Genomic DNA, 144,179 nt, shown 5'->3' on the forward strand with positions numbered 1-144,179 from the left:
TTTCGGAAATGATTTTTGAGTCCTGTAACCAACTTTTTGGAACATTATGAACAACTTGCTGTGCTGTGATGTCAGTTTGAAATCTGATATGTCATCTGCAAACATATACTTTTTCCTCCATTTTTTGAACGTTACTGCAATTATTGCTTATTGATTTGGATCCGAAATTAGTATGTTTACAATACTGAAATTTTGAAGGCTTTCGCTTGAGGATATTTGTTCGGCACATGTATCTTTGCAGGAAAGGACATATTTCCCCTTTACTCAGTTTACATTTTCCCATTTTTCTAAATGATTACCTTTAAAAAAACCTTTATTGCAGTCGATAGTTAAATTTAAAAAATGGTTACACTAATGCCTAGGCTGCATAAAACATTTCTGAGTTACTTTATGTATTGTTCCTGCGTTTTTTAAAAATTGTACTCACACCGAAAGTTCAACATTAAGCTGTTTGCACAGCCCTTGAATCTTATCCTAAAGTAAAAGGCATTACCACGATTGAGTGTTGACTTTGTTTCAGTGTAAGGGTAAAAAGTAAATTTGGGCCAGATGTATTAAGAGACAGGTGTAAATAGTGGTCACATATTGTACACCTGCTATCTGCAACCTGTCTGTGCTTTTGCAATGTGACATATACTACCAGGTTGTGCATAAAATCTCCAGTCGCAAAGGGTATAAGTAATGTTAATGAGGCAGGACGCTATCTGTACCCCCCGTTGATGCGTTCTCAGAGCTACAGGGTTAGGATTTCTAACTCCTCGCACAAGGACTCAGTCAATGCACAAATACAAATTAAAAATCCAATTGTGGCTCAACCCATACACAACCTGCTGAACAATATCACAACGGAAGTGTTTCTGGTAACAGTCAGTCATGGAGGTCATCCAGTACTGGATCTTTAATAGATTCACATGGATGAATCACCCCCGTCGTTGAAGTGGGAGTCCCACTGTACCTTAGAAAAGCAGTAAGTCAGAATAGTCATAGGCTATAATGCTAGTAATTATAAAGATATAGCCTATCTATGTCCTTTTGAAAAAAGAACCAAACTTGGTCTATGACCAGTCAAATGCCAGCACCCTCTAGAAAACTCCCCAGAGAGGTTCCTTACCTCAGATTTTCTACTGCATGTAGTGTGAAGGGAGTATTCCTGAGCTCTGCTAAGTTTTTTCCTGTCAAGAACAACTTTCTGCTTTAGAATATGTCTGATACTTCCAAAAAGGCCTTTTTTCGACCTTGTAAGACCTGTGGCAAGAAAAGGTTCCATGTGGATGATCCACATAAGGATTGCTTGTACTCTCTGTATGCCAAGCATCAGGTAAAGGACTGACAAATATGCCACACCTTCTCTGCTAAAACTCTGAGGGACAGAGAAGGAAGACTTTTAATCTGGTTACAGGCAAAATCCTGTACTTCAGGTGAGGAGAGTGACGTGGACCCAAAGCCTCAAAAAAGGTCTAGATTATATGACCCGGTAGGGGGGTACCACTTACATTTAAGTAGACAACAACATTGCTGTTGACTATCGTATCGACCACGGCTACGACAGCTACTGTCAGCACTGTCTCGTCGACAAGACTATCGTCGACAATGACATCGCCGATAATGGTTTTAAAAACTCCAATTTAGTCGGTGCGGGTGAGTGACACAATAGACTTGACTACAGTAAAAAAGAAACTTCCATTGACTGAATTGTTGATGAGGTCTCCTGCACTGTCGACAATCCACTCATTGACGAAGACATGGTCGGAGAGACCCTCTTCAGCAAAGACATCGTCGGCGAGGATGCCATTTTTGGTAACAACACAACCATCGACAAAGACCCCGTTGACGACAGCACCATAGATGACAGCACCTTCGACGTGAACCCTGTCAACAAGACCATTATCGTCAACACCATTGCTGACAACACCGTCTTCGACAACACCACCGTCGACTGTGGCATTAGCATCAACCGCCCCAAGAGATACAGTGCCACAATGCACTGTGGTTCCCATCTCTGCTGGTTCTCCTGAACTTTATGCGACAATCAGGATCGCTACACTTTCCAGGTCTACCTTGCACTCTGAAGGTACATCCCCTAGCAAGGTATCCACATTATTACCTAACCATCTGCTGGACTGCAAAGAATCTGAGGACGAGGGGCCATCTGGGGATGCACATAGTCAAAATTACAAGTCAAATGTCAGGATGATGACGATGAATACGAACAGCAGGAATATGAGCCCTATTATACACATCATAGGCATTAATATGAACCAATGCAACATCAGCAGCCACGTAATACAGTACAAATGCCTGCTTCCTTAGTTCAGGACAAAAGGAGTTTTCCAGATTGAGCTCCAGGTCAGCCACAATAACCACAACAGCTACAACCTCCCTCTCCGGCTACACCAAGAACCATGCTTCCACCTCCGGAAACACCTAGGTTCACACCTACTTCTATGATAGCTGCTCCTCCCAGAGACGACATCACCTCCTCAGATGACGAAAGGGACAAAGAAGAGCTCATCACTCCTCAACACTCTAGTGATGAAAGGGATGATTACATGGCTCCTATGCCATCACCACCACCTCCTCATCCATCGGATTCTCCTCCGGAAGATATAGGAGGATTTCATAATTTGATGGACAGGGCCGCCACATGCTTTCATTTACTGACATCAGTCTCTCACTGGGAATTTTTTCTCCATGATTTTAAGGTGCAAACAAGAAAATCGGTGAGAGCGATTCCCATTATAGATTACATCTGGAGTGAAGGTTTTAAAATAATAAATAAAAAAAACAGCCACAGTCCCACCAGTGCCACCCACACTGGACAAAAAATATAAGGCTATGGACGAATCTCCAGCCTGTTTAATAGGGCATCCAAAACCAGACATTGTCGTGTCTCAACCTGCCCAAAGGCATTCAAAAAATCAATCTGCTCCCATTTCAGCTCCACCAGACAAGGAGGGCAGGCGTTTGGATAACATAGGAAAGTGATTTTCATCAATTTCAGCCATAATCGTACGTACTGACAACACCCTGGCTATCTTAGGTTGTTACGACCATCACATATGGTCTGACATGAGCGCTTTTATCGACCTCATCCCAGAACATAAACAACCCGAGGGACGTAAAATACTAAAAGAGGGTGAGCGCACATCTGCAGAGGTTATCGATTGTGCACTAATTATAGCTTCCACTTGTGTTCGGCAGCTAACGGGAGCAGCAGTCTTGTGCCGCCAGGGTTGGTTAAAGGCAACCTCATTTAGACCTGAGGTTCAATCAAGAATTCTCAATATGGCCTGTGGTGGTGAATTCCTGTTTGGTAAGCACGTAGATGGTGCCTTACTAGCCATCAAAACGGACACAAATACTGCTCGCTCTCTGGGTACTCTGCAGTACAAGAGGCAACCTTTTTGTGGAGTCAGAGATAGGGGCTTCACCTCTTTTAGAGGTACCTACCACAGACAATACCAACAACAGTCCCAATACAGTTCTAGCTACCAGTCTTACCGGCAACCACCTTTGGCACTTTACACCAAGCAAGGCAGCAGAAAGAAACAGTCCCCCCCAAAGCGGGAGGCAAGCTGTAAACAGTGATTCTCATCTGGTGCCAGCTACCATTCCTTATTTCCCACAAACCAACCAAGTGGGCGTGTCGCGTTGGCTCTCATTATCCTAAATGAGACTACTGGATGTTAGGGTATCAGGGTCGTTCTCAGTGTGGGGGACTAAGTCTAACCCACGGAGAAGGATCCCTGTCACCCTCAATCCGGTTTTGCTCCAGCTAACTAGCAGTGCCTTATCTCTCCCAAAGGGAAGGGATGATTGGGCAGCCGAGCGCATTACATCTTAGAGCTTCTCAGGGAAGTCGTGGTCACTTAGATCCCAACCAGCTCTCCCATACAAAGTGTGGTCTCATATACAAATGACAAAGGCAGATTAAGTTTTATAGATTGATTTAATAAAAGAACTGCATTTTAGATAATAAGGCGTGAGCCGCAATAACCAGAACCATACAACACAGTAGGATTGAAATAGTAACGAGGAGAGTGAAACATAGAAATAACGCTATCATAGTGTTACCAGATTACGTTCTCTCTACTAAATTCTATTTTGAGCACAGCGGCCCATATTTATACTTTTTGACGCTAAACTGCGCTAACGCAGTTTAGCGTCAAAAAATTTAGCGCCGTCTAACGCCATTCTGAAGCGCCATGCGGGCGCCGTATTTATGGAATGGCGTTAGCCGGCGCAAGCAGACCGGCGCTGCCTGGTTTGCGTGGAAAAAAACCACGTACACCAGACAGCGCCGGCGTAGGGGGAAAATGGCGTATGGGCGTCTTAAAATGGGGCAAGTCAGGTTACGTCGAAAAAATCGTCGTAACCCGACTTGCGCCATTTTTTTTCGACGCCCATCCCCCATCAACATGACTCCTATCATTGTAAAGATAGGAGTCATGCCCCCTTACCCAATGGCCATGCCCAGGGGACTTATGTCCCCTGGGCATGGTCATTGGGCATAGTGGCATGTAGGGGGGCACAAATCAGGCCCCCCTATGCCACAAAAAATAAAAAATAAAATACTTACCTGAACTTACCTTAATGTCCATGGGATGGGTCCCTCCGTCCTTGGGTGTCCTCCTGGGGTGGGCAAGGGTGGCAGGGGGGGTCCCTGGGGGCAGGGGAGGGCACTCTGGGCTCATTTTGAGCCCACTTGTCCCTTAACGCCATCCCTGACCCAGGCGTTAAAAAGCGGCGCAAATGCGCCGTTTTTGGCCACGCCCACTCCCGGGCGTCTCTTTTGCCCGGGAGTATAAATACCACGTAAAGGCCTGGGAGTCATTTTTTAAGACGGGAACGCCTCCCTTGCATATCATTAACGCAAGGAAGGGGTTCACGCTAAAAAATGACGCACACTCCGGGCACTTTGGCGCCCGAAGCGTCTAACGCCATAGTATAAATATGGCGTTAGTTGGCGTTAGTTTAGCGTCGAATTTGCGTCGAAAAAAACTACGCAAATTCGGCGCAACCAGAGTATAAATACGGCCCAGCATGTTAAGCTCTAAGCTTGCCTTTCAGATTCCCCGGGAGGATATCAACCCTCATACCTGAGCAAAGGCCTGTGATCTGGATCAGCATCTGCAACAGGGCAGTCAGCGTCTAGTTGTGGTTCCCTGGTCGGAATCTCCCTCTTGCCTGTATTAGGACTAGGAAGTGTTTTTATAACTAACATGTCGGTGTGCTAAAAAACGTCCCTACGTACGAATGTGTATCGTCTACAAACCCAAAATACTAAACTCCTACCACGTCTATTGGCAATGTACCAGACTGTATCCTTGACTGAAGCACAGAGTGAGCAAGAATGTATTATTTGAGAACTCTGGTGCTGAAGTAGGCTAAACAGTGTGATAGAAGAAAATAAAACAAGAAAGTGAAACTGGTTATTAAAAAATAACAGTACGAGGCTGAATAAAATGCATCTAGAACAAAGTGCACAGAGGCCTAATGCTTTAAGCAAACGCGCAAAGGCTATATTAAAAATGGCTACACTACACCCTCCCCTTGTCGGTAGAAAGTGGTTCTAATTGAAGCTTAAAAAATGCCCTATATTTAAAAATAAAAATCTACAAAAACGTTCATTTCGACAAATCAAGAGGACACTAAAGCACAAGAAACCTAAATTTAAAAATAAGCATGTGACTTAAGAGCCAAATTCATATAACAGTGTCAATTTAGAACAAATCCAATTCAAACGGTGGTCATGGAAAGCAGGATAATCTCCACTTCGGCAAATGTCAAGACCGGAAAATCCACGCCAAATACTATCAAAGAGCAGGTGTGTTCCAAAGCCCCAGAATCATCCAAGGTGGCATCCCGTGCAGGGCCTGTGAACGAGGTAATATCAACTTCCTCCAGGAAGGGTATCTCGTAATCAGCCTCACGAAGCAAATGCAGCCGCAGCGCGCATGTCTGGGAATGAGCCCTCACCGGGAACATCAACAGATCAGCCGCAACCACTGCGGGGCGCTGCTGTGAGAGACAGATGTCTAGTGCATGTTCAAACAAACACCAATGGCACCGAAACACGGGCTGCACACAATCCAAAACCGGTCTGAATGACAGAGACCAGTCACACTTCAAATGTTCCAGGAGTGTTGCTCCGAAGTGCTGCATCATGCGTTCACGACACAGCTGCGCTGATGGGAGCGCCCACATTCGCTCTTGTTGCGGCGGGACAGCCATTGCGGAAAAACAACAGCAACAGCAGGACGCCAGCCAATAAAGCCAAAGTTATCGGAAATCCTCCAAAAATGCTTCCGAAAATAGAATGAATAGCCGAAGGTATCAAACCGAATATAGAAGAGAAGGTGTGAGCAAAACCAGCACCTACGGCTTTGAAAAAATGTGCTAGTCCAGCTGTGCTGGACGCATTAAATATACGTCCCACAAGCTCACCAAAGTGGCTTGGAAAGTTGGTATTTAACAGGGACTGTATTTCTGCTGATGACCTTGACACCTGAAGTGCGTAGGTCTCCCGCGCAGATGTAAGGGCCACATGCTTTTGAAACAATAGAGCCTTTAGTCGACTTAACTTGTCGAAATTCACCTTGGAAGTAGCAATGTGAGGCCAGATATCTGCCACCTCCCTTAATTTAGTGGGGGGAAATAACACATTCCTGCAGCAAGTAACGACCTTGGTGACTGAAACAACGTAAACTATTCCGCCCTGCATGCCACAACAGTCTTCATTATTGAGGAGGACGTAGCTGCCGTTGGAAAGCACCTGGAATGTGTGTTTAATCAAGGGGACCGGAACTCCCTTCAGATAGCAAGCCAAATTCGCAACCGAGGCATTACATGCCCCATGCAAGGACAGCTGCTTACAAACCATTGAATGGCTGACTGAAGTCTCGCATTCACTACCGCTAAGAAAAACCTATCTCATGCCATTAAAACATCTGTACAAGAAGGGAAGTTCCCACACCTCATGTATATAACTGTCTCCCAACTTTTCGTATCTGCCTACTGGTACATGTTTTAAACAAGAAGTGAATTGTAGTGTAGAAATAGGCAGATTAATAACCCCGTGTATCAACCAATCAGCTGAGGGAATCTCTGCTACGGTAAAAGGCAATCTTTCCAATCTTTCAATGTTTAACATAACATAAGTCGCCTCCTTTTTTGCCATCAGTTGTTGTTGACGTGTCAAATTAAAGGAAAAAAATATCTCCCTGGCTGTGATGTGCTGCCACGGAACGCGACCCGCCTTCAGTGTCTGAAGTGTCCAACCCAACTGCATAATGGACCTTGTTTGACTTTATCCATGGTATAATGAGGACATGTCAGATCGTATAATGTCTATAGCAGAAGAAACAATGTTGTCAATGGTATATATGCGGTCGGACAGGGTGTGAATTCCATTGTCTACAACAGCTAATGCCTGTTTCACATTTTCCTGATCTATCTACCTTAACCGGGCCGCAGCCTCTTGTTGGGAAAGTTTCCATATTTCATTGTATACTTCATATAAAAAAAGTTTCCTACGGGGTGTCTTCGGGCCTGACAAAAATTCTTGTAAGTCAGTGTTATTAGACAGGAGCGTGACATGTGTCTTAACTGCATCTAGCGTGGATGATTTTAACCATTGTTGACATAATTTTCCCACGCTATATGTAGTAATAATTCCAGCATGTTCAAGTGATATGTAGCGAGGGTCTGCCCTACTTGTCCTGAAACCCCCTGAGGAGGTGACAAAACGTTGATGACACCCGTTGGTGTCGATAGGCCACAATAACTACCCGCCCGGACGTGACAATGAAGTGTTAAACGTACCATTCTGGACCCACTCTGTAAGTTCACTAAAAGTGGCATTGATATATTTCTGCCAATCCTTCAATTTGGTAGGGACAGGTATGCCAGGCATATTCAATTCTCTAATCGTCGCTAAGCCCAAACAGCTAGTCTGTTGCACAGTGTCATTTAAAAAAATCATTTGGACAGGAATGAGACATGCTCTAAACAATGTTTCTCTACCCTGTGTCTGCCAATGTTTTGTTCCCCAAACACTTTTCAAATCAACATTTTTTGACCAATATTCATAGCCCTCAATCGACAGTCGGGAAACAAAAGAATCAGAGTATAGGAATTTCGTATTAGTCAACAACATTTGCTTATCTGTATACGGAGTTAATTTAAAATAATATGACTTAGCATTCGTTTGATGATGCCCAGAAAAATACGCAAATTTATCAGAATATGTTTTAGAACTCCCTTGCGGGGGAGTCGGGCAATGCTCCCATTGCGTGTAGTCAAATATTGTCTTTGGACTACTGGCTGTTGAGCTGGAGCAACACGCGCTGGGTTTGTGTTTAGTGTCTGCATCACAAATTGGACTAAGGGGGTCATTCTGACCCTGGCGGTCTATGACCGCCAGGGTCGCGGATGACGGAAGCACCGCCAACAGGATGGCGGTGCTTCATAGCCCATTCTGACCGCGGCGGTAAAGCCGCGGTCAGAAAACCGGGGCCGGCGGTTTCCTGCCGTTTTTGCCCCAGCTGGGCGAATCCGCCATGGTAGCGCTGCAAGCAGCGCTGCCATGGGGATTCTGACCCCCTTACCGCCAGCCTGTTTCTGGCGGTTGTCACCGCCAGGAAGAGGCTGGCGGTAACGGGTGTCTTGGGGCCCCTGGGGGCCCCTGCACCGCCCATGCCACTGGCATGGGCAGTGCAGGGGCCCCCGAACAGGGCCCCGGCCGGCTTTTCACTGTCTGCCTAGCAGACAGTGAAAAGCGCGACGGGTGCAACTGCACCCGTCGCACGGCCGCAACACCGCCGGCTCCATTCGGAGCCGGCTTCTGTGTTGCAGGCATCCTTCCCGCTGGGCCGGCAGGCGCTAGCATGGTCAGCGCCCTCCGGCCCAGCGGGAAGGTTGGAATGCCGGCAGCGGTCTTTTGGCCGCCTAGCGGCCAAATGGCGGTTCCCGCCTGGCGGGCGGCGGTGTCTATATGTAGCCGTTAAGTCTGTATATAAATGACGAACTTAAGCCACTGCCATGTTTGCAATCGCTGGATGTGGTGTATATGTGGCCAATAAAGGCCAGGTCGGACCATCATTACTTAGTGGACCTAACCTAACTGGTAATATTGTATGGGTTAGGGCGCCATCAAGCCAATTATTATGTTCTTGATAAGATAGAGGTATCTCTAAATATGCGTACGCCCTGTACTGTCGCGATCGTATATGTGTGAACCCTGTCAACAAGACCATTATCGTCAACACCATTGCTGACAACACCGTCTTCGACAACACCACCTTCGACTGTGGCATTAGCGTCAACCAGCCCAAGAGATACAGTGCCACAATGCACTGTGGTTCCCATCTCTGCTTGTTCTCCTGAACTTTATGCGACAATCAGGATCGCTACACTTTCCAGGTCTACCTTGCACTCTGAAGGTACATCCCCTAGCAAGGTATCACCATTATTACCTAGCCATCTGCTGGACTGGGAAGAATCTGAGGACGAGGGGCCATCTGGGGACGCACATAGTCAAAATTACAAGTCAAATATCAGGATGATGACGATGAATACGAACAGCAGGAATATGAGCCCTATTATACACATCACAGGCATTAATATGAACCAATGCAACATCAGCAGCCACGTAATACAGTACAAATGCCTGCTTCCTTAGGTCAGGACAAAAGGGGTTTTCCAGATTGAGCTCCAGGTCAGCCACAACAACCACAACAGCTACAACCTCCCTCTCCGGCTACACCAAGAACCATGCTTCCACCTCCGGAAACACCTAGGTTCACACCTACTTCTGTGATAGCTGCTCCTCCCAGAGACGACATCACCTCCTCAGATGACGAAAGGGACAAAGGAGAGCTCATCCCTCCTCAACACTCTAGTGATGAATGGGATGATTACATGGCTCCTATGCCATCACCACCACCTCCTCAACCATCGGATTCTCCTCCGGCAGATATAGGAGGATTTCATAATTTGATGGACAGGGCCGCCACATGCTTTCATTTACTGACATCAGTCTCTCACTGGGAATTTTTTCTCCATGATTTTAAGGTGCAAGCAAGAAAATCGGTGAGAGCGATTCCCATTATAGATTACATCTGGAGTGAAGGTTTTAAACTAATTTTTTAAAAACCAACCACAGTCCCACCAGTGCCACCCAAACTGGACAAAAAATATAAGGCTGTGGACGAATCTCCAGCCTGTTTAATAGGGCATCCAAAACCAGACATCGTTGTGTCTCAACCTGCCCAAAGGCATTCAAAAAATAAATCTGCTCCCATTTCAGCTCCACCAGACAAGGAGGGCAGGCGTTTGGATAACATAGGAAAGTGATTTTCATCAATGTCAGCCATAATCGTACGTACTGACAACACCCTGGCTATCTTAGGTCGTTACGACCATCACATGTGGTCTGACATGAGCGCTTTTATCGACCTCATCCCAGAATATAAACAACCCGAGGGACGTAAAATACTACAAGAGGGTGAGCGCACATCTGCAGAGGTTATCGATTGTGCACTAATTATAGCTTCCACTTGTGTTCGGCAGCTAACGGGAGCAGCAGTCTTGCGCCGCCAGGGTTGGTTAAAGGCAACCTCATTTAGACCTGAGGTTCAATCAAGAATTCTTGATATGGCCTGTGATGGTGAATTCCTGTTTGGTAAGCACGTAGATGTGCCTTACTAGCCATCAAAAAAGACATAAATACTGCTCGCTCTCTGGGTACTACGCAGTACAAGAGGCAACCCTTTGGTGGAGTCAGAGATTGGGGCTTCTACTCTTTTAGAGGTACCTACCACAGACAATACCAGCAACAGTCTCAATACAGTTCTAGCTACCAGTCTTACCGGCAACCACCTTTGGCACTTTACGCCAAGCAAGGCAGCAGAAAGAAACAGTCCCCCCCCAAATCGGGAGGCAAGCTGTAAACAGTGATTCTCATCTGGTGCCAGCTACCGTTCCTTATTTCCCACAAACCAACCACGTGGGCGTGTCGCGTTGGCTCTCAATATCCTAATGAGACTACTGGATGTTTGGGTATCAGGGTCGTTCTCAGCGTGGGGGACTAAGTCTCACCCACGGAGAAGGATCCCTGTCACCCTCAATCCGGTTTTGCTCCGGCTAACTAGCAGTGCCTGATCTCTCCCAAAGGGAAGGGATGATTGGGCAGCTGAGTGCATGACATCTTAGAGCTTCTCAGGGAAGTCATGGTCACTCAGATCCCAACCAGTTGTCTCATACAAAGTGTGGTCTAATATACAAATGACAAAGGCAGTTTAAGTTTTATAGATTGATTTAATAAAACAACTGCATTTTAGATAATAAGGCGTGATCCGCATTAACCAGAATCATACAACACAGTAGGATTGAAATAGTAACGAGGAGAGTGAAACATAGAAATAACGCTATCATAGTGTTACCAGATTACGTTCTCTCTACTAAATTCTATTTTGAGCACAGCATGTTAAGCTCTAAGCTTGCCTTTCAGATTCCCCGGGAGGACATCAACCCTCATACCTGAGCAAAGGCCTATGATCTGGATCAGCATCTGCAACAGGGCAGTCAGCGTCTAGTTGTGGTTCCCTGGTCGGAATCTCCCTCTTGCCTGTATTAGGACTAGGAAGTGTTTTTATAACTAACATGTTGGTGTGCTAAAAAACGTCTCTACGTAAGAATGTGTATCGTCTACAAACCCAAAAGACTAAACTCCTACCACGTCTATCGGCAATGTACCAGACTGTACCCTTGACTGAAGCACAGAGTGAACAAGAATGTATTATTTGAGAACTCCGGTGCTGAAGTAGGCTAAACAGTGTGATAGAAGAAAATAAAACAAGACCGTGAAACTGGTTATTAAAAAATAACAGTACGAGGCTGAATAAAATGCATCTAGAACAAAGTGCACAGAGGCTTAATGCTTTAAGCAAACGCGCAAAGGCTATATTAAAAATGGCTACACTACAGGCGCAAATATTTCAAATTACCGACAAAATTGGGAATAGATAACATGGGACAAGTGGGTGTTGGATATAATAATTCTTGGTCATACGCTAGAATTTGTGCAGAAACCATCAAACCACCCTCCAATGAAAACGCACTCACTTCACCTTCACTTACTAAAGCAAGAAGTATCTCAAATGCTTTCCAAGGGTGCGATAGAAAAGGTTCCCATTCATCAGAGAGGTCTAGGTTTTTACTCTTGGTTCTTTCTAGTAAGAAAGAAGTCAGGAGAATGGAGGCCGTTTCTAGATCGCAGGTAGTTAAACAAATTCCTGTGCAAACAATACTTCTGTATGATAACCCTTTCAGATATCCTCCATCTTCTCAACAGTGGAGATTACATGACATTGTTGGATCTCCAAGATGCCTAGTTCCACATCCCCATACATCCCAGGCATCGCAGATACCTTTGTTTTCCTATAGCGGGTACCCATTTTCAATTCAAGGTTCTCCCTTTTGGGTTGAAGTCAGCACCAAGGATTTTCACGAAGTGTCTCACACCAGTGGCGGCTACTCTGCGCAACCAGGGTTTTCAAATATTCCTGTATTTAGACAACTGGTTACTAAAGGCACCAACTCCGCAACAGGCCTCCAATGCCACCAACGCTGCATCTATTTAGAGGTGAAATATTTAAAAGTAACTGAGTTCGTTTTTTGAGGAAACTACATTTATCATGATGCAATGGGGCTGATTATTTGCTGGGATGTTAGGCAGGTGTGCTCCTTACTGTTTGTGACTTTAAAAAGGCTCCCTTGAGCCACTGGGCTGACGAGCTATGGAGCAGGCACCGGCATGCCAGTGAAGAGGTATTGAAACCGGATGATTAATGGCAGCATTTCCAGCACCCCGTAAATTTGTTCTCTGCTGAAGAAGGGATTAACCCAGAAACACATGTGTCCAGAGATGCACAGCAAAGGCTGCACCTATTTAGAGGTGAAATATTTAAAAGTAACTGAGTTCGTTTTTTGAGGAAACTACATTTATCATGATGCAATGGGGCTGATTATTTGCTGGGATGTTAGGCAGGTGTGCTCCTAACTGTTTCAATAGAAAGACAACAGAAACTTTTCAACCTCGCTCACACAATTTCAAAAAGAAAGTTAATTCTTGTGAGAACATACAAGTAGTTTTTAGGAATGATTTCCTCTTTAATAAACCTGATACATCTAGCAAGACTAAAGACCACTGCAGGAGGAACTGCAACTTCAAAGAATCCAGTCTCCAGGATTCTTTGAGGACTTAAAATCACACCAAGGATGGTAGAAACCCTACAGTGGTGGTCTTAAACCAGTCACATCTCTCAGGGGTTAACTTTCCTTACTCCAGTGCTAGATTTCACCCTAACAAAGGACCCTTCTCTAGAAGGCTAGTGAGGTCACTTGTAAGACTTGCATTCAAGGGAAATGGTCCGATTCTCAGAAGAATATTCACATAAATCTTTTGGAGTTGAAAGCAGTCTATCTCACCCTGAAAGCTTTCCTTCCTCGAATTTCAGGATCTTTGGTGTTGATCCACACGGACAACACAACAAGCATGTATTATATCAACAAACAGGGAGGAACACAATCTCTCTCCCTCTCACAAGAAGCTCAAGTTCTCTGGGACTGGCTCACTCTTCTCAAAATATTTCTGAGAGCGGAACACGTACTGGGTATCAACAACGTCCTTGCAGACTCACTCAGCAGGACAGACTACAGTTGCCACAAATGGGAACTCAATCAGAAGGCAGTAGACAAGATTTTTTTACGCTGGGGACAACCGGCCCTGGATCTTTTTGCCATCAACGAGAATGCCGGATGCCACTTTTACGACAGTTGGTTGCCAATCCCGGGGTCGTGGGGGAATGCCCTTTCAATGCAATGGTCCGGGATCTTTGCATACGCTTTTACCCCTTTCTCATTGATCCCCAGACTTTTCAAGAAGATGAAGACAGAGGGTTGCTGACTCATACTCATAGCACCCAGGTGGCCCAGGCAGTATTGGTACATGGAACTCATTCTCTTATCAGTGGCCAATCCCATATGACTTACCAGCAAACTGAACCTGCTAACGAAGAACCAAGGGTAGATACGTCATCCAGAACTAGCCTCTCCCCAATTGCACGCATGGCTCCTGAGTTCTATCAATTCCAGAACATGAAACTTGATCAAGAATGTAGGGTAATTCTTTCTAGAGCACGAGCTGACAAGACAAACTAGACTTACAGACTCTAGTGTCGAAGATTTTGTGTTTGGTGCCGACAAAACAATGTGCGCCCATGGGAGGCTTTACCAGAGCAAATTATTTCATACCTCTTTGCTGTCTCCAATACTGGGCTCGGACACGCCCCAGTTAAGGTTCACCTGGCAGCAATATCTTCTTATAGGCGTTCTGTAAATATACCTTCGCTAGATACATCCAGACTCATAATACAGTTTATAAAAGGACTGTTTCGCACTTTTCCTCCAGTGTGACCACCTTCTCCTCAATGGCATCTAAACATTTTCCTTTCTTTATTAATGAAAGCGCAGTTCAAGCCCATACACAGAGCTGAACTGAAATTCATCACATGGAAAGTGGCAACTCTCCTTGCACTTACTTCCACTAGGTGAGTCAGTGACAAACAGGCATTTACCAAAAAAAAGAGCCTTTTCTAACTTTTTCGAATTATTTTGTATTTCTCAGGACAAACCCAAGATCTATTCCCAAGGTTCCTTCATCTTTTCACTTAAACAAACCGGTTATATTGAGAACAGTTTTTCCAAACCAATCGAACGGAGCCGAAAAAACTCTCCGCACACTGGGTATCAAACAATGTTTGAAATTCTACCTTCAGAGTACCAAACACTTTCGTAAGACAGACCAACTACTAGTCTCTTACGGTCAAGGTCGTCAGGGTACAGGAGTCACTAAGGCAACAATAGCCCAATGGATTTCATCCAGCATTCAATTTTGTCATACAAATGTAGGCAAACCGCTAACCAAGCGACACAGAGCGCACTGTACAAGAGCAATCTCAACCTCAGCTGCTCTCTTTTAAGGTATCTCCTTAGACAAGATATGCCAAGCTGCAACATGGAAGACTACTCATTCTTTTGCGCTGCATTACTGTTTGGAATCAGCACAATGCAGCGAATCTGTTGTGGGATAAGCTGTTCTAAGTCATCTAATTCATTAAGGTGAGCCTCATTGAAATTTAACTTACTTTGCTTTTTTACAGATATAATTTCACATGCTTATGTGTTTAATTTGCTTTACAGCTGTTTATAATCACTGTGCAATTATCATTCAAATATTACTCATATACAATTCTTGTATTGTTAAGATTGTTTATATGAACTGAAATGCTTACACCCACCATCCACTATGGGCATAACAGTTATTTTGAGTACTGTTGGCTATTCAGATTCAAGCATGTGAATACTGGATAAGAAAACAACGTACTGACCTGTAACTACAGTTATCCAGTAATGGTATATTTCATAGATTCACATGTGACCCACCCTCCTCCCCTATAAGGCTCACTTTCCTCTTCAGTGCAAACTCTTCACTCTAGAGCTTGAAAATCTGAGCAAAGGAGCCTGTCGGAGGAGTGTTCTAGAGGGTGCTGGGATTTGATTGTTCATAGACCAAGTTTGGTTCTCTTTTCAAAAGGACATGGATAGGCTATATGTTTAACATTGCTAGCATTATAGCCTATGACTAGTCTGACTTACTGCTTTTCTAAGGTGCCTGTGGGATCCCACTTCGACGATAGGGATGATTTAAGCATGTGGATCTATAAAAGATACCAATGCTGGATAACTGTAGTTACAGGTAAGTAGCTTGTTTTCTTATTTAGGGGCTGCTAGGGGTCGTAGCTGCAAACCTTATCTTATCCCTTGTGGCCCCTGGCACTGTCTTTGCGATCCATAGCTTCAGAGGTGGCAAAAGTAGTGCCAGTAACACAGTGGCAACACGTCACAATGGACGTTGGTTGGGGCTCCTTTGACTTTGTTTTCTCTAATTTTTTTTATTACACTGATGGAGTACAATTGAAGGTCAAAATGGGTGTGTGACGTCACTTCCGCCATCCCTGGCATTTTGGTGAATTGACGCTCATGCAGTCAGTCCCACAAAATTAAATCTGGTACACAGTGGAACAGTAAACTCTCTTTTGTTATGAATAACAGGCTCAAAAGAGCACTAAAAACAGTAGAGGTAGTTTAAAATGTTTATTTTACAATCTTAGTCTAGTGCCGTGGTACTCAAAGTACGGCCCGCCAGCGGCCCCACTGACCTACCTTGGCGGCCCGCAGACCGGATCGCTTGTCAGCAAACACTACAATGGCGGCCGTAAACATAAAAGAGGGCCGCTGGAGCATGCACTATAGCGGCTTCATTGCGCATGGTCCCGCGGCCCTCTGCTTTGTTTACCGGTGACATCACGAGCCTCGCCACTGGCGAGAAGCCAAGGCCCCTTAAAAGTCAGCGCTCGCAGCTAACTTTTACGGGGCTTTTTCATCCGCCTCCTGCCACCTGGTTTTCGCCTGCCGCCCAGCGCCCACATGAAGCCTGCTGCCAGATGCTGCCACCTACCCAGTAAGTGCATTTGTTTCAATGGGTGGGAGGCAGGTGTCTTTGGCATTTTTATGGCGTAAATGACCATCGCCACCTCCCCCCCTAAACAAAAAAAAAACCCTCTGCAATCATATGCAAGCCAAATGAAGCACACTGGAATTTTATCTTGGTAACTTTGAAAAATACAGCAGGCAAGGATGGAGTGCCTTCGTTTTGGCAGCCTGACAACTTGGTCTACATCGCATTTCCTCCGTTTTGTTTGTGTAGCCTGCTATTTTTAAAACCCACACTACTTTTTTTTATTTTAACAATTAGATTGCAAGGGTTTTGCAGAATTTCCTTTCCACAAGGATCACATATTCTGTCGTAGCAAAACGAGTCGGTTCCAGAAGGTAGCTGGATATATCTAGAATTTCATCTATCCACTTAGAAATAGAGACTGAACTTATGTGTATATGTATAGTAGCATTTACAACCATTTGTGTGCCCCTGTAGCAGAACTGAAATGTTTGTTGCCTCTAGGCCACTATCACAGTACTTGCTGACCACAGTTAAAGGCGTCTTTAGACATTTTACTTGGCTGTATGTCCTAGTTTTAGGAGGAAAACCATATTGGATAGGGACCAAGGAGGTTAGACTACACTAGTTTATTTTTCAGTAAAATATTGTAGTGGACAGTGGTCGGCCAGGTTCTATTTTGAACTTCTTTAGACTATTATGTGCATGGATATATATGTTGTTGGACACTGTTTTGTTCTGCTGTCTGTTGTTGGTCGATTGCTCAGATTCAAGTGATTATTATAATTCCTCACACCTTTCCCACTATGCAGTTTTGGTGCCATTCCATGTGCACGTTGGCACAATATGTTTAAGTGTCTTATTCAGAATGGTTGACATGTATATTGTGGAGAGGATTTTGATGTGTTGTTGGGGGTGGGGGGCAAAATGATTTGACAACAATAAACCTTAGAAAACCAATGAATGTCCCAGAAACCTTAAAAGATCCACCTTTCAATAAGAACAAGAAGAGTTATTTTCAAATCTGAAACTTAAGTGGAGTTTATTGTTCAGTGTTATACCATCAATAAACATGACGAGATAATACAGGTGTTGAGGTTGTTCTACAAACTCCATGGACATCACTGAAAAAAGGATCATCAACATCCTGTTGGACCTGGCCCTTTTTACAGGATCATCCCCAAACTTTTTGCCTCCTCCTCCTATTTTTTCTGACCCTTTTTATTGACACTAGGACTCTAGGCACTTTATCACTGCTAATCAGTACTAAAGTGCATGTGCTCTCCCCTCTCAACTTGGTATGATTGGCTGACAACTAATTGGTACATTTAATTTACAAATAATTTGTCCTCTTTGTAGGTTTGTAGTTTATATCTGGCTTCAAAATACAGCATTGTCTAGCAATGTTTTGAAAAGGGGGGGTGGTTGTGCCCCGCTATTAGCCCCGCTTACGACCCCGCCCCCTCCCACTGGCCCTTCAGTGCAGCCCTCGGCCACAAACCATACTGCAATTGTGGCCCCCAAGAAAAAGTTTGTGAGTACCCATGATCTAGTGGATAGAATATGAATGTGAGTCCCACACAAATTCCAAAAAGGAATACATCAAAGCATACTGTGGTCAGTGAAAAAATTGTATATTTCTAACACGGTTAGCGAGATTCTAACACTCTAATGTTATTTCTTGGTGCTCTGCTGAATTTTAGCCGAAGCAGTAAAAAGCAGCCTATGGTTTGAGTTTCTTAAATTGATCACACAGAATAGCTATTTAATATAGGAGAACAGCAGCATAGCATTTCTGTCACTGATTTGCCCAAGAATGACAAACAGTGCAGTGATATAGGCCACTTTTCTCTGCATTGCTTCTGCTGTAAACACTGGCAGAGGCCGGCTGGTGCTCCAAACCAGAGTAACCTCTGGCCTGGTAGTCCAAGCGCTAAGTCCATTCAACCTAGGGTCAGATATCCGATCGCCAGTATTATCTTTATATTTATAAAATAAAACTGCCTTGCAGTCACTAGTAACTCAACAAAACTAAACTAAGATGGCGATAAATTACTTATCTCGATTCAGATAATGAGTATATCCTCCTGTAACTAAAACAATAAAAATATGTCACCTTATACAGTGGGTGTCCATGATGTTACAGCAGCATACTTATTTGAAAACAATAACATGTCAGCCTAGATAGTAATGAAAGATTGCATCAGTAAAGCGTGCAGCTGCTCCAAGGGGCATCCTGGCGTAAGCAGACATGTCAACATTTCTGGTAACTTCACACTTTCTGAAAAAAGATAAAATACTCTGAAAACAAGCATAGACATAAGCTGGAATTATCACTGTGTTCATGACACTGGCCTGCAATCAACAGCAAACCTCACCTGTGATTGCATTCGAAAATGGAAACTTTTTGTTCTAGTGGAACCGTTGCTGCACTAATAAAAGCTTCCATTTCGGAAAAACATTGTGGGCAGCAGACAGCGTTTCCTTGGACTGCTGCCTACGCTCCCTGATGCTATTGACACTATTCACAAAGATATGTTTCCATCCCAACTCAGGGATTTTCAATTAATCAGTGGTTGGTGACTATAACTGTGTCACAAACCATTGATACATTCCTCTCTGATTTGGCAATACGAGGAGGGCAGCCCTTTTATGCCACCTCCTGTTTGTGATTCAGAAGGGTTCACAACAGCACACTTATGAGTCATAAACAGATTTTGCACTTTGAAAAAATGCATTTATGTGGCCCACACCCTTAGATTTTGAGAATTGCAAGATTTTCAGATGCAAAAGGGTTTTGAGCATCTGGCCCATTGTCCTGACACCATGACCAAACCATTTGTCATTTATGGATCAAATAAGTTATTAACATATTAAGTACAGCTCTTCACAATAAGACAGTCACAATGCAGCAGTACAAGTCTGGAAGCGTGGGGGTAGCCCATAACAATCCACCCCTGGCCAGCCATGTCCTAATAGACCGCCTCCTCGCCTCCTCTAAGTACTCCCATCCCTTGGGGGGTCACCCATCATCATGTGCTGCACTGTGAAGCAATCTCCATGCATGGTAATATACAACATAGAATTGATTAGTAAAACACCAACATTGTTTCCCTGAAATGGCCCGTCGTGCAGCAATCACTCAAATCCCTCGCCCTACCCCTGCATGGTCCCGGTTCTCCCAGGAATCTCTCCCGCAAACACACTCCGCGAGGCTCAGGTCAAACCCAGCACTCTCAAGGAAGCCGGGCATGTCAACTCCGTGAACTCATTAGATACGATCTGCAAGAATGGTTGCCACAGGTCCCTGAAATCACCGCCCTGCTGCTGTGAGGTCAGGGTAAGCTTTTCCATAGCGAGAATGAACCACAGCTTATGAAGCCATGATGTAAGTGTCGGAATCCTGTCAGTACCCCACATCGCTAATATCAGCTGCAACACCGCATTGAGGGCCAGTGCCATCTGCCGCCCTTTCAATGATCTCAGGGGGAAGGTGAGCGGGTTGGGCAAGCCCAACAAGATATACGATGGGAATCTGGGGATCTGAGTACCAAACGCTGTATCAATAGTGTCTATAACACCGTCCCAGTATCTGTGAAGTTTGGAGCAATGCCAGAGTAAGTGCACAAGCGTACCCCCACCCCCGCACCCCCTCCAACAGAGGCTAGACTTAGTGGGATCCCAAGCATGAATCCTTGCTGGGGTGTGGTACCAATAGGAGGCCACCTTATATGCTGTCTCTGTGCCTGCCGCATTGTAAGCCGTGTGGTATGTCCTATAAAAGATACTATCCCAATCTTCATCAGACAGTTTCCTTTCCAGTTCCCTCTCCCATCGCAGTTGGCCTTTAGATTTAGGCAGACGACCCTCCCCCTGCAATATTCTGTAAAGCTCTGAGATCACCCGTTTATCATCCTTCTTCACTAGGAGCCATTTTTCAAACGGTGTCAGCGCCTATTAATTAATGCTCTATTAGCTGGCAACAGGGCCCAATGCAGTATTTGATAGTACATCATCCTGTCTGTCTCTGTTAAGCCATACGTCTCCCTCATCTGGTCAAAGGAGATCATCCCCTGCTCGTCAAAGAGACACCCCACCCTTTTACAGCCCCCCTCATACCATCGGCGCAACGCTTCCACTTGTAAGCCCGGTCCAAAGTCAGGGTTCGCACCCAGAGGGGTCATTGGGGATGGGAACGTCGTCAGTCCCATTCGACAGGCCACCACGTCCCATACACGCAATGTCACTTCCGTAATCGGGGATGAATAAAGGCCGCTCGCCCTGTGCCGGCGTCGGAGCCAGGGCTCCTTCCATATATGGGAGCCTGCCACCGCTTGGTCCACGAAGCACCAATGTTTCTCAGTGGACGGGCGACTCCACTCTAGTAAAAAACGCAACTGCGCTGCCTGAAAATATCGTAAGAGGCAGGGAACGGCTAATCCCCCCATCCCCTTGGAGCGATACAGAACCCGACGTGGAAGACGCGTCGTTCTACCCTCCCAGATGAATCTCAGAACCGCTGTTTGAAGGGTTGCAATCGTTCGGGGGCGGAGGTGTCAGGGGAAGCGCCTGGAACACATACAGGACACGTGGGAGGATAGTCATCTTCACCACCGCCACCCTGCCCAACCAAGACAGCTTAAGTCTCCCCCAGGTCTCTAGATATCGCTGCACCTCGCGAACCAGTATCGTGTAGTTCAGAGTCGCCGTTCTAGCCACGGAAGGTGCCAAATCAATCCCCAAATAAGGAAGTCGCGAGGACGCCCATATAGAATGGAATCGGGCCCTCAGGTCACTTTCATGCTCAGCGCTAATAAATCGACTCAGGGCCTGTGACTTCTGCATATTCATCCGGAATCCCGAGACCCGGCCAAATTCATCAAGTATCCCCATTAGCGCAGGCAGCGAGGTCGCGGGCTCCGCCAGGGTAAAAATCACATTGTCCGCATACAGGGAAATGAGATGGTCATCGCCCCCGAATTTCACACCAGTGATCTGAGGACTATCACGCAGCTGCTGCGCCAGGGGCTCCATATAGAGCGCAAACTATAGAGGTGAGAGCGGACACCCCTGCTGAGTCCCTCGTTGGTTTGAGAACGGCAACAATAGTGTCCCATTGACCCGGACCGCCGCCCTAGGCACCTGGTAGACCCAACGGATCCATGCCATAAAGCCCGGGCCCAACCCAAAGCGTTCAAGCACCCTGAACAGATATGGCCAATGGACTCTATCGAACGCCTTTTCGGCGTCTATAGAAAGAAAAAGCGCCTCCCTGCGTGAACGATCCATTTTATCCAGCAGATGAAGCAATTGCTTCATGTTATCACTGCACTGCCTGTGCGGCATAAAACCTGCTTGGCCAGGATCCACGAGACCCGGCATGTAATAATTAAGCCAATGAGCAAGTATTCCTGTAAACAATTTGGCATCAATATTCAAGAGCGAGATCGGCCTGTAGGAGGCACATTCCTCGGGGTCTTTCCCCGGCTTAGGGATAACCACAATAGTGGCATCCAACATACTTGCTGTTAGAGCTCCCGTCGCTCGGAAGGAGTTGAAAAGCTGCACTAATATCGGTACAAGTTCCACACAAAAGGTCTTATAAAAAAGAGCCGTGAAACCATCCGGACCAGGGGACTTCCCCACCTGCAAATGCAAGATTGCTGATATGACCTCTTCCGCCCTTACAGGTTGATCTAATGAAGCAGCCTCCTTCTCGCCCAGAGGAGTAATTGCTATTCCCTCTAGAAATGCATCAGGAACCACATTACCCCGATCATCAGCCTCATACAACCCCCGATAGAACTCTGCAAACGCCTCCGCAATTCGGTTGCTCCTTCGCGCTTCCGCTCCCGAGGGAGAACGGACCAGCTTTATCATCGACGCTGCGCTGCGCGTTGCGCTCGTAACCGGTGTGCTAAAAGCTTCCCACATCTATTACTCCCAATATAATACTTGTGCTTAAGGCGTGCCACCGCATACTCTGCCCTGTCCCAATCTAGCCGTTTCAGCTGCTTTCTTACCTTCTCCAGCTCCCTCCAGACTCTGGGGGCACCCGTATGTTTATGGGAGTGTTCCAGTACCGCCACCTTCTGTTCCAACTCCTCCCTCATCAATCTCCTTGCTTTACTATCCCTAGCGGACAGCGACATCACCTCCCCTCTCACCACCGCCTTCAGTGCCTCCCACATCGTCGCCAAACAGGTGCTCCCATCGTCATTAAAACTAAGGTAGTCCGCTATTGCACGTCGGATCAACTCCACTGTTGCGACATTCTGAAGCATCGAGTCCCTGAATCGCCACCCCGACGCCCCCACCCGATCCATGGTCATAGCAACCTCTATAGTGACAGGAGCATGGTCCGAAAGGGCCCGAGGTTCAATCGCCGACTGCCATACTCGGGAAAGGAACTCTTGCGAACTCTTGCGAACTGCCAACCCTCTGAAAACTACAGGGCCTGAGCTCTTGGACCCAGATCATGATTGGGTCCCTAAACCCATTTTGGTCCATGGCTTCTGTATGCACCCAAAATAGGATTACACCTTGGGCATAAATTGCTGTTGTGTATTCTGGAAATTCCATACAGGTGAACATTTAAGAGGTGCACAATTTAAACCTGAAGAATGCTGCCCATTCAGGATTAGGCCTTTAGAGTCTTCTTTAATCTTGTGAAAACAGGTAAGGGCTTTATGGTGCCTAGAGAATCACTGCATAAATTGTCAGTGGACTTGTCATAAATGCTGGGGATTTAAAGGTACAGTATGACTTTTTTATCTGATAGAGACAACTAGCCACAGAATCCTTACCTTAGTATTCTCCCTAGGTGCCAGACTAGATCCGAAAAAACTTTTCAGCAGTACCTCTACGCATCAGTAGAGGGCACCGTGCAACTCCGTATCGACGTCGTCCACCGGATATGATGTTGACTGAGTCCATATAATCCCTCCTCTATAATCCCTCCTACAACATGCCTACATCAGTTTCTTCTTTTCCGCGCTGCAATGCGGATCCGGAGAAGCGGTTCCTCTGGCCATTTGGCCTCCTTTTTCCGCAGAAGTGTGTATGCCTTCTGGCTTTAAGCCTTGTAGGTTCTGTGCTCAACAGATGTCGGTCACGGACCCCTATTCTGCCTGTATGTAGTGCTCAGGCACCCACCATGATACCAAAGATATCAACAGCTGTCAATATTTGAAGCTGAAAGAGTTGAGGAAACAGTAGATGAAGCTCATGGCGGTGCAGTTGTTGCAGTCTTCCCAGGACTCCCGTAGGCATCAGAGTCCTTCTCCTTCCAAGTCCAGCCCATGTGAACGCTCCAGGAGTCGTTCACGCTGTAGCTCCATCAACGTATCAAGGTAAGTGTCGTCCACGGTCGAAGGCACGCCATCCTCTGGCTTCACCGCCACCACACAGCTCCTCCTGTTCTTGTGAGGACGAGTCTGGGCAGGAGTCTGCCCGTGTCTCACAGTTTTTCCTGGCACTGCGGTGACTCTGGCCCAGATGCGAGACTATTAGACATCCCTGTATGCTATTTTTGGGCCTACCCCTTAGCATGGAGAGCCTTCTAGAAGGTGAAGGGTGCCCTGTCAGGATCTTCACTGGTGGGTTCGCACTCGGTGTCCGTAAGGTCCCCAACTCAATCTGCGGAGTCACTTTGGTGCTGATGCACGGCCTCCTACAGCTTCCACCTTCCACTCATCACTCTTCTCTACCGGCTCCATTGTCAGCGTTGAGTTCTGCCTTGCCAACTCCGGTGGTGGTGGTGCCATCGACTCCGGTCAACGCTCTGATTGTCGTCTCTCTGAAGTCGACAAACCCACCTTCCGATGTCAAGGTCTCACCCTCACGAAGAAGTTCGACCCCGACTCCGGGAGCGGCGTCGATAGAGTAGTCTGTCTCCAATTCTTGCCCTGAGTCTTCAGGAGGCCACACTCCAGTTGCTCAATCGGAGAGGCATGGTTTGGATTATTGGCCTCCCCAATCTGACACCATTCAACATAACCAATTGGACTGGGTATTTGACTTGGGCAATGCTAGTGGCCTGGACTCCTCTCTGGCCTCCAGCCTTCTGTCGTCCCCTGGGTTAGCTACAGAGGCAAGTTCTGTGCTAGTAGATATGTTAAAGCATGTTTCAGAGGTGTTTCACTTACATCTTCCTACTGTTCAATTGTCAACGGACCATTTACTTGATGTCCTACATCCTGACTAGTCTTCTGTAGGGCCTGTCCTTCCTTGTTCTGAAACTCTTTATGATATCCTCTTGAGGGTTTGGTCCCAGCCGGAATCTGGCCCTCCTTTAGAATGCTCTTTTTCACACAGACCAGCCCAGAGGATCCATCTTGCCTCCGTCTGCATCGGACTATTCAAAGCTTTGTGGTGCAAACTGCTTTGGCTGCACAGACTCTTACTCATGTCCCTCCTGACCCTCCAAAGCAAGAGGCCAGGCAGCTTGACACTTCTGGTAGGCGTAGTTTCACTTCATCTAGCTCTGCCTTGCGTTCAGTCAACACTTCTTGTGTCCTTGCTCAATTCTCCCACGTCTTGTGGGACTCGGTGTAGTGCATTTTGCTTTCTCTCCCTGAGGAGGTTAGGCTGGTTCCCTTAGTAGGGGATGATCAACAAGCTGCCAAGCTTGGTATCCAATGTAGTATGGATACCACCAATTCTTCAGTGGCTCTGCGTTGGCGGGCATGGTTGTGTCCCTCCAATTTTTCAGAGGCTGTGCAGGCATCTTAACTTGACGTGCCTTTTGATGGCACCTCACTTTTTGGTGTGGATGCAGACTCAGCCTTATGCCGTTTTAGAGATGCTCATGTTGGCACACAGTCTTAACGCCTCCTGGTGGTATAAGGTCTCACTCTGTATTGGTTTCCTTTCTTTGTTCAGGGGCAGTTTCTATTCCCCTGTTGCTTTTTTCTCCACCTCTAGGGGCAGAGTGCTTCCTTGCTTCCACAATTACACCAGGTGTGGTGTTCCTGCTTCCTGCAGAGGCTTTTACTTATTATTATGTTCAAACTGCCTAGCACCCAAGGTGGTGTTCCTGCATCTGCAGATATTGAGCTCCTTTTCCACTTGTAGTGGACAGGTTCCATTGTTTCTTAGTGACTCTGTTTGGGTCTGGTACCTCTTAGAGAGGGGTTTTCTGTTGTCTCTGCCTATAGGCATTTCGCCTAAAAGATTTACTCTCTATGGGGTTCTTCCTTGCGTGAGAGCCGTTTTTAGTTCCCTGATCTTTGCAGCAATTAGTGTGAGCTTTTAGCCATCTTTGTTTGTTTGGCTATTCCATACAGAGACCTTGTTAGTTGCTTTTTTTGTGAGTAGTTACTATATAGTTCCTTGTATAAGTAAGGGCTCTGCCGGAACGTTCGGTCTTCCCCAAATTTTTCGGGGAGGATCCACCTATGTTTTTAGGGATGTCCTTTCCCACTGGGTGGAAAGCGGTGTTTCTGCTTCCATGTTCTAGCTTTTCTTTGAGGTTTCTGGTACATCTTCGATTGGAACTATCCGACTTTATTAATTATTATTATGTCCTTGCTCATTTTCTAACTTAGAGAGGGCATATTCTGTCACCTTTATAGGGCACTGGTTCTGTTCCATAATCTGCTTTTCTCATGAACTGCTATATCCTCTTTGTGCACTGGTCCACATCTCAATTAAGTGACCATGTGCCACACGCTTTGTCTTCTTTATGGACGTAGTAGTCCTCATTCTGACCTTTCTGACTGATCCTAGATGCAGTTCACTTATCCATCGTGTATATATATATATATCATCAAAATGTCCTGCTGTAGCTAACTGCTACCGCCTGCGAGGTTGGTGCACAGCTCCGGGTGCAGGACCCGTAATTATCCACAGAAAATCCTTCTAATCACCATAAGAAAGGAAACGCCGGCACGCCAGACTTTCTCATGTATCCATGCTTTATTTTACGTCAAGTTTCAAACTAAGACAAATATGGGCTATGATTAAGATTGACACGGTTGAAACGCATCAGCCCTAAAGCCTTAGATAAATTCAGCTTTGTACAGCCTGGATGTAAAATAAAGCATGGATACATGAGAGAGTCCGGAGTGCCGGCGTTTCTTTTCTTATGGTGATTAGAAGGAATTTCTGTGGATACATATGAATTTTCTACCTTGCTGCTTCCGTTTTCCACGATGTCAGCGTGCTTACTCTTTTCTTTCCCCTGCCCTGCTCTGCGTAGGTTCGGGGCTTCATTCATCTGCCTATGGTTTCTTGTCTTTGTTGAAGAATGTCAGCCGTGCCCTCCCAGGTTGTTTTTTCCGTCCATATCCCTTTGGGGGTTTTTCCCTCCTTGAGATTCTTTCCCCTTATGCGTAACCTTGGTCATCTTTTCACCACTATGTTCTGGCATTAGTGTGTAGAGCTCGAGTCCTGGCACTTGCTTTTTCCTTCCATGATGGTTACAAGGAGGTAGTTAAGTATGTTCCTTTGCTGGCCTTTATTCCTCTCTAGCCACATTTAGTTTTGATGCTTAGAGCGGTAGCTTCTGGTATAGACACTTGTTTTTGACCTTGTAGACCCCTGCAGGTCCTGTGTTCAACTCCCATTCTTGGAGCTGGCATAAACTTTTCTTTCTCCTTCAGGATATTTTATTGTTCGGTCCACATATTGGACTGTTTTCTTTTACGCAGGTTTGGTCCCTCCGGGACTCTACTCCTCTTTTTTTCCTTGGGCTCTTCCTTTCAGTTACTTTTTTCCGTCTGCTGGATTAATCAGTGCCATTACCTTACCATTTATATGGTTGGCGTTTATTCCTTTGGGAATTTGCCATCTGGTGTTGACCTTGTTTCATATTCCACAAGGTTCCTGCTGTTCATATCAACAGATTGTTCAGCCAGCCTCTCTTGGGTTTTAGTCCACTGGCATTAATTTTCCTGTTTGGCAGGCTTTTTCCTTGCTTGTGGGGTATGATTTTTCTCTTTCTCCCCTCTTTTATTTTGCTAATGTGTTGCCGTTTGTTAAGCCCCTTCTTTCTTTCTCTGTTCCCATATACTATGTATCTATATATGTATGTCTACATATATTAGGTTCATAGAGCTACGTCTTTATATTTATATCTACATCTGTGTCTAGCTAAACTCTATGCATATCTATGAATACCTTTGTATGAACACATTTATGTTATTACATCTATGTGTGTGCAGTTTGCTGTTACGGCCAATGTTCCCTGTAAAATGTGCGTGCAGGTGCGCGCGCACCCTTCCTTCCCCCACTGCGCAGCCCTCTCTGCCAAGCGTGCACGGTGTTAGTCACGTACAGTGCTGATGACGCAGAAAAAGAAAGGCTAACAAATATTCATATATCATGTAACAAAATCGTATAAGGTAGTGTGATTTTAGTAAAGAAAAATAATGTATGTGGGAAAATGTGCCCACGAGGTAGCTCGCCATTATTATAAACAAGCTTAAATTAATCATGAAGAATCGACAATGTAGTAATCCGTCATAATTGCAAATGCATTCTATAATTTTCTTGTTGAAACTGTTTTATGCTTAGATTAAATTTAGCAGAGGCTTTGGCCTATTTGCCTGGTCTCAAATTTAACTGCGTGGTTTTCACTTGTATTAACAAAAACTTATTTTAACTTTAAGGTTGTATTTTTCCAGTAGAAATGACTAATACACTTATCTCAAGGTTTCGTGCTAGGCTAGTTTCATCCCCTTTGAAGCAAGGTCAGTTTCTGCAGGTGCAGACAATAAAGACACTGATATAGAAATAATTGGCAAACTTTGTTGCAACTTGTGTTCCAAAGCTCCAAGGACACGTTATGCATAAATGAGTACTAAGAGAAAGACACTATTCATTGGTCAAAAGGAAGCCACCCTATGAACCCTCCAATGAAAGACCCTGAAGAATTTGGAACGTTTCTTACTTAAACCCACCGGACAAAGAGAAGTCAGACATTTTTCTTTGATGCCATTTTGAAGCCAGATTCAAGACGCCATTTTAAAAGACACTTTGATGCTTTTTCTCTGTCACAGAGAAAGAGACTTTAAAAATTCCCACCCTAGAGACTTTAACTTTAATTTTGCCCCGTCTTGTCCATGCAGTAACTTTTGCCCCATTCTCCTTGCTGCCGCAAGGAAACTTGCTTTAACTTTGCCCCTTTGAAATCTTCCCCATGCTGATCGAACCGGTACCTGAAGGACGAAGACTTTTCCTTGAATGCTGATTGTATTTGGTTATTATGAAACGATAATTGTATTATGCATTGTGTTTTCCTTCTTAGGTACCAACTGCTTATTTTGACAGAGCCCAAGCTAGAAGTTTTCTAAATTTGTGTTGCCTAAATTCGTTTTGCATGAAGCCCAACATGCCAATGCTAATTAGAGGTTAGTTGAGGTATTCATTTGATGCACCATGCTAAATTGAAATCTTGTTGTGCTGACCGATGTATGCAATTAGACAAATTCAGTTGCTTATATTAGTGATTTGTATTGCTATAACCGAGTGCATTATAATCCAGATTTTGCATAGATTGCGTTTCTTCCATCGCTATGGACAGCTAGTAATGTTCGTATATGTATACCATTTGATTTTGAGACTTACGTATATTGTGCTAGCTTTGTAAATATAGGGAAATAAACTCATTAACCTTTAATAAACAGGTGTGGTTATTCATGACTGAAAGGTCATGGTGTGTCTAATTACAGATTTTCTGTTTAACTAATTTGTTGTTTGATTATTATTGAGAATTGGGTATTGATAAAAAATGGTTATTGATATTGATTTGAGTTATCCGACTATTCTCGGATGAGGAGAACCCAACTCGGTCAAAAGGTTCACCGACCTCCGGCGTGTCCAAGTATAAGTAGTTTATAAAGACTGGATGCGCTATCAGTGCCTGCATCACACGTCGCTGCCTCACGCGAGAGAGTGAGACCGTACGTCAGTGCTACATTTAAAAATAGAAACAGCGCGAAAACACGGTCACTCTCTTCGTGGCAGAGCAGGACCGCAGTGCAGCAACCCAAGGCGAACCCCCTGCACATAGAGAGTACCAAATGAAAGCAGGTAAGTGTGCTTAGAGGACATCTTCTCTGTTCTCCTTTCATTGTCTTCACTCTCTGTCTCTCATTCTTCTTCAACTCTCCACCTTTCCTTTCCTCTGCTCTCCTATTTCTCTCCACCTCTCACTCTCTCAATTTCTCTTCCGATTATTTTTCTCTGTCATCTCTCATTCTCTCCCTCATCTCGCTCCCATTTCTTCCTCCTCTTCTCCTTTTTCAATCGCCCTCCTTCTCTCTCTCTCTGCCTCTCAGTGTTTAATTTGTAAATAAAAACTTGCCGTTGCTCAAAGCCTTCCTTTTAAATATGCGGCTGCTGCAATTAAATGTGCGAACACGGTATACTGAGGCGGCGTAATCCTGAAGCCATCTCGAGCCTCTTCAATCTATATAAAGCCACAACCTGCCCCTTCAGCTCACTCTAGCAGCTTATGACAAAGCTTATTGTTTTCAGGGTTCAGGGATGGGAACCGCTAAGGAGTACTATTGGGTCCTATGGTACAGTTGGAGAAATGAAATAATGCATGTAATAAAATCTTTTAAAAATCAAGGTAAGAAAGGACACCACATTATTAAATAGACTTTAAAACGTAGAATGCATTTTAAAAGTCAACTTTATTACATTTGTTAACGCGTCCCTTTATGTCAATCTTATACACATTAGGACTCGTTTTAAGGCCGATGAATCTTTTGACCCAGTGGTGAGACACCGTAGAACGAGATAACTGATCAATATGTCAAGCAATATATCAATGACGTTATCAATATATATCACCACAATATACTTTACTTTGGATAAAGACATTTATTAAACTGTCGGCGCAACCATGACCTTTCAGCCATGAATAACCACACCTTTATTGGAGTTTTGTGAATTTTATTCCCTATTGATTACAATCTAATAATAGAAGTGTCAATCTCAAAACCCCAAAAAAAGAGCAAAGTCACAATACGACAGCTGTGATAAGACTTCGATAATGCAAAGATCACAAACATAAGAATACCAACATAAAATATGCATAGATCAGAGTGCATAGAATATCATAGACGTCTTAGTTCAGTATAGCATAATGTCAGTCACGTCTATTTGCGTTAGTCAAAGTGATCTCCTAGCCTAACCACTAATTAGCATCAGCATGTTGGGCTTCATGCAAAATAATTTTGAACACAAATTTGGAAAACATCTGACTAAGGTCTCTATCCAAAAATAGAGCAGTTGGTACCTAGAAAGGAAAAGCAAACAGACAAATTACAATAGCATTGTCATAATTGCCCTCATCTGAATAAGTCAGCATACAGGATCAGTCTTCGTCTTCAGGACATCAGTTAGATCGCCGACAGTCTATTTCATCTAAAGGACAGGGGACACTTCCCTCATAAGGAGGAGAAGTGTAAAGGGCAGTCTATGGATGGGGATGATTTTAAGTCTCAAATCACCAAACAGAGTGACAGAGTTTCTGGATGCAATTGATATAATTCCCTACCTAATTCTAACAACCCTTCTGTGTCATGAGTTTTTATCCCTTTTTCACAATACCTTCCCCCAAAATTCTATTGGATATTCACTATACCCCACTATCTTTAGCCTATCAAATTATACATTAGGTAATCCAAATTGTCACCCCACGATAATTTATAACGCTTTGATTGGTCTTCATAATTGACGTCTTCGTAGGTGGCACATCCGGCGGATGTCATCTTCTTGGCACGTTTCTTGGGTCAAAAGTTCTCTTTTCTGTGGTCAAATGTCCTTGAATATTTCTACTTTTGTTGCAAAACGTATAAAGTCCATGGTACAATCAGCTAATATGCGGATGGGAAGAAATCATTATTGCTACACGAAACGAAGGAAAAGAACAAATGCCGGGTCATGGCCCTTTGCGAGTCAGCACACTAGAAAACAGAAAATATGCTTTAATATGAGAGTTACACGGCTAAAACTTCAACTCACGCTAACTTAAGGCCTATAGAATTTTCAATATAATATCGCAAATACTAATATAAGTTTGATTAATCATATCATAAACAAGTTTACTCATTATTGTCATTAGTTCAGTTTATCATAGTCATAATTCAAATGTACGTTAAGCAAATAACTAAACTATAGTCGTTTTCTATGTGCAGCATTGTTAAGCATTTCACGCTAGCATATGTAATATTTAAGCTACGCTCTCTCAGTCCCTCCTCTGATGACGCTCGTCATCAAATCTTTCCTTTGACTTTTCACTTTTAATTTTTCACCTTGCGCATAATGCGCATTTCGACATCCTGGCCTTTATGTGAACTTTCCCAAATTTCATTAAACATTTTCTCTCTTTCACTTTCTTCATTTCTTCTGGTTCTCTTGGTCCAATTTCTTTTTATTTTGTCAATAATTTTGCATGCCCCCCATAATCCTAATAGACAAACTAGAACAATTAATAAACCCATCAGAATTTTTGCAAGTACCCCATTCCAAATGTTGGTAAACCAGCTCCCAACTCTGGCGATTCCCCTTCCAAATTTCTCCGACAAACCGAGTTCCTTAAAATCCTTCAAATCTGTACTATCTCTAGTAAGGTTAGTAAGCATACTTCTAATCTTCTTACTGTTATCTGGTATAAATGAACAACAATGACGCTCATTGAGCATCTTGCAGACCCCTCCACTCTTAGCTAAAAGAATGTCTAAAGCAAGCCGATTTTGAAGAGTCATAGCTCTTTCTGCAGCAAGTTCAGTATCCATCAGGAGTATAGCCCCTATAAAATTTGTCAGCATGTTATCCACTATAGTAGACAACTTTTGAATCTTCATAGAATTCAAGATAACCCCTACTGATGGGATTATAGCCCCAAATATATCACCAATGACAGCCGCCACTGATTCTCGTTTCTGTCTGGGATGTTGTAATTTAGATGTCTTAGGTATTTGTTTTAGGTCATCAATTTGGTAAATCTTTGGGAATACTATCCCCAAATAACATGTCCCATACCATCCCTTAGGGAGACGGTAATAAGCATTTAGCCCACAGATGTAATAGATTCCAGGAATCGCTGGATCTTGTCCATTTAGCATAAAGGTCCATTTACTCTGAAACAAAAACACATGCATGCATTCACTCGTTCCCACAAACAAATTATCCTGTTCAGATTTTGGCCTATATATGCAAAGCCTACCTACATGTAATGCATCTATAGCTAATTTGCCTTTTGTCTTGATTGCAGTGTAAGCATAATCATTTGCGTATGTGCGTTTCTCTAATCCTTTTTCTAATCTTTCTTTTAATGCTTTCTGTCTATCATATGTGTGATCTAAGAAGCTTTTCTCTACAGGCGATAATAAGCAAGTCAAATTATTGCGGTGTGCATAGGCAGTTCCAAATGTAAGCGTTGGCTCAAAGAATCCCCTAACTATTTTTATATAATGTTCCTTAGCTAACTTGTTTAAAAATTCAATCACAGGCACAAAAGAAAACACGACATCCAGATTTGAACAAAAATATTGCACATGCTCTTTATTATAGAATCTTGTTAATAACAAGCTACAACTAATTCCATAAGTAAGAGGGAGGCTGTGATATGTAACTCCCTCCTGCACAGACAAAGGAATTTTAGTACATACATAACAATCTTTCGCATCCATAGTTTCCACATACTCGTTTAGTAAGCGATAGAAGACATTAGTAGAAAGTTCCCCCTTTGCATTAGTTCCCTCATGCATGTGTCTTGCATCTTGCTCAAATCTCTCCCATGGTGTTAGTGTGGTAGTTGCAGGTTTTGAAGTAGCGTTAATGGTTTCTTTCTCAAATCATGGCATTCCTACAATCACTCCCACAATTATTACTGCAAACACAACGCCTATTATAAGACCTAACCAACCGCACACTTTACTTCCCTTGCTGCTATTTCTATTGTTAGCCATGTTTATATAGAATCAGACAGTAGAGCAACAATCAACTTGAGGATAAACTCTTTTTTTTTTCTGCGTATATTACAGCGTCTTCACTCACTCCCGGACCTCTTGTCAAATTCGGTTAGCAGCTTGTCGTAATCAGGTTTAAAGTCAATCCAGTTTTAGTGTCACTTCCAGTAGTTTATAATGTCTCTTTTCGGTTTCAAAATTTTCCAGAACTTAACTAAAATTTTCCCAGATTCATTCAGGTACCATAGTATTGGCATGGTACTTCTCGATCAAAGCAGCATGCTAGGAATTCTTGTTGCCATTCAGAAGTTGTAGCATACGCCCATTCAGGACCTGTATATCTTCTGTTTGCAATTCTTTTTCTTTTTAACCTTTGTTCACCCTGTTGTTCTCCTTCACTCAGATCATCCACTCGAGATGTATTGTTCTCTTCAATTATTGTGTCATTTGATACATCTCTTATCTTGAAGAGTGGCTTATCTGGCCAATTGTCGCCTCTATGTGTCTTTTCTCGATGTGTCCTTTCAGGACGTTGGACAGTACCCTCCTCTTGTGATATGGTGTTTTCTCTTGATGGACCTGCAACTGGTTCAGGAGGTTCTGATACGTTCTGATTCCTCTCTACAATTTCTCCTTCTTCTTCTTCTTCCGGTTCTGTGCTGGGTTCGAATTCTAACCCGTATCCGTCTGCTTCTGGGAGAACCTCTCCTTGACTTAGTTCTCCTGTCGCTTCTTCTGAGATAGGCACTCTGTCACCTCTCTCGAACTCATTGACTGTTTGAGGGACAAGGCTGTTCTCAGTGGGCTCTCCGATAGTCTCAGTTTCTTCTTGACTGTTCTCTGGCCCTGAGACTTCTCTTTCTAAAGTTGTTGTGCCGGAAACTTCAAGTTCCTCTTCAACAGAACACGTTACCCTTTTTGTATGACTGGCATGTATTCAGTTGGGAACCCCGGCACACTTTACAGCAGTAGTAGTCGTCAATATTACTTGATATGGCCTTTTCCAACGTGGTTCTAGAAACGATTTTCTTATGTGTTTCTTGACAACCACCCAGTCACCGGCTTGAAGAGAGTGGTCTGGATCGCCGATCGGTGGCAACGTGTTAGCTTCCACCTGGTGAGAGAAAGAGCGAATCACATCAGCCAAGCCTTTGCAGTAATCCAACACCATATCATCTGTAATATTCACTAGTTCATTTGCAGGTACTGCTGGTAATCTCATAGTTCTGCCCATGAGGATTTCATGGGGGGATAGTCCCGTTTTCTTGTCTGGGGTGTTTCTCATTGACATCAGCACTAGAGGCAAGGCATCTGGCCACTTCATGTTAGTTGCTGCACACATTTTTGCCATTCTCGATTTAAAAGTACCGTTCATTTGCTCTACTAGTCCTGATGCTTCGGGGCGATAGCTACAATGCAGCTTTTGTTCGATGTTGAGTGCGGCACACAGGAGTTTAATCACATCATTGTCGAAGTGTCTACCCCTATCCGATTCTATAGAAACCAGAAACCCGAACCTTGGTATCAGTTCCCTAAGTAGTAGTTTGGCTACTGTAAGGCTGTCATTTCTACGTGTGGGATATGCCTCGATCCAATGACTGAAAACACACACAATCACCAACACATACTTCAGTCCTCCACAAACAGTCATTTCAATGAAATCCATCTGCATTTTCTTAAATGGACCTCCAGCTCTTCCACTATGGCTCAAAGTTACCACAGTTCCTTTTCCTGCATTCATCTGTTGACAGATGATGCATCTGTGACAAGTAATTTCTGCGGCATGTCTGAATTGTGGGTTAAACCAATCAATTTTAAATGACCTGATCATGGCATCTCTTCCAAGGTGAGCCTGCCCATGGTAGAGCCTGGCAAATTGTGACAGGAGACTGTTTGGCAAAACTAATTTCCCTTCCTCTGAAACCCATAAATCATCAGCTCTCTGTACACATTGCATTCTTTGGCAAGAGCGTTTTTCTTCCTTACTTGCACGGCTTTGTAATGTTTTTAGCTCGTCCAATGTGTCAACTACCCGCAAAGCTAGGTTTAAACATGTGTCATTCTCAGTTTGTGGTAACAATTCCCATTGCTCCTTGAACGATATACAGTTCAATGCGCAGAATCTTGCGACTTGATCTGCATAACCGTTTCCCATGGACACAAAGGGGGTCATTCTGACCTTGGCCGTCCATGACCGCCATGGCGGGGTGCGACGGAAGCACCGCCAACAGGCTGGCGGTGCTTCCTGGGCAATTCTGACCGCGGCGGTAAAGCCGCGGTTGGAAAAGGGGAGCCGGTGGTTTCCCGCCGGTTTCCCGCTGGCCCAGGGAACCCGCCATGGCGGCGCTGCTTGCAGCACCGCCATGGGGATTCCGACCCCCTTCCCGCCAGCCTGTTTCTGGCGGTGTCCACCGCCAGAACCAGGATGGCGGGAACCGGTGCCGTGGGGCCCCCTAACAGGGCCCCACAAAGATTTTCACTGTCTGCTTAGCAGACAGTGAAAATTGCGACGGGTGCCACTGCACCCGTCGCACCCCTTCAACTCCGCCGGCTCCATTCCGAGCCGGCTTCATTGTTGAAGGGGCTGTCCCGCTGGGCCGGCCGGCCGGCGGTCTTCTGGCGGTCGGCCGCCGGGCCAGCGGGAAAGCCAGAATGGCCGCTGCGGTCTTTCGGCGGGAACCGCTTGGCGGGCGGCGACCGCCGACCGCCGCGGTCAGAATGACCGCCAAAGTCTTGTGATCTAATGTGAGCACTGCATTTCACCACAGAGGCAACTGAATCATATGTAACAAATCCTTTATTTGTTCACCATTTTTCAGAGGAGAACCAGATGAGGTCATAAAACCTCTCTGTGACCAAAGTTGGCCAAAATCATGTACAATTCCGAATCCGTATCTGCTGTCAGTATAGATAGTGACTTTTAAATTTACAGCTGCCTGGCATGCCTTAGTAAGGGCGATCAGTTCTGCCACTTGTGCGGAAAACACTCTTTCGAGCCAGGAGGCTCCGACGATGCCGGCTATAGTACATACCGCATAACCAGCTCTCAGTGTTCCAGCAGAGTCTCTAAGACAGGACCCATCAACAAACATGATGCAGTCATTTTCTTTCAATTGAGTGTTCTGAACATGTGGATGAGGTTTGGTGCACAATTCAGTCTCCTCAAGACAATCATGTTCAAATTCTTCCCCATCTTTGATTTCAGTATTTTCATTAGGAAGTAAAGTTGCCGGGTTCAATACAGTGCATCTCCTAAGCGTGACATTTGGTGACCCCAGTATGATCATCTCATACCTAGTAAGACGTGCATTTGCCATGTGCTAAGTCTTAGTTCGAGTTAACAGAATTTCAACTGAATGTGGAACCATTACTGTTAAAGGGTATCCCATGACTATGCCTTCACATTGTAAAAGGCTCTGACCAACTGCTGCAACTGCACGCAAACAACCCGGTAAGGCTGCTGCAACAGGGTCCAAGGTAGCTGAAAAATATGCTACAGGGCGATTTGCATCTCCGTGGACCTGTGTTAAGACAGACAAAGAACAAGCATCACGTTTATGACAAAACAACAAAAATGGTTTCTCGTAGTCTGGCATTCCCAGTGCTGATGCCCTGCACATGCATTCTCTCAATTCCATAAATGATTCAAGTTCCTCTCTTGACAGGGTTATAGTATATGCCTCATCCTTGATTTCCTTTCCTGTCAGTTTTATTAATGGCTTTGAAATGATTGAGAAGTTGGGTATCCACTGGCGACAGTAGCCCACCATTCCCAAAAAAATCCTACCATCTCTTTTTGTTGTTGGGGGGTTCATTTGCAAGACAGCCGTTATTCTTTCTTTTGATATTCTCCTTGAACCTTTCTCAATCAAATGTCCCAAATATTTCACCTCCTTCTGACAGTATTGTAGTTTTCTGGGTGACACCTTATGTCCGTTCTTTCCCAGATGATTCAGTAATGCAATGGTATCATACTTACAACTGTCCCTTGTTTTGGACGCAATTAGCAAATCATCAATGTACTGCACAAGAGTTGAATTAAAAGGCAGTACCAGTGGCTCCAAATCCTTCTTCAATATTTGATTGAAGATGGACCGTGACTCAGAAAACCCCTGAGGAATTCTGCACCAACTGTACACCTTATCCAGGAATTTGAAACTGAACAAAAATTGACTGTCCTCATGAAGAGGTACTGAAAAGAAGGCTTGTGATAGGTCTACTACGGTAAACCATTCAGCATCACAGGGGACCTGAAACATGATTACTGCTGGGTTAAGCACCACAGGGCAACACTTTATCACAATTTCATTTATTTTTCTCAGGTCCTGCACAATTCGAACTTTTCCACGAGGCTTCTTTAACCCCATTATGGGAGAGTTACATGGACTGCTCAAGACCTCTTTCAGAACTCCCTGTCTGAGGAAGTCTGCAATTATTTGTGACACTTCGATAAGAACATCTTGGGTCATGTGGTATTGTGGCACTTGTGGGAACTCTGCATTTGGTTTTATCTGAACTTTAACTGGATCTACTCCTTTTATCAATCCTACTTCTTTCCCAGTTAAGTTCCACACTTTTTCTGTTACTGTCCCTTGTAGTTCGACAGGCAGATCGATCAAAGTATGCATTGGGAATAGAGTAATCAGAGGGTAGTCCTCATTTGTTCCTGCTTCTTCCCCAAAAATTTGACTTTCATCTCCTTCATCGTCACTATTTGTCTGAACTTCAATTCCATCATTGGAACAGGTAATTGAGCATTTTGTATTGCACAGTAAGTCTCTTCCCAGTAGGGATACCGGACTTGAATCACATACTACAAACCTATGTAGTCCCTGGAAGTTGCCGATCTCAACCTGCACTGGATCTGTAATCGGGTTGGTCAGAAACCGATTTGCTACTCCAACCACTCGTATGGTACGCCCTGACAGTGGCAATCTCGGAACTTCCTCACTTCTGACTGTAGAGCGTGTGGCTCCTGTGTCAACCAGAAATGAAACCTTATACCCCATCACCTTTCCCTCGACGTATGGGCCTCTCTGATCTACCTCTAAGGATGCTGCAAGCCTGCACTCTTCACTGTCTGAGCTGTCATCTGACCAATCTTCATTCATGCCATTTTCACCTCGTAATGGGAACTGTTGTACAGTATTGTTTTGATTTGTTACCTGGCCTGTGACCTGCTGAGGAAGCATCACCTGTTGCTGTCCATCGGAGCCATTGGTAATTGTATTTGCTGTCTAGGCACCATAGGAATCTGCTGCTGCACTGGTTGTATTTGTATTGACTGGAAACGCAGCATTTGCATCTGCTGCATGGGCTGTACCCCTTGCATTTGTACCAAGTTGTTCTGAAAATTTGGGTTCTGATGTCTTACTTTCGGTCCTCGTGAATTTTGTAATGTACCAACATTAGTGCTTTGCTGAACTGTACCATCCTGCACCATATTCGGGCACTCCCGTTTCCAGTGCCCCACGCCCCCGCACGCGTGACATGGTGACATCTTTTTCGCCCCTTGAACATCATTTTGAATAACAACCGTATTCAAGTCTGAACTGCGGTTAACAAACCCTCGACCTCGACCCCTCGATTGGGTCTGAAACACACCATTCATTTGCGGTTGTTGCTGTATCATCTGTTGGACTCCATTTCCCTGTATTCCAGCCTGTGCAGCCCTTATCCGTATCACTATCACCTTTTCCTTCAACTTTTTCTGCTTTAACTCAATCTCATCACTACAGTACTTTGCATACTGCAACACCTCATCAATCGGTTTAGCTTGCCAACAAATCAAATGATTCTTAATCATTTGGCTAACCTCTGGTCTCAATCCTTCGACGAATCTGAACACAAGGTGGTTCATGTCCTTCGGTTCAATAGTCTCAGTACCACTGTAGTGCTTAAACGCTTTTAACAATCTCTCGTAATAAGAATGTATTGACTCTTTAACCTCTTGAGAGGTCCGGCCGATTTTCTGCCAATCAGTTACTTTCGGCAAAACCTTTTGTTTCAAAAACTCAATCACTTTATGATAATACTTCATCACCTCTTCAGAAGGTGCTCCAGTCACCTTATCCCTTGCTGGCTCTTTTGTCGGCCAATCAACGCCTCTCTTGCACTCGAGCCACAAATCAGGCAGAACAATGATCTCAAACAAGGTGTTCAAGTCTTCCCAGAGACACTTTGCAAGTTTCACAAACCTATCTGTTTGTTGATACCATTCGATCGGTTTCTCTCTCAATCTGGGATAATCATTAGTAAAGGATAGAATATCTCCTCTAGTCCAAGGCACATGAACTAAAACACCACCAGCTGTCTCTCTCATAGGTAATATTTTTACCGAATTCAAATCAGGTGAGGTCTTGGCTTGATTAGACCCTGGGCTGTCACCCTTTCCCTTATCTCTTTTCTTTGCCCATCTGCCTTCCCATTTTTCCAGTGCCCCCCAAATTTGTGCACTTTGCAACAATTCTCTCAAATGTGCCTTCATTCCTGCAGATCTCATGTGCTCGAAATCCTTTGAATCAAAATCTAATCTGTAACTTCTTTTCAAATGTTTAGTGTTTCCAATATCGATATTGTATTTGTCTGCTAAGTTCGCTAATCTCTGATGTACCTTGCCTACTTCTTTAGTAATCTTGGGGCATAAGTATCTCAATTCTGCTTCTGTGTATGACTCCAATCTATTTACTCCCATTGTCCCTTCTACCAACTCGGCAACTTCCGCCCCTAGTCGTACAAAGTTTAGGTATTTATCTTGTTTTTCTTTCTCTGGTTCGACTGTAACCACTGCGGTCTTCTGTGAAGTATACGTTTTTTCTAACCATTCATTCAACTGTTGAACTGTAAAACCTTGCAGTGAAATGTTCCCTGCATGTATCATTGGGGAATGTGAGGTATTCATGCTCATGGTTTGTGGAGTTAGAACTCCTAACCCTGCTTGACGCATGGCTTCGAGGGGTGCTCCTACTGGACTAAGGTCCATTAAGGGCCTAGGCTGTTCAATTACTTGTTCTCCCGAAGCCATAATCTGGGGAGTTCCCATTGACCCTCCTCTTATCGCCTCCTGGGTCATCACTCCCTGATCACACACACCCGTTTTACCCTGTGCATACAATGGCACTGGTGGACCGACAGTAATGGGTAACGATATAGCGGCAGGTGTCTGACCCGGACCCAGACTTCTTGGAGCAGTAACTCCATAGGTCTGTTCCAGTGTACCCGGAACAGGCACTAATGGTGGACCTGCTACAGGGTTGTACCCTGGTATCAGCTGTGGTTGTGGTTGAGATATTAATTTCGGAGTTTATTCAATCTGTATTAGCTTTGACTTCGTGTATATCGGGTCTGGCGGCACTATCAAATTCGTAGTCGTCTCAAGTACTGGGACGTCAGGGTAGATTCTCTGTATCTGTGGTGGAGGCTGCAACTGTATCGGTATGTCTGGTGCAGTGGGTACACTGTCACCATTCTGTATCGAAGCTATATCGCTAGTCTGTGCCGTATCAGTAACTCCCTTTTCCCGCGTCTGGTTCCCAGGATCCAAGCTAGTACTTGGAGCACTGTCGCTCACCGCATATGGTGGCGGATGATCATGTAATAATCTGTCCATAAATTCCTCGTCGTCTGAATCATCTTCCTCTTCCCAAGATCTTTTATTTTCTTTAGATTTGTTCGAGTCTTTATCTGTTTTGCAAGAGGCTTTCTTTCCCTGTGTCTCTTCTCCCTGTGTTATTACTGGGAATAATTTCAATCCATCTACAATTCCCCGTCTCAACATTTTGTTCTCATTATCCCACCTAGCCTCTGCATAAGATTTTTCTGCCCTTCTCAGTCTTCTCTGAAACCTTTCTTGTCTATGTTTAAGAGCCATCAAGTCCCAAATTGCCAAAGCCTCATACTGGGCTGGTCTCGGAGGTGGTTTCTGTGTACTTAACATCCACCTCAAATTTTCCAGTACCTTTGGATTAAACGTCCCATGTTCTGGGAACGCTAAACATCCCTCTTTCTCTGTTAATTTGCGCCATTGTTTCATCCATAAACAAGGTGTGACACCCTTCTCTTCCATGACTATATAAGCTGCAGTACCCTCGGGTGGTGCAGACTCTCCATCAGTTGCAACAATATATACGTCTCCCTTTAGAGTGCTCTTAAATGCTTTAACGAAATTCATTTTTGTGATTCGCTTATTTTGCATTTAATCAGAAGTGACTTAGTTCCCAGGACACTCTTCACCCGCCTTTCTCAACCTATTGCCTCTCACGGACGGCAGCCAATCCGTGCGCGACCCCTCTCGACAACCGACCTTTCTCAGCGCGGCACCACTGACGTCACACTCACACACACTGCAGCTGACAAAGTCTTGCGGCTTATCCGCTCCTCACTGAACCTATACAATCTCACATAAACTAATGCAATTATTGCGAGCACTTTAAATGACAACACAAATCTGCCGGTTTACTACAGGAAGGGTAACACATTTGCTTCAGAACTTTACAGAGATTTCACTTGAAGCCTCGGCCGCTACTCTCTCCTTATCAGTTCCCGCATACGCAAGCAGAATTCGACCCGCAAATTCTACTCTCGACTTGTCAATGACTCCTTCTAGTGCACTTTAGAATTTGTCAAATCTCCATCGAAGGTTTCACACATACAATATGATTCAAACTTGACTTGTCAACCACACCCGATTGACCTATTAAACCGCACAGATTACAACATAAACCACATTTGTCTTCATACTCCGGAGTCTTAGACCTCAACAGGTCCGTACACAACGACCAACCACATGGAACATTTTTGAGCACCAAGCGCCACACTCATATGAAGTACGTCGACTTCCCTACTCTCATACTGCGGAGTATGCCTACTCCAACTAAACAACACTTAATTTGGCCTAAATGCACGCAAATCTTCACAATCACCTGCAAAATGCATAAGCTTAAGCAAGCGCAGAGACCCTAACCACATACACTATGGCGCCGAGAACATTCCCAACTTATTCAGGCAGGCTCCGAGATCCCGGGAAAGTCATGGTGAACTTAGAAACCCATCATATCTCCAATTTGCATTATCACAGAAAAACAAATTAAACAATGAATCTCCGTCCTAGGTCCCCCAAGGGCCAAACCGTCACTCTGCTACCAGAACTGTTAACACGTCCCTTTATGTCAATCTTATACACATTAGGACTCGTTTTAGGCCGATGAATCTTTTGACCCAGTGGTGAGACACCGTAGAACAAGATAACTGATCAATATGTCAAGCAATATATCAATGACGTTATCAATATATATCACCACAATATACTTTACTTTGGATAAAGACATTTATTAAACTGTCGGCGCAACCATGACCTTTCAGCCATGAATAGCCACACCTTTATTGGAGTTTTGTGAATTTTATTCCCTATTGATTACAATCTAATAATAGAAGTGTCAATCTCAAAACCAAAAAAGAAAGAGCAAAGTCACAATACGACAGCTGTGATAAGACTCCGATAATGCAAAGATCACAAACATAAGAATACCAACATAAAATATGCATAGATCAGAGTGCATAGAATATCATAGACGTCTTAGTTCAGTATAGCATAATGTTAGTCACGTCTATTTGCGTCAGTCAAAGTGATCTCCTAGCCTAACCACTAATTAGCATCAGCATGTTGGGCTTCATGCAAAATAATTTTGAACACAAATTTGGAAAACATCTGACTAAGGTCTCTATCCAAAAATACAGCAGTTGGTACCTAGAAAGGAAAAGCAAACAGACAAATTACAATAGCATTGTCATAATTACCCTCCTCGGAATAAGTCAGCATACAGGATCAGTCTTCGTCTTCAGGACATCAGTTAGATCGCCGACAGTCTATTTCATCTAAAGGACAGAGGACACTTCCCTCATAAGGAGGAGAAGTGTAAAGGGCAGTCTATGGATGAGGATGATTTTGTTTAAGTCTCAAATCACCAAACAGAGTAACAGAGTTTCTGGATGCAATCAATATCATTCCCTACCTAATTCTAACGACCCTTCTGTGTCATGAGTTTTTATCCCTTTTTCACAATACCTTCCCCCAAAATTCTATTGGATATTCACTACACCCCACTATCTTTAGCCTATCAAATTATACATTAGGTAATCCAAATTGTCACCCCACGATAATTTATAACGCTTTGATTGGTCTTCATAATTGACGTCTTCGTAGGTGGCACATCCGGCGGATGTCATCTTCTTGGCACGTTTCTTGGGTCAAAAGTTCTCTTTTCCGTGGTCAAATGTCCTTAAATATTTCTACTTTTGTTGCAAAACGTATAAAGTCCATGGTAAAATCAGCTAATATGCGGATGGGAAGAAATCATTATTGCTACACAAAACGAAGGAAAAGAACAAATGCCGGGTCATGGCCCTTTGCAAGTCAGCACACTAGAAAACAGAAAATATGCTTTAATATGAGAGTTACACGGCTAAAACTTCAACTCACGCTAACTTAAGGCCTATAGAATTTTCAATATAATATCGCAAATACTAATATAAGTTTGATTAATCATATCATAAACAAGTTTACTCATTATTGTCATTAGTTCAGTTTATCATAATTCAAATGTACGTTAAGCAAATAACTAAACTATAGTCGTTTTCTATGTGCAGCATTGTTAAGCATTTCACGCTAGCATATGTAATATTTAAGCTACGCTCTCTCACATTCAACCAAGGATACGTGACCTTTGTTTAAAAGACTTCGTTAAGTTTGACTTTTGTAAAATACTGTACAATGAGAGTAGTCCCAATGTGTGTTCAATCACACACTGGAGAAAGAGTGTCATTCAGTGGGCATGGTGTTAAAGGGACAGAGATGCTGATTGCACATGAGTCCACTCTTTTCAGGTTTTTCAGGCACACGTCATGGCCATGTGCACCTCTATAAAAAAAAGTCCTATACCAGTGCTTAATTAGTAATTAAAAACGTGCCGGTGCCCAAGCCTTCTTCTTAAACAAGCGGTGGCTGCAATTAAATGTGCGAACACGGAATTCTGAGGCAGAGTAATCCTAAAGCCATCACAGGACTCTTTAATCCATTTACAGACACTCCCTGCCCCTTCAGCTCTCTTTTGTAGCTTTCTGCTTTCTCCCATTGTGACGCTTTTTCGTTTTTCTCTTCCTCCGTCTTTCCCATATGCGTCTTTTGCTCACAGCAAATGCTGGAGGCAAAAGGATAAGCCCCGGCACTCAAACATAAGTGCCGGTGCTCAGCACCGGATACAACAAGCACAAATTAAGCACTGCTGCCTCTACCTGGCAAAGTCTTCTTGATGAGAGTTCTATTATCATCCAGTTTTACCTGAATCCTGGTGTCCGAATATAGTGCTTGAATGGCTTTTTATAATACATGGTAAAATCTCTTCAGCTTCAGTTTATACCTGAGCCTTTCTGTCTAAACTGTCAAAGAAGTCCTGAAGTTGATGGAGCAGGTATATACTTCTGGCAGTGAGGATGTCACATGCTTCTTTATTAGCATTGAGAGTGTTTTGATGTCTTCAGCAGAGCTGTGTCTGTTCCTAAACCATGTTTGAAACCATGATATGAGGTTTTTATCAATTGTTTATTTGGGGAGGTCATTTAAAAGTAAAGAGGCGTACAGTTTTTCATCACTGTCAAATAGAGTAGTCATCCTATCGTTGGAAGGTATGGCTCTTTATCCCTTCTTGTGTGGTAGACAGAGTATAGAGCTTTTCCTTGAAGTTGGCAGCAACTTTGTAGAGTAACAGGCCTTGAATAATGGATGGAGCCAGGAGGCCCAGTAATCTTCGTGTGGCTTATATAATGAGACAGGGAGACCACTGAGTCCTAGAGCGCCATCAAAACGTATTTTACTCATGCTTGATATTAGAGATTTTGTTGTACACCATTGTGCTGATGAAAACTTAGGGTTCTAGATTTGAATGTAATAGAATTGGACTCTTCATTGGATCTGATTTGACAGTATAAACACACAGCATGATGTTCCCATTCAATTGCAGTATTAATATTTCTAGGGTTGTTTGAGCTGATTTGGCCACGGAATTTATGTAAAAAGAACAGATGATGGACGGAATGCTGAACAATGCAAACATTCCCCCTCAGTCACAGATCTGGGTTTAATCCATTGTTTTTTTGTTCACCACACTGCCCCATTTTGGACCCAGCCATATACAAATCAGTCTTGACCTTTGTCTAACCCAGGCCTATATCATGGTTCCTACACTTTGCAAAAGTTGCTTTGAAATCGAGCCTTTTGTTTAAGTAGCCACAAAGTGTTTTTCAGTGGTCATTGACAGTAAAAGGTGAGCTTGCAGCAGAAATGAGGGCTTCTGACACGCTAGTCTGTCACCCACCCATAGAACCAGCAGAACAGGCCAGAAGCCTCCAAAAAGTGGAGTAAAGCCATGACCAGCAGCACATGAAGCTCACACAGACCTATGCAGTGCATCTCGAACTTGACTATTACTGTAAACCTCGAACAAAGCTCTACCAGTGCACTTCAAGGCTTCATTCTAATACTGCAGCCACATCACAACAGCTCTACCAGTGCATCTCAACCCAGATCCGCAGCGCCCAGTGCTGCTGTGGTATTGAAAATCCTCACACATCTATGCCAGTGAACCCCACATCTGACATGATATAGATCCAAGGCTCTTCCAGCTTAGTGGTCAGCACACACTGCTCTAACAATACACCCAGACTGCTCCTTTGATTGATATTTCAGCCAGTGCTCAGCTGGTGAAGTTCAGGGCTTGCAAAGGGAGCGTTCCCCTGTTAGGGGGGCCGTAACAATGACACAAAGAATCTAATAGATTTATTTGCGTCCTTTTTTCCAGGAGTTTTAATGCCTGCTCATAGAAGGCATTAAAAGGAGTATTGCATTGGTTTCAATGTGCCTCTGGAACCAGAGTTCGTCTAAACTGAAACCTCAGGTAACTATTCAATTGCTCTGGAACTGTCATGCATAATGTTTTTGTAACTCCTATAACCTATGCTAAATATCTTCTTTCCAATAACAGACAGTCAACATTTGGATTTGAACGGGCAGGTGTGAGTACCAAGGAAGACCAGGTAATTCTGTAGACGTTCCACGTGGGATTAAGGGTCTCTAGATAACTCACACTCATGACCCACACCTTTGCTTCTATTACAGGTTTGTCGGACCGATCAAGTTATAGATTTGAATGGGCCAATATGCGTAGAAGCATAAGGACCATGTAATTATTTGGTAGGTGCCCTATCTGGGTCACTTGACACATTAGAATATGGCAACATGCTGTAACCAACTGTTAAACATCTTTTCTTTTGTTGCAGTTATCTCAGACAGTACTGGTCTTAGAGGAGGACGGGCAGTCCAGAGTAGCAGCAGAAAGGGCAGGTTATTCTTTGCTAGTTTTTCCTTGTGGTGAATATGAGCCATTGAAACGACCAGGTGCTTTAATCAATTTTTCCTCTTTTACAGGCATCTTAGACCCTGCTGCACATAACTTTGAACAGGCACACATGAGTAGAAGGAGGAAGACAAGGTAAGAATTTTGCAGATTTCCATTGTGGTGCACCTAGTACAGTGGAATATGACAACCTACTTTAATCACCTTTTCTTCTCTTGCAGGCATCTCCAACAGCACTACTCATAGATTACAGAAGGCACATGTGAGTAGAAGCAGAAAGACAACGTAATTATTTAGTAGATTTCACTTGTGATGCACCCAGTACATTATCATATAACAACGTTCTTCAACCCCTTTTTTGTTCTTTTGCCGGTTTCTTAGACAGTGCTAATCATAGATTAGAAAAGGCAAAAGTGACTACAAGCAGACAGACCAGGTGATTATTTAGTAGTTTTTCCTTGTAGTACATCTCAAACATTGGAACATAAGCATGTGCTGTAACGATTTTTTTCTTCTATTGCAGACACCACAGAGAGTGTTACATCTACAGGCAGGTGTAAGAACAAACAGAAAGGCCCAGGTAATTACTTGCTACATTTTCCAAGAGATAGCTCAGACTTGTCTAGTAGACTGCATTCAATAGCATAAGAACCAACTTTAAATAATGTTGCTCACTTTAAAAAATGTTCCTCTTTTTTTTTTTTGCAGGCTTTGCAGCATAGTAGGCTCAGACTGATTGGCACCAAAATGTTAAAGTGCAAAGCTGTGACTTATGCAGAGAGCAGTGCTTCACCACAAAGGAAGAAATGCTGTCTTGTGTTCAAAGAAGAATGGCCGAAAGAAGTTGTGGAGACTGAGACACAGAAGTCACGAACTGGGAGAGCTATTTCTATACAATCCAGAAGTAGGCCTGATTTGCAAAGTATGTGCAGAAGCAAAGATCACAGGGAACTTTTCTACTGGGAAGAAATGGAGTGATGGCTGGAAGCTGGACTACTTGAAACGCCATCTATGTAGCAAAGTTCATGAATCTGCTTTAGTGACCCTAAGAAATAAAAGTGCTGCTGCCAGGCTGGGTTTTGGAGTGCGCACCATGCTGATGGAAACCACCAGTGACAGAGCAAACAGACTAGAAGTGGTTGAACGGCAAAGATCTCTGCCTGAGGAGATAAAGATTCTCATCAACAATGTGTTGCTAGCATTCAAAATGAACACTTCAATGTTATCTGTTCAAGACATCCATAACCACGTCGCATTGTATGTGAAGATACCAGACAGCTAGAGAAGCAAGAACTATGCCTTTGAGTTTTTGGGGGCAATCAACAGCGTGATACGCTCTGACTTCATGGCAGAACTGTGCAGTGCTCGGTATCACACATTGATAATTGAAGAGAGCACAGATATTTCAGTTACAAAATTGCTCATCCTCTACTTCAAGGTCCGATCTGTAACATCAACAGAGCTCAAAACAGTGTTTGGGGGAATTGTAACTCTGAGTACATGCAATGTGGAGGCTATCACTATAGCTGTAAAAGACTTCTACACTGCCAATAAGCTGGACCTTATGAAAATGGTCATGTTTACATCAGATGGTGCATCAGTGATGCTGGGAAAGAATAATTGGGTTGCTACCCGCCTCAAACAATCCATTCCCCATCTAGTTAAGCAGCACTGTGTTGATTTGAGAGTTGATGATGCCTGGAAAAAAGTGCTGATGATCAGGGAAATGGAAACATTACTGAGGACTGTGTACACTGTGTTCTCCCGCTCACCTGTAAGGAAGTCCAATCTGAACGAAATTGCTTTGGTCACTGAATGTGAAGCAGTCTCCTTTCGGCCACACAATGAAGTGCGGCGGCTTTCAAGGCATTTTGCTGTAGGTGCACTCTTGCGTAATTAGGAGGTTGCTCTCAAATACTTTGATCATGAAAGAGTTGAGGAGAAAGACCCAGTTGCTAAATATTGCTACAAAAAACTATCTGAGGCCAACTGCCATATTTCCTTTGCAGCACTGAATGACATTTTGGGTGAACTTGCATCTTTGTGCAAGTTGTTTCAGAAATGTTCTTTGACCACTGTTGAAGCTGTACAATATGCAAGAGCAAAAATTGGTCAAATAAAAGAACAGTACTTAGGTGATCCTGTCTTTTGGAGCAACACAGTAAGAGATCTGGTGGCTTTGTACAGAGAGGACCAAGAGTATGATAGTGAGCCAATGTTATCTTTCATTAAACTTTTTTGTGAGCACGTGGAAAGAAGGTTCCCAGAAGATGAATTGAAGGAATGGACAAGCTTTGATTTCCATGCAGTAACAACACCATCACAGTTTGATTTTGGGACTGAGAATGTACAAAGACTTGTTGAAAAGTATAAGGTGGTCTTGGTCCTGGGTGATGGTGTCAACCCTTATGATGTTGTTCAGCAATACAGAGATTATAAATAAGTGGTGGCAGAAAATATAAAAAGCAGACTGTTTAGGACCTTTCAAGACATGGTGAATTTCGCTCTGCGGAATGCTGCACAGTTTAGTGTTGTATCTCAGCTTGTTGATGTTTTACAACTTTCCAGGCTTCAAGTGCAGACTGTGAACGGGGATTCGGCCTCATGAATGCAATCAAGTCCAAATTAAGAAACAGACTCGAGGAGAGTCACCTAGATATGCTTATGAGGACAGAGGCCCGCCTCTCAAATAGGAAGGTTGACTTAGACCGAGTTTATCAGCACTGGAAAAATGGCAAGGACCGGCAAGAGAAACAAACATGTCACACATCTAATGTTGGCACCTGGCTTGTCTAAACTCTGATGTGGTTCCTACAGTCCATGTGTGGCTTGGGTAAGAACATTTCTCAGCCTGTCTCTTGGCAGGAGCCTCATGGCATTTATCAGTTTTGTGTTCGTCAAATTATAAATGTTAACTAATTGTATAACTTGCTCTATTTGATGTGCATGGCCCTCTGTAGCACACTGAGAGCATTCATTAAAGTTTAATAATGGTTCAACCTCCTGATGTATGTTTTCTCTAACTGGGGTGTAGGTGACACTCAACAGGTCATGTCCTTGGGGTGTGCCACCAGGTCACAAAACTGCCTTAATGCCCTATTACATGGAGCAATGTTTATACAAATATCCCATTTTTGCTTTAGTGGTAAAACAAAGCTATGGAGAGGGACATGCCAAAGATCTTGGTAGTTATGCGCTGCGCTCGCGAGAATGATCAATTTCTTGGCGCACATATCCCTGGCTGCAGCGCACAGAGACCTTACACTGCTGCACACAGTGGAAAAAAATTAGAGGGAACATTGGTTACGGCATGTCTCTATTCAGACGTCTTCGTTTCTCCATCAATGTCATGCATATGGCACCGATTTTGTGTCTCCTGTCGAGCATTTCTGTATGTATTACAGTTCTGTTGCACCTCTGTACAGCTCCTCCTTTGGTGTTCCAGGAGGAGTGCTCTGTGTTTTTCGACTTACTCTCCCTACCAGCGTTGAGATTTCTGCTGGTTGCTGGTTTTGCCTATACATCCTGATTGTGGTAGCATGCAGGTATTGCTCCAGCTCTTTACATACCCTCTGTGGACCCCAGCCCCCTTGTTAGGTGTTCTATCCCAATGGTCTCAGTGATTTTTGCAGTGGTCTTGCACCATAGTCATGAAGCCTTTAAAGATACAGCTCCTATCCGGGGCTATACAAGTTTATTTTCCTGTTGCTTGTTGTCTATGACAGATTCATTTTTCATAGCCATGTGCTCTGCTGCCCATGGCATTGCATGTCTTTGTCAATGTTTTATGAGTCTTCCGTTTTCTTCTGCTGAGACAAATGTTCTTTCTCACCTTTGTCTCTCTTGTGACTGGTTTACAACGCCTTCATCTAGACCAGTCACTTTTATGTGAGAATTGGGTAGGATGTGTTCGCAGACCCACCTCCTGGGTTAATATTGCTTTGCCATCTAGTTTTAAGGTAAGGAGTCTGAGGCTAGTTGTCTCTAATCAGATGAACAAGTTGTTTACCTTCAGTAACGCCTTATCTGGTAGAGAAACAGACTAGCCCCAGGTTCCTTACCCACCCACCCATTTTTCCTGTTCTGTGAACTATTTGATCTTGCCTCACTATGTTGGTAACATGTTACCATGCATTTTGATTTAGTAGTTGTAATTCAAAATTACCTCTATCTCCCTTGTTGGCACACCGTTCCATTGCCAGTTTCTATAGTGGCTCCGCATTGTTGTGCGGATTCTGGTCACAGAAGAAATTGACGTCAATGAGTGGGAGAAGGGATTATATGGACTCCGTCTATGTCATAGCTGGTTGACAACGTAAATATGGAGTCGCACAGTGCCCTCTACCAATACACAGAGGTACTGCTGAAATGTTTTTCTGTATCCAGTCTGGTGCCTGGGGAGAATTCTAAGGTAAGGAATCTGCAGCTAGTCTATGTCTCTACCAGTTAAGGAGTTACCAAAGGTAGGTAACTTGTTCAAGCTGTGCTGACCCTGTATCCACTTTCTTTAATTTTTTGTTACATTGTGAAGTACTTTTTAAAATACATTTTGTGTTAAGTATCTGTGAAAAACTCAGTTGCTGGTTGACTGTGGTGTTAGCCCTGGTCAAGCAGCGGCCACAATCGCTGTCAAAGTGATCCACAAAAGGCACTAAATTAACCTGTGCTTAACCCTCTGATAGCTTGGCGCAAAAGCAGTCAGGCTTAACTTAGAGGCAATGTGTAAAGTATTTATGCATTACACAAACAGCAATAAAGTGAAAACACAACACAAGAAAAATAGAGCAAATTTATTTTAACAAACTATTTGACACCAAAGTGACAAAAATCCAATCAGTGTTATTATAAATTTTTAAAGTTTAATGTAAAAATAGCTCCTAAAAGATCAAAGCATCAACACTGACATTTAGTCACATGAGACCAGGTCAAAGTTGAAAAATGTGACTGACCGCAATTGAGCACAAGCTGATTACAAAAAGTGGATTGGCCCTGGTCGGCACTTACTTTTGGACTTAGAAGAAATTTTGACAAAAAGTCTCTGAGAAGGTAAAAGTCCAACGGGCAAGGTGCACGTGGTGTCTGAGGAGGAGGCTTTGTCATCAGAGAGCTGCTAGATGAAGACATTGTGAAGATTTCTTCGTTCAGATTTAGGGGGTCATTCTGACCCCGGCGGTCATGGCCTGCCGGGGCCAGGGTTGGCGGGAGCACCGCCAACAGGCTGGCGGTGCCCCGCAGGGCATTCTGACCGCGGCGGTTTGGCCGCGGTCAGAAGAGGAAAACCGGCGGTCTCCCGCAGGTTTTCCGCTGCCCCAAAGAATCCTCCATGGCGGCGCAGCTCTGCCGCCAGGAACAGGATGGCGGTATGGGGTGTCGTGGGGCCCCCGTAAGAGGGCCCCACTTTGAATTTCACTGTCTGCATTGCAGACAGTGAAATTCGCGACGGGTGCAACTGCACCCGTCGCACCTTCCCACTCCGCCGGCTCCATTCAGAGCCGGCGTCCTCGTGGGAAGGTTGTTTTCCACTGGGCTGGCGGGCGGCCTTTTGGCGGTCGCCCGCCAGCCCAGTGGAAAACCCAGAATCACCGCAGCGGTCTTACGACCGCGGTGCGGTATTCTGGAGGGGGGAACTCTGGCGGGCGGCTTCCGCTGCCCGCCAGAGTTAGAATCACCCCCTTAGTCTTTTTTACTCAACATCAAAAATCACCAGTGGGATGAGGCTGGAGGGTGAATCGAATGAGAGTTCTAGGAGGCCAGATACCCTTTTGCGAAGGACTGCTGAACTTGATTTGTTGCTGCTTTGAAGAATGCACTGTGAGCTACCATAGAATCAGGCTGACTGGCGATGCACTTTGGACAGATAGGAAAAAACAGGTTGGTCCCGGTCTTCCCTGGGCTCTCAGAGCAGTTTTTAGCCAAAAGTTTGTAAGTCCCAAGTTTTGGCTGTTGGCTATGTGGCACCTTCAGCACCATCACCAAGGGTGCAGAACTTGAGGGGCACAGTTTGGGTGGTTAGGACTCACTCAGGCTGGATAAAGGTGTGGGTTCAAGATGGTTGGAGCATTTTCTTTCCCTGAGGCTTCGATCTGGAGGCCAGCCAACTAGCCCCTGGGGTCACTCTGGTAGTCCTGAGCTCAAGCATTGGAACAGGGCTCAAGAAGCAGAGCAGGCCTCCGAGTGTTGAAGGCTGGCTCCAGGCAGCAACACAGTTCTTCCAGGTGTAGCATAGCAGTCTTGTTGAGTACACAGCAGGCCACAGCAACAGGCAGTCCTTTCTTCTGCAGGTCCAGAAAGTGAACTGAAAAGTGGGTCTGAGGGTCCTATTTTTTACCTGGTACTTTCTTCAAAGTGGGGGAAGTTTCTAGAGAATTCCGTTTGAAGTGCGTGGCGTTTCCAACTTCCCCTGCCCTGGTTCCAAGCTTTCTGCATGAACGATGCAGGGTTGACAAGTCCTTTGTGTGAAGGCAGAGCACAGCCTATTCAGTTGCAAATGGAGCTGTGCCCAGCTCTGCCACACCCACCACCCTGTCAGTTGATGGTCCATCCAGACACACCTAATCCCTCTATTGTGTGGCTGACTGGGAGGAATAAAAGTCCAACTGCATCCAGTCATGTGATCTAGGAACAGAATTCAGGCACCAAATAGGGCAGGAAAATGACAACTTTCTAAAAGTGGCACATTGAAAATTGTAACTTAAAATCTGACTTTACTGTTAGAGGGGATTTTAATTACAATTTTTCAAAGACCAAACAAGAAATTTAGGAGTTTTTCATTACTAGGACATGTGAAACTTTAAAGTACATGTCCAACCTTTTAATTACAATGCACCCTGTAACATGGGCTACCTAGGACTGACCTTAGGGATGACTTTATGCAATAATAATGGAGTTTATGGCTTGGTAAGTGGGTTATATCGCCAAGTGACTGCACTCAGGCTGCAATGGTGGGCCTTGGACTTAAGTGGGTGGCACAATAGGTGCTGCAGGCCCATTAGTAGCATTTAATGTACAGGCCTTGGGTATGTGGTATACCACTTTACTAGGGACTTATAAGTATTTTAGTATGCCAATCAGATGTAAGACAATGTTACCATGTTTTAGGGCGTGAGCACAAGCACTTCAGCACTGGTTAGCAGTGGTAAAGTACACAGAGTCCTAAGGCCAAGAAAAATAAATTCAGCAAAACAGGAGGGGTGAAGGCAAAAAGTTTGGGGGGGGTGAACCTGTAGAGGGTGCCAAGTCCAGCAGTATCTTTTTTTTATATTCAAAAATTAAACCAGCAGAGTATATGCAGAGGAGGATTGTATTAGCTGTTAAAAGGTGATATGTCCTGAAGCATTTTCTAGATTTAGGGAGCCCTTGACTCCAACCCATATATGTTTCCCAGAGGCTGCTTTAAAAACTGAGCCAGCAAATGCTATGACTCATCTGTAGGAGTTTGGATGATGGCCTTCTTTACAAAGAGGAAGCAGAATACTTCAGACCAGGTGGTTCACCAAATTGTCAAGTCATGGTAGTCCCCTCCATTTTACTGGACAGTAACACCTGTTCCACCTTGCCTCTTTGCTCTTCCCCCTCCAAATATTTTGATGAAGGAGAATCTTTGTTCTAAAAGAGGTATCCCTAGTTTGATACGGGTAAGTACTTTTTGTTCCAAGTATTTTTTTAACCCAAGAAGAGAATAGGTTTAACTCCATTCTAGATTTCAGAATGCAAAACACATTGTTCAGAAAACAGAAATGCAAGATTGGTATTCCTTCAGCAGACTGCAGGTGTTTCAGGAACAGAATTTGATGGTTTCCTTAGAAGTGTAGAATGCATATTTTCACATCCGTATTCAGGATTGCCTTTAGAAAGTACACATGATTTAAAGTGGAAGGAGACAACTGCTATTTTCCATTCCTTGGGCTCTCTACTGACCCGTGATTCTCGAGGTAGGGGATGGCAGTGGTGATAACTTCTGAGCACAGACAATCTGTTCGTGTTTACCCCGACTTTGACGACTAGCTCAGTAAGGCCAGATTCCTTACAACAAGTAATAATCTGTTTTTAAACAGTACTTAAACAGTACTTGATACTGCGCTTCTGCTGTTTCTAGGTGCAGTGAATCACGTGTTAGTGTCACCCAATTTCACATTACTCAGTTTAAGAATCTTTGTTGGGTGGAAGGCGGAATAACTGGTAATGTGAAGACCACTGCACATCTCAGCAATGATTGTTTTGTTTATGGATCTTTTCTGACTGCATAATCACTCATCAATCATATGTCACCTCAGATTCTAAATCATCAAAAGTATATCACCTATAGACCCTGCACAGAGAAGGCAGTTTATCCCTATCTTGGATATGATAAGAGAATTAGCTTTGCAATTTTCTGAACTATCAGAATGGGTATGTCACATTTCAGTTTGTTGATTGCAAATATCATTACTGATTGATTGTTCCTTTACAAACAGAATACATTAATTATACAATTGATTTGCCAACAGCCACTATGCATGGCTCTTCCTGAGGGGGAACATTAGAATTCATACACATGTTGGCATTTCTATGAATTTTAAAGCATGGGTGTAAAGGACGCCCAATGCCGTCAGGTGAGTCACCCTTGTTTTCAAAAACTCCCAAACCATGAGATCCATTAATTCCAGGCAGATTATAGCAACAATCAGGAAGGGACCTTCATTCTACAGGCTAGACATTGCTAGAAAGACTGAAGAAAACTATTTTGTGCATCCCCTTTTGGCCTAACTCTACCTACAGTGACTTGGTTATGAGGTGCTCTCTTGGTCTCAGAACCCTTTTGTCAGCTCTACATCACCTGGGACATTCCTTAGAAGACAGTGAGGCTTAAGTTTCTTGGTGGTAGTTTTTGAATAAAATGCACACACCTTTGCCCTGATACAAGGTGGTGGTCATCATATTTAAAACAAATAACAAGCCCATTTATAACTGCACTGACACAAACATGAATCTGCATCCTTAGATGTGTCTGGTTTCATGGGTTGTATAACAAATAGTGCATCAGGGGCACATTACTGCACACCAAGGCACTGCAGTATTACAGAAGAAGACACAGACGATTGTGGGTTCTCTTCCATAATACAGATAGTTCCTGTGCATGTAGAGCACCTATCTTATCTTCAGAGGGCGTTCCCTCGTTAGCATGGTGTGGCCTCATGCTAATGAGAGAAACCCTTTGCGTCTACCCTTGCACCCTTCTATGGACGAGGGAGCAAAGAGGCTGTCGGGATGTGCACTAACTATGCGCCTGACATTTTGATTAACAAGCTTGGACAAAGCCAGTCTGCCTGGACTTGGAAAACTTGCCTTTTGTTGTGCAAATGTACTCTTAATGCAAAAAGTGGGGAAAATACAAAACATAAAAATAAAGAAGTGGCTCAGAAGCCCAGGCACGGCAGACCCAGTAATGGTTGTTTGAACGTAGGGGGCGCAATGGCTTCAAACCACAAACAACTGGCATAGGCCTGCCATGTCTCAAACTAGTTGCTGACATGATGTTACACGTTTACAGGAAAAAGTTTGTTTCCAAATTAAAGTGCAACATCATGCCAGCAACAAAGAGGACTCCACTGTCCCTTTGGAACTGCGCATGTGTCAGGGGTGGCTTCTTGAGCCACATTGCACATTCACAATAAAAGAAATTCTAGCTATGGGGACAAAGAATTTTCAATTCTATTAAGGACACGAGGCGAGGATTATGCTTCTCTTATCTTTACTGCGAAAACACAGCAGCCAATTGAAACATTTTAACACCATTCCAGTCATATCCGCTTGCAGCTTATATAACCTGCTGTCGCCATCTTTTATCCTATCTCTTTGCAGATACTCCCACCATTCTAATCCGCTCAATAACTCAACAGGAAGCCTCCGAACTGCGGTTTCTTCCATAACTCTTTTATCTGAGAGAACGCAACTGTTAACAAATCCAACCACCAACCAAGGATTGTTTCAAATTGCGTGTTTCATCCTTGTTTGTTCTCCACACCTGGAACAAAGAAATCACCACATAACACCAATCTACCACATAGACTAGGCCAAAATAAGGGAGGGGGTAACAACAATTAGAACACAATATTAATGCCAATAATAATTAACAATCAATGTGTCACTATAATGTACATTTAAACATTCTCATATCATACATTTGGGTGGGATAATCCTTGCCTCCGTGTCCTTAACAGAATTTAAAATTCTTTGTCGCGACAGCTAGAAATTATTTTATTCTTTGTCAGGACCGGAGGCTTCGGATTATGCTTGTTCAAATCTGTCCCACAACAACAGACGCCACATCCACCATAGGTTTGTGATAAGACAGTTTGAAAGTGGAATCTGAAGCCCAGTCAGCTGCTGTCATGATGTCTTCCAACCTAGAATCTAATGCAATGATTTGGATGCCTTGCCCCTCTTAAAGAATGGGCCTCAAAACAGGAAGTGTCAATGCCTGCCTCAGTCAACAACCATTTAACCCACCTTGCCAGGGTGGCAGAAGTGACAGGCGTAAAGGGTTTCTGCAATGAAATCAATAATTGACTTCTTGGAGATTGGAAAATTCTCTGGTGCGGTCTTCATATGCTTTTAAGCATTCAACCACACAAAGTTTATGATGATCTGGAAACGCAGGATAAGTGACACAGCGAGTTTGAGTTTAAGTTCTGTTAGAGATACGAAAAAGAACCCCAGTAGGGGAAAATACTCTGCCTGTTAAGTCTAATGCTCGTACATCAGAGACCCTTTTACGTGATGCGAGACATAAAAGGACAATGAGTTTTGCAGAAAGTTGTTTCCGTGAGGAAATCGTCATTGTCTGGCCAGGCTCTAAGATAGTGAAGAACTACATTGACGTCATATAATTCAGCATATTTTAGTTTAGGAGGTGGAATCAGACTAATCCCTCTCAACAATTTGCAGACAAGAGGATGTTCACCCACTGGTTTACCCTCTAGGTGTTGATTCCCTGCTGAAATGGCTGTTCTGAAATTGTTAATAGATCTTTAGGGTAGGCCTTAATCCGCTAGTGAAGAAAGAAAGTTCATTACGACAGACAGATCTGCGACCAGGGGATCGTCGCACCAATAAAGCCATTGCCGCCAGGCTAAGGCATATTGTTTGCGTGTACCGGGGGCCCAGGACTGTTTAAGGTAGAAGAAAGATCTGTCCGAAAGACCTGGCATTTGCCATCGTCTCCCGAAACCCTCCAGGCCATCAGGCTGAGATGGTTGGACAGTATTAATGGATGTAGATGTCCTGAGGAGTTTGAAAGAAGGTCCTGGAATGTTGGACTCCGAATCGTATTCTGGCACGACATCTCCAGTAACAGTGGAAACCATGGCTGAGTTGGCCACCAAGGAGTTATTAGGATCAATTCGGCCAGTTGTCGTTTCACCTGAGAAATGACCTGTGAATTTATGGGAAAAAGAGAAAAGGCATACTGAAGGTTCCCGAACCAATTCTGAAGAAACGCATCTGACTTTACCGCCATGGGGTCCAGCCTCCAACTGAAGAACAGCTGAAGCTGGGAGTTCAGACATGACGCAAACAGATCCATCCTGCAAGGTCTCCACAAATGTTGATCTGAAGAAAAATTAAGGGTTGGAGTTTCCAGTTGCTGGAATCCCTTAATTACTGGTAATGTCAATCCGCTACCACCTTCGTTTTCCCTGGAAGATATTCTGTCAATGGCGGCTCACTAAGCGCAGAAGGAGCAGGGCGGCGCGCGGAGGAAATAAAAAAAATATATATTTTTTTTTAAACATACCTTTGCCACTGCACACCGCTCGGCTCATCTGCTTCGTCACTGGCTGCAAACAGGCAAAGGCTCCCAGCCTGCCCAGCGCCAATCCTGATGCTGCTCAGAGTAGCGTCGGAATTGGCTGGGAGCGCCCAGCCAGCATGCTCCCAGGCAGATTGAGAGCCTGTGCATGCTCTCTTCAGCCCAGCAACTGTGTTGCTGGGCTGGAGAGAGCTCAGTGTGCATGTATGTTTGGCCGGCCCAAGACGGCCGGCCAAACATACATGCACAGTGAGGGGGAGTGCTGCTGTGCGACAGGGGGAGGACAGGCCCAGGGAACCCACTCTCCACGAATCACTCTCAAACATCATGGGAGCATACCGCCATTCCCAGGAGACCATGTGCACGGTACTGGCCAAGTTCCAGGAGACCCAGCAGCTGCAGGAGGAACAGTACCTTGGGATCAGGGAGGACTAGAAGTCCATAAACAACACCCTGGTCACCATTGCAGGGGTGCTGCAAGACCTTGTCAACGCCAGGAGGGACACTGTGGCACAACAAGGGGCCCCTGACACTAGCCTGGACAATGAACAGCCCTCCACCTCTGCCAGCGCTAGTGGACGGGAGGCACTGCCACAGGAACACGACACCAGCACCCCATCCCCTGCAGATGGAGAACCACCCTGCAAATGGACAATGCACCTGTAATACAAATAGACTGGACTCTGCCATGGACATTCCTCCACCATCCCCCCTGCCCATTGTACAACCCCCTCCACTTATTTGCCCAGAAATAAACACACTTCAATTACGAAACAATCTGGAGTCAGTCTGTGCTTTCACAAACGTGTAATTGCAATAACCATGGAATATAGCAATGTCAATTTACTTGTGCACAGCTGTAGGCCAGGAGGAAATATAGCAGAGGGCACAAAGTGGGACCCACATCTGTGAAATGGAAAGGCAAAGTGACAAGTCAGAGTCCATACACTGAGTGACACCACCTTGGTCACCATTGCAGGGGTGCTGGCAGACATCGCCAGCACCATGAGGGAGACAGTGGCATACCACCGGGCCCCTGACACCAGCCCGAAAGATGAACAGCCTTCCTCGTCCGCTGGGGCTAGTGGACAGGAGGTCCAGCCACAGGAACAACAGGCCACCATCACCCCACCCTCTGCAGAAGGAGAACCACCCCACAAACGGTCCCTGCGATCCAGGCTCAAGACAGAGAACATTGCCAAGACCCCCACCAGGAAATAAGACTCTCCTGATTGTCACCCTTCTGTCCCACTATGTCACCCTGACCACCTTGAACGGACGTTGCTCCGCTTCCTATGCCCCATTGGACGATGCATCTGGACTCTACCTTGGATATTCCTCCACCATCACCTCAGCTCATTGCACATCCCCCTCTACTTATTAGCACTTAAATAAACACCCTTGAATCACAAAACTATCTGGAGTCAGTCTGTACTTTCACCAATGTATTATTACAACCTTTTAGAAAAGTATGACAGTTGCTGGGCAGCAGAAAACATAGCAGAAGGCAGAATGTGGTGCCCAGATCTGTGAAAAGGTAAGCCAAAGTGAACTGTCAGGGTCCATACACAGAGGTAAAAAGGCTGACTTATACAATGTCCTACAGTAGGCAGATATGAGATGAGCAGTGACAGTCTCTTACCAGTGTCTCACTGGAAGTACTGCATGATGATGTTGTTTCGGTTGTCAATATCTTCTTCCTCTGCCTCCTCTTCCTCACTGTCCACAGGCTCAACAGCTGCCACAAGACCAACATCAGGGCCATCCTCCTGCAGAAAAGGCACCTGGCGTCACAAAGCCAGGTTGTGCAACATACAGCATGCCACGATGATCTGGCACACCTTCTTGGGTGAGTAGTATAGGGAGCCACCTGTTAGATGGAGGCACCGGAATCTAGCCTTCAGGAGGCCGAAAGTACGCTAAATAATCCGCCTAGTTCGCCCATGTGCCTCATTGGAGCGTTCCTCTGCCCTTGTCCTGGCATTCCTCACTGGGGTCAGTAGCCATGAGAGGTTGGGGTAACCAGAGTCACCTGTAAATGTCGGGGGATATCTGTTGGACATACACCAACCCTTAGGGACCACTCCATACCCAGACACCTATTCATACTGTGTGGGGACCTTGGGCTCACCTATTAGCCACACCCGGTGCCTCTGGACTTGGCCCATCACATAAGGGATGCTGCTATTCTTCAAAATGTAAGCGTCATGCACAGAGCCAGGATACTTGGCATTCACATGAGAGATACACTGGTCTGCCAAACACACCATCTGCACATTCATTGAATAGTAGCTTTTATGATTTCTGTACACCTGTTCATTCCTGCGGAGGGAGGACAAATGCAACATGTGTACCATTAATGGCACCAGTGATGTTGGGGATATGTCCCAGGGCATAGAAGTCAGCTTTCACTGTGGGCAAATCCTCCACCTGGGGGAAAACGATGTAGGTGCGCATGTGTTTCAGCAGGGCAGGTAACACTCTGGACAACACGTTAGAGAACATTGGCTGAGACATCCCTGATGCCATGGCCACTGTTGTTTGAAAGGAACCACTGGCCAGGAAATGGAGCACTGACAGGACCTGCACTAGAGGGGGGATACCTGTGGGATGGCAGATAGCTGACATCAGGTCTGGCTCCAATTGGGCACACAGTTCTTGGATTGTGGCACGATCAAGTCTGTAGGTGACAATGATGTGTCTGTCTTCCCCTGTCGACAGGTCCACCAGGGGTCTGTACACCGGAGGATGATGCCATCTCATCATCTGCCCCAGCGGATGTGCCCTATGGAAGAGAATGGTGAGCAAGGGTTTTTGCACTAATGTGATTAAATCGGTGTGTGGCGTTGTCTGTCCGTATTTATGCCCAAATGTGCTCTGACGCAGTTAGGTGCCCTGCCATGTGCCACCCTGAAATGGCGGCTGCCTGACCCGTAAGGAGGGACAAGGGGAAATGAGGTAACTGCGCTGACGTTGTGCAGCATCGCGGTAGGCGGTCAAAGACCGCTGTGCAATTCAGCATTGGTTATAATTGGGCCCTATGGGTTCCAGGAGCCAATGACGATGTACGCCGGCGGTGACGGTACGCACCGCCGCGGACGTGACCGCCATTTTCTATCTGTTCACTCACTTGATACCTGACCTTCAACAGGAGAGGACCTACACTGCAAGTGCTGCTGTGACCTCAGTATGGAAGCGACAATGGCTCGAGTGTCTGGGGAAAGGGCTCCTGCCTTCACTGTGGAGGAGTTGGAGGGACTTGTGGATGGGGTCCTCCCTCAGTACACACTACTCTACGGTCCTCCAGACAAACAGGTGAGTAAACTGTGAGCATGATGCTTGGGACATGAATGTATGGAGTGGTGTGGAGGGAAGATACATGTTGGGGGGGGGCTGAGGCCTGCATGTGAGGATGGTGAGTGTATGTGTGTCAGGGCATGGGTGGGAACTGGTGGCCAATGAGTATGACGAATCGGACGGGGGAGTAATTTCCTTTCCTCCTGTACCTTTCCTCTAGGTCAGCGCCCACCAGAAGAAGGTTATTTGGTGTGCCATCGCCAAGGAAGTGCGGACCCTGGGGTCTATCATAGACGGAGTGCCCACTGCCGCAAGAGATGGGAGGACCTGCGCTGCTGGAGCAAGAAGACGGTGGAGGCCCAGCTGGGGATGGCCTCCCAACGCGGAAGGGGTGCCCGTCGCACCATGATCCCCCTGATGTTGCAGATCCTGGTGGTGGCATATCCGGAGTTGGATGGGCGCTTGAGGGCATCACAGCAACCAAAATGGGGTGAAAACAGTCTCATTCAGCTGACTCTGCGCGCTTTACGAGGTGTCTGGGTGGGGAATGTGGGCAGTGGTTTTCCCTAGGCCAGGGCTAACTTGATAGGGTAGGTCCCTTGTTAGGCAGGCTCTGTGGCACTCCAACCCCAATAGTGGTAGTGGCCATCTACAGCTAGTCAGGCTCCTGTGGGTTGCAGGTGTACAGCAAATGGTGTTAGGCATAGTCCCCCATGGGCAAGTGATTTTCCTACGAACTGTTAGTGCATGGCCTAGTGCATAGGGCTACTCCCTGTGTGTTGTGTACGCCAATGGTAGTGGGGTTGCTGGCATTGACCACGTGTCTCCTCTGTCTTTCCCCCCCTTTTTGTTTTGTCACCCTGTCCTTGTGTCCCCATCATCTGGCGGAGGAGCAGTGGCACCGGAGCAGGGGGGAGCTGCAACCCACATGGCCCAGGAGGGTGAATGTACTGAGTCTGAAGGCACCAGTCGGACGAAGGGCGAGGGGAGCTCCACGACGAGGACAGGAGGGGACACCAGCGACAGCGACTCTTCCTTTGATGAGAGCTCCCTTGCGGTGGTGGGCACCTCTGTGCCCACCGCAACAACAGGTACAGCTGCCACCCCCCCTACCAGCACTGCCCTCCCAGCAGCCCCTCAGCGTGTTTCCCGTCCCCGCTCACCCAGGAGGGTGGGCATCTCCTTCGCCCCAGGCTCCTGAGGTCCTGCCCCCGTCAGCCCTGCTGCCCTCAGTGTAGTGAGGAGGCTATTGACCTCCTGAGATCCCTCACTGTTGGGCAGTCAACCATTTTGAATGCCATCCAGGGTGTTGAGAGGCATTTGCAGCAAACAAATGCATACCTGGAAGGCATTCATTCTGGCGTGGCAGCCCAACAGAGATCATTTCAGGCTCTGGCCTTAGCACTGATGGCAGCCATTGTCCCTGTGTCCAGCCTCCCCCTCCTCCAACATCCACTGCCCTGACCCAATCCCCTCTACCTCAGCCTATCCCAAGCACACCATGAGACCAGCATGCACACACATCAACACACAAAAGTGGCTCAGGCAAACATAAGCACCATACATCCCACAGGCACTCACACAAGCACCATACACATGCAGACACACCAACATCCACTGCCTCCACTGTGTCCCCCTCCTCCACGTCCTCCACCTCCCTCCCAGTCTCGTCTCCACTCACACCTGCATGCACTACATCCTCAGCCACTACCCCCATCACCAGCACGCCCATCACCACACACTGCTCACGTGCACTCACCACCCCCACTACCATGCACACATCCCCTGTGTCCTCTCCCAGTGTGTCTGTGAGCCCTCCTCCCAAAGTACACAAACGCCAGCACACACCCACTCATCAGCCATCCACCTCACAACAGCCTCCAACCCATGCACCTTCACCCAACCTCGGCAGACCTACACCTCCTACAACCACTACCTCTTCCTCCACTCCCAAACCCCCTTGATCTTCCCATCCCAGTGTGTCTAAAAATCTTTTCCTGGCTACCATTGACCTCTTCCCTACTCCTCCCCCCGTCCTTCCCCTAGGGCCAGGTTGTCTAGAGCCCAGACCAGCACCTCAGCCACCAAATCGTCCACTGTGGTCCCTGCAAGTCCGGGAGGATCGAAGGGGGCACCCATCGGGGCTGCCAGTGTGCCACCGACTGAAGCCAAGGACCCCCCTATTCCGCCACCTGCCAAGGTAAAGAAGGGCAAAAAGAACAGATGATGGACTGAATGCAGAGCAAATCAAACATTCACCCCCAGTCACAAAGATCTGGGTTTGATCCATTGTTTTTTTGCTCACCACACCACCCCAGTTTGGACCCAGCCATGCAAATCAGTCTTGACCCTGTTCGCCATGGGAACAGTCCAGCCCGAACTGCCAAGCCAGGTCCTCCCTGGACCGGAAACAAGCATCCTAGGACCGGTTTCAGGGTATCACCCTTCATCAGCTAGGCTAGCCTGAATCCAGTGGTGCAGTGAGCAAGGGACCCACGTCTGGGCATACCCCTCCCACTTGAGGCGATAAACGCAAAAAGAACAGATGATGGAAGGAATGCAGAGCAAATCAAACATTCACCCCCAGTCACAAAGATCTGGGTTTAATCCATCGTTTTTTTGCTCACTACAACACCCCAGTTTGGACCCAGCCATATGCAAATCAGTCTTGACCTTGTTCCTCATAGGAACAGTCCAGCCCGAACTGTCAAGCCAGGTCCTCCCTGGACCGGAAACAAGCACCCTAGGACCAGTTTCAGGGTATCACCCTTCATCAGCTAGGCTAGCTTGAATCCAGTGGCACAGTGAGCACGGGACCCACGTCCGGGCATACCCTTCCCACTTGGGGCAACAAATGCTAAAAGAACAGATGATGGACGGAATGCAGAGCAAATCAAACATTCATCCCCCAGTCACAAAGATCTGGGTTTAATCCATCATTTTTTTGCTCACCACACCACCCTAGTTTGGACCCAGCCATATGCAAATCAGTCTTGACCCTGTGCCTCATGGGAACAGTCCAGCGCAAACTGCTAAGCCAGGTCCTCCCTGGTTTGGAAACAAGCATCCTAGGACCGGTTTCAGGGTATCACCCTTCATCAGCTAGGCTAGCTTGAATCCAGTGGCGCAGTGAGCACGGGACCCACGTCTGGGCATACCCTTCCCACTTGGGGCGAAAAATGCAAAAAGAACAGATGATGGACGGAATGCAGAGCAAATCAAACATTCACCCCCAGTCACAAAGATCTGAATTTAATCCATCGTTTTTTTTGTTGCTCACCACACCACCCCAGTTTGGACCCAGCCATATGCAAATCAGTCTTGACCCTGTTCCTCATGGGAACAGTCCAGCCCAAACTGCCAAGCCTGGTTTTCTCTGGACCAGGAACAAGCATCCTAGGACTGGTTTCAGGGTATCACCCTTCATCAGCTAGGCTAGCTTGCATCCAGTGGCGCAGTGAGCACAGGACCCACGTCTGGGCATACCCTTCCCACTTGGGGCGACAAATGCACAGAACTTCCCTGGAGGGACCCCTTGGGCCCAAGCTCTACAGGCTAAAGCCTCTAAGAAAGTTGACTCCTCCTCCTGAGAAGACGGGTCTTGATTCTGGATCTATTTTGAAGCTGGCCCCCCAGTCTTCTTGCCTTTTCTCTTTGGAGGCTTGTCTACTATTTCAGGATCCAGCTCTCCTTTTGCTCTCTGACGTTTACTGTGTGCCCGTGTCTTGACACATACCCGCTCAGGGATACCTAGCATTGCTGCATGGGTCTTCAGTTCTACATCAGCCCAGGGAGAATGTTCCAGGTCATTTCCAAGCAGGCAATCTACAGGGATGGAAGAGGACACAATCACTTATTTTTGTCCTACTACTCCCCTCAATCAAAGGTTGCCATAGCCATGGGATAAAACTTTGTGTCATTGTCTGCATTGGTAACAGGATAAGACTTCCCTACCAGCAATTGATTTGAGTGGACCAAGTGCTGAGTTACCATGGTAACACTACCTCCTGTGTCCTTCAGTGCTTCTACTTTCTTTCCATTAATCAAAGGATGCTGCTGGTATTTGTGCATATTACTTGGCCAGGAAGCACAGGATAATTCTACCCCACCCTCAGTGACTAATGTTGCCTCTGTGAGGTCCCTGACATGGTCAGACCACACCTCTGACCCCATCTGGAGATTTGCAACTGCATTTACTGCAGATTGACTACAGGATTTCCTTTTTGTTTTTACAGCCAGAATCTCCAGTTTAGTGCCCTTTAGTTTTGCAGTCATGGCTCCAAGCCTTGCTGGGATCAAAGTGTCTCCCTTTGTACCCACCCCTGGACTGTGAGGAGTCTCTGTGCACACTCTCCTGTGCAGGTGTTTGGGGGCCTTGAGAAGACTCTTTCTTATTTTTGTTTTGGCTCCCATCTTTCCCTTAGGGGGGCTTTTTGGCCTCTTTCTTTTGTTCTCCCCTACCAGTGGTAGTTTTGGTCACCCTTGTTTTGATCCAATAGTCTGCCTTCCTCCGTAGTTGTTGAGAGGAAAGTGGACCTAGGTCTACTAGATGTTGATGTAGCCTGTCATTAAAAAAAATACTTAGCAGATGCTCTTTCAAGAACAGGTTATACAGCCCATCATAACCTTGTACCTTTTTTCCAGCTAACCAACCACCAAGCATTTTCACTGAATAGTCCACAAAGTGTACCCAGGTTTGGTTCTCGTTTTTTTGAGCCTCCCTGAACTTTATTCTGTACTCTTCAGTTGTAAATCCAAAGCCCTCAACCAGATTTAGAATCTGACTCATTTAGTTTCAGGAGCCTATCCCTGCACTTTCCTGAGAATAACTCCCACAACAGTGTGGCCCAATGCTTTTTCTCAATTTCCCACCCAATACAGGCTCTTTTAAAGGCAGAAACAATTTAATATATCACCCCCTTCAGCGAAGGGAAGGGCAACTCCCTTTGGGAGTTTAATGTTGAAAGATTTGTCCCTCAACAATTGTATGCTGCCACCAGAGATGGGTCCTAGGCCCAACTCTTTTCTCTGTTTCTCTCTTTCCAAGAGCTGACTCTCTAAGGCCAGTCTCTTGCTCAGCCTGGTAATATCCAGGTCTGTCTCTGTGGGTGCTCTAGAGCTTCTTGTAGAAGAGGATCTACCCTCATCCCCATTATCCACAGGATCTTCTTCACCCACCACAGATGCATCATTTTCTCCATCATTCAGGGGATTATCATTTACATACCGGGACACCAGAAACTTAAGTTTCTCTACACTGAGGCTTTTTCCAGTACTAATTTGGTACTGCCTGCAGAGACTCCTTAATTGGTCATAGCTATATGCCTGATAAAGTTCCAGATCGAACTCCTGGGTCTTGGTCTCTGCATCTTTTATTTTTACTTTACTAAAGTTGGGACCTTTTTAGAGATTTAGAATCCCCTTTTTGGATAGACCAACTAAAGTAAGGACTTTCAAAACTTTTTGCTAGAGTTGTAGGGAGCCAACCAGGGCCCTAACAATAATTTTAAAACTTTGCAAAAATATTTAGTCAACTAAAAGTCAATAATAATTAACTAAAGGCAATTTGGAGAGTTATCCGCGTTCTCACAAAATTGGCAGAGTGGTATCAGCAAATGTAAAGTCTTTATTCCACGGCTGATCCAGCAAATGTAGGAGGCTGGCCCTCTATATAGTGTGCAAACCTATGCACACTGTGCAGGGGGTCCAGGCAACCACACATTGGTTTACAGATGTAAAAACTAGATCACCTAATGCTCTCATTTTTATGGTAGCTTGGTCGAGCAGCTAGGCCAATCTGGGAGAAGTACAAAACATTTGTTGTACACACAGTATGCAACTCACTCATTCAAAGGAATAACTCGATTTTATAAAAGTACTTCATATTTCTATTTAATTTTTAATACCAAGATTATCAATATTGGTTAAGTACTTTTTGAGATATGGATTTTTGAAGTTTTAAGAACAATAGTCTTTTGTGTGTAAATACGCTCCATAGGAATCAATGTAATCGGGTCAGACTGCAACTTCCGGTTCAGGAGTTAGCAGCCGATCAGTGAAGTGACCGTCAGTGGGTTGTTGGTTTTTTCTTTGTTGTAGAGTTGTACCTCCACTCTGGAGGGAGTTCTTGGGCAATTTGTGAAGCCTGGAGGTCTTGTGGGGTTCTTGAGATCAGTCTAGTTGTTCAGCAGCTCGATTGTCGGGTCCTGGGTGGAGCAGGCAGGGTTTGGCGCCTTTTCTTTGTGCAGCAGGACCACAGTTCTCGTACCTTGGATCTTCTTGGTGCTGGCCGTCTTTGTGTTCTTCTGAACTGACTATCTGGTTTAGGGATGCCCACTAAATACTAAATTTAGTAGGCGTTTAACGGGGAACCTGATAGTGTCCACTGGGACACTTACCTTTGGGTGGCTACACCCACTCCAGTGACCACTTCCTGTGGGAAGGGTCACTTCCCTATCTGTGACTTGCTCTTTTCCTTCTATCTAAGATGGAGGAAAATTAAATGGAGTGTCCACCTTGCAGGCAACACCTTTGGGGTGGTGCATGCCTGATGGGTCCACTCCTCCTACCCTTTTTGTAGTTTCCCGCCTTTGCTCCAGACAAGTGTGGGGGTTTGCAAAGGGGTTGACCATCTACTGCTATCAGCAGGCCTGGGGGTCATGTTTCAAAGACGATAAGCCCTTTGAAGCTTGCTGCCAGGGCAGTGCACATTCCTGAGGGAGGGGGTGTTAGCACTTCTACCCAGGAAGGGCACTGTTCCATAATCCAAAGAGACAGGTCTCTCCCCCCAGGTCTGTCGATTGGGTGTCTGGAGGTGGCAGGCTTTGCAGGGGGCACCTCTAAGGTGACCCCTGGGTACATTTGGGGATAAATCCAAAACTGTTACCAGTTTGAATTTATCATTCTGAGTTTTTTGATACCATACAACCAAGGATTTAGCATGGCCATCGTGTAGATGGGAAACTCAAGTTGACCAGTGTCCAGCACATGTATTAAAATGGCTGCTCCGTTCATTCACTATGTCCCAGGCTTGGCAGGGACATAGTGGGGGCATATTCCTCATACAGCTATGCCTACACATATAATATGGTGTACCCTGCCTTAGGGCAGGAAGGGCTGCCAGAGGGGTGTCTTATCCATAGTGTATGCAGTGTATGGTGGACAGGGCACACAGGCAGTGTGCATGTCGAGTTTGTGTTTTAGGTTTGCACCAAGACACTCAACCAGCAATGGCAGTGCTGGGTGCATCTGGATGCATGGCCCTAGAGGGTGGCACAATCAGTGTTGCTGCCCTCTGGGGCCAACCCTTAGTACCCTGTGCCCTGGGTACCTAAGTACCTTTTTTCTAGGGACTTATAGTGGTAGCTAAAGGTATTTCCAATTGTGCCAATTGCCAATGCATCACAGCAGTTTTAGAGAAAGAGCTCTGGTCCAGGGAACCATGTGAGCAATGGCCCTGGGCACTACAATTTCTAGGCTACATCATACATCAGGCAAAAAAGTGGGGGGCTAACCATGTCAAAAAGAGCCTTTTCTCACAGTGGGCCTGGTAAAATCGCTTGAATGAATGAGGCTATGAGCCCCACTAGTCGATCTAGGGACCTCAAAGACACAGTCGAAGATGACAGTGTTCTTTTCAACTCTCTCTAGTTTGAAATAACTTTCTGGGAAGGGAGTCATAGTGTTGCTTGACAAGAATCCACTTTGAAACCCAGAAATTCTGCTACCTGAGATGGACACAGATAAGATTTTGGAACATTGATTATGAATCCTAGTTCTTTGTATCAAATTGATTGCCCAGTGTAAATGGCGAATCACTCGTCCTGACTATGGGCCATGATGAACATATCGTCTAGGTAAATAATAAGACGTATGCCTCTGAGAGATTCGACCTTCAGCTTCACCAACTTGGTGAAGCACCAAGGGGTGGAAGACAGTCCGATCGGTAGGGCGGTAAATTCATACCACTGTGTTTTCCAGCAGAATCGGAGGAAGCGCCTGTGTAGCTAGAACATTGGGAATGACAGATAGGCGTTTTTCAAATCCAGGCGCACTAACCAATCGTTGATCTGCAACAGATCCCTGAGACGATGTACCCTTCCATTTGGAAGTGGCGGTAAACCACTCAAGCATTTAAGGCTTTTGAATTGAGGACCAGTCGAGAAGCACCTCATTTTTTTTACACAGAAAAATTGTGCTGGTGAATCCCCGGGGTGAGGGATTGTCTGTACAATGTCTCCCTTCTGCAGAAGATTTTGAAATTCTTCATCTATAAAAGATCTCTCTTCTCGGTGAAAAAGATAGGGGAGTGGGAGGCGTTACCTCAATGGGGTTGTCGTAAAACGCCACCCTGAAACCTTGTACTGTCAGTATGACCCATGGGTCGTTTGACATTGTTTTGCGATTGTTTTGCCATTCAGGTAGAAAATGACGAACCCACCCCCTAAAATTACTTGAAGGGGAGAAATTAAATTTACCTGTGGAGTCTGCAGGTCTGGAATAGCCACCTCTAAAGGTGTTTCTGCGATAATTGCCTCCCTACTGTCGTTGTCTGGAGGGGTAAAAGGTATTTTGGTCTTTGGGTGTTGTTATAACCATCCCTCCCTCTGGGTTTGGAATCCTCTTTTAAAGGCCTGATTATATCCGTGACCTGGTGCTCCGCCTCTATAGCATCCGGTCTTCCCAAAAAGGAAACCCTGAAAGACTTTTTTCAGCGATGATTGAGCTTTATCCAGCTTAGAGAATGTGGCCACATATTTGCCTAAATCAGTCACAAAGTGGTCACTGAATAATTGACCATTCGCCAGTGCACCAACGTCCGTCGTTGTCAGTTCTGCTAACTTTGGGACGATCCTCAGGAGAATAGATCGTCTGCTCTCAGAGAAAATGGCACAATTTGCATTACCCAGCATGCAAATTGAGTGTTGGGCCCAGCATAATAAAATGTCCGGATCCACTAGGGTCCGTGATTCCTTGGCAATGGTTGCCATCTCCAGGATTTTGGTGAGGGCCCTGCCAAGTCTAACACCTTGTCTTGGCATCCTCTCCAGGCCCTAGCCATACCACTTTGGTAAATCTCTGGTGTATCCGCTACTTTGCCTTGTAGCGAAGGGCGAGGGCATTCCGTACGTAATGTTGCCTGCACATCTTTCTAAAAACACTTGCGGTGTCTTGACTGCACATATTCTGCCACCTCAGTGGACTGGCACCATTAAGTGGACTTAGAGTGAATAATGAAATCTGTATCGAAATCCAAAAGTCAGTCAGCTTGCAGGCCCTCTGTATGAGGTTTACAACCGCTTGACATTGACAAAGCCCTTGAGTCTGTGTCATCTTGTGCCACATCCGAGGGTTGTGATGAAGTAGAGGGGCCCAGGTTTCCTACAAATCCATAGGCGTGGTCCACCAACGCTTCTTTAGTCATGAACTTGCAGAGTGCCAGAATGAGGCCAATCTTGGTCCACCCCAGGTGTCTCTACCAGTTGCTGATTGTGCGCCAGATCTTGAGCTCTACACTCTCTGATGGCAAAATGTATTAATGGGCACTGAAAGGGCGTTAGAGCGGCGCCAAGGCTATGGTTACAGAATCCTGAAAGGAATTATCAATTGCCCTCACCAATCAGTCTTCAAATTGACTTTCTGAAGGATCGTCATATTCAAAATAATCCTCCCCATAGCTCTCATTTGCATTCTCTTGCTGTGAGTGTCCTGCCATTGTATGTAATCTCTAAATATGTATATTTGATGTCAAGAAGTTCTTTTGGTGAGGATCAAGTGGAAGTGGTTGCCCCAGACAGGCATGTGCCAGCCGCTTGAGCTTGTGCACAATGTAGGCCCAAAAGAACAGGATTTAATTTTTTATTTATTTAGTTGCTTCTTAATTGGGTGGGAGGAGGTGGCTAACCCCTTGAGCAGTGCTCTTCAGAAGTATTGTGCATCCTCCTCAGGCGGAATCAGGAGCAGGGATAGCACTTGTTGAACAATAGTCCTTTTCCACTGACTTCCTGACCAGGTGGCCACATACAAGGCCTGGCCCAGACCCTCCTCGAGGTTCTGAACACAGACTGCATTTGCCCTCATCAGATGTCTCTCCTACTGTGATTGCTCTCAGCATCAGGTTAGGGGAAGAAGACGGGTACACCAAGCTCACTGCGCGTCTCTCACTGAGCGATCGCCAGCATTGGAAGTGTGTGTCGTGAGAAGTGCAGGTGAGTGTTTACACTAACTATGTTTAACATTTCATTCATTGAATAAAGAAATTGGTGTACTTATCTGTCAGTTGCTGGGCAGCAAAGAAAGAGGATAAAAGATGGTGACAGCCTGTTATATAAGCTGCAATGGGGCATGGTTGGACAGATTCTGTGATGTCACTGGAAATAATATGTACTATGTTTTTCATTTCAATGGTGTTTAAAACGTTTCAGTTGACTGCTGTGTTTTGGTAGTAAAGATAAGAGAAGCATAATCCAAAGCCTCAGGTCTTGACATAGAATACATAACCAACATGAAGCACTTGCCTTGGTCAGTGCAGCATGTTTGCTAATAAGGCTTCTGTGGGGCTTGTCACTCTTCATCCCCACATCCTATCGGAACGCAGGATAGAGGAGGAGGGCCTGCCTTCAGCACTCTCCTAGCATCTGATGCAGTAGCACATTTTCCAGGCCCAGAATGTAAAACAAACGTCTAGACTGGGTGAACAGCTCACACATTGGCATGGGAATTTTAAGAGCTCTACCTGTGAAATATTTGTAAGAAGTAATACATATATGGACCTCAGAAGGATAAAAATATTTAACAGATTCCTGTCGCATTTCTCAATAGACCTTGTAGGAAGCAGCAGAGCGCATGGCTTGTTTAAGGTCGTCAAAAGTGTTTTGGCAGCTAGCTGTCCAGAAAGCTTTCTTGGGCATACCTTTAGATGTGAGGTCATCTAAGGGGGCTACAAGGGAGCCTTAGCTCTTAATGAACCTCCTGTAGTACACTGTCAGGCCTCGGAAGGCTCTGACTTGGGTTTGTGTGGTAGGGGCAGTCCAATCCAGAATGGTCTGGATTTTGCCCTGTAGTGGTTGAATCTGGCCGCCACCTACTGGGCCGCCCAGATAAATCACTTTTCCCTGTTCTATCCGGCACTTTGAGGCATTGATAGTGAGGCCTTCTCTCCGCAGAGCCCCCAATACATTCCCAGGGTGGACCAGGTGGTCCTCCCAGGTGGAGCCAAAGACAACTACATCACCATGATAAGCTGCACTGAAGCGTTCTAGGCCTTGGAGAACTTTGTTCACCAACCTCTGGAATGTGGCAGGTGCATTCTTTAGTCCAAAGGGAATCACTGTGAAGTGATAGTGCCCTCTAGTAGTGGAGAATGCAGTTTTTGGTTTCTGACAACTTGATCTGCCAGTAGCCAGCAGTCAGGTCAGAAATGCTCAGATACTTGGCAGAAGTCAGTGCATCTATGAGCGCATCTGCCCTTGGGATAGGATGAGCATCTGTTTTCGTCACAGTATTGAAACCCCTGTAATCCACACAAAACCTCAGCTCCTTTTTACCATTTGTGGAGTGTGGTTTTGGGACAAAGGCTACAGGACTAGCCCAGGGGCTATCAGAGGGCTCAATAACTAACATCTTTTGCACCTCAGATTTGAGGCACTTCCTGACATGATCAGGCTGCCTGTAAATTATACTTTTAACAGGCAGGCTGACACCTGTGTCCATAGTGTGTTCACACCATGTAGTTTGACCAGGGGTCATGGAGAACAGGTCAGAGAACTGTCCCAGGAGGTTTCTGCAGCATCTTTTTGGGACCCAGAGAGCACAACCCCATCTACTGAACCATCTACTGTATTGTGGGAGAAGAGGTCAGGGAGACGGTCGCTGTCCTCTCCCTGTCCCTCATCAGTTGCCATGAGCAAGGTCATGTCAGGCCTGTCATAGTAAGGTTTGGGGACATGAAGCACCCTGTGGGGGCTTCTATGAGTGCCTAGGTCAGCCATGTAGGTGACCTCACTCTTTTTCTCCACAATAGTGTGTGGTCTACGCCATTTGTCTTTTAGTGCAGTGGGAGCCACAGGTTCCAGGACCCATACTTTCTGTCCTGGCTGGTACACAGTCAACACAACCTTCGGGTCATGCCTTTGTTTTGCAACTCTTGGCTGGCCTGAAGGTTTTTGGAAGCCCTCTTCATGTACTCGGCCATCCTAGTTCTGAGGCCTAGTACGTAGTATACAATGTCCTGTTTCGGAGGCTTGAGAGGTTGCTCCCAGTCTTCTTTTACAAGATAAATGGGACTCCTAACTGAGTGTCCAAAAATAATTAGAAAGGGGCTGTAGCCCACTCTCCTCTGAGGAACCTCCCTATAGTTAAAGAGGAGGTAAGGTAACAGGACATACCACCTCCTTCTGAGTTTCTCAGAGAGTCCCATTATCATGCCTTTGAGAGTTTTATTAAATCTCTCACCTAGTCCATTTGTTTGTGGATGGTAAGGGGTGGAGAATTGATACGTTACACCACACTCCTTTCACATGGCTTTAAGGTAAGCAGACATGACATTTTCACCAGTTTCTGATACCACCTCTTTAGGAAAACCCACCCTGGAGAAAATTCCCAGGAGGCCTTTGGCAACTTTAGGAGCTGTAGTGGTCCTAAGAGAAATGGCTTTTGGATATCTGTTGGCATGGTCCACTACCACCAGTATAAATTTATTACCAGAGGCTGTTGGAGGGTCTAGAGGGCCAACAAATTCCACCCCAATCCTGGTAGTGGAATTAAAGGGGCCTTTGCGGTACCACCTGTCTTGCCACTGCCTTGACAATTGACACAGGAGCAACAAAACTCCTTTGTGTCTTCTGACATATGGGGCCAGTGAAAATGAGGATCAACCCTGTCCCAAATCTTGCTTTGCCCCAAGTGGCCTGCAAGGGGAAGATCATGTGCTAGAGTCAACAGGAACTCCCTAAACTTCAGAGGGATAACCAGTCTCCTGGTGGCAGCAGGTATAGGGTCTCTTGCTTTTGAGTATTAGAGGCTGTCATCCCAATACACCTTATGGGTGCCACTGATATCCCCTGCTTCTTGTGCTGCAGCTTGCTGCCTTAGGCTCTCCAGCGTGGGACAGGTTTTCTTTTCCATACTGAGTTCCCCCCTTGTAGGAAAATGGCTCCTTGTTGCAGTTACCCCTCCACTTTTTGCCTGATATTGATGCTGACTTGACTTGAGATTGTGCTGGGATCCTGCTAACCAGGCCCCAGCACCAGTGTCCTTTCACTAAAAATGTACTATCGGTTCCACAATTGGCACACCCCTGGCACACAGATAAGTCCCTTGTAAAAGGTACCAGTGGTACCAAGGGCCCTGTGACCAGGGAAGGTCCATAAGGGCTGAAGCATGTGTTGTGCTACCCTAAGGGACCCCTCACCTAACACATGCACACTGCCATTGCAGATTGTGTGTGTTGGTGGGGAGAAAAAGGCAAAGTCAACATGACATCCCCTTCAGGATGCCATCCATACAAAATACTGCCTGTGGCCTAGGTAAGTCCCCCCTCTAGCAGGCCTTAAAGCCCTAAGGCAGGGTGCACTATACCACAAGTGAGGGCATAGCTGCATGAGCAATATGCCCCTACAGTGTCTAAGTCCATTGTTAGACATTGTAAGTACAGTGTGGCCATATTAAGTATATGGTCTGCAAGTTTGTCAAAACGAACTCCACAGCTCCATAATGGCTACACTGAATACTGGTAAGTTTGGTATCAAACTTCTGAGAATAATAAACCCACACTGATGTCAGTGCTGGATTTATTACAGAATGCACACAGAGGGCATCTTAGAGATGCCCACTGTATTTTACCCCCAATCATTCAGTACAGGACTGATTGGTCTGCCACTGGATTGAGAGCCTTTGTGCTCTCTGAGGCCAGAAACAAAGCCTGCATTGGGTGGAGGTGCTTCACACTTCCCTCCTGCAGGAACATTAACACCTAGCAGTGAGCCTCAAAGGCTCAGGCTTCGTGTTGCAATGCCTCAGGGCACTCCAGCTAGTGGAGATTCCCATCCCCCGGACACAGCCCCCACTTTAGGCGGCAAGTCCGGGGAGATAATGAGAAAAACAAGGAGGAGTCATCCCCTCAGCCAGGTCCACCCCTAAGGTGACCAGAGCTGAAGTGACCCCTTCTTGGAAAATCCTCCATCTTGTTTTGGAGGATTTAGCCCAACAGGGATAGGGATGTACTCCCCTCCCCAAAGGGAGGGAGCACAAGGAGGTTGTAGCCACCCTCAAGGACAGTAGCCCTTGGCTACTGCCCTGTGACCCTAACACACCCCTAATTTCAGTATTTAGGGATGACCCTGACCCAGGAAATCAGATTTCATGCCGACCTAAAGAAGAAAAAGGACTGCCAACCTGAAAGCCCTGCAAAGAAGACGGAGACAACAACTGACTTGGTCCCAGCCCTACCGTCCTGTCTCCAGACTCAAAGAACCTGCAACAGCGACGCATCCAGCGGGACCAGTGACCTCTGCCGACTCGGAGGACTGCCCTGCAACCCAAAGGACCAAGAAAGTCCAGTAGACAGCGGCTCTGTCCAAACATCAAAGAAGAAACTGTCTTTAAAGGGACTCCCACCTCACTCCTGAAGCATGAGTCCCCAAAACTCTGCACCCGACCCCCCCGGCTTGTGTCCAGAGCAACCAACACTGCAGCGAGGACACCCAGGTGACTCCCACGACGTGGCCACCCTGAGACGACCTCCATGCACCCACACGGCGACACCTGCAGAGCGAATCCAGAGGCTCCCCCGGACCGCAACTGCTCAGTAACAAAGAACCCGACACCTGGAAGAAGCACTGCAGCCGCAGCCCCCAGGCCCAAGAGGAGCCAACTACCGGTGCAGGAATGACCAGCAGGTGGCCCTCATCTTTGCCCAGTTGGTGGCTGGCCCGAGAAGCCCCCCTGTGCCCTGCCTGCAGCGCCAGAGTGACCCCCGGGTCCCTCTATTGAAACCAAGTAAAATCTGACACCTACTTTGCACACTGCAGCCAGCCGGCCCTGTGCCGATGAGGGTGTATTTTGTGTGCCTGTTTGGGACCCCCCCAGTGCTCTACAAAAAACCCCTAGTCTGCTCCCTGAGAACGCAGGTACTTTCCTGCTAGCAGACTGGAACCGGAGCACCCATAGTCTCCATAGCTGCCCATGTTATTTGGGCCCCTCTTTGACCTCTGAACCTGACCGGCCCTGTGTTGCTGGTGCGGGGTGTTTGGGGTTGACTTGAACCCCCGACGGAGGGCTGCCTATGCCTCGGAGACTGAACTTGTAAGTGCTTTACTTACCTGCTAAACTAACTTGTACTTACCTCCCCAGGAACTGTTCAATTTTGCACTGTGTCCACGTTTAAAATAGCTTATTGCAATTTTATGCCGACCTGTGTACATTACTGTTTTCATTCAAAGTTCTATATTTACCTATGCCAAGTACCTTACAATTTATGTACTTACTTGAATTCTGAATTTTGTGGTTCTGAAATAAATTAAGAAAGGAATATTTTTCTATATAAAAACCTATTGGCCTGGATTTATGTCTTTGAGTGTGTGTTCCCATTTATTGCCTGTGCGTGTACAACAAATGCTTAACACTACCCATAAGCCTACTGCTCGACCACACTACCACAAATAGAGCATTAGTATTATCTATTTTTGCCACTATCAACCTCTAAGGGGATCCCTTGGACTCTGTGCACGCTATCTCTCACTTTGAGATTGTATATACAGAGGCAGCTTCCTACACCCCTGGTGGCCCCCCTGCACCCAAGATCTCAGCTGTGTCAGCTTTGAGCTCCTCTGGTTTAGGTGCCACCCAAGGAGTAGATTCTTCTCCCTCAGGAGTTGAATCCTTACTGGAGGCTGGAGCAGGGGATTCCTTTTTACCCTTTCCGCTCTTTTGTTTAGGAGCCTCCTTGGTCATTGCCCCAGGCTCCAGGGTTCCTTGTTCCTTTTGTTTATTGGCCCGTGCTCTGGTGAGAGCAAGGATATGCCCCTGAATGCCCAACAATGCTCCATTGGCCTCCAATTCAATTTCAGCCCAAGCTGAAGTCTCCAAGTCATCACCTAGCAGACATTCTACAGGTAGATCAGAGCATACTACAACCCTTTTAGGGCGAGTAACAACACCCCTCAGCTGAAATCAATAGCTGCCATGGGGTGGCACAAAGTGTTATTATGAGCATCAGTCAATTGGTATGTGTGACCAATAGGTGTTGCTCAGCAGACACCAGTTTTTCAGTCAACATAGTGACACTGGAACCTGTGTCCCTATAGTCCTCAGCCTCAACCCCATTGATTAAGGAATGCTGCCTGTACTTACCCATATTAAGGGGACAGACAGCTAGGGTGGCAAAGGCAATGCCCCCATTAGAGACCAACATTGCCTCATTGGTTTCTCTGACTACCCACATCCCACTACAGTCCCCAAGGTGAGCCCAACTAGACGTTTGGACTGACTACTAATTGTGCTATTGCCACCACTACTGCTATTGCTGGGGGCACTAGAGGTAGAAGTGGTATTAGTAGTGGTGGGGGGGGCTTGGTGCCTTTCTTAGGACAGAAGCTGTCCCCTGCCCTATGACCTTTATTTTTGCAAATGTAGCACCAAGCCTTCTTAAAACTTGAAGAAGAGGAAGATAATTTATTCCCACCCCCAGAGGAGTTTTGTGGGCCTGATGAAGACTCTATAGTTTTACCTTTGTCCCCACCCTTATCCTGATGCTCACCTGCTTCCTTCTTTTTGTGGTCACCCCCTGTGTGAGTTTTCCTACTCACCATGGTGAGGACCCACATGTCTGCTTTCTTTCCCAATTCTTGGGGACAAGTCTGATCAGAGTGTACCAGGTACAGATGCAGCTGATCAGATATACAGTTATTCAAAATGTGCTCTCTTAGAATCAAATTGTATAAGCCCTGGTAGTCACTTACTTTGCTCCCATGCAACCAGCCTTCCAGAGCTTTAACTGAGCAGTCCGCAAAATCTACCTAATCTTGGGAGGACTCTTTTTTGTTTTTCCTGAAATGATCTTGTATTATTCAGTGGTCAAACCAAAACCATCTCACAGTGCACTTTTTAGAGCTGCATAATTGTCTGCATCTTCGTCTCTGACAGTGAGGAGTTGTCTCTGCCTTTGTAAGAGAAAGAGAGCCACATGATTGCTGTCCACTGCCTTTGGGGGCCCTTCTCCAAAGCAGTGAACCATTTGTAAATGTCATCTCCCAACTTGTAAGGTGAGACTATCTTGCTCAGGTTCCTGTCTGAGGAATCTTCCCCTGAGGTGGATCAGTGGGTCCCCTCAGATACTGAGGAGGCATGGGTATGGAAAAAGGAGGACCTATCCCTCCTCTTTGGGACTTTCTGGACCAACCCTTCAGGAGTAAAGATGGGCCTACTGCCATGACTCCCACTACCTGCAGTGCTCCTAACAGGATTGTGGGGTTCCCCAGGTTCCTCCTGACCCTCCCCAGTGTAGTCTAAGTCTACCCTGTCTAGGAATAGCAGGTCAGTTTCTACTTCTTCCTCCTCCTGGCTGCCTGTAATGTCCTGGGCAACCTGGAGGAGTAACCCTAGAAACAGACTCTTATTGGGATTTCTCCCTGTCTTCATTTGTCTAGTGGCACATATCTCCCTCAGTTCTTGGAAGGTAAGACCCACATAGTGAGATTCTGGGGCCTGAGAGTTGTGCTGTACTGAAGACATTTTTGCTAGAGCGGTGTAGGTGTTCCTAACTACTCTAACAACTTGGCTCCCTAGGAAAGTTTGGAGCAAGGACTATGCTAGACCCCTAGCTCACTCAAACGTAGAAGACTAGAAATCCTGACAAATAGGTGCACTGTGTACCTAACAGCTAGTATTAGTTTTGAAAAAAGTGACTAGTGACAAAGTGCTAAGGCAATTGCAAGTCTCTTATCCCACCACTGCCACCAATGTAGGAAGCTGGCCTGGTGTGTGGGGAGCACGTATGGTGTTATCAACTTATACCAGGTCCCTATTAGTGAGAGATAGGCAGTGTCTAGGAAGGTTAGGCTCTCTAGAAGTAGCTGTGGATGAGCAGCCAAGACTTATCTGGGAGACATGCAAAGCTTATGCAATACCACTATAGTCACACAACATTTACACACATGAAAGAACCACACTGTGTTAGAAAAATAAATGTACTTTATTATAGTAACACAAATACTAAAATACTGTATAGGCAATACCCCAACTGGAGGTAAATAAACACACTACTATATACACATAAGCAATTAGGAAATAGCATAGAACGCAATAAGCATTGGTAGATGCAATAGCAAATATTGAGGACCCTAGGGGAGGGCCAAACCATATACTAAAAAAGTTGAATGTGAAAGGCAGTCCCCCACCCAAGGAAGTGGAATCAGTATAGGGGAGCTGGAGGAACTAAGGACCCCAAGAGGTAAGTACCAGGGTGCCCTCCAGTGACCAGGAGAGAAGAGTTACGTCCCTGGTTTTCCCCAAAACCAACAGGAGGACTTTGGAAAAGGACTGTGCACGACCCAGACAAGACTGGAAGAAACCAAAGGTGGATCCTGCCAGAAGAGGACCTGCGAAGGAAGGGGATCAAGTCCAGTTCGAGCTGGAGTGTCCAGTTGTGGGAGGAGCCACAACCCACCCTTCTGTGGATGCAGGACCAGGTCGATGGTGTAAGAAGAAAGTCAGCAGTGCATCACAGAAGCAGAAGAGGAGTTTCTCTGTGGATGCAGGACCAGGTCGATGGTGTAAGAAGAAAGTCAGCAGTGCATCACAGGAGCAGAAGAGGAGTTTCAGGAGTGATTCAAGTGATGTCCCACTCCAGCGGTCGCAATGCAGTCAGTCAGTGGTGTTGGAAGACCATCAACAAGCCTTGGCAAATGCAAGAGTCAGTGATGAAGGTTTTGCAAGGATGAAGAGGCTCAGCAAGGCCCAGGGGACTCTAACCAAGGAGGGGAGCCCGAGGTGACCCTCAGTAGCTGGGAGAGTCACAAGAAGAGGAGGCAGGCCTCACAGGCGATGCACGGGCAGCAGACATAGGAGTCGCAGGGGGGTCCACTCAGCACACCTGAAGAGGAGTCCCATGTCGCTGGAGTAGCAGGCAGGAGACTGTGCTTTGCAGGAACAAGTTCTGGGGGCCCGGGCTACACGGAGCCTGAAGATCCTTTGGAGGAGGAACAAATAAGCCTTGGTAGCTGCAAGAGTCACGGTGCACTGGGTTACTGTCCTGCAAGTAGAGACAAGGGCTTACTGTCTCCCAAGTGGGACAGCGGGCAGAGAGGACCAAGGGGACCACTCCAGACCACCACTTGTGATGCAGGATCCACACAGCTCTGGAGGAGAGAAGATCCACGCAGCCGGTAGTTGTTGCAGTTGGTGCCTGGAGATGCAGGGGAGGGAATCCTTCACACCAGGGGGGATTCCTTCTTACTTCTTGTGCAGGCTGAAGACACGCTGCCCTCAGAGGGTGCACAGCCAGGGAAATGTTGCAGTTGCTGGAAGGAGCTGAAGAAAAATGTTGCAAAGCGTAGTTGTCGCTGGAGTTGCAGATTGTCTGTTCCTGGAGGGTCCGGTTGCAGTCCCAGTGGCAAGAAGATAAAGTAAATGATGCAGAGGTGTCCTGTTGGAATCTTGCACATCGAATCTGAATATCCACCCGAGTGGGAAACCCTAAATAGACCAGGAAGGGTAGTTGGTCACCAAGAATGGTGACCACCAATACAGAGGGGAATGTGATATCACCTGCCTAACCTGGCCACTCAGATGCTCCCTTGGATTCAGGGTAGCAGAATCAAGTGGCCACCTAGAGGATCTCTGGGCACCATCCATGGGGTGGTGATGGACAGGGGAGTGGTCACTCCCCTTTCCGTTGTCTTGTTTCGTGCCAGAGCAGGGACTGGGGGTCCCTGGTCTGGTGCAAACCGGTTTATTCAAGGAGGGCACCAAATATTCCCTTCAAACCATACCAGGTTCTTGGGGAGGCTACTCCTCCCAAGCCATGTAACACCTATTTCCAAGGGAGAGGGAGTTACCTCTTTCTCCCACAGGATATCCTTTGTTCTGCCTTCCCCTGCCTGAGCTGGTGAAGCAGCAGGAGGGCAGAAACCTGTCTGAGGTGTGGCCGCAGCTCAGGCTGCCCGGAAAAGCCCAGAAGACTGGTAGGAGCAATGGTGGGGGTCCTTTAGGGAGCCCCCAGATTGCATGGAATCATGCAGCCAACACTGGCAGCAGTATTAGGGTATGATTCTGACATGCCCAGGTTCGGAGTTACCATTATGTAGATGGACACAGGTCCAGTACCAGTGTCTACTACACTGGTAAAATGGCTTCCCCGCAGTTGCGAAGTCCAGTGTAATAGAGTTGGAGTTCATAGGGACCCCTCTGCTCATGCAGGGGTGCCCTCACACACAGGTACCTGCACCCTGCCCGCTGGGCTAGGAGAGCCTACCATAGGGGTGACTTATAATGACCTGGTGCAATAACTTGTAGTGAAAGGGTGCATGCACCTTTTCATGCAGGCTTTATTTGCATGGGCTCCCCTGGATAGCTCAATACATTCTTCAGCCCATGGGGAACCCTGGGGCCCCAATGCCCTGGTACCTAAGTACCATATACTAGGGACTTATATGGGGGCCCCAGTATGCCAATTGTGGGGTGTGCTAAGTCTTAAGCAACCAAATTAGAGGGAGAGAGCACAGTCTCTGGGGTCCTAGTTATCAGGCTCTCAGTGAACACAGTCAAAACTCACTCACAGCAGGCAAAACTGGGGGTAACAATTCCAAAAAGAGGGTACTCCATAGGGAGAAGGTAGGCTCACCAAAGCTGTGAGGAGAGTTTGCAGCTTTCTACCTGTAGCAGAAGGGCCTGTATTTTCTGTGTTGCCCCTGTCTCTGCAGTTTGCAACGGGCTAGTTTGCATAGCACATGGTGTGAGGGCTGGGCCCCTTTACCTGCACTGAACGGCACAAAGGCTATGGGGAGTTAATGGTGATGAGGCGCTAAAGAGCATTTTAATAATTTTCAGTTATTAGCAGCAAGAGGCAAGCAACAAAATTGTTCCATACTCTCCTTCTAAATGGGAACCATCCACACCTTTTAGAAGTTTAACGACTAATCTTACAATGGCAATACGTTAGTGTACGAATTTTGACCTGCCCCAACACCAAAGTAGCTTGTCTTCAGGTCGGGCTGAGTTAAAGACGATGAAGGAGAGAAAGTCATGAGCATTTTACCATAACACATGGGTGATTCAGCACTTTGCATTCTTATGTTTAGTTTTCCCATTGTGCCACCAGGCCTGTAAGTACCAGTGTGCGAAATGATAGTGCTGAAAAGCCGGGATTGTTTGTACGTGTCTTCTGATAATGCTAATTGATGCTTAAGACCAAACAAGTAAACTACCGGGCTGCAGTGAAGGTCATTGACAGACAAGCAGTTTTTGTTATCTGTATCTGGTGCTGTCACTTCTTCCTTTTTAGGTCGAGCGTAGGTAGCGCGCACGCACTGTCTCTCAACATGTTGTAATCGACATCTGTGGACTTGCACCATGCCCATCTCATGCCCATCAGTTTCATTCTTTCCTTGGCCTGCCTTTAAAAATTCCTTTGATTTCGTAGGTAAATGCTTTACATTTGTCCCACCTTGAGGCTGCTTTATTACCGTCTTGGAGACTGACCCTGTTGCATGGAGTATTGCACGATTGGCTATCTACCTGAGTGTGGCTACAAGCTGGAGGGCAGAGGTTCTTTTTTATTTATTTATTTATTTTTTATAGTACATATAGCGCAAACTCGATTGGAGGAGCGCTTTACATGATTATGTGAAGTTTCCTATAGTGCGACCTCAATACAAGGAGCGCTTTACATGACCACCACTTACATACATTTTTAGCAGTTGAAAAATATACAAACTGGAGAATTTACAATAGGAAAATAAAAAAATACAGAAATCCTCAACGCGGCCCTCCTTGTACAGCGGGAGAACCTAGACTACAATATTCACTGCACTTGGGAAACTCGCCCCATAATTCTATGTAGGGCATTTCTTTTACAAAACATTTTGGCCCATAACTCAGCCTGTGGTGTTCCTACGACAATGGGACTACCACCAAACCATTCAGCACAACATGCTCTTTCGGTCTGTGTCATCTCTGTATCCCCACACTAGGTTGGGGGAAACACCAAAATAATAACCTCTCCCACCATTCAATGTATTTTTAAGCTTTTTCATGTCTGGAACTTTTGTTTTATAGCTGGGAGTAGTTTGTATTTTAAGGGCCTTGTTTGTAATAGTGTTGCAGTAGACCTGCTATGCCGGAAAATGTGTAAGGCACTACGCCCTCTAGGGGCCACATATATGGTTACATTGCATTACTTTCTGCCATTCTGTTTTCATGTCATTATGCCCTCTGAGGGCTGACTTTATGGTTACATGATAATATCTGATAGGGACTTCTAGCAGTACCTTTGCGTGCCATCAGGTGGTGTCAGTCGACTTTGTGTCCGTCGTGATCTCTGTGATGACACCACGGTCGTATATAGGAGGCACCCAGGCACGCTGACGTTGTTTCTTTTTGTTTCGCCCCAGCCTACATGCAGATCCGGAGAGCTACCCTCTGTCACTTTTTGACCCTTTGGTGAAGCTTTTGACTACTTGGAGTTTTGAGATGTCTTCCTGTACGGCCAGATTCAAGTAGTGTGACTCTTGTCATCGCATGATGTCAGTGACGCATCCGCACCTTATGTGCTTGTGGTGTCTGGATCGCGACCATGGCTCGAACTCGTGCTCTGAGTGCCGGTCCATGATCCCAAAGGCTTTGAGTGAGCAGTCCCCAAAGGTGATGGCAGCTCGGCTCGTGTCGCTCCCAGTCTCGCTCGTGAGGAAAGTAATGAGATCACTCGCAGTGCTATCACCACTCGTCCTCGTCCCTCTCCAAGTCCTCTGGACATTCGCGTCACAAGACAAGCAGGCATTCTTCGACTTTGCCCTGTCCTTCGGACGATGCGATGCGAGAGGGGCATCGTCCTTCTAGGCCCCCATCCTCTGAGTCTGCTTCTGGGTCGGCTCCACGCCTCCCTGAGTTTCCAGGAGCCAGAGCAACCCTTCCAAACTCAGGGAGTTATGGCAGACTGACCCTCCTGTGATGTCCTCAGGCCCAGTAGGGTCAGGTAGGGCACTCTTGGGTTCGCGCCGGCAGCTTCGGCCTTGGCTCCCGAGAGCACCCCAGGATCCGTTACTTGATGCAAGCCATTGCCGGTCTTGTTGGTACAGAAGCCGAGGCTCCCGACATCAGTTGGTCCCATAATCAACCCCATACTCATTCCCGACTCCGACCCGGAGCTGGAACAACGTCACCCGGTGTCGATTTCAACTTCGATGGGGACCTCCTTCCTCAGGTTGGATCCTGACCCGTATGCCCAAGACCTATTGCCTTTTAATGAAGCCCTCACAGGTGTCCTGCTGAGGACGTGGTCTAAACCCAGCAGAGGGGCTCCTGTCAAAAGGACAATCGCCCGCCGCCATAGGCCTGCGCATAACTAGGAATCCATCATGACGGACAGGTGAGTTTTGCAAATTGTCTGAAGGGGCTACTCCCTCCCCTTCAAGAATGCCCCTCCTGCTATGCCACTATCCTACGATCAGATGACCAAGGATCCCTTGAGGAGGTTACGGCTCTCTTGAACAAGGGAGCCATAGAGATGGTCCCTGTGCCAGAAGTAGGTCCTGGTTGTTATTCCTGTTACTTTCTGGTGCCCAAAAAGGACAAGGGCCTTTGTCCTATGCTAGAGCTACGGTCCCTCAATCTCTTCCTCAGAAAGGAGACATTCAAAATGCTCATTCTAGCTCAGGTTCTTCCTGCCCTGGACCCTGGAGACTGGATGGTAGTGTTGGACTTGCAGGACGTCTATTTTCATATTCTCGTCCTGCCTGCCCATGGACGTTACTTGCGGTTTGTGGTAGGTCACAAGCACTTTCAATTCACCGTGCTCCCCTTTGGCCTTACCAGCGCCCCTCGGGGGTTCACAAAAGTGATGGTGGTGGTTGCAGCTCATCTGCACCGGCTAGGCGTTTCAGTCTTTCCCTTCCTTGACGACTTGCTGTTGAAGGCGGGCTCGCCCCAGGCTTTCGTCTCCTACCTCCAGACTACGGCAAACCTCCTGCATTCGCTGGGGTCCACTATAAGGGGTTGATGTCACATATGACTCCCACTCAGACTCTCCCATTCATTGGAGCTGTTCTGGACACAGTGCAGTTTTGGGCCTATCCTCCCAAGAGGCAAGTCCAGGATTTTCAGGCCACGATACCGATGTTTCAGCCTCTATCCTGGGTTTCAGTGAGAATGACTCTGAGGCTGCTGGGCCTCATGGCCTACTGTTTCCTGCTGGTGGCATAAGCCAGATGACACATGCGGGCTCTGTAGTGGGATCTGAAGTTCCAGTGGACTCAGCATCATGGGGAATTTCTTCGACATGGTCCAGATCTCTGAGGGAACTGGGCAGGAGCTGCAGTGGTGACTAACAATTCGAGATTGGGTCAGAGGCAGATCCCTCTCCTTTCCCCAATCAGATCACACAGGCCCTCATTACAACCCTGGCGGTAAATCCCGCTTACCGCCGTGCCATCGGCTGGCAACATACTGTGACCGCGGCGGAAATCGGCTACTGGTAGCATGACCCACACTGAGTAATCCGCCACTATACAGACACACACACAAGTCTGCCACACCAAAGGTCAGTGATAAACTGGCAATAGAAAAATCCACACCATGAATCAACGCGGCGGTCTTTCAACCGCGGTAAACCATTGGCGGTACACACCGCCGTGCTCAAAATACACGCACACTTACAAAACACAACCACATTGGACAATTCAAAATACACACACCTGACACACATACACACACCACACCCACACACTCACAACACTATAAAACACCCACCCACATTACCCACAACCCCTTACGTGCAACAATTTTGAAGAAGCAGAGTGAGAAAAGCAAAGACCACACCATCATCCAGATGCACAGAACACCATCACACATATACCATCCACGCACCTCAAAGCACACACCCCAACCCATCACCCCACACATCACATCACACATCACCTCACACATCACTCACACCACATCATGGCACCTCAAAGACACCCCAGGTTTTCTGAGGAGGAGCTAAGGGCCATGGTGGAGGAAATCATCTGGGTAGAGCCACAGCTATTCGGATCACAGGTGCAGCAGACGTCCATTGCTAGGAAGATGGTGGAGGAGGAGGTGGTGGAGAATAGTGGACAGGGTCAACGCAGTGGGACAGGATCCGAGAACAAGGGATGACATCAGGAAGAGGTGAAATGACCTACGGGGGAAGGTACGTTCTGTGGTATCAGGACACCAGGTAGCCGTACAGAGGACTGGCAGTGGACCCCCACCTCCTCCCCCACAACTAACAACATGGGAGGAGCAAGTCTTGGCGATCATGCATCCTGAGGGCCTTGCAGGAGTAGCAGGAGGACTGGACTCTGGTAAGGCAAATCTTTACTACTATCTCCCCCCCACCCTACCTGCATGCCATCACATACTCCCACCCTCACCCTCACTCCCATCACTCCACCACCTCCCACACCCCCCACCATTACAACCCACCACTCCCACAACCAAGCCCTGCATGCAACAACAATGCATAGACACCCATCACACACCTGCATGGACACCCATCACCAAAGCATGCCCAATAGAGAGACTCAGAGCCACAAAATCACCACTCACTCAAGGCCCCTAGGCGATAGTGCAAGCATATTAATACAGGGAAACACACCCTTTGCACAAGATGGCACACACAGATACAATAACAATGCATTTACATCCCAACAAGACCCCTACCCAACGTCACCGGACAGGAGGTGCCAGCCATACCGAGTCCCCCCACAGAAGAGGCCCACAGTGATGACAGCAACTCTGCACCTCTGGATCACGATGACCAGTCTGGCCCATTCTGGGACCTCTGGACAGTCGGTTCCCCTGCCACAGTCCCAACCCACCACAGAACCTCACCCCTCAGGAAACACCAGCACAGCACCCACCCAGCGGGCCCATGCCACTGTCCCCAGGACACGTCAGTCAGCAGTGTGTCCACCACTACAGGGACCCCAGGCAACCCCATAAACACAGGACGATCGGGGACCTGGGTTCAGTGGCAGTGGGCACACGGTTCAGGGGACAGAGGCACAGGACTACAGGGAAGCTGGGAGGACTGCTGTGCGACAGGGGGAGGACAGGCCCAGGGAACCGACCCTCCACGAGGCACTGACCAACATTATAGGAGCATACCACCATTCCCAGGATACCATGGGCACAGTACTAGCCAAGTTTCAGGAGACCCAGCGGCAGTTGGAGGGACACTACATGGGCATCAGGGATGACCTCACCAACATATACACCATCCTGGTCACCATAGCAGGGGTGCTGGCTGACATAGGCAAGACCATGAGGGAGGCAGTGGCACAACAAAGGGCCCCTGACACTAGCCAAATCGAGGAACAGCCGTCCACCTCCGCCGGCACTAGTGGACACGAAGCCCTGCCACAGGACCAACAGGCCACCAGCACCAAACCCCCGCAGAAGGAGGACCACCCCACAAACGGTCCCTGCAATCCAGGCAGAAGACAGAGAACATTGGCAAGACCCCCGCCAGGAAATAAGACTCTCCTGATTGTCACCCTTGTGTCCCACTATGTCGTCCTGTCCAAATTGAACTGCCATTACTCCCCTTCCTATGCCCCATTGGACAATGCACCTGTGGTACCAAGAGACTAGACTCTACTATGGACCTTTCTCCACCATCACCCCAGCCCCATGCACATACCCCAAAACTCATTAGCCTCTAAATAAACACCCTTTAAGCACAAACCAATCTGGAGTCAGTCTGATCTTTCACAAATGTATAATGACAACATTAGTAACAAATAGCAATGTAAATGTTCATTTATTCATACCGATGTATGACAGTTGTTGGGCAGCAGTACATATAGCAGAAACCAGAATGGGGTACCCAGATCTGAAAAATTGAAATCCAAAGTGATCATTCAGTGTCCAAAGACAGAGGATAAGAGGCTGACTTGTACAATGTCCTACAGCATTCTGAAATGTGAGGAGGAGTTACAATCTCTTACCTGTGTGTCACTGAAAGTACTGCAGGATGATGTTCGTTCGGTTGTCAATATCTTCTTCCTCTGCCTCCTCTTCCTCACTGTCCACAGGCTCCACCGCTGCCACAAGACCATCACCAGGCTTATCCTCCTGCAGAAAAGGCACCTGGCATCGCAATGCCAGGTTGTGCAACATGCAGCATGCCACGATTATCTGACACACCTTCTTCGGGGAGTAGTATAGGGAGCCATCTGTTAGATGGAGGCACCGGGATCTGGCCTTCAGGAGGTCGAACGTCCTCTCAATAATACGCATAGTTCGCCCATGTGCCTCATTGTGTCGGTCCTCTGCCCTTGTCCTGGCATTCCTCACTGGGGTCAGTAGCCATGGAGGTTGAGGTAACCAGAGTCACCTGCAAATGTCGAGGGATACCCGTTAGACACGCACTAACCCTTAGGGACTACCCATACCCAGACACCTACTCATACTGTGTGGGAACCTTGGCCTCACCTATTAGCCACACCTGGTGCCTCTGGAGTTGGCCCATCACATAAGGGATACTGCTATTCCTCAAAATGTAGGAGTCATGCACAGAGCCAGGATACTTGGCATTCACATGAGAGATGTACTGGTCCGCCAAACACACCATCTGTACATTCATCGAATGGTAGCCTTTTCTGTTTCTGTACACTTGTTCATTTCTGCGGGGGGGACAAATGCCACATGTGTCCCATCAATGGCACCAATGATGTTGGGGATATGTCCCAGGGCATAAATGTCAGTCTCACTGTGGGCAAATCCTCCACCTAGGGGAACAGGATGTAGCTGCGCATGTGTTTCAGCAGGGCAGACAACACTCTGGTCAACACGTTAGAAAGCAAAACCAACAGGAGGACTTTGGAAAAGGACTGTGCACGACCCAGACAAGACTGGAAGAAACCAAAGGTGGATCCTGCCAGAAGAGGACCTGCGAAGGAAGGGGATCAAGTCCAGTTCGAGTTGGAGTGTCCAGTTGTGGGAGGAGCCACAACCCACCCTTCTGTGGATGCAGGACCAGGTCGATGGTGTAAGAAGAAAGTCAGCAGTGCATCACAGAAGCAGAAGAGGAGTTTCTCTGTGGATGCAGGACCAGGTCGATGGTGTAAGAAGAAAGTCAGCAGTGCATCACAGGAGCAGAATAGGAGTTTCAGGAGTGATTCAAGTGATGTCCCACTCCAGCGGTCGCAATGCAGTCAGTCAGTGGTGTTGGAAGACCATCAACAAGCCTTGGCAAATGCAAGAGTCAGTGATGAAGGTTTTGCAAGGATGAAGAGGCTCAGCAAGGCCCAGGGGACTCTAACCAAGGAGGGGAGCCCGAGGTGACCCTCAGTAGCTGGGAGAGTCACAAGAAGAGGAGGCAGGCCTCACAGGCGATGCACGGGCAGCAGACATAGGAGTCGCAGCGGGGTCCACTCAGCACACCTGAAGAGGAGTCCCATGTCGCTGGAGTAGCAGGCAGGAGACTGTGCTTTGCAGGAACAAGTTCTGGGGGCCCGGGCTACACGGAGCCTGAAGATCCTTTGGAGGAGGAACAAATAAGCCTTGGTAGCTGCAAGAGTCAAGGTGCACTGGGTTACTATCCTGCAAGTAGAGACAAGGGCTTACTGTCTCCCAAGTGGGACAGCGGGCAGAGAGGACCAAGGGGACCACTCCAGACCACCACCTGTGATGCAGGATCCACACAGCTCTGGAGGAGAGAAGATCCACGCAGCCTGTAGTTGTTGCAGTTGGTGCCTGGAGATGCAGGGGAGGGAATCCTTCACACCAGGGGGGATTCCTTCTTACTTCTTGTGCAGGCTGAAGACACGCTGCCCTCAGAGGGTGCACAGCCAGGGAAATGTTGCAGTTGCTGGAAGGAGCTGAAGAAAAATGTTGCAAAGCGTAGTTGTCGCTGGAGTTGCAGATTGTCTGTTCCTGGAGGGTCCGGTTGCAGTCCCAGTGGCAAGAAGATAAAGTAAATGATGCAGAGGTGTCCTGTTGGAATCTTGCACATCGAATCTGAATATCCACCCGAGTGGGAAACCCTAAATAGACCAGGAAGGGTAGTTGGTCACCTAGCATGGTGACCACCAATACGGAGGGGAATGTGATATCACCTGCCTAACCTGGCCACTCAGATGCTCCCTTGGATTCAAGGTAGCAGAATCAAGTGGCCACCTAGAGGATCTCTGGGCACCATCCATGGGGTGGTGATGGACAGGGGAGTGGTCACTCCCCTTTCCGTTGTCCTGTTTCGTGCCAGAGCAGGGACTGGGGGTCCCTGGTCTGGTGCAAACCGGTTTATTCAAGGAGGGCACCAAATATTCCCTTCAAACCATACCAGTTTCTTGGGGAGGCTACTCCTCCCAAGCCATGTAACACCTATTTCCAAGGGAGAGGGAGTTACCTCTTTCTCCCACAGGATATCCTTTGTTCTGCCTTCCCCTGCCTGAGCTGGTGAAGCAGCAGGAGGGCAGAAACCTGTCTGAGGTGTGGCTGCAGCTCAGGCTGCCCGGAAAAGCCCTGAAGACTGGTAGGAGCAATGCTGGGGGTCCTTTAGGGAGCCCCCAGATTGCATGGAATCATGCAGCCAACACTGGCAGCAGTATTAGGGTATGATTCTGACATGCCCAGGTTCGGAGTTACCATTATGTAGATGGACACAGGTCCAGTACCAGTGTCTACTACACTGGTAAAATGGCTTCCCCGCAGTTACGAAGTCCAGTGTAATAGAGTTGGAGTTCATAGGGACCCCTCTGCTCATGCAGGGGTGCCCTCACACACAGGTACCTGCACCCTGCCCGCTGGGCTAGGAGAGCCTACCATAGGGGTGACTTATAATGACCTGGTGCAATAACTTGTAGTGAAAGGGTGCATGCACCTTTTCATGCAGGCTTTATTTGCATGGGCTCCCCTGGATGGCTCAATACATTCTTCAGCCCATGGGGAACCCTGGGGCCCCAATGCCCTGGTACCTAAGTACCATATACTAGGGACTTATATGGGGGCCCCAGTATGCCAATTGTGGGGTGTGCTAAGTCTTAAGCAACCAAATTAGAGGGAGAGAGCACAGTCTCTGGGGTCCTAGTTATCAGGCTCTCAGTGAACACAGTCAAAACTCACTCACAGCAGGCAAAACTGGGGGTAACAATTCCAAAAAGAGGGTACTCCATAGGGAGAAGGTAGGCTCACCAAAGCTGTGAGGAGAGTTTGCAGCTTTCTACCTGTAGCAGAAGGGCCTGTATTTTCGGTGTTGCCCCTGTCTCTGCAGTTTGCAACGGGCTAGTTTGCATAGCACATGGTGTGAGGGCTGGGCCCCTTTACCTGCACTGAACGGCACAAAGGCTATGGGGAGTTAATGGTGATGAGGCGCTAAAGAGCATTTAAATAATTTTCAGTTATTAGCAGCAAGAGGCAAGCAACAAAATTGTTCCATACTCTCCTTCTAAATGGGAACCATCCACACCTTTTAGAAGTTTAACGACTAATCTTACAATGGCAATACGTTAGTGTACGAATTTTGACCTGCCCCAACACCAAAGTAGCTTGTCTTCAGGTCGGGCTGAGTTAAAGACGATGAAGGAGAGAAAGTCATGAGCATTTTACCATAACACATGGATGATTCAGCACTTTGCATTCTTATGTTTAGTTTTCCCATTGTGCCACCAGGCCTGTAAGTACCAGTGTGCGAAATGATAGTGCTAAAAAGCGGGGATTGTTTGTACGTGTCTTCTGATAATGCTAATTGATGCTTAAGACCAAACAAGTAAACTACCGGGCTGCAGTGAAGGTCATTGACAGACAAGCAGTTTTTGTTATCTGTATCTGGTGCTGTCACTTCTTCCTTTTTAGGTCGAGCCTAGGTAGCGCGCAAGCACTGTCTCTCAACATGTTGTAATCTACATCTGTGGACTTGCACCATGCCCATCTCATGCCCATCAGTTTCATTCTTTCCTTGGCCTGCCTTTAAAAATTCCTTTGATTCCGTAGGTAAATGCTTTACATTTGTCCCACCTTGAGGCTGCTTTATTACCGCCTTGGAGACTGACCCTGTTGCATGGAGTATTGCACGATTGGCTATCTACCTGAGTGTGGCTGCAAGCTGGAGGGCGGAGGTTCTTTTTTATTTATTTATTTATTTTTTATAGTACATATAGCGCAAACTCGATTGGAGGAGCGCTTTACATGATTATGTGAAGTTTCCTATAGTGCGACCTCAATACAAGGAGCGCTTTACATGACCACCACTTACATACATTTTTAGCAGTTGAAAAATATACAAACTGGAGAATTTACAATAGGAAAATAAAAAAATACAGAAATCCTCAACGCGGCCCTCCTTGTACAGCGGGAGAACCTAGACTACAATATTCACTGCACTTGGGAAACTCGCCCCATAATTCTATGTAGGGCATTTCTTTTACAAAACATTTTGGCCCATAACTCAGCCTGTGGTGTTCCTACGACAATGGGACTACCACCAAACCATTCAGCACAACATGCTCTTTCGGTCTGTGTCATCTCTGTATCCCCACACTAGATTGGGGGAAACACCAAAATAATAACCTCTCCCACCATTCAATGTATTTTTAAGCTTTTTCATGTCTGGAACTTTTGTTTTATAGCTGGGAGTAGTTTGTATTTTAAGGGCCTTGTTTGTAATAGTGTTGCAGTAGACCTGCTATGCCGGAAAATGTGTAAGGCACTACGCCCTCTAGGGGCCACATATATGGTTACATTGCATTACTTTCTGCCATTCTGTTTTCATGTCATTATGCCCTCTGAGGGCTGACTTTATGGTTACATGATAATATCTGATAGGGACTTCTAGCAGTACCTTTGCGTGCCATCAGGTGGTGTCAGTCGACTTTGTGTCCGTCGTGATCTCTGTGATGACACCACGGTCGTATATAGGAGGCACCCAGGCACGCTGACGTTGTTTCTTTTTGTTTCGCCCCAGCCTACATGCAGATCCGGAGAGCTACCCTCTGTCACTTTTTGACCCTTTGGTGAAGCTTTTGACTACTTGGAGTTTTGAGATGTCTTCCTGTACGGCCAGATTCAAGTAGTGTGACTCTTGTCATCGCATGATGTCAGTGACGCATCCGCACCTTATGTGCTTGTGGTGTCTGGATCGCGACCATGGCTCGAACTCGTGCTCTGAGTGCCGGTCCATGAACCCAAAGGCTTTGAGTGAGCAGTCCCCAAAGGTGATGGCAGCTCGGCCTCGTGTCGCTCCCAGTCTCGCTCGTGAGGAAAGTAATGAGATCACTCGCAGTGCTATCACCACTCGTCCTCGTCCCTCTCCAAGTCCTCTGGACATTCGGGTCACAAGACAAGCAGGCATTCTTCGACTTTGCCCTGTCCTTCGGACGATGCGATGCGATGCGAGAGGGGCGTCGTCCTTCTAGGCCCCCATCCTTTGAGTCTGCTTCTGGGTCGGCTCCACGCCTCCCCGAGTTTCCAGGAGCCAGAGCAACCCTTCCAAACTCAGGGAGTTATGGCAGACTGACCCTCCTGTGATGTCCTCAGGCCCAGTAGGGTCAGGTAGGGCACTCTTGGGTTCGCGCCGGCAGCTTCGGCCTTGGCTCCGGAGAGCACCCCAGGATCCGTTACTTGATGCAAGCCATTGCCGGTCTTGTCGGTACAGAAGTCGAGGCTCCCCACATCGGTTGGTCCCATAATCAACCCCATACTCATTCCCGACTCCGACCCGGAGCTGGAACAACGTCACCCGGTGTCGATTTCAACTTCGATGGGGACCTCCTTCCTCAGGTTGGATCCTGACCCGTATGCCCATGGGTGTGGGTATAGTGAGAGCATAGAGGGGTCACTAGCCGCTCTAGAATACCAGCTAGAAGACCTGTATATGGACTGGGCTCAGGATTAGGGCGATACCTGTGGTTTGGATACCTCCTCTGACTCTAGCATGCTTTCTTCCCCTACCGTGGCTACGGAGAAGGGAGCTTTGTACTCAATGGTGGTGCGAAGAGCAGCTGAGGTCCTGGGCCTAGAGCTGCCTTCAGTGGTGGTCAGGACTAACCTCCTGACTGAGGTGCTTCAGCCCTGGTCTTCCACATCTGAACCCCCATTGCCTTTTAATGAAGCCCTCACAGGTGTCCTGCTGAGGACGTGGTCTAAACCCAGCAGAGGGGCTCCTGTCAAAAGGACAATCGCCCACCGCCATAGGCCTGCGCATAACTAGGAATCCATCATGACGGACAGGTGAGTTTTGCAAATTGTCTGAAGGGGCTACTCCCTCCCCTTCAAGAATGCCCCTCCTGCTATGCCACTATCCTACGATCGGATGACCAAGGATCCCTTGCCACTTCTCCGCGAGGAGGTTACGGCTCTCTTGAACAAGGGAGCCATAGAGATGGTCCCTGTGCCAGAAGTAGGTCCTGGTTGTTATTCCTGTTACTTTCTGGTGCCCAAAAAGGACAAGGGCCTTCGTCCTATGCTAGAGCTACGGTCCCTCAATCTCTTCCTCAGAAAGGAGACGTTCAAAATGCTCATTCTAGCTCAGGTTCTTCCTGCCCTGGACCCTGGAGACTGGATGGTAGTGTTGGACTTGCAGGACGTCTATTTTCATATTCTCGTCCTGCCTGCCCATGGACGTTACTTGCGGTTTGTGGTAGGTCACAAGCACTTTCAATTCACCGTGCTCCCCTTTGGCCTTACCAGGGCCCCTCGGGGGTTCACAAAAGTGATGGTGGTGGTTGCAGCTCATCTGCACCGGCTAGGCGTTTCAGTCTTCCCCTTCCTTGACGACTTGCTGTTGAAGGCGGGCTCGCCCCAGGCTTTCGTCTCCTACCTCCAGACTACGGCAAACCTCCTGCATTCGCTGGGGTCCACTATAAGGGGTTGATGTCACATATGACTCCCACTCAGACTCTCCCATTCATTGGAGCTGTTCTGGACACAGTGCAGTTTTGGGCCTATCCTCCCAAGAGGCAAGTCCAGGATTTTCAGGCCACGATACCGATGTTTCAGCCTCTATCCTGGGTTTCAGTGAGAATGACTCTGAGGCTGCTGGGCCTCATGGCCTACTGTTTCCTGCTGGTGGCATAAGCCAGATGGCACATGCAGGCTCTGTAGTGGGATCTGAAGTTCCAGTGGACTCAGCATCATGGGGAATTTCTTCGACATGGTCCAGATCTCTGAGGGAACTGGGCAGGAGCTGCAGTGGTGACTAACAATTCGAGATTGGGTGAGAGGCAGATCCCTCTCCTTTCCCCAATCAGATCACGCAGGCCCTCATTACAACCCTGGCGGTAAATCCCGCTTACCGCCGTGCCATCGGCTGGCAACATACTGTGACCGCGGCGGAAATCGGCTACTGGTAGCATGACCCACACTGAGTAATCCGCCACTATACAGACACACACACAAGTCTGCCACACCAAAGGTCAGTGATAAACTGGCAATAGAAAAATCCACACCATCACGCCAACAGGAATACGGCCACAGTATCACGACCCATGAATCAACGTGGCGGTCTTTCAACCGTGGTAAACCATTGGCGGTACACACCGCCGTGCTCAAAATACACGCACACTTACAAAACACAACCACATTGGACAATTTAAAATACACACACCTGACACACATACACACACCACACCCACACACTCACAACACTATAAAACACCCACCCACATTACCCACAACCCCTTACGTGCAACAATTTTGAAGAAGCAGAGTGAGAAAAGCAAAGACCACACCATCATCCAGATGCACAGAACACCATCACACATATACCATCCACGCACCTCAAAGCACACACCCCAACCCATCACCCCACACATCACATCACACATCACCTCACACATCACTCACACCACATCATGGCACCTCAAAGACACCCCAGGTTTTCTGAGGAGGAGCTAAGGGCCATGGTGGAGGAAATCATCTGGGTAGAGCCACAGCTATTCGGATCACAGGTGCAGCAGACGTCCATTGCTAGGAAGATGGTGGAGGAGGAGGTGGTGGAGAATAGTGGACAGGGTCAACGCAGTGGGACAGGATCCGAGAACAAGGGATGACATCAGGAAGAGGTGAAATGACCTACGGGGGAAGGTACGTTCTGTGGTATCAGGACACCAGGTAGCCGTACAGAGGACTGGCAGTGGACCCCCACCTCCTCCCCCACAACTAACAACATGGGAGGAGCAAGTCTTGGCGATCATGCATCCTGAGGGCCTTGCAGGAGTAGCAGGAGGACTGGACTCTGGTAAGGCAAATCTTTACTACTATCTCCCCCCCACCCTACCTGCATGCCATCACATACTCCCACCCTCACCCTCACTCCCATCACTCCACCACCTCCCACACCCCCCACCATTACAACCCACCACTCCCACAACCAAGCCCTGCATGCAACAACAATGCATAGACACCCATCACACACCTGCATGGACACCCATCACCAAAGCATGCCCAATAGAGAGACTCAGAGCCACAAAATCACCACTCACTCAAGGCCCCTAGGCGATAGTGCAAGCATATTAATACAGGGAAACACACCCTTTGCACAAGATGGCACACACAGATACAATAACAATGCATTTACATCCCAACAAGACCCCTACCCAACGTCACCGGACAGGAGGTGCCAGCCATACCGAGTCCCCCCACAGAAGAGGCCCACAGTGATGACAGCAACTCTGCACCTCTGGATCACGATGACCAGTCTGGCCCATTCTGGGACCTCTGGACAGTCGGTTCCCCTGCCACAGTCCCAACCCACCACAGAACCTCACCCCTCAGGAAACACCAGCACAGCACCCACCCAGCGGGCCCATGCCACTGTCCCCAGGACACGTCAGTCAGCAGTGTGTCCACCACTACAGGGACCCCAGGCAACCCCATAAACACAGGACGATCGGGGACCTGGGTTCAGTGGCAGTGGGCACACGGTTCAGGGGACAGAGGCACAGGACTACAGGGAAGCTGGGAGGACTGCTGTGCGACAGGGGGAGGACAGGCCCAGGGAACCGACCCTCCACGAGGCACTGACCAACATTATAGGAGCATACCACCATTCCCAGGATACCATGGGCACAGTACTAGCCAAGTTTCAGGAGACCCAGCGGCAGTTGGAGGGACACTACATGGGCATCAGGGATGACCTCACCAACATATACACCATCCTGGTCACCATAGCAGGGGTGCTGGCTGACATAGGCAAGACCATGAGGGAGGCAGTGGCACAACAAAGGGCCCCTGACACTAGCCAAATCGAGGAACAGCCGTCCACCTCCGCCGGCACTAGTGGACACGAAGCCCTGCCACAGGACCAACAGGCCACCAGCACCAAACCCCCGCAGAAGGAGGACCACCCCACAAACGGTCCCTGCAATCCAGGCAGAAGACAGAGAACATTGGCAAGACCCCCGCCAGGAAATAAGACTCTCCTGATTGTCACCCTTGTGTCCCACTATGTCGTCCTGTCCAAATTGAACTGCCATTACTCCCCTTCCTATGCCCCATTGGACAATGCACCTGTGGTACCAAGAGACTAGACTCTACTATGGACCTTTCTCCACCATCACCCCAGCCCCATGCACATACCCCAAAACTCATTAGCCTCTAAATAAACACCCTTTAAGCACAAACCAATCTGGAGTCAGTCTGATCTTTCACAAATGTATAATGACAACATTAGTAACAAATAGCAATGTAAATGTTCATTTATTCATACCGATGTATGACAGTTGTTGGGCAGCAGTACATATAGCAGAAACCAGAATGGGGTACCCAGATCTGAAAAATTGAAATCCAAAGTGATCATTCAGTGTCCAAAGACAGAGGATAAGAGGCTGACTTGTACAATGTCCTACAGCATTCTGAAATGTGAGGAGGAGTTACAATCTCTTACCTGTGTGTCACTGAAAGTACTGCAGGATGATGTTCGTTCGGTTGTCAATATCTTCTTCCTCTGCCTCCTCTTCCTCACTGTCCACAGGCTCCACCGCTGCCACAAGACCATCACCAGGCTTATCCTCCTGCAGAAAAGGCACCTGGCATCGCAATGCCAGGTTGTGCAACATGCAGCATGCCACGATTATCTGACACACCTTCTTCGGGGAGTAGTATAGGGAGCCATCTGTTAGATGGAGGCACCGGGATCTGGCCTTCAGGAGGTCGAACGTCCTCTCAATAATACGCATAGTTCGCCCATGTGCCTCATTGTGTCGGTCCTCTGCCCTTGTCCTGGCATTCCTCACTGGGGTCAGTAGCCATGGAGGTTGAGGTAACCAGAGTCACCTGCAAATGTCGAGGGATACCCGTTAGACACGCACTAACCCTTAGGGACTACCCATACCCAGACACCTACTCATACTGTGTGGGAACCTTGGCCTCACCTATTAGCCACACCTGGTGCCTCTGGAGTTGGCCCATCACATAAGGGATACTGCTATTCCTCAAAATGTAGGAGTCATGCACAGAGCCAGGATACTTGGCATTCACATGAGAGATGTACTGGTCCGCCAAACACACCATCTGTACATTCATCGAATGGTAGCCTTTTCTGTTTCTGTACACTTGTTCATTTCTGCGGGGGGGACAAATGCCACATGTGTCCCATCAATGGCACCAATGATGTTGGGGATATGTCCCAGGGCATAAATGTCAGTCTCACTGTGGGCAAATCCTCCACCTAGGGGAACAGGATGTAGCTGCGCATGTGTTTCAGCAGGGCAGACAACACTCTGGTCAACACGTTAGAAAGCAAAACCAACAGGAGGACTTTGGAAAAGGACTGTGCACGACCCAGACAAGACTGGAAGAAACCAAAGGTGGATCCTGCCAGAAGAGGACCTGCGAAGGAAGGGGATCAAGTCCAGTTCGAGTTGGAGTGTCCAGTTGTGGGAGGAGCCACAACCCACCCTTCTGTGGATGCAGGACCAGGTCGATGGTGTAAGAAGAAAGTCAGCAGTGCATCACAGAAGCAGAAGAGGAGTTTCTCTGTGGATGCAGGACCAGGTCGATGGTGTAAGAAGAAAGTCAGCAGTGCATCACAGGAGCAGAATAGGAGTTTCAGGAGTGATTCAAGTGATGTCCCACTCCAGCGGTCGCAATGCAGTCAGTCAGTGGTGTTGGAAGACCATCAACAAGCCTTGGCAAATGCAAGAGTCAGTGATGAAGGTTTTGCAAGGATGAAGAGGCTCAGCAAGGCCCAGGGGACTCTAACCAAGGAGGGGAGCCCGAGGTGACCCTCAGTAGCTGGGAGAGTCACAAGAAGAGGAGGCAGGCCTCACAGGCGATGCACGGGCAGCAGACATAGGAGTCGCAGCGGGGTCCACTCAGCACACCTGAAGAGGAGTCCCATGTCGCTGGAGTAGCAGGCAGGAGACTGTGCTTTGCAGGAACAAGTTCTGGGGGCCCGGGCTACACGGAGCCTGAAGATCCTTTGGAGGAGGAACAAATAAGCCTTGGTAGCTGCAAGAGTCAAGGTGCACTGGGTTACTATCCTGCAAGTAGAGACAAGGGCTTACTGTCTCCCAAGTGGGACAGCGGGCAGAGAGGACCAAGGGGACCACTCCAGACCACCACCTGTGATGCAGGATCCACACAGCTCTGGAGGAGAGAAGATCCACGCAGCCTGTAGTTGTTGCAGTTGGTGCCTGGAGATGCAGGGGAGGGAATCCTTCACACCAGGGGGGATTCCTTCTTACTTCTTGTGCAGGCTGAAGACACGCTGCCCTCAGAGGGTGCACAGCCAGGGAAATGTTGCAGTTGCTGGAAGGAGCTGAAGAAAAATGTTGCAAAGCGTAGTTGTCGCTGGAGTTGCAGATTGTCTGTTCCTGGAGGGTCCGGTTGCAGTCCCAGTGGCAAGAAGATAAAGTAAATGATGCAGAGGTGTCCTGTTGGAATCTTGCACATCGAATCTGAATATCCACCCGAGTGGGAAACCCTAAATAGACCAGGAAGGGTAGTTGGTCACCTAGCATGGTGACCACCAATACGGAGGGGAATGTGATATCACCTGCCTAACCTGGCCACTCAGATGCTCCCTTGGATTCAAGGTAGCAGAATCAAGTGGCCACCTAGAGGATCTCTGGGCACCATCCATGGGGTGGTGATGGACAGGGGAGTGGTCACTCCCCTTTCCGTTGTCCTGTTTCGTGCCAGAGCAGGGACTGGGGGTCCCTGGTCTGGTGCAAACCGGTTTATTCAAGGAGGGCACCAAATATTCCCTTCAAACCATACCAGTTTCTTGGGGAGGCTACTCCTCCCAAGCCATGTAACACCTATTTCCAAGGGAGAGGGAGTTACCTCTTTCTCCCACAGGATATCCTTTGTTCTGCCTTCCCCTGCCTGAGCTGGTGAAGCAGCAGGAGGGCAGAAACCTGTCTGAGGTGTGGCTGCAGCTCAGGCTGCCCGGAAAAGCCCTGAAGACTGGTAGGAGCAATGCTGGGGGTCCTTTAGGGAGCCCCCAGATTGCATGGAATCATGCAGCCAACACTGGCAGCAGTATTAGGGTATGATTCTGACATGCCCAGGTTCGGAGTTACCATTATGTAGATGGACACAGGTCCAGTACCAGTGTCTACTACACTGGTAAAATGGCTTCCCCGCAGTTACGAAGTCCAGTGTAATAGAGTTGGAGTTCATAGGGACCCCTCTGCTCATGCAGGGGTGCCCTCACACACAGGTACCTGCACCCTGCCCGCTGGGCTAGGAGAGCCTACCATAGGGGTGACTTATAATGACCTGGTGCAATAACTTGTAGTGAAAGGGTGCATGCACCTTTTCATGCAGGCTTTATTTGCATGGGCTCCCCTGGATGGCTCAATACATTCTTCAGCCCATGGGGAACCCTGGGGCCCCAATGCCCTGGTACCTAAGTACCATATACTAGGGACTTATATGGGGGCCCCAGTATGCCAATTGTGGGGTGTGCTAAGTCTTAAGCAACCAAATTAGAGGGAGAGAGCACAGTCTCTGGGGTCCTAGTTATCAGGCTCTCAGTGAACACAGTCAAAACTCACTCACAGCAGGCAAAACTGGGGGTAACAATTCCAAAAAGAGGGTACTCCATAGGGAGAAGGTAGGCTCACCAAAGCTGTGAGGAGAGTTTGCAGCTTTCTACCTGTAGCAGAAGGGCCTGTATTTTCGGTGTTGCCCCTGTCTCTGCAGTTTGCAACGGGCTAGTTTGCATAGCACATGGTGTGAGGGCTGGGCCCCTTTACCTGCACTGAACGGCACAAAGGCTATGGGGAGTTAATGGTGATGAGGCGCTAAAGAGCATTTAAATAATTTTCAGTTATTAGCAGCAAGAGGCAAGCAACAAAATTGTTCCATACTCTCCTTCTAAATGGGAACCATCCACACCTTTTAGAAGTTTAACGACTAATCTTACAATGGCAATACGTTAGTGTACGAATTTTGACCTGCCCCAACACCAAAGTAGCTTGTCTTCAGGTCGGGCTGAGTTAAAGACGATGAAGGAGAGAAAGTCATGAGCATTTTACCATAACACATGGATGATTCAGCACTTTGCATTCTTATGTTTAGTTTTCCCATTGTGCCACCAGGCCTGTAAGTACCAGTGTGCGAAATGATAGTGCTAAAAAGCGGGGATTGTTTGTACGTGTCTTCTGATAATGCTAATTGATGCTTAAGACCAAACAAGTAAACTACCGGGCTGCAGTGAAGGTCATTGACAGACAAGCAGTTTTTGTTATCTGTATCTGGTGCTGTCACTTCTTCCTTTTTAGGTCGAGCCTAGGTAGCGCGCAAGCACTGTCTCTCAACATGTTGTAATCTACATCTGTGGACTTGCACCATGCCCATCTCATGCCCATCAGTTTCATTCTTTCCTTGGCCTGCCTTTAAAAATTCCTTTGATTCCGTAGGTAAATGCTTTACATTTGTCCCACCTTGAGGCTGCTTTATTACCGCCTTGGAGACTGACCCTGTTGCATGGAGTATTGCACGATTGGCTATCTACCTGAGTGTGGCTGCAAGCTGGAGGGCGGAGGTTCTTTTTTATTTATTTATTTATTTTTTATAGTACATATAGCGCAAACTCGATTGGAGGAGCGCTTTACATGATTATGTGAAGTTTCCTATAGTGCGACCTCAATACAAGGAGCGCTTTACATGACCACCACTTACATACATTTTTAGCAGTTGAAAAATATACAAACTGGAGAATTTACAATAGGAAAATAAAAAAATACAGAAATCCTCAACGCGGCCCTCCTTGTACAGCGGGAGAACCTAGACTACAATATTCACTGCACTTGGGAAACTCGCCCCATAATTCTATGTAGGGCATTTCTTTTACAAAACATTTTGGCCCATAACTCAGCCTGTGGTGTTCCTACGACAATGGGACTACCACCAAACCATTCAGCACAACATGCTCTTTCGGTCTGTGTCATCTCTGTATCCCCACACTAGATTGGGGGAAACACCAAAATAATAACCTCTCCCACCATTCAATGTATTTTTAAGCTTTTTCATGTCTGGAACTTTTGTTTTATAGCTGGGAGTAGTTTGTATTTTAAGGGCCTTGTTTGTAATAGTGTTGCAGTAGACCTGCTATGCCGGAAAATGTGTAAGGCACTACGCCCTCTAGGGGCCACATATATGGTTACATTGCATTACTTTCTGCCATTCTGTTTTCATGTCATTATGCCCTCTGAGGGCTGACTTTATGGTTACATGATAATATCTGATAGGGACTTCTAGCAGTACCTTTGCGTGCCATCAGGTGGTGTCAGTCGACTTTGTGTCCGTCGTGATCTCTGTGATGACACCACGGTCGTATATAGGAGGCACCCAGGCACGCTGACGTTGTTTCTTTTTGTTTCGCCCCAGCCTACATGCAGATCCGGAGAGCTACCCTCTGTCACTTTTTGACCCTTTGGTGAAGCTTTTGACTACTTGGAGTTTTGAGATGTCTTCCTGTACGGCCAGATTCAAGTAGTGTGACTCTTGTCATCGCATGATGTCAGTGACGCATCCGCACCTTATGTGCTTGTGGTGTCTGGATCGCGACCATGGCTCGAACTCGTGCTCTGAGTGCCGGTCCATGAACCCAAAGGCTTTGAGTGAGCAGTCCCCAAAGGTGATGGCAGCTCGGCCTCGTGTCGCTCCCAGTCTCGCTCGTGAGGAAAGTAATGAGATCACTCGCAGTGCTATCACCACTCGTCCTCGTCCCTCTCCAAGTCCTCTGGACATTCGGGTCACAAGACAAGCAGGCATTCTTCGACTTTGCCCTGTCCTTCGGACGATGCGATGCGATGCGAGAGGGGCGTCGTCCTTCTAGGCCCCCATCCTTTGAGTCTGCTTCTGGGTCGGCTCCACGCCTCCCCGAGTTTCCAGGAGCCAGAGCAACCCTTCCAAACTCAGGGAGTTATGGCAGACTGACCCTCCTGTGATGTCCTCAGGCCCAGTAGGGTCAGGTAGGGCACTCTTGGGTTCGCGCCGGCAGCTTCGGCCTTGGCTCCGGAGAGCACCCCAGGATCCGTTACTTGATGCAAGCCATTGCCGGTCTTGTCGGTACAGAAGTCGAGGCTCCCGACATCGGTTGGTCCCATAATCAACCCCATACTCATTCCCGACTCCGACCCGGAGCTGGAACAACGTCACCCGGTGTCGATTTCAACTTCGATGGGGACCTCCTTCCTCAGGTTGGATCCTGACCCGTATGCCCATGGGTGTGGGTATAGTGAGAGCATAGAGGGGTCACTAGCCGCTCTAGAATACCAGCTAGAAGACCTGTATATGGACTGGGCTCAGGATTAGGGCGATACCTGTGGTTTGGATACCTCCTCTGACTCTAGCATGCTTTCTTCCCCTACCGTGGCTACGGAGAAGGGAGCTTTGTACTCAATGGTGGTGCGAAGAGCAGCTGAGGTCCTGGGCCTAGAGCTGCCTTCAGTGGTGGTCAGGACTAACCTCCTGACTGAGGTGCTTCAGCCCTGGTCTTCCACATCTGAACCCCCATTGCCTTTTAATGAAGCCCTCACAGGTGTCCTGCTGAGGACGTGGTCTAAACCCAGCAGAGGGGCTCCTGTCAAAAGGACAATCGCCCACCGCCATAGGCCTGCGCATAACTAGGAATCCATCATGACGGACAGGTGAGTTTTGCAAATTGTCTGAAGGGGCTACTCCCTCCCCTTCAAGAATGCCCCTCCTGCTATGCCACTATCCTACGATCGGATGACCAAGGATCCCTTGCCACTTCTCCGCGAGGAGGTTACGGCTCTCTTGAACAAGGGAGCCATAGAGATGGTCCCTGTGCCAGAAGTAGGTCCTGGTTGTTATTCCTGTTACTTTCTGGTGCCCAAAAAGGACAAGGGCCTTCGTCCTATGCTAGAGCTACGGTCCCTCAATCTCTTCCTCAGAAAGGAGACGTTCAAAATGCTCATTCTAGCTCAGGTTCTTCCTGCCCTGGACCCTGGAGACTGGATGGTAGTGTTGGACTTGCAGGACGTCTATTTTCATATTCTCGTCCTGCCTGCCCATGGACGTTACTTGCGGTTTGTGGTAGGTCACAAGCACTTTCAATTCACCGTGCTCCCCTTTGGCCTTACCAGGGCCCCTCGGGGGTTCACAAAAGTGATGGTGGTGGTTGCAGCTCATCTGCACCGGCTAGGCGTTTCAGTCTTCCCCTTCCTTGACGACTTGCTGTTGAAGGCGGGCTCGCCCCAGGCTTTCGTCTCCTACCTCCAGACTACGGCAAACCTCCTGCATTCGCTGGGGTCCACTATAAGGGGTTGATGTCACATATGACTCCCACTCAGACTCTCCCATTCATTGGAGCTGTTCTGGACACAGTGCAGTTTTGGGCCTATCCTCCCAAGAGGCAAGTCCAGGATTTTCAGGCCACGATACCGATGTTTCAGCCTCTATCCTGGGTTTCAGTGAGAATGACTCTGAGGCTGCTGGGCCTCATGGCCTACTGTTTCCTGCTGGTGGCATAAGCCAGATGGCACATGCAGGCTCTGTAGTGGGATCTGAAGTTCCAGTGGACTCAGCATCATGGGGAATTTCTTCGACATGGTCCAGATCTCTGAGGGAACTGGGCAGGAGCTGCAGTGGTGACTAACAATTCGAGATTGGGTGAGAGGCAGATCCCTCTCCTTTCCCCAATCAGATCACGCAGGCCCTCATTACAACCCTGGCGGTAAATCCCGCTTACCGCCGTGCCATCGGCTGGCAACATACTGTGACCGCGGCGGAAATCGGCTACTGGTAGCATGACCCACACTGAGTAATCCGCCACTATACAGACACACACACAAGTCTGCCACACCAAAGGTCAGTGATAAACTGGCAATAGAAAAATCCACACCATCACGCCAACAGGAATACGGCCACAGTATCACGACCCATGAATCAACGTGGCGGTCTTTCAACCGTGGTAAACCATTGGCGGTACACACCGCCGTGCTCAAAATACACGCACACTTACAAAACACAACCACATTGGACAATTTAAAATACACACACCTGACACACATACACACACCACACCCACACACTCACAACACTATAAAACACCCACCCACATTACCCACAACCCCTTACGTGCAACAATTTTGAAGAAGCAGAGTGAGAAAAGCAAAGACCACACCATCATCCAGATGCACAGAACACCATCACACATATACCATCCACGCACCTCAAAGCACACACCCCAACCCATCACCCCACACATCACATCACACATCACCTCACACATCACTCACACCACATCATGGCACCTCAAAGACACCCCAGGTTTTCTGAGGAGGAGCTAAGGGCCATGGTGGAGGAAATCATCTGGGTAGAGCCACAGCTATTCGGATCACAGGTGCAGCAGACGTCCATTGCTAGGAAGATGGTGGAGGAGGAGGTGGTGGAGAATAGTGGACAGGGTCAACGCAGTGGGACAGGATCCGAGAACAAGGGATGACATCAGGAAGAGGTGAAATGACCTACGGGGGAAGGTACGTTCTGTGGTATCAGGACACCAGGTAGCCGTACAGAGGACTGGCAGTGGACCCCCACCTCCTCCCCCACAACTAACAACATGGGAGGAGCAAGTCTTGGCGATCATGCATCCTGAGGGCCTTGCAGGAGTAGCAGGAGGACTGGACTCTGGTAAGGCAAATCTTTACTACTATCTCCCCCCCACCCTACCTGCATGCCATCACATACTCCCATCCTCACCCTCACCCTCACTCCCATCACTCCACCACCTCCCACACCCCCCACCATTACAACCTACCACTCCCACAACCAAGCCCTGCATGCAACAACAATGCGTAGACACCCATCACACACCTGCATGGACACCCATCACCAAAGCATGCCCAATAGAGAGACTCAGAGCCACAAAATCACCACTCACTCAAGGCCCCTAGGCGATAGTGCAAGCATATTAATACAGGGAAACACACCCTTTGCACAAGATGGCACACACAGATACAATAACAATGCATTTACATCCCAACAAGACCCCTACCCAACGTCACCGGACAGGAGGTGCCAGCCATACCCAGTCCCCCCACAGAAGAGGCCCACAGTGATGACAGCAACTCTGCACGTCTGGATCACGATGACCAGTCTGGCCCATTCTGGGACCTCTGGACAGTGGGTTCCCCTGCCACAGTCCCAACCCACCACAGAACCTCACCCCTCAGGAAACACCAGCACAGCACCCACCCAGCGGGCCCATGCCACTGTCCCCAGGACACGTCAGTCAGCAGTGTGTCCACCACTACAGGGACCCCAGGCAACCCCATAAACACAGGACGATCGGGGACCTGGGTTCAGTGGCAGTGGGCACACGGTTCAGGGGACAGAGGCACAGGACTACAGGGAAGCTGGGAGGACTGCTGTGCGACAGGGGGAGGACATGCCCAGGGAACCGACCCTCCACGAGGCACTGACCAACATTATAGGAGCATACCACCATTCCCAGGATACCATGGGCACAGTACTAGCCAAGTTTCAGGAGACCCAGCGGCTGCTGGAGGGACACTACATGGGCATCAGGGATGACCTCACCAACATATACACCATCCTGGTCACCATAGCAGGGGTGCTGGCTGACATAGGCAAGACCATGAGGGAGGCAGTGGCACAACAAAGGGCCCCTGACACTAGCCAAATCGAGGAACAGCCGTCCTCCTCCGCCGGCACTAGTGGACACGAAGCCCCGCCACAGGACCAACAGGCCACCAGCACCAAACCCCCGCAGAAGGAGGACCACCCCACAAACGGTCCCTGCAATCCAGGCAGAAGACAGAGAACATTGGCAAGACCCCCGCCAGGAAATAAGACTCTCCTAATTGTCACCCTTGTGTCCCACTATGTCGTCCTGTCCAAATTGAACTGCCATTACTCCCCTTCCTATGCCCCATTGGACAATGCACCTGTGGTACCAAGAGACTAGCCTCTACTATGGACCTTTCTCCACCATCACCCCAGCCCCATGCACATACCCCAATACTCATTAGCCCCTAAATAAACACCCTTTAAGCACAAACCAATCTGGAGTCAGTCTGATCTTTCACAAATGTATAATGACAACATTAGTAACAAATAGCAATGTAAATGTTCATTTATTCATACCGATGTATGACAGTTGTTGGGCAGCAGTACATAAAGCAGAAGCCAGAATGGGGTACCCAGATCTGAAAAATTGAAATCCAAAGTGATCATTCAGTGTTCAAAGACAGAGGATAAGAGGCTGACTTGTACAATGTCCTACAGCATTCTGAAATGTGAGGAGGAGTTACAATCTCTTACCTGTGTGTCACTGAAAGTACTGCAGGATGATGTTCGTTCGGTTGTCAATATCTTCTTCCTCTGCCTCCTCTTCCTCACTGTCCACAGGCTCCACCGCTGCCACAAGACCATCACCAGGCTTATCCTCCTGCAGAAAAGGCACCTGGCATCGCAATGCCAGGTTGTGCAACATGCAGCATGCCACGATTATCTGGCACACCTTCTTCGGTGAGTAGTATAGGGAGCCATCTGTTAGATGGAGGCACCGGGATCTGGCCTTCAGGAGGCCGAACGTCCTCTCAATAATACGCATAGTTCGCCCATGTGCCTCATTGTGTCTGTCCTCTGCCCTTGTCCTGGCATTCCTCACTGGGGTCAGTAGCCATGGAGGTTGAGGTAACCAGAGTCACCTGCAAATGTCGAGGGATACCCGTTAGACACACACTAACCCTTAGGGACTACCCATACCCAGACACCTACTCATACTGTGTGGGGACCTTGGCCTCACCTATTAGCCACACCTGGTGCCTCTGGAGTTGGCCCATCACATAAGGGATACTGCTATTCCTCAAAATGTAGGAGTCATGCACAGAGCCAGGATACTTGGCATTCACATGAGAGATGTACTGGTCCGCCAAACACACCATCTGTACATTCATCGAATGGTAGCCTTTTCTGTTTTTGTACACTTGTTCATTTCTGCGGGGGGACAAATGCCACATGTGTCCCATCAATGGCACCAATGATGTTGGGGATATGTCCCAGGGCATAAATGTCAGTCTCACTGTGGGCAAATCCTCCACCTAGGGGAACAGGATGTAGCTGCGCATGTGTTTCAGCAGGGCAGACAACACTCTGGTCAACACGTTAGAAAGCATTGGCTGAGACATCCCTGATGCCATGGCCACTGTTGTTTGAAAGGAGCCACTTGCCAGAAAATGGAGCACTGACAGGACCTGCACTAGAGGGGGTATTCCTGTGGGATGGCGGATAGATGACATCTAGCCTGCTCCAATTGGGCACACAGGTCTTGGACAATTGTCCATTGTCGACAAGTCCACCAGGGGTCTGTACACCGGAGGATGCAGCCATCTCACCATCTGCCCCAGCGGTTGTGGCCTATGGAGGAGAACGGTGAGAAGAGGGTCATTTACCACATAGGTTGCACAAGTATGTCTGCAGTAATGTTAGTGAATTTGTGTGTGACGTAGTTAGTCCGTATGTGTGTGCCAAAATGTGCTGTGACGCAGTAATGTGCCATGGCATGTGCCCCCCTGAAATGGCAGCGGCCTGACTTGTGAGGAGGGACAAGGGGAAATGAGATAACTGTGCTGGCGTTGTGCTGTGTCGCGGTAGGCAGTCGAAGACCGCCGCATAAGTCAGCATTGGTTATCATTGGGCCCTATGGGTTCCAGGAGCCAATGGCGATGTACGTCGGCGGTGACATGACCGCCATTTTCTATCTGTTCACTCACTTGATACCTGACCTTCAATAGGAGAGGACCTACACTGCAAGTGCTGCTGTGACCTGAGTCTGGAAGCGACAATGGCTCGAGTGTCTGGGGAAAGGGCCCCTGCCTTCACTGCGGAGGAGTTGGACAAACTGGATGATAGGGTCCTCCCCCAGTACACGCTACTCAACGGTCCTCCAGACAAACAGGTGAGTACACTGTGAACATGATGCGTGGGCAATGCCTGTTTGGAGTTGTGTGGATGGAAGATACATGTTGGGGGGACTGAGGGCTGCATGTGAGGATGGTCAGTGTATGTGCATCAGGGCATGGTTGGAAACTGGTGGGCAATGAGTATGATGGTCCAGACGGGTGAGTGATTTCCTTTTCTCCTGTACCTTTCCTCTAGGTCAGCGCCCACCACAAGAAGGGTATTTGGCATGCCATCGCCAAGGAAGTGCGGACCCTGGGGGCTTATCATAGACGGAGCACCCACTGCCGCAAGAGATCGGAGGATCTGCGCCGCTGGAGCAAGAAGATGGCGGAGGCCGAGCTGGGGCTGGCCTCCCAACGTGGAAGGGGTGCCTGTCGCACCATGACCCCCCTGATGTTCCGCATCCTGGCGGTGGCCTATCCGGAGTCGGATGGGCGCTTGAGGGCATCACAGGAGCCACAAGGGGTGAGTACAGTGTCATAAAGCTGACTCTGGGTGGTTTAGGGAGTATCTGGTTGGGGGATGTGGGCTGTGGGTGCCCCTGGGCCAGGGCTAACATGGTAGTGTAGGTCCCTTGTTGGGCAGGCTCTGAAGCACTCCAACCCCAATAATGTTAGTGGGCATCTACTACTGGGCAGGGTCCTGTGGGTTTCAGGTGTGCAGCTAATGGCGTTAGGCATTGTACCCCATGGGCTGGTGACTTTCCTACTAACTGGTAGTGCATGGCCTAGTGCATAGGGCTGCTCCCTGTGTGTAGTGTCCGCCAACTGTAGTGGTGTTGCTGGCATTGACCATGTGTGTTCTCTGTCTTTTCCCCCTTCTTGTTTTGTCACCCTGTCCTTGTGTGCATTAGCATCATCTGCTGGAGGAGCAGAGGCACCGGCGACGGAGGGAGCTGCATCCCACATGGCCCAGGAGGGTGAATCCTCGGAGGGTGAAGGCACCAGTGGGACGGAGGGCTAGTGGAGCTCCACGACAGGGACTGGAGAGGATACCAGCAACTCCTCCTCTGATGGAAGCTCCCTGGCGTTGGTGGACACCTCTGTTCCCACCCCAACAGGTACAGCTGCCACCCCCCCTACCAGCACTGCCCTCCCAGCAGCCCCTCAGCGATTTTCCCGTGTCCGCTCACCCAGGAGGGTGGGCATCTCCTTTGCCCCAGACACCTCAGACCCTGACCCAGTCAGCCCTGCTGCCCTCATTGAGGAGGCTATTGACCTCCTGAGATCCCTCACTGTTGGGCAGTCAACCATTCTGAATGCCATCCAGGGTGTCGAGAGGCATTTGCAGCGAACAAATGCATACCTGGAGGGCATTTATTCTGGCGTGGCGGCCCAACAGAAAGCATTTCAGGCTCTGGCCTCAGCATTAATGGCAGCCATTGTCCCTGTGTCCAGCCTCCCCCCTCCAACTTCCACTACCCAGACCAAATACCCTCTACCTCAGCCTATCCCAAGCACACCATCAAACCAGCATGCACACACATCAACACCCAAAGGTGGCTCAGGAAAACATCAGCACCACACATCCCACGGGCACTCACACAAGAACCATACCCATGCAAACATACCAACATCCAATTCCTCCACTGTGTCCCCCTCCTCCACGTCCTCCACCTCCTCCACCTCCCTCCCAGTGTCATCTCCACTCACACCTGCATGCACTGCATCATCAGCCACTGCCTCCATCACCAGCAGGCCCATCACAACACACCACTCACATGCAATCACCACCCCCACTACCATTCACACGTCCCCTGTGTCCTCTCCCTGTGTGTCTGTGAGCCCTCCTCCTAAAGTACACAAACACAGGCACACACCCACTCAACAGCCACCCACCTCACAATAGCCTCCAGCCCATGCACCTTCACCCAAACTCAGCATACGTACACCTCCTACAACCTCTTCCTCCACTCCCACACCCCCTCTATCTTCCCGTCCCAGTGTGTCTAAAAAACTTTTCCGAGCTAACAATAACCTCTTCCCTACACCCCCACGTCCTTCCCCTAGTGCCAGGATGTCTTGATACCAGCCCAGCACCTCAGCCACCAAATCTGCATCCGCTGTGGTTCCTGCAAGTCGGGGAGGCTACAAGGGGACACCCGTCAGAGCTGCCAGTGTGCCACCTCCAGATATGAAGGACCACCCTATTCCGCCACCTGCAAAGGTCAAAAAGGGCCCGGCTTCCAGCAGGGGAAAGTCACACCACCCACCCAGCAAGGCCTCGCCCAAACACAGAGAGGACAGTGCCAACGTCCCTGCAGCGACTGCCAAGGTGGGGAAGGGCCACAAGCCAAAGGGCAAGTCACCTCAGGGCCCGATGCCCCCTGGTGAGGGGCTGGTGACCACCATATCATCAGGGATGGCAGTGACCTGAACCACAGTCACCACCGCCGCTCCGACCGCCACCTGCACCGCCACCTGCACCGCCACCTGCACCGCCGCTGCAACAATGTCAGGCTGCAGCATTCTCCCCAAGGATCAGGCATCCGAGGCTGCTGGAGACGGTATGGTGTCTCCCTCCACCACAACAGACACTTGCACCACGGCTAGCACTGGCAGCATCTCCGCCGCAGCCACCTGCACCACAATCAGCACCGCCACGTGCACAGCTGATACCACTCTGTTGGACGTCAGCACCATCCCCAGTAGGCAACCATCCGAGTCTGCAGGTGACGTCCTGGACCTTGGACACGCCACTTGAGGCACCACCTCCAGCACTGACACGAACCAGCAATTGGCAGCCTAAATGGCCGCAGGATGGAGTGTGGCTCTGCCTCCATGGAGTATCATGCTACCTGTTCCAGGTACATCGCGTGGCTAAGACACCCAGGTGAGAGGATGTCAACTGCCACACCCCAGGTGCAGCATCACTGGGCACCAAGCCCCCTCCAGAACCAGTGGAGCAAGGCATCCACTCACCCAATCCTTGGCAGGATGAAGCAGACTGGGCACCAAGCCCCCTCCAGAATCAGTGGAGAAATGCATCCACTCACCCAATCCTTGGCAGGATGAAGCAGACTGGGCACCAAGCCCCCTCCAGAACCAGTGGAGAAATGAATCCACTCACCCAGTCCTTGGCAGGATGAAGCAGACAGGGCACCAAGCCCCCTCCAGAACTAGTGGAGAAATGCATCCACTCACCCAGTCCTTGGCAGGATGAAACACACTGGGCACCAAGCCCCCTCCAGAACCAGTGGAACATGTCACCCACTAGAGAGACTGTGGTTTTGCACTCCCCAGGAGCAGGCAGTGGGTAAACCATCCACTTGAGAGACTGTGGCTTTGCACTCCCCAGGACCAAGCAGTGGGCAACCCACACACTTGAGAGACTCTGGCTTTGCACTCCCCAGGAGCAAGCAGTGGGCAACCGACACACTTGAGAGACTGTGGCCTTGCACTCCCCAGGACCAAGCAGTGGGCATGGAGCCCCCTCGAGGAGCAGTGGCGTCGTACCATCATCCGGCTGAGGTGCCCCCCTCCCCTTCCCCCTGAGGTGCCTGTTTTTTTTTCAACCTGATGCCCCTCCAGTGTTCTCTCCGTTTTGAGGCAGGTGTCATGTGTGGGCTTTGCCCATGCTTTTTGGGACCACTGGTCCATAGACATTTACAAGGGACAGTGTACGGACTTGTGTACTTGATGTAACTATTTGTGTATACTGATTATTTGCTTTTCCCTTGATCTATCTGATTGTTCCAATATAACACTAGCTAAACTCATTTCCTTCTGTCCTTGCGTTCTTCCAGGGTGTGACAGGTGTATCTGTGATGTTGTTGGATATGTGTGTGTGTATGTTGTTTTGAGGGAGGGTGGGGAGTGGGGGTGTTGCGTGCCGCGCGTGTGTGTCACTCTCTTTTCCCTCCTCCCCTCCTCTGTGTGATAGGTGCAGTACTCACCGTCGTCGCCGTCGTAGCCGCCTCCTTCTTTCTACTTTATGGTATATTAGTATATTCACCAACATGGGTAGGATCTGCAATTTGGGCTCCATGGTGTCCTGGTTCTTCGTGGAATGTCGAGAGGTGAGTGTTTCCCCTTCGTTGTTCAGTTTCTGCCGTGCTTTTGATGGCGTTGGTACCGCCCCTTAAAAGCTGGCGGATTGGTGCCTTGTGATAGTGTGGGCAATACATTGTCTTCCGCCTGTCTGTTGGCGGTGACTGCTGCGGTGTTTGTTGCTACCGCCGTGGGGGTCAGAGTGTTAAAGTGGCTGTCTATGTTGGCGGTTTCCGCCATGGTCGTGATCCCATTTATTTTACCGCCGGCCTGTATTACTGCCACTTTAACACCGACCGCCAGGGTTGTAAAGAGGGCCACAGTGGTGACAGATGCGTTACTCCTGGGATGGGGTGGCGACATGGGAGAAGCGAAGATCAGAGGCATCAACTTTCTGGGCAATCAGGCTTGCTTTGAAAGCATTCCTTCCCTCTCTCTGAGGGAAAGTGGTGAAGATGTTCACAGACAACACCATCGCCATGTGGTACTGCAACACGCAGGTCAGGGTGAGGTCATGGACCCTTTGTCAAGAGGCCCTGTGTCTCTAGACGTGGCTGAAATGTCAGGGTGTATCCCTGGTGGTAGACCATCTGGCGGGCTGTCTGAACGCCAAAGCAGATAAGCTCAGCTGTCAATGCTTGCTTGATCAAGAATTGCGTCTCTATCCGGAGGTGGCTCAAGGTCTCTTTCAACAGTAGGGAGAACCTTGGTTAGATCTGTTCGCCTCCACAGGGAACATGCAATGTCGGCTGTTTTGCGCATTGAGGCCCATATTTATACTTTTTGACGCAAAACTGCGCCAACGCAGTTTTGCGTCCAAAAATTTGCGCCGGCTAACGCCATTCTGAAGCGCCATGCGGGCTCGTATTTATTGAATGACGTTAGCCGGCGTTAGCCGCCGGCGCCGTCTGGTGTGCGTTAAAAAAAACGACGTACACCAGGCAGCGCCGGCGTAGGGGGATATGGAGCTTGGGCGTCAAGAAATGGGGCAAGTCAGGTTGAGGCAATTTTTTCGCCTCAACCCAATTTGCGCCATTTTTTTTCACTCCCAACCCCCATAGAAATGACTCCTGTCTTAGCAAAGACAGGAGTCATGCCCCCTTGCCCAATGGCCATGCCCAGGGGACTTCTGTCCCCTGGGCATGGTCATTGGGCATAGTGGCATGTAGGGGGGGCACAAATCAGGCCCCCCTATGCCACAAAAATAATTTTAAAAAAACACTTACCTGAACTTACCTTAATGTCCCTGGGATGGGTCCCTCCAGCCTTGGGTGTCCTCCTGGGGTGGGCATGGGTGACAGGGGGTGTCCCTGGGGGCATGGGGGGGCACCTCTGGGCTCCTTCAGAGCCCACAGGTCCCTTAACGCCTGCCTTTTGCAATTTTATAATTAACGCAAAGTAGGTGTCCACGCTAAAAAATTACGCTAACTCCATGGACTTTGGCGCTAGACGCGTCTAACGCCAAAGTATAAATATGGAGTTAGTTTTGTGTCGAAATTGCGTCAAAAAAAACGACGCAATTTCGGCATAAACGGAGTATAAATATGCCCCTGAATTTCCAAGGTGGCACCTGCCTGGCGACGCTTTTCACCTCGAGAGGAACTCGGGCCTCCTGTATGCCTTTCCGCCAATACCGCCCGAAGTCTATGATGTTATCTTGGCAGCCAGGTGTCCCTCTACCAAAACGGTACACACCTGTCATAGGCATAAATTTGTGGCATGGTATACCAACAAAACTGTTAATCCCCTTTCTGCACCTCTGTCTGAGGTTCTTTTGTTTATTCTTTCCCTTACCCAGCCGGGCTCTGCTTTGGGCACCCTTAAGGATTATCTGTCTGCTATCTCTTCCTTCCTCAGACTTCCTGATCAAACCTCTCCGTTTAAATCTCAAATTGTTGCAAGATTCCTCAAAGGTCTTACCCACATGTTTCTGCCTACCGCATTTATAATTTCCCAGTGGGATTTGAACCTGGTACTTATTTTCCTCATGTGTGCTCCTTTCGAGTCTCTTCACAATTTTCCTCTTCGGCTCTTCTCCTTAAAAAAAATTGCCTTCCTAGTGGCCATCACCTTTGCATGGAGAGTACGTGAGCTACACGCTCTTTCCTCAAAGCCACCCTTTATCTCTGTCCATCCTGACAAAGTGGTGCTTCATACAAGGGCCTATTTCCTACCTAAAGTGGTCACGCCCTTTCATGTAGTCCAATCCATCACTTTGCCTACTTTTTATGTGCCCCACATCTTTCTCGGGAAGAGGAGAGTGTAGGAAAGTACCCTCTTTTGGTCATGTTTACCCCCACTTTTTGCCTGCTGTCAGTGTGTTTTTACTGTGTTCACTGGGCTCCTGCTAACCAGGACCTCAGTGATTGTGCTCTCTCTCTCTCTAAATTTGGTTGCTTAAGACTTAGCACTCCCTGCATTTGGCATACTGGTGCCCCCACATAAGTCCCTAGTTAAGTACCCAGGGCATTGGGCACCAGGGGTTCCCTGTGGGTTGCAGCTTGTATTGTGCCACCCATGGGAGCCCATGCAAAATGTGTTTGCATGCCTGCCTTTGCAGCCTGTTTGAAAACGTGCATGCACCCTTTCACTACACATCACTGCACCAGGTCACTGTAAGTCACCCCTTTGGTAGGCCCTTCTAGCCCAGAGGGCAGGGTGCAGGTGCCTGTGTGTGAACGCACCCCTGCATGAGCAGAGGGGTCCCTAAAAACTCCAGCTCCATTATACTGTACTTTGTAAGTGTGGGAAAGCCATTTTACCCGTGTAGTGGACAGAGGTTACGACCTGTGTCCAGCTACATAATGGTAACTATGAACCTTGGCATGTTTGCTATCAAACATGTCAGAATCATACCCTAATACTGTTGCCAGTATTGGTTGTATGATTCCATGCACTCTGAGGGCTCCTTAGAGAACCCCCAGCTTTGCTCCTACTAGTCTTCTGGTGTTTTCCGGGCAGTCTGCACTGCAGCCACGCCTCAGACAGGTTTCTCCCCTCCTGCTGCTTGACAAGCTCAGGCAGAGGAAGGTTGAACAAAGGGTTTCCTGTGGGAGAGGGAGGGAACACACTCTCCCTTGGAAATAGGTATTACATGGCTGAAGAGGGGTAGCCTTCCCAAGCCACTGGTATGCTTTGAAAGGCACATTTGGTGCCGTCCTTACATAAACCGGTTTGCACCAGTCCAGGGACCCCCAGCCCCTGTTCTGGCGTGAAAATGGACAATGGAAAGGCGGAGTGGCCACTCCCCTGTCCATCACCACCCTAGGGGTGGTGCCCAGAGCTCCTGCAGGTGGCCACTTGATTCTGCCATCTTGGATCCAAGGTGAGCAGAGGCCCCTGGGAGCATCTGAGTGGGCAGGTCAGGCAGGTGACGTCACAGCCCCCTCCCCGATAGGTGGTCACCCAACTAGGTGACCAATCCCCCTTCCTGGGCTATTTAGGGTCTCCCTCTCAGTTGGGTCCTCAGATTCAAGCAGGACTCTTCTGCATCGTTTATTTTATCTTCTTGCCACCTGGAATGCAACTGGACCCTCCAGGAACTGACAATCTGCAACTTCAGCAACAACTCCGCTTTGCAACATTGTTTATTCGGCTCCTTCCTGCAACTGCAACATTTTCCTGGCTGGGCATCCTCTGAGGGCGACGAGTCTTCAGCCTGCACAAGAAGCCAGAAGGAATCTCCCTTGGAATGAACGAGTCACTCTTCTGCATCAGCAGGCACCAACTGCAATAACTACCGGCTATGTGGATCTTCTCTCCTCCAGAGCTGCGTGGATCCTGCATCACAGGTGGAAGTCTGAAGTGGTCCCTTTGGTCCTCTCTACCAGTTGGCCAAATGGGGCGACATTAAGCCCTTGCCTCTCCTTGCAGGTCAGTACCCCTGTGGACTGTGACACTTGCAGCTACCAAGGCTTGTTTGTTCCTCCTCCAAGGGATCTTCAGGCTCTGTGTAGCCCCAGCCTCTAGCACTCTCCCCTGCAAAGCAGAGTCTCCTGCCTGCTGCTCCAGCGACGTGGGACTCCTCTCCAAGTGTGCTAAGTGGGCCCCACTGCGACTCCTGTGCCTGCTGCCTATGGGTCTCCTGTGGGGGCTGTCTCCTCTTCTTGAGACTCTCCCAGCTGCTGAGGGTTACCTAGTATTCCCTTCCTTGGGTCGAGTCTTCTCGGCCTTGCTGGTCCTCTTGAGTCTTGCAAAACCTTCTTCTCCGACTCTTGCATTGCCATGGCTTGTTGGTGGTTTTCCAACACCAGTGACAGACTGCATCATGACTGCCAACATGGGACATCACTTGCATCACTCCTGGAACTCCTCTTGTGCTCCTGTGCTGTACTGCTGACTTACTACATCCACCGTCGACCTGGTCCTGCATCCACCGAAGTGTCGGGAGTGGCTCCTACCATAGTCGGACATTTCAACTCAGACTGGACGTGGGCCCCTCCTTTTGCAGGTTCTCTTCTGTCAGGATCCACCTTTGGTTTCTTCCAGTCTTGTCTGGGTCTTGCACAGTCCTTTTCCAAAGTTCTCCTGTGGGTTGGGGGGAAATCTATGTGTGGTTTGTTCATGTGTGCAAGTGCTGTGTGGCTGTAGTGGTATTGCATAAGCTTTGCATGTCTCCTAGATATGTCTTTGCTGCTCATCCACAGGTACCTCTACAGATCCCTGGCTTCCTAGATGCTGCCTACCTCTCACTAATAGGGGATATCTGGGCCTGGTATGAGGTGATAACACCATAGGTGCACACCACACACCAGGCTAGCTTCCTATAGAGAGACTCCAGCGTCTGGATCCAAAAAGAGCATTGGCGTTCTACTTCAATCGTACCAAAGACTTCGGAGTGGACGATCAACTCTTTATAAGTTATGTGAGTGTAAAGAAACCCATCTCTAGATGGGTTGTTCTCTGCATCAACATGTGCTACACTTTGGCTAAAAAGCAACCTCCTGAGGGTTTGCATGCTCACTCAACCAGAGCAACAGCTGCAACCACTGTGTTAGCATGCAGAGTTCCAGTCCTGGGCATCTTTCAGGCAGCAACGTGGGCGTCCCTGCACATGTTCACCAAACACTACTGCCTGGATAGTCAGGCCCGCAAGGACAGCTATTTTGGCCTTTCGGTCCTGCAGGACTTCCTAGTATGATCTTGGTTCGTAGACCCACCTCCAGGGATGGTATTGCTTTGGTATCTATTCTAAGGTAAGGAATCTGCAACTAGAAGTCTCTAGCAGATTAACAAGTTACTTACCTTTGGTAACAAATTATCTGCTAGAGACATCTAGTTGCAGATTCCTTACCGACCCATCCATCCTCACTTCTCTGCAAACTGATTTCTAGGGACGGGGACTCCCTTTCAGGGCCCTAGTTCTGGCGCATCAGTCTCAGTGTTCTTTGTGGCTCTACACTTCTGGCGTGGAAAGTTGTGAAAAGAAAGTGACATCAGTGCAACTGCAACATCATCACGGCGACCACGACGCCAACGGGGATGGGGAGTCGACTGACGCCACCTGACAACACACAAGGGTACTGGTAGAAGAAATATCTCCAGATCCAGTCTGACGCCGAGGGGAAATTCTAAGGTAAGGAACCTGCAAATAGAATATGTCTCTACCAGATAATTCATTACCGAAGGTTAGTAACTAGTTCATTTCTTACAAATGCTATTTTTATTATGGTGTCCCCTAGGAGCTGGGCTGAGCATTACAATGAAGATACTACAATATTCGCTGCACTCGGAAAATCGCCCCATAATGCTTTGCGGGGCATTCCATTTACAAAACATTTTTGCCCATAACTCACCATGTGATGTTCCTAGGGGGATGGGATCACCATCAAAATGTTAAACACAACACACTCTTTCTTTCTAGGGCATCTCTGGGTTCCCACACTAGGTTGGGCTGGGGGGACAAAATAGTGACCTCTCCCACCATTCAAGTTCTCCTATGACTTTAACTTTTGTTTTACAGCTGGGAGTAGTTTTAAGGGCCTTGTACGTAATAGTATTGCAGTAGGCCTACTACACCACCAAAACGATAAGCACAGTGCACTCTCTCTGTACAGGGCATCTCTGTGTACCCACACTAAGTTGGGGGGAACTCAAAATAATAATCCCTCCCACCAGTCAGTGTCTTTTCAAGTTTTCTCATGGCTTGAACTTTTGTTTTATAGCTGGGAGTAGTTTGTATTTTAAGGGCCTTGTTTGTAATATTATTCTAGTAGGTCTGGTAGGTCTGAAAATGTGTAACACCCTATGCTCTCTAGGGGCTAAATATATGGTTATACTGCATTATGTTCTGCCATTCTGTTTTCATGTGGTTATGCTCTCTAGGGGCTGACTATTTGGTTACATGACCATGTCTCTTAAAATTTTTATTTTTATAGTTGAGCTTTCTAGGGTCTGTTCTGAGCATTACATTCAAGATACTACAATATTCGCTGAACTTGGAAACCTGCCCCATATTGCTGTAAGGTGCATTCCTTTTATAAAACATTTTTTGTCCATAACTCACCGCACAACGTATGGTGACTGTCTAGGTCATTTCTGGGTCCCCATACTAGGTTGGGGAGGACCCCAAAATAATAATATACAAAAATATAATAGTTAATTGCAATATTTTCACTATTTGCTGCAGATAGGTGAATACTTAATGAGAGTGCTTTAGTTAAATGCAGAGCACTGGAATTATGTGGCAGAGAGGACCAAATTATGTGGCTATAACTCAAGCAAATGCATTGCATTGCAAAAGCTTGTTGTCCATGCATGCAATAAAAAACACATATAGCGCAGACTCAACCTCCAGTATTACAGCTGCAGCGCAGAGCCTCTGCTCTTGATGTGTCTTGATTCTGGGTTGACACGAGCTGCAGGAGCTGTATTACAGCTGCAGCGCGGAGCCTCTGCTCTTGATGTGTCTTGATTCTGGGTTGACACGAGCTGCAGGAGCTGTATTACAGCTGCAGCGCAGAGCCTCTGCTCTTGATGTGTCTTGATTTTGGGTTGACACGAGCTGCAGGAGCTGTATTACAGCTGCAGCGCGGAGCCTCTGCTCTTGATGTGTCTTGATTCTGGGTTGAAACGAGCTGCAGGAGCTGTATTACAGCTGCAGCGCGGAGCCTCTGCTCTTGATGTGTCTTGATTCTGGGTTGACACGAGCTGCAGGAGCTGTATTACAGCTGCAGCGCAGAGCCTCTGCTCTTGATGTGTCTTGATTCTGGGTTGACACGAGCTGCAGGAGCTGTATTACAGCTGCAGCGCAGAGCCTCTGCTCTTGATGTGTCTTGATTCTGGGTTGAAACGAGCTGCAGGAGCTTCCATGATGTGTAACGCCTCCAAGCACAATGCATTCTAGGAGTCAGAGTTTCTTTTTTAATACTTCAAGTACAGCCTAAAAAAAATGAGCATGCAAAGTGCTGTTGAGTGGAAGGGCAGAACTGCCTGAAGGGAAAACCACAAGGCGAGGTTGGGAGAAGCTCTTGAGAGGCCAGTGAGGGAACATAGGAACCAGGTTCACAAACAGATTGGTGGGGCATAGTTCGTATGATTCCAATCAGTATATAAATTGGGAAGAATTGCAGGCACAGCAGACCTGTGGCAGGCTTACCACTTGTGAACTGTAAGCAATTCTATCAATTTTAAAACTGGACAATGCTGGTCTTTTTAATGACCAATTTCTGCTTCTGCCCACTTTGCACATGCGTTGTTCCCCAGACCCTGCCCCTTTTGCCCCATTACCTTTACCTTTTTTCATCTGTGTTGGAGGAAATACTGATATTACTCATTGTCCAGGCATGTAAGGTGGGTTGGAGACGAGGACAGTGGTCTTGCTAAGCCTAAAGCTCCTACCGAAGAACTACTAACACCAAGAGCATGTAGTGGGCCATTCAAACTATTAGTTGATGTTCAGAATCTTGCTCCTAGGTGATATACCTGCACAACAGGCCTGAAAGGTCCAAGAGCCCTGAATTCCCCCCACGATCCGGATCATCTGCCCTAAGTAGTCATCTCAATTTTGCTCCTGAAATGAATAGTCTTTCTTCATTAGCTAATTTGGCTGCGGTAGCTCCTTTTTAGGGGCTCCAGGATGTAGCCCTGCCTCCTTTGAGCCCAAGGAGCACTGCTAAATTCCTTTGAGCCAAAGGAGCACTGCTAAATTAAGTTATTACATTTTTAATTATTTAATTTAGGAGTGTTCATGCAAACACAACTTTTCTGCTTATGTGAACTCTGCAGTGCATAGGCCAGCCCTTTTGGACTCTCCACCTGCCTCCTAATGACAGGAGGATGAGGAGGAAGGGACTGAGTGCCGATTCAGCTACAGAGTGTTGATTAAAAAAGTACTCTGTAGATAGCTGTCTGGATTGTGCATGTCTGAGGGGCGCAATTCAACTTCAATCTCCTAACACAGGCACAATCCTTTTAATTCAGCAGACATACTGCGCATGCCTCAAGAAGCACAGTATATCTGGTAAAATGGGGTTGTCAGGCTGCACGTCAGTGCATCCCTGAAGCTAATGAAAAGCCACACTGAGCAGCAGGGACAGGATCCCCAGCACTGTCCCGATTTCTGTTTGGGCTGTGCTTCCTGCCCTATCACGAAGCTTGGAGAGGGACTGAGTGGATCTTCCTCTGATACCCGGCCTGCTGCTCTGGTTATCATGGCCTGCAGGTTTCCTTGTCTAGCACCACATTCCTACTGTGCTGCTGCCATGGAGCCTCTGAGTTGCCAACAAAGAAAGGTAAGTACAAATGTCAGTGCTGGTTCTCTGAGCATGTGTGTATGTGTTTAATTTGTTTGTGGTAGTCAATGAGAATGAGAGAGTGAGAATCAATGATGACAGTGAGTATGAATATGGATAAACGAGGGTCTGAGTAAAGCAGTGTGAGCAACTTAGAATGAGTGAGTAAGGAGAAGATTGTCAGATGAATTAAGAGTGAGGAGTTTATCAGCGGTGCCCTAGGGTGCCTCTATCAATGGTGTAACACGTGCACTTGCACTAGGGCACAGAGGCCTTGGAGTGCCTCTATCAATGGTGCAACAGATGCAGGTGAACCAGGGCACACCTGCTGTAGTATTAAAGCAGAACATCTGTACCCCAGGACTTCAAACTAGAGCCTCTGTACACTAGTAGCTGTGAGTGAGGGTCTGTGATTGTGAAAATGTGAGTGTGTGCAAGTGCGTTTGGGAATGAGAAACAGTGAGTATGAGTGTATGAGTACGTTTGTGTGTGCGGGCATCCAAGGCACATTTTGGAAGCAATGAGTTAAACCTGTGGCAAGTATTACGCCCCACGACGTTTAAAGGTCACCAGCCGCCACTGAGACCGAACAATGACCTGCGCTCCTTCTCAATCGGCTGTGCACTGAGGCAAACACCATCAATTCATGGTGTTAAACAGCCAGTAGATGAAATGGCAGACAATTTGTGTGCTGTGGTGGGTGAAAGAAAAATGTGAATGACACTTAAACAGACCTATGAATAAAGAGGGTTGACTAAAAGCCCCTTTTTAAAATGTATATATGTTTGAATTTATTATGATATATTTTTTTACAAAACATGAGGCTGGCGAAACAGTTAAAGCTGTTTCTATGCCAGCTCTAAAAAGGATGGATGTATTCTGTCTCTAAAGTGAATAAGACACAATAAAGTTTATTCGGTTATAGATCACCATCAACCATCTTTTATCCAAATTAACCTTGAGTATATTTAAGTGAAAGCTAGTTTAGGCATGTGTTGCAATTAAGGCTTAAAATCCTTTAATAACTCTTCGTTGGGCATGAGTACAACATTAAGGAAATACGCTCAGTTTTTGGTGCACATCTCCAAATGCTGGTATGTTTGTGGGTTGCACACTTATGCAACTAATGAAAACTGGACTGTGATAAAAAGAAATGAGATTGTCAAATCCTCTTTGAAAATCACACTATGCTGTAGCATCCTCATTGATCTTTGAGTATGTTGGCATATGGGGCAAATTCAGGGGTGTGTTATTCGGGTTATCTAGGGTTAATCCAGACCCATTATGTTCCACACCAACAGCTGAGGCTCTCAGGACCCGATGAAAGGAGAAAGTGTTAACAGGTAAGAAATGGTCGGAAATCCTTCTGTCTCATGACAATGTTCTTAGGGATGCTTAACAAAAATTCTGTTACTTCAAGACAAGACTTGAGCGACACAGGTTCACGTTCAAACTACACTCCGTTCATATGAGCCTCCCTTTGCAGTGCTGGAGTTATGGACTACCTGATTGTGACAAATTACGCAATCGGTGGTCCTCTCTTAATCTTACCCAGTTCTGGTTTCAGATATGGGTGTCTATGAGGGTTTCCAGCTGATCTCACTTCCCAGCCTCTGCATCTTTGGTGATGCTCCATGACGTAACCAGCATATCTGGCATGACCATAGATAGGAGGAACTGGTTAAACATACCACTAGCTTTCATAAATATTGGAAGACTACTTTAGTGCCAACACACTCAACCTGGGTTGCTTAGATGAGGATCATGAATGGGCTCAGAAGCAGTATACACAAACCTGTTGACCAGTCTAATGTCTTTAATGCCAGCAGGGGCCATTTTGTGACACCAGGATAGGCCTCCTCAGTCGAATGTTATTTCATTGACACTCACCGTTGCCCCCTCCCACCTCTTTCTTGACTTTGAAGATGGTTGGACGTGATCCTACCCTGATTCAGGAGTGTACTCATGAAAAAAACACCCATGTACCACATTTACAAAAGAGGTGGAACTGAACTTTGTTACTTAACCTGATCAAATATTCTTCACTTATCCATCCCTGAATAGTGATACATCTGTGCATGCTGGTGACCTTGCCTGACCCCAGCCTCCACCTCCCCCACTCATCGAAGTTTAGAGGTATCATGATCCATGAGTATGCGGGACCCTAAGGATGATTGCCTACTATCTCATCTCCCTCGACATCAGAGGCAAATCCCAAAGACAGCAGTCGGGTGTGGGCCTTTTCAGGCTTGATCATTACATGCTTCTTGATTACAGTTTAGCTGCCCCCTTCCTGATTTATCTGCCACTCCCCTTAAACCTGAGCGTGGTATGGTGCTGGTATCTCTTAATCTTACATTGGCATTAGCCCAAATCTCTCTACTTCAGATTCCTGTCAACACCCATTGTTAACATGCTGCATGTTACCACACCGCTAATTACGAATCCTATTGGGAGGCTTTCGATGCTCATATGCCCTTCTCATTCTTGCAATTTCTTCAATCCTCCACCCTCTACGATCCTTCTGCTAGAAGTACTCTTTCTCTCCAGGATTATTACAATCACACAGTGTCCGCCTCAGTGCTTAATTTTTAAATAAAAACGTGCTGGTGCCCAAAGCTCTCCTCTTAAACATGCGGCTGGTGCAATTAAATGTGCGAACACGGAATACTAAGGCAGCGTAATCTTGAAACTATCTCTTAGATCCATTTATAGCCACTTCCTGCTCCCTCAGCTCACCCTTGCAGCTTTCTGCTTTCTCCTATTGTGAGGCTTTTTTGTTTTTCTCTTCCTCCATATTTCCCATATGTGTCTTTTGCTCACAGTAAATGTTTGAGGCAGAAAAATAAGTGCTGGCCCTCAAAAATAAGTGCTGGTGCTCTGCACCAGAAACAACAAGCACAAATTAAGCACTGGTAAACCCAAATGCGCTTATATTGATTTATAACTTGTGCCTTTTGGAAATGTCATGTAAAACCTAATAAATAATTGTTTTAAAAAATTCGCAGATTAAAAAAATATTCGCAAATGGAAAACCTTTTTTTCTTTTCATGGCTTTATATAACTAGTAACATTTCTTGCTTTTGCTGTTATGCATTGTCTTTTCTTTCCTTTCCTTCAGGATTTCTGTTTTTTTATGTTCATTTGTGATAACTAAGCATAGACTAACTGTGAATAATTCAAATCTAATTGTGTTTGAATAATGTTTTTTGTGTCAAGTTGTTTCAATGCTATTAATTTGAATCATTTAGGTCCTGATTTAATAAATTCAGGGGCGGCTCCTTCGCTATGGCGAAGGAGCGCCGCCCCACTGGCTGTGCCAGAAGCACAAAATATAGTTTTATTTGTCTGCTTCTGGCATAGCCAGCAGTGCAGGGAGGGGCGGGGCTTGGCCATGGGAGGTGGGATGAGGGGAAAGTGCACCTAAGTGTGCATGTGTGTTTGGCCGGACTTTTGAGGCCGGCCAAACACGCGTGCACTTAGGTTTCTCCAGCCTGGCTGTATACACAGCTGGACTGGAGAAACTGCACAGACCCCGGGGCTCTGCCACTCATAACAACCTGGTGCTGCTTTCATGCAAGGTTTTGCATGAAAGCAGCCAGGATTGCTGGCCATCCTGTGCTGGTGTCCCACCAGAAGAAGAGGAGCGTGAGGCGGCAGGGACGGAGGCGAGGTAAGTTCTTTTTTTAGGGGCGAGCGCAAAGCGCTCCGTCCCTCTTCTAATCTCCCTTTAGGGGGATTTTAACCATGCCCATGTTACGTCAGTCACTTACATTGGTTGATGGGCTTGCCTTTTAAAATCCGATTGTTTTCATTCGTGAAAGGCATGCATATGTCATGCCTTTTCCAGTGTTTAGCCATCCTGGAGTGCACAACTAAACTACAGGAAACATACGAGGCTCCATGTTTTCCTTACTGTTTCTGGACTACTTTTTCTCTTCACTCTTTTACCCAACGCTATCACTCTCGTTTTTTTTGTTTTTAATTTAATGTGGCAAGAAAACTCGGATTAGGCGTTTACAACGCTAATAGTTCTAACTCGATGTAACGCGAGACCCAGTGCATTGCAAATGCTTGTTTTTTTTTATTTGTACCTCGTCTCTATTCCCCCTACCCCCCAGCCCTCCCCCTGCGTTATGCGGCCGCTGCCGCTGAATAAATGACTTCACCGACGGAAACCAGCCATGATCGTCTTGATTAAAGTTATTTCCCAGTCTTAAACTAGATTTTAGATTAAACCAGATTTTAGACTGTTTTCAACCCGCGCACAGTGTCTTAATCCGGACAGAAGGGTCGTTTGATGCGCTTAAGCTAGACCAAAACCCTTCACAATTTAGTGACATCTTTCTCTCCTTAAATAGTCTTCAGACTTCATTAAGCCTGGGAAAAAGTTTAGTAAACCAGACCCAAAGTGCAAGCATTGCATGTTTTATATTTCTGATGTACTAATCATGGGAAATGCCTTGTATCCTCCAAACCTAGACCACATACACATACCTTTCGCTCCCTGAGCATACTAGTTTGCGACTTGTTATTTAAGTTAAATATGTCTTTTACTTATGTTTCTAACTTTCTCTCTTTTAGAGATACACTAGTCAGTTATTATTGCGTAGCTATATAAAAAGGTCAGTGGTGTTAAATGAGGAAAGAATGTTTACCTACATCATACAATATTACTATTTTAAGGTCATTCTCACACCTGGATTTGAGGAGACAGCCCTGCTGATTCGCCAGATTGCTGACCACACACTCTTGTCTTGCAAGAGGAATCCTCAGGACTGGATGGATAAGTCATGGCACTCAGTTTTATCATGTGAGGTAGGTTTGCAACTTTACACTTGCATAAAAAATACTAATAATTATTCAGTGCATGTATGTGTCTTTACATTAGCACTTTTATATAGCATCCTTAGTTGGGAAGTCACATGTTGTTCTTCATAGTAGGGGAAACTATTAAAGATCATGTACATGTAGTGGAGTCCCCACAAGTGTCATTCTGGATATTTAAGGACCCAGATAGACTCTGTTGATGGTAGGTAATGTGATCCTTAGAGAAGAGCATTTTCTGCTGCTTTCTGAAGTGGATGAGAAATTAAGTGAGTCTGTTCTTTGGTGTGATATTTTTCTATACTCACAGTAATTTGTTTGAAAAGCTTTGTCTTTAGGCGCATCCCCCTTTCCAATTCCTGTGGCGTAGTCTAGCCATGTTAAATCGGCGAGCGTTGTGGCATGTTCGTATTTACTGCTATCAAAAAATTATGTGGTCCTCTGGATGCTGCCAATGTAGTTCTGTCAGGTGGGTGATGTAATCCTACTTCTTTAGAACACTGATGAGACATTATGTGAGCTGCAAGCTGTTCTTCTTTGTAATTCTAAAGGGTGACCAAGATTGCTACATTGTTGATAGGAGAAGACTTTGGCTTGCACTGTGGTTCGGAAGTCAGGTTTGGCTTTAGTTATAGAACACATAGGTAGTCCTTTGTTATGTGTGATCACTGTTTTCTCAAAATCATGCCACTTTATCAGTTACCTGCATACAAATGAGTGTTTGGTGCAGCGGTTAATTTACTTTTTCATTATTTACTTTGGCATTCTTTTGGCATTCTTTTGTATTTGTGGCAGCATGGAGATACTAATGTTGCTCAGTGACACATACACGTAATGTGCTGCTCTGTTTGTGAAATTTGCAAGTAAAGAAATTCTGTAGAATTTCCTTCTTCCTCATCCCTCCCACCTCTGAACCTATGTCAGATTTCTGGTGTGTGCTTGGAATGCCTTCATATGGTCGCACATTGCTATCTGGTTATTCCTCAAGGCACATTCTACCTCATACATATAGCTAGAATGTGTATTGCACAACACGCAACAACCATGTCACAGACAATCTCAAGGCAGCACACATTGCCAATACATTTATGGGTGTGCATGTTTTTGGTCCTTCTATAATTGTGCCCTTCCCAGATGTGGCAATAAAGTGGCATACATACAGTCAAAGGCTCCCAGGAAGGTTGAGAAGTTGACAGTATCATAGAAATCCCTCTGTTATATGTTATGCAGATTTGTAGAGCGAACTATCACCTGAGTGGACATCCTAGCACTGAGCAAGAGTGAGCCTAGCCAAACCACAGGCCTTGTGGGAATACTCGAAAAACTAGGTATTCAGCTTCTTGCAGAGTTCCAGAAGTGAGGAGGAGATTCTTATTAGTCCAGGCCCCTTCATATACCTTCATGAAAAATTATTGTCCAGAGATTGTATTTTTAATTTGTGTTTTTGTATCATTAGAGCAGTAATTTAGCTTGGGTAGTGTAGGAAGCTGGCCTGTTGTGTGGTGGGTACCTAAGGTATTTACACCTTATACCACGTCCAGGTATCCCCATATTAATGAAGTGTAGGCAGTGTCTAGAAGCCATGCTCTCTAGGGATAGCTGTGGATGAGCAGCCAAGGCTTATTTCGGAGGCGTGCAAAGCTCATGTAAAACCACTCTAGTCACTCAGCACTTACGCACATGAAAGAAAGCACTCAGTTGTACAAAAATAAAGGTACTTTATTTTTGGTCACACAATACCACAAAGTACTAGAAGGGAAACCCTCCAATAGGAAGTAAGTAATACACTAATTATACACACTAGTAAACAGTAATAGGCATAGAAAAGGTTAGAAAACAGTGCAAATGCAGTTAGACAATAGTGACCCGAGGGGAGCCCAAACCATATACTAAAAAAATGGAATGCGAACACAGACCCCCACCTAGGTAAGTGGAATGTGTATAGGGGAGCTGGGAGTACTAGAATACCACAGAGAAAAGTAACACAGTGGCCCCCCACAGCGACCAGGAAAGCAGGAGTAAATTACAGGAATTTCCTAAAACCACACAAAAGAAAGGAAAAGAAAAAAAGAAGACACCCAGACAAGACTACAAGAAATCAGCGGTGGATTCCTGGAGAGGAAGACCTGTGGAGAGAGGGGACCAAGTCTAAGAGTCACAGTGGAGTCCAGGAGGAGTAAGAGCTACCACCCACCCAGCTGTAGTTGCAGGAGTTGGTCGATGATAATAAGAAGAAGGTCAGCACCGCAGCCCTGGAGCCGAAGAAGAGCTCCTGAGGGATGCAGATGACGTCCCACGCTGGAAGGAGGATTGCAGTCGGGTGACGGTGCAGGAATTCCAACAACAAGCCTTGGCAAAGGCATATATCGCGGTTGGTGGGAAGTGGTGCTGCTGGGGACCAGCAAGGCCCAGGAGGACTCAACTCAGGAAGGGGAGTCGGAGGGGACCTTCAGCGACACAGAGAGCCCACAGGAGCAGAGGTAGCACCCACTGGAATCCCACAGGACGGGGACACAGAAGTTGCAGAAGGAGCCCTTGCAGCACATAGAAGAAGGGTCCCACACTGCAGGAGAGCCACACAAAGGGCTGTGCGTCGCAGGACAGAGTACTGAGGGCTGGAGCTGCATGTCGCCTGAAGTTTCTTTGGAGGAGATGCAAACAAGCCTTGGCAGCTTCAAGAGATGCGGTGCATTGGGGTACTGTCCTGCCAAAGTTTGGCAGCTGGCAGAGAGGACCAAGAGGACTACTCCGAACCACCACCCGTGATGCAGGATCCACGCAGCTCAGGATGAGAGGAGATCCACGCAGCCGGTCGTCGTTGCAGCAGATGCCTGCAGATGCAGGGGAGTAACTCCTTTACTCCAAGGGAGATTCCTTATTCCTTCTCGTGCAGACTGAAGTCTTGCCACCCTCAGAGGATTCGCAGCCGGGGAAATGTTGCAGAAGATGGAAGGACCTGTGGAAACAATGTTGCAGGAAGAGTCTTCTTCGTGTATGCAGATTGTCGGTTCCTGGAGGGTCCAGTCGCGGTTCCAGTGGCCAGAAGTTAAAGTAAGGTTGCAGAGGAGTCCTGCTGGAATCTTGCAAGCTGAATCTGAGGACCCATCCAAGAGAGAGACCCTAAATAGCCCTGAAATGGGGATTGGTTACCTAGCCAGGTGACCAGCTATCAGGAGGAGGCTCTGACGTCACCTGCCTTGCTTGGCCACTCAGATGCTCTCAGAGGCCCCTGCAAACCTTGGATTCAAAATGGCATTATCAAGGGACCCTCTGGAGGAGCTCTGGACACCATCCCTGGGGTGGTGATGGACGGGGAGTGGTCACTCCTCTTTCTATTGTCCAGTTTCACGCCAGAGCAGGGACTGGAGGTCACTGAATTGGTGTGGACTGGTTTATGTACTGAGGGCACCAAATGTCCCCTTTAAAGCATACCAGTGGCTTGGGGAGGCTACCCCACCCAAGCTCGGCACACCTATTTCCAAAGGGAGAGGGTGTTACCTCCCTCTACCAAAGGAAATCCTTTGTTCTGCCTTCCTGAGCTTGATCAGATCAAGCAGCAGGAGGGTAGAAACCTGTCTGAGGGGTGGCAGCAGCTTGGGCTCCCTTGAAAACCCTAGAAGTCAGGCGGTAGCAATGCTGGGGGTCCTCTAAGGAGCCCCCAGAGTGTGTGGGATCATTCATCCAATACTTGCAACAGTATTCAGGTATGATTCCGAAATGTTTGTTATAAAACATGCCTAGGTTTGGAGTTACCATTACGTAGGTGGACATAGGTAGTGGCCTACGTCCAGTACACACATAAAATGGCATCCCTGCACTCACGTCCAGGAAAATGGAACTGGAGTGCATAGGGGCACCTCTGCTAGTGCAGGGGTGCCCTCACACACAGGTACTTGCACCCTGACCTCTGGGCTAGGAGGACCTGCCATAGGGGTGACTTACAGTGACCTGGTGCAGTGACCTGTAGTGATAAGGGTGCATGAACCCTTTTCACGCAGACTGCAATGGCAGACCTACCGAACATTTTGCATGGGCTCCCCATGGGTGGCATAATGCATGCTGCAGCCCATGGGGATTCCCTTGTACCCCCATGCCCTGGGTGCTTTGGTACCATATACTAGGGACTTACATGGGGGGGCGGTATGCCAAATGTGGGGAGAAAAAGGTACAGTTTTCAAGTTTTAAGGGAGAGAGTATAACCACTGGGGTCCTGGTTAGCAGGATCCCAGTGGACACAGTCAAACACACTGATAACAGGCAGAAAATGGGAGTAGCCATGCCATAAAAGAGGGTACTTTCCTACAGGTAGACATTGCTAATCCAGGCTGATTTTGTCTGGACGACACTTTTAAAAATGGCAGATATGCAGCAATGATAATGTAATATTTCAGGAACCATGAGACCTATTACGTCATTTTGGTGGCAATACATAGGTTTAGGGGGTCAAGTAGTCTTATAGAGGCAGCAAATATCTCCTCAGAGCAACCCTTCCACCACTTTCCAAAATGGTGTGTCTATAATTATGTGTTCTTGCCATCATATTGGTAATTTATTTTTATATTGTTTTGTTTCAGGTTTTCCACTGATTCAAATTTGGTAAACATTAGGGAAGCAGGAGGTTTCAGAGAATCTTTACCTCCTGACAGAGTGTTGCAAACTGCAAATTCTGAGGACTCCTTCAAAAAAGAAAAATATGTCATATGCCAAACTAGTCCGAAAGAAAAGCTAACGTCAACTGCGGCTGGACAGAAGAGAGTTTGAGATGCTGCAGAAATATGGCAAGACGAAGTTCACAAAACATTGAAACTGATGGGTGAAGCGGATCTAATATTTTATCATTGTAACAACAAGTGCTACAAGTCGTATACAATTGAAAAAAGTCTGGAAAACAATTGTCAGAAAATAGCAGAAACCAGTAAATCACAAAAAGAATCCAAGTCTCCTGACGAAACGGTGACAACAAACCCAATGCTCATCCACTTAGAAGATCTATGGCTACCCCTTGTCTACCTCCAACAGCTGATCAGAAAGCAGAGGATCTTTAATGTGTTACCTGTGGTTTAGCCAGAACAAGGGCCAAAGGGATGGACGAAAGAACAAAGCACAGAGTATGTGAGTCTCAAAAGGCAACCATATTTTTATCTGCAGCTAGTTTTTTCCAAGATGAATTTTTCAGCCAAATAGCTGTTCTAAACAGCAAGGTAAATTTATTTGCAGCGGATTTGTATGCCCACCCCAACTGCATGTGTGCATACATTCGAAAATATGAATGTACAGTGAGCTCCCCAGGAAAAACGTTACCACCAGCCTTCAGTTAAGTTTCCACTCTAGAAAGCAAATTAAGTTTTAAAGCCACTCTTAAGTGCTGGTTACGGGTGGACACTGAGGGCTAGATTTACAAGAAAGTGACGCATCACTTTACTTGCGCCACCTTGTGCCCCCCTAACAACAGCATGTGTGTGCTGTATTTACAATATGGCGCATGTTAGGACAATAGCGTCATATTTTATGTCGGATTAGCGTCAAATTGTGGCGCTAATCCTGCAAAGTCAAGGGAGGCCCATTAAAAGGCAGGTGTTAAAAATAGGCTAAAAAAGGTGCAGTGAAATGTTGCAAATTTCACTGCTCAATTTTACATCATTGTTTAATCTCAGCAAAGCAACACTGTTACAGACTAAGGGGCATATTTACTAGAAAGCGGAGCAGTGCTGTGCTGCACAAAAAACGGCCGCGCCTTGTAGAGTCACTTTAGAAACGCAGGGAAGCGCCATATTTACAAAAATACAGCACGACCCTGTGTTTCCCATAAACCTGCCCAGGGCAAGAGCAGACACTCTTGCACCATAGTGCAAGGGAGTTTGCGTTGAAGGGAATCATTGTTTATGTGTAGGAAGGTGTCCCTTGCTGCACATAAACAATCTGCAATGGCGAATTGGCACATCTATGTGTGCTGGAGAATGCAGCACACATAGAAGTAACAAATCATCATTATTAAATGATTGTTTATGTGCAGGAAGGCATACCTTCCTGCACATAAAAATCATACATGGCCTTTTACAGAATGCAGCAAATATACAAAAAGCAAAAACATTGCCATTCTAACACCTTCCCAGCGCTGCCTCAGATTTACGATTTCTCCTCAAATCTGGGGCAGTGTCAAAAGCAACAGGTGTTGCAGTGAAACACCAACAGCAACACCCATTGCATGCCCCTCTGCTGCAGAAAACTGCATCAGGGCCATATTTACAAGGCAGCATCAAGCCACAAAATGTGGCTTAGCGACGCCTTGTAAATGTGGGACAGTGCACAGCGCCACCGGAGCGTCATAAAACGTGGTGCTCCGGTGGTGGTAGGGGCTTGTAAATATGCCCCTAATTTTCTAGAGTTCAGAAAAGAAACCGACAATATTGATGATGGTTTTGAAGATATAAGCGAAGAAGTGGAAGACAATCCCATGAACCGACAGGCTTAGGCTACACAAATGTACTGTCTTTTCCAAACCATGTTTTATGAATTACATCACGGCAAAAAGAAAACTCTGCTACACATGATGACTGCCCACACAATCTATTACAAATGCAAAAGTAGAGCGCTAATCATTTAAATAAATAGGAATGGTGTAGCAACAAATTATAGTGTCATAGTTCAGAGCAGAAACTTGTTACCCCATGATGCTGTAAAATCATGTGAATCTGACAGCACACCACTTCCAAGTCACTTGACCAGGAAAAGATTTACAATGCTGCTCTTAAAAATTTTGATTTTGAAAGCAGCTTTTCTTTGTCTGGAAGATCCAGCACAAATTATACTGTCAATGTGCTTTTTCAAGACTGTACCAAGGAAGTAGCTGCTGGAAATCAAGCTGTGTCAGCTGTAGGCATAAACAAACAAAGCTGCAAACTTATAATCCAACTGCCTTGCCAACATGTGCAAAATCACAACAAGCTATCAACACATCTTAGTGTGTCAGAAAGCTTCATAGTAGCTGAGGACATAGATCTTCTACCTGATGCTGCGGTTTGCAAAGCTGGTTTAACTGAATTTATCATATCACTTATTTGGTGCAGACTGAAGAATGAAGAAAAGCCAGTACCTCCTTGGGCTGGAATTCATGCTTGCATCTCCTAGAATACTGTCCCACTGAAGAAGGTCAGGTTTTTTGCAACTGTTCAATATTTAACCCATGCAAAACTTCTGAGAGGTTGTTCAGACTGATGTACAGATATCACAGTCAGTGCGCACCTTGCAAGAACTGCACATTGCCTTTCACAGTTTTCTTGAACTATCTGTCAAAGAATGTGAGAGATCAGACAGATATCTACAAGTGGAACAATTGACCTTGCCTGCATCAAAACCTTGGCACCTATACTTGTGCAACTTGATAAATTCTGGTAATCAACATCGAACAGGATGAACTTGGAGATGTTAACTCGCTAAAACATTGCTAATGCTTCAGTGAACACTGAGTTTCCAATTATTGCAAGTGGAAAGATTGTCAATGAGGAGTTCTTACCTACGGAGATATATTCAAAAGGTACGACTATATTGTTCAAGAACTTAACAGCAAATTGGAAGAAGCTGACCTTTGTGTTGTGCCACGTTGAATGGGCTGTTCGAAATGTTTCCAACCTAGTCATTGTACTATGAAATGACACAGATGTTACTATTGTGCTACTTAGATTTGTTGCAGAGTTCATAAGTCAAGGATTGTCAGAGTTATGGATACTTTATGGATCAGGCTAGAAAAGACACTTAATCCCGCTTAATATTCTGTACAAGAAACATGACCAAGAGATGCCCAGTTTTCTTATCAAGGCACATATTCTTACGGGTGATGACACTATGGGCAAAATTGGAACAAAGCTTGGAGCTTTAATTGCTCAACCTGTGAAATTTCTAAAAGGGTTTGCTGAGACAAAAGAAGAACATGACTTTAAATATGAGAAAAATACCTTGTGCGTTTGTGGAAAACAAGTTCAGACTGTCACACATTTGACGATCTTCGGTACATTTCAAGAGATCATTCCTGCTAAGTGACCTTCCACCAACGTCATATTCTGTGCGCGGGCACATTAAAAAAGTGCTGTACTTGATCAAAAGATGTGTAAATGTTCTGGGTCATGCATACGTAGAGAAAGATCCTTGTAAATTTGGTTGCGAAGATATTGATGGGGTGCTAAACCTTAGAAATTTCTAAAGCCTCTACCCACAGAGCTTACATGTACTTGCAAAACCTGTACTACAAAAAGATGTCCCTGTCAATATGCTTTTCTCAAATGTTTAACATTCTGCAAATGTACCACGTGTGATTGCCGGAACAAATAAATAAAGTGAACTATGAAAATGTGTCTGAAACAGGAGTGATAAACATTATTAGTTTCATATTCAAATCATAAACATTGTTTGCTGTATACATAAAAGGATTAAAAACCTTTATTATTTGTTTCTTTTCTATATATGTCTCTTCTTCCTCTATTAGTGCTGCCATTTTGGAAATTGGCAGAAGGGTCGCTCTGACGAGTTATTTTCTGTCTCTATAAGACTACTTGACCCCCAAAACCTATGTTTTGACACCAAAATTAAGTATATCGGTCTCATGGTTTCTGAAATATTACATCATCACTGCAACACATCTGCCGTTTTTAAAAATGCCGTCCACGAAATTTCGGCCCTGATCAGCAATGTCTACTCAAGCTAAATTAAATCTCTAATGATACAAAAACACAAATCAAAAATGAAAATCTCTGGACAACAATTTTTGTTGGGGGTAAATAAGGGAAGCGGGTTTATATGTGTCATGGCTGGTCATTCCACACTTTAGGAACAATGTAGTAGAAGGCTGAACGCAGGATCTGGTTTCCCATATGCATGGGAAGTGTGCACGTAGGAGTCTGGACAAACAAAGGTGTCTGGAAGGTTTATGAAAGCAGATGCGATTCTTGAGTTAAGCTTGACTAGTGATGTGAGTGCTGCTTAGGATGGTTGAGAGTGATTTTGGCTGCAATGTTCTGAATGGTCTAGAGCCTTCTGATGAGTTTTGTGTTGCTCTCAGCATAAAGGGTGTTCCTGTATCCCAGCTTGCTTGTGACAAGGGCATGCATGATGGTTTTACAGCTGCTGACTAGGATCCATTTGACGATCTTCCACATCATCTTCAGGGTGCGGAAGCATGAGTTGGTAACGGCACTGACTTGGGTGTCTTGTTGAGTTTACTTTTGATGAATATCATAAGTTTCTTGGTGTGTGTAGTGGGAGTGTGTATCAGTCCTAGCTCTGTTGGCCACCAGGTGGAGTCCCAAGGTGAAATGCTTTTCCCGAAGATCACAACTTTAGACTTGTCGATGTTCAGCTTTAGACAGTTGGTCTTCATCCACTAGGTGATTTCAGTAATACAGGCATTGAACTTGATCTGGGGACTGGGCGTCTTGACCATGAAGGAGAGAATGAGTTGCATGTTGTCAGTGTATTGGAGGAGGTTGAAGTTGTGAGAGGGGATGATGCTGGCCAAAGGGATCATGTACGTATTGAAGAGGGTCGGGTTCAGGGAGGATCCATGTGGAACTCCGCAGATGAGGTCGCACGCATTCGAGGTGTGTGGTGCTAGGCTGACTGACTGGGTCCTTCCAGTCAGGAATGAGCAGGTACATCAGAGTGCATATCCTTGGACTCCAATGTCATGTAGGCATTGGATAAGGATGGGATACTGTGTCAAATACTGCAGAGAGGTCCAGGAGGATGAGCCCACCATGTCTCCTCTGTCCAGAGTCCTGCAAATGTCATCTGTGTGGGTGATGAGGGCAGTTTCCTTGCTTGGTTGGGTCTGAAGCCAGACTGAGTGGTGTTGATAAGTTGGTAGTCATTGAGGTATTTGGTGAGTGGTCTGTTGATTATTTTCTTAAGACTTTAGCTGGGAATGGTAGCAGGGAGATCAATCTTTATTTGGTGAGCATTAAAGGGTCCGCAGAGGGTTTCTTCAGCTGTTGGAGGCCAGTTGCATGTTTAAGCATCTGGGAAGTTTGTAGAAGAGGTGAAGGCATTCAAGATCGCTGGGAGCATGATGCTGATGGGTCGCAGTCCTCTGGGGTATGCGTAGTGGGTGCAGGGGTACATTGGGGAGCCTAAGTAGATGAAGTTCATGGTGGCAGCGGTTTCTCCTGGGGTGATTACAGGCCATGTGGATATCACTGGTTCTGTGGACAAGATCGGGATGGGTGTTGCAAAGTTTTCGGGCCTAGTTGTGAGTTGAAGTTGCTGTAAACAGAGGTCATTTTGGTGCTGGAGAATTAAGAGTAATTGCAGAATAAGTCCTGCAAGGGGGTGATCAAGTTGGAGGCGATTGATGGTGAGGTGAATTCCTTCCCCACAGTTAAGGTTTGTTTATTTCTGTTGATGCTAGCATCAATGCAGTCCGCTAGAGCAGCACGTTTGGTGGTATGGATCATTTGGTGGTGGCATCTCAGGGTGAATTGGAATGTGCACATGTCTGTTCCTTCCTGACTTATTCTCCATTTATGCTCCAGTTGTTTGCAGTTGTGGTTCATCCCTCTGAGTTCCTCTGTATACAACTGCCCTGGAGTCTAGATAATGTTGTGTTTTAGGTGGGGGGGCAGGGAGTCAGTGCAGGAGCTGATTCAATTGTTTCAAATCTTGGTGGCTTTGGGGAGGCAGTGCTGTGTTTAGGGCAGTGGGTGTTGAGACCACTGTTCCAGTCCTTGTCAGTGATGCTGTTCCAGTTTTTGTAGCTGGTCTGGTGGCGGTGCATGTGTGTTGAACCAGGAAGGGAATGCTGAACTTGTTCCTTGCTGATTGGGCCCTAGTATGCTGAACCTGAGGTGATGTGATCAGTGCTTAATATGAACAGGTGATTGCCTGTGGGGGCTACTGGTACTCATTTTTGGGGACCCACAGTCATTTTTTCTCACTACACATTTCTCAAGAGGGGGAAAACACACATAGAGAAAAAGAGGAAGATGGAAAACCTGTGAAAGGGAGAACGCAGGGACCTGCAAAATTGAGATCAAGAAGCAGGGAGTGCCTGGCAATGGATTAAAGAGGTTTGAGGTGGATTCAGGGCTACAAAGCCTTGGTTTTCAGTGTGTTGATATTTAATAGCTGATGTCGCAGTTTTCAAAACAGCGTTTTGAGCACTCATCATTTTACAAATTAAGCACTCTAATGTGATAGATAGGATTTCCCCCATCACATGTGACAATCGTGAAGATATTGCACGTTGTAATGCTCCCTATACATTGGCACACATGCTGTAGAAGGAAATGTGTTTAATGTCATCTGGTATTGCATGCAACCTAAAAATTGTTGGCTTAAGGGAGGGTGCAGTGTGATCAAAGTACATCACTATAAGTCACTGAATAGCCTATACCTGTTTAGTCTCCTCCTTGGGTTTTCCAAATTTGTCAGCGTCAGGTGGTAGATTGTCTTCCCTGCTCAGCCTTCTCTTGTGGTCCTTCAACTGGCAGTAGGTATGCGTTTGCTGTCTGAGTCAGAGAGAGGGAGAAGCCGCTTTAATATTATATCATGATAATACAAATTGTTGGCACCCTATTTCATTTTGTGCAGTTTTTCACACAATTAGCTCCAGCGCTCAGTCATGTAACAGCACAGGATTTTAGTAGCTTTAGGTTGGTGTTTATGCCTCTGGGTGTTAGAAATGTTCCTTTCCCGTCATGTTAATTTCTCTTGCAATATCAGATACTTTACCCAACGCAGCACTGTACTGGACAAAAAAATGTTTTGTGCGTGAATATTGATTGTCACTACTGTTTGTGTCACAACACATTGATAAATCTGGGCCCAAATTCACAACCCTTTGTGGGTTTGGATCAGAGAAGGACTTCTTGATACTCCTGATTTTTAATTGCAGAATTTTGTTTCAGATTCCTGCAAAATCTTTGCAGTAACCTCGCTGGTAGGACTTGAAACAAACATTTGGGGGTGCCAATAGTTTTGTAGCTTTTATAGTGATAAGGTTTTCTCAAGCTTCAGTGAGACACTATCAATAGTTACCACTTGGGTGTAAACCAGGCAATTGCCCCACCGTTACAGAACGTGAACAGCACTGCACTAGCAGTGCAAGCTTCCTTTCCTCACAAAACATGTATAATAGTACAGCACAATACAAGCTTTCCTGTCTCATGGAACAGGACTGTAGTACATGCAGTGCTTAAATAGGAAGCCAAGGTTTATAAACGAACAAAAAAGCAGATGGATTCCTCTAAGTTACTTTAAATGTACTAGTAGGACAATTGTTTAAATACAACTCAAACAGGCAAGTCCAAGTCAATTCTGACAGACACTCATTCTCCAACTTAGTTCAAACCTTGTTTTAATGAGGCAAATCACTTCCAACCTCGTTTATCTGAAATTTTCCATGGAACTGACAGCAGATAATGTAACTGGAACTGTGTAGACCGTACATGCATAAGTAACTTATGTGGCACCATCTTTGCAGACTCAACAAGGTCAGACAATTAGGAGCCAGGTTTGGGAAACGTCTGCTGTTCTCGGCATAGTAATTAAATCACATCCTGAGTCAGTAGCAGGGGCCGGACTGGGACTCAAAAGTAGGCCTGGCAAATTTTGTCAGACCAGCCCCCTTAGGGTACATAGCAAGCAATCTTGGCCACTACAATGGGTTTGGGGGACTTCCCCCAAAGACCATTTGGGGAAAATGGCAAAAACAGTGCAGTTTACAACTCAATTTTTTATTTGTTTTTAAACATAGTAAATGATGACCTTACGGCACACCAGACTAGGGCAGTCTTTATTAGGGTTCTTTAATTATATCCTTACCATCACTCTCTCATCTGTCCATAGCCCCTCTCTCACATGTATTTCGTTTGTTTTATAGTGCCTCACTTACTAGCAAAGACTGGGGAAAAACATAACTTTCTGACCTGTATCATGAAGATTGCATGCAGCTCTTAGAGGTCAGATCATAGCTCACTATGCTAGATTACGACTGTAATTTATGAACTGCACTGTAACAAAAGGATGTCTGTGAGAAAAGCAATATCCTATATGAGCATTGCAAATAAAATACTGTTCTGCGATCTGTATACTACACGTTGTTTGCAGCAGGCAAAATAACTTTCTGTGCTACCTTAAATGACTCAAAACTGCCACCAAACTCTGATCTCTCTCCAGCAGATACATTAATCACTCAAGTTATCTTGGCACTTTTATTGTTGCCTGAAAACTGTTGGAAATACATGTAACTCTGCAGTGCTTTTAAAACTTCTGCACTGCTGCAAAACCGGCCTCCCAGTAACAAAAGCACCCTGCATCCCACCCTTGCACCGTCCTGGGGAACTGCCTGGTGCGGCCAGTCCCACCTTGGTCAGTAGCCTTTATAAACATCCAGGTTTAAAACCTACTACCTGCAAGTGTGCCCTCTCCCAGTTAAAAAAAAATTAGAAACCTTGTTCAACCAGCAGCAGAGATGTTAACCCACTGAGCTATCTCAGCTGCCTCACAAACGTTACCCCATAGAGAGGAGGGTAATAGTGTTGTTGTTTCTAAAATATAACCCTCCGACCTAGAGAGCAAAGACAAATGGCTGATTTTGCAATTGGTCCTGTATTCTGTACAAGTTAATGAAGTTTAGTTATTGGATAATAAAGCCCTAACAAAAAGTTTCCACCTACACCACTTTTAAAAACACTGTGGAAAAGAAAACACAATAATCAGAATAGTGCATAGAAGTCTAACATGTGTTTAATGCAAAATAGCCAGGAAGCATTCAGAAATTGAGCAAGGCAATGGCCATTTCAATGGACAATCAATCAATCAATCAATCAATTTATTTGTAAAGCGCGCTACATACCCGTGAGGGTTTCACAGCGCTGGGGGGGGGAGGGTGCTGCTACTGCTCGAAGAGCCAAGTCTTGAGTAGTTTTCTGAAGGAAAGAAGGTCCTGGGTCTGTCGTAGATCCGGCGGGAGGGTGTTCCAGGTCTTGGCGGCGAGGTACTAGAATGATCTGCCGCTGGAAGATTTGCGTCGGATGCGGGGGACGGAGGCGAGGGCGAGGTTAGCGGAGCGGAGATGCCGGGTAGGGGTGTAGAAGCTGAGGGGGTCATTCCAACCCTGGCGGTCGGTGTTAAACAGGCAGGCGGTAATAAAAATGGAATTCTGACCCTGGCGGGAACCGCCAACACAGGCCGCCACTTTAACACTCCGACTGCCACGGCGGGACAAACAAACAGCGCGGCGGTCACCGCCAACAGACAGGTGGCAGACAATGTACCGCCCATAGTATCACGACCCACCAATCCGCCACCTTTTCCGGGGCGGGCGCCCCGCCGATAAAAACACGGCGGAAACAGACTACGAACGGGAAAACGCTCACCTATACACACTCCACGAGGAATCTGGACAGCATGGAACCCGAATTAAACATCCTACCAGCCATTGTCTTCCTGCTCCTCTACCAGGAGCACGAACGCCGGCGCTGAAGACAACGGTGAGTACTGCACCTACGACACAGGGGAGGGGGGAGGAGAAAAGGTTACGGGCACACACATACACGACACCCCCCACCCCAAAAAATCCCTACACACCAATGCAGAGCAACAAGTCAGAGTGACACCCCCCAAACCCCCCGGAATAATGCAAAGACAAAATAAAATGTTCATTAAAATTGAAGTATATTAAAGCATATTTGAACTTAAGTGAAATATGAAATTTATCAAATAAATATATTACAACATGAACAATATATACATAGTCCAAAAGTCCTGCACATATTGGCTACATTCCATTGTTCGTGGGCCAATGTGCATAAACACATGGGCAAAGCCCACACACGAGACCCGATTCCATTGGAGAGAACACTGCTGGGGCATCAGATAATAAAACCACAGGCACCTCAGGGGGAAGGGAAGGGGGGGCACCTCAGCCACATGAGTCCACGACGCCAGATTCACGAGGGGCCTCCATGCCCACTGTACCATCCTGGGGAGTGCAAAGCCACAGTCTCTCAAGTCTCTACAGTGGATGGATTGCCCATTGTACCATCCTGGGGAGTGCAAAGCCACAGTTTTCCAAGTCTCTACTGTGGGTGGATTGCCCACTGTACCATCCGGGGGAGTGCAAAGCCACAGTCCATCAGGTGGATTACAGACTCCACTGGTTATGGAGGAGGCATGTTGGCCAGAGTGCTTCGTGAAGCCCTGCCCGACACAGATCCGGCCCTGCCAATGGGCCAGCGGTGCTTGAGATGAAGGGCCCAGCGGAGCAGTTCAGAGACGGCGGTGCCCAGCGGAGCGGTGCTTGACAGGAAGGGCCCAGCGGAGCAGTTCAGAGACGGCGGTGCCCAGCGCAGCGGTGCTTGACAGGAAGGGCCCAGCGGAGCAGTTCAGAGACGGCGGTGCCCAGCGGAGCAGTGCTTGAGATGAAGGGCCCAGCGGAGCAGTTCAGAGACGGCGGTGCCCAGCGCAGCGGTGCTTGACAGGAAGGGCCCAGCGGAGCAGTTCAGAGACGGCGGAGCCCAGCGGAGCGGTGCTTGACAGGAAGGGCCCAGCGGAGCAGTTCAGAGACGGCGGTGCCCAGCGGAGCGGTGCTTGAGATGAAGGGCCCAGCGGAGCAGTTCAGAGACGGCGGTGCCCAGCAGAGCGGTGCTTGACAGGAAGGGCCCAGCGGAGCAGTTCAGAGACGGCGGTGCCCAGCGGAGCGGTGCTTGACAGGAAGGGCCCAGCGGAGCAGTTCAGAGACGGCGGTGCCCAGCGGAGCGGTGCTTGAGATGAAGGGCCCAGCGGAGCAGTTCAGAGACGTCGGTGCCCAGCGGAGCGGTGCTTGACAGGAAGGGCCCAGCGGAGCAGTTCAGAGACGGCGGTGCCCAGCGGAGCGGTGCATGAGATGAAGGGCCCAGCGGAGCAGTTCAGAGACAGCGGTGCCCAGCGGAGCGGTGGTTGAGATGAAGGGCCCAGCGGAGCAGTTCAGAGACGGCGGTGCCCAGCGGAGCGGTGCTTGACAGGAAGGGCCCAGCGGAGCGGTGCTTGAGATAAAGGGCCCAGCGGAGCGGTGCTT

This window comes from Pleurodeles waltl, chromosome 1_2 (assembly GCF_031143425.1).
Source record: "Pleurodeles waltl isolate 20211129_DDA chromosome 1_2, aPleWal1.hap1.20221129, whole genome shotgun sequence".
NCBI classification, from domain to species: Eukaryota; Metazoa; Chordata; class Amphibia; order Caudata; family Salamandridae; genus Pleurodeles; species Pleurodeles waltl.